The sequence below is a fragment of the Magnolia sinica genome, chromosome 15 (assembly GCF_029962835.1).
Source record: "Magnolia sinica isolate HGM2019 chromosome 15, MsV1, whole genome shotgun sequence".
In the NCBI taxonomy this organism is placed as follows: Eukaryota; Viridiplantae; Streptophyta; class Magnoliopsida; order Magnoliales; family Magnoliaceae; genus Magnolia; species Magnolia sinica.
The window spans coordinates 6,630,956-6,775,134 of NC_080587.1; the positions used below are offsets into that span (position 1 = coordinate 6,630,956).

A 144,179-nucleotide genomic window follows, 5' to 3' on the forward strand; every position below is an offset into this window, starting at 1 on the left:
AGCATATTGGATGGTGACCCAACACCCCAGCTAGTCGGTGTTGAGTGCTGTGGGGCCCACCTTGATATATGTGTTTCATATCGCCGTCCATCAGTTTTTTCAGCTCATTTTAAAGTATCATCCAGAATATGAAGTATATTGAAGCTCAAGACCACACTATAGAAAACAGTGGGGATAATAATATTCACCGGTGAAACCTTTTTAGGGCCACCTTAATATTTATTGGCCATACTACCTGTTGATACGGTTATATAGACCTGGATGAAGGAAAAATCAAATATGATCCAAAACTTTTGTGGACTCGGGACATTCAATCACCTCTGTTCCCTACGGTTTGGTAAGCTGGACTGCTTCGCTTTTAGGCTCATGCCAGAGTGGATGGAAAACCTGCCCTTGCTTCAACGTTTGGAGATTAGCTATTGTCATAAATTGGCATGTTTGCCATCCAGATTGCAACTTCTAATGAATATCGAACATCTAGAAATCCAAGGTTGTCCCCATTTAGAGAAGTAATGTAAGAAGGAGAAATTTGGGGATTCGCACAAGATAGCACACATCCCACATACCGAGATTGGATGGCCATTCCTGAGAGGAGGTGAAGGGCGTGGACGCCTCTCGGAGTTGAAGACAAGATGCATCAATACTCTCCTTCCTACCTCTTCCTCCCATTGTAAGTTCCAGTTCTCACCCAACTCTTTACCAAAAGTGAATGCTTCTTAGTTTTATAATTTGGGGATTTTTACCGCAAGGCTCCGTACTAACATGATTTTACCATACTCTGCCTTGGCTAACTTTTAAGTACTAGAAAGTGCTTTTTGGGGGCTACAATGGCCCAAATACTTCATCTCTCATTTAAACAAAAGAGTGGTGAAGTGAGGTATGAGTATGACATCATCCAGCCTGTCCAACAATTGCATCCCACCATGTTGACCTATTGCTGATCCAAACTATTCATTCTTCATGCAATTACGATCAAGCCATGGTGCAAAATCAGGAGATTTTAAGCGTCCGATTTAATAGCATGAAAATGGATGGTGGACAGTCAAGATTGACTGGAGAAACAAAATAGGTCCAATCATCTTCTTGAAACATCTAGTGGATGGATCTTACTTTTTATTTATTATGATCTTAAAGGAACACTTCAATTTGGTGATTCTAACCATGTGAATTATCGCTCGTAATAAACAATGGATGATTGTTAGCAAATCGGCTCCATCCAAAGTGTTAGGATCATCCGACCGGTGTGATCATTACACCATGGCTTGTTCCTAATTGTATAAATGAGTGAATGGTTCAGGAGGTGGCATCTATCCCAAAATGTTGTAACTTGCAAGGTCCTTGTTCTGGTGCTAAATGTGCATGTGGTGATCCAGTCTGTCCATCTAGTGGGCCGTCCCAATTGGCAAAAATGTAGGTAGGCATCTCATCACGAGATATTGGAAATTTCAAGAGCCAGCAGCTAGAGAAATTTCCTACTGCACGACCCATTTATGGCCCATTCCCAAAAATAAGCCCACATATTTTGAGCTCACAAGAATAAGCCCCAGCTGTACGGCCCCATTTCTCAGGTTAAAATTGTGCCTGCTTTTTCAGCTACTCCCTTTGGCTACGGATTATAACCGTCGCCATAACCGTAGTTATAACCGTAGCCATAACCCGCCTTTTGCAAGAGAGTGGACAGGGAGTTGGGGTTGACCGGGTTAGTGGGACAGCGAGTTGGGGTCGACCAGGTCCGAACTTTTTATTTATTTATTTATTTTTTACAATGAGAACTTTTTCTCTCTTACATTTTTCTCTAATACATATTTATATAAATATGTATATATAAGCATATAAAAAAAAAATTTCTCTTCTTTTATTCATTTCTTTCTTTATTCATTTAATAAACATATCTCTTAAACCAAAATGAGTTACTTGACGAACCATATAGGATTTTAGGGTAGGAGATGCTACTTTAGCTAACCAACCTACTTATTTTCCAAGATTTCATCAGGTCGATGGTTGAAAATCCATTTCATTCACTTCGCGATCAATTTCAATTAGTTCATTTCACGGTCAATTCCATGTATTTCACGGTACATTCCCTTCACTTTCACGGTCAATTCACTTCACTTCACGGTCAATTCCATGCATTTCACGATCAATTCGCTTCACTTCACGGCCAATTACATGCATTTCACGGTCAATTCGCTTCACTTCACGGTCAATTCCATGCATTTCACGATCAATTCGTTTCACTTCACGGTCAATTCCATGCATTTCACGGTCGATTTAATGCATTTCACGGTCAATTCCCTTCACTTCATGGTCAATTCCATGCATTTCACGATCAATTCCCTTTACTTCACGGTCAATTCAATGCATTTCACGGTCATTTCCATGCACTTCATGGTCAATTCCCTTCACTTCACGGAATTGACCGTGAAATGCATGGAAATGACCATGAAGTTAAGCGAATTGACCGTGAAATGCATGGAAATGACCGTGAAGTGAAGGGATTTGACTGTGAAGTGCATCGAAATGACCGTGAATCTAAGCAGAATCGCTAGAAATGACCGTGAAATATATGGAAATGACTGTGAAGTGAAGCGAAATGACCGTGAAATGCATGGAAATGGCCGTGAAGTGAAGGAAATTTACCATGAAGTACATGGAAATGACCGTGAATCTAAAAGGAATCGATGGAATTGACCATGAAATGCATGGATTTGACCGTGAAGTGCATTGAAATGACCATGAATCTAAACGGAATCATTGGAAATGACCGTGAAATGCATGGAAATGACCATAAAGTGACGCGAAATGACCATGAAATGCATGGAAATTGTTCACTCCCCAAGTATAGGGTTGTGATGTAGTAATAAACTCGGTGAGACCGAGGTCGAATTCCAAGGGACTGAAACCTGTACGTTATCTGAAACTAGGTAGAATTAGAAATAGCCTAAGATGGAATCGAAATCAAATATAAATTGATGAATAATGGTGAAATACTAATCTAAAACTTAAGGAATTGAGAGGAAGGAAACTAGGGATTCAGAGGATCCACTTGTAGAGATCAGGGAGATCTTATGCCTGCATCAAGAATCATGAAAATCAAACTGAACTTACTTGATTTAGTCTTCACGAGATGAAAGGTATATGAATCAAAATGGATTCCATCATCAAACCATGCCCAGGAGACAAAGCAAACAACAGAATTAAACTAATTACCAACCAATCAATACTGCATGAAAGTTAGGAAGGGTACCATCATCCAACCATGCCTAGGAGACGATAGTGAACAACAGGGCTTCCTGACGTCATAAACATCAAAAGGGAAAAAGAAATATTCAAAACCATTGCAGACCCATTGTAATTTCAGTCACAACAGACCATTAAAGACTAAAAAACATTCCTTTAATAATCAACTAAAATCAAATTCAGATCATGAATTTAAATTAAAAGCATGAAATAAAATCTCCCATCTCGCTACAGGCTTCACCTCTTAGCCCTAGCTAAGAGGTTTAGCCGACTATGATTAGGCTAATATCCTTAGGAGTCATAAGGAAAGAAAAAAATAACAGCAAAGAAAATAAGGGAAGAAAAAGAAAATAAGGAAAAGAATTCCCTTTCCTCTCCCTGTCTTCTCGTTCCAGCCGACCGAGTCTCCTCCTTTTCCAGCTTCTTCGGATGCCCCTCTCTCTCCATCTTCTTTTGCTTTTATAGACAGGGCCAACCTGCGTGTAACGGCGGTGGATAATACGCACAACAGCGTGCGTATCATGTTTGAGAACCACTTGTGAAGCGTTTCGCAAAAACGTCCACCATCTGGCTGCATGTCTAGGATCAAGACCTCCTGAGTTAGCATTCGGACGGTTCGAATCAGAAATTCGATCGTCATATGGGCCGTACAACACCCCATGACGTCCGAATGCACGTCTGTGCGTAATACATGCGTAAGGTCTTCTCTGCGTAACTGGTGGGGCCCAAATCCCCTGTCATTTGATGAATCCACGCCGTCCATAAGATTCGTGATAAAATTTTGGTAAGAGGGATGGATTTTTTTGTCTTTTAATCAGCCCACTTGATCAATTTCACGGCCGTTCAACCTGCGTTAGAATGGTTGGGATGCTCTTCTTACTATATTTTTGCGATTTCTTCATCTAGGCCATGATCATAGGACATTTGGGATTCCAATGGACGATCCGGATCGGACCGTCGAATCATGATGGTGGCCCACAAGAATCTGACGTGAGGCTCTGTTCGGGCGTCGCGGCAACAGGGAGCATTCCCTCTCTAGGAAGCACGTTCAAACTCGGTTTGACCGTGCTTATACTTCTAGTGTAATTCCTCTGCACATGGTAATGTGCATGTGCATCATGGGTGGGGCCAACAGAGCTATGATGAGATAAATCTGTTTCATCCATTTGTTTTACTGCCTCATTTAAGGCGTTGAGTCTGAAATTGAAGCGTATCCAGAGATCAGGTAAGGCCCACTTAAGGATTTAAGGGGCTGATCTGTCCGTTGAGACACTTTCACGAGGATCCGAGGGTTGAAATTTGACGTGTATGGTTCATTTATGGTCCTCAGGCCACATATGGAGTTTTAAACTGATCAGATGGTGGGAACCCTATGATCTTGCATTATGGACGTCTTTCCGGCCTGTTTAAAGTGAGTGGCTAGAATTTCTCTGATCTCCGGTATGTAAATCCTCTATCTTGGTCCCATGGAGTCCCGTCTCATGCCTTGATGATGCTTGAGTGTTAAGTTCATGCTTTTAATACTCTTTCTCCATTAAAGCTCCTTATTACATCATGCAACAAAAACACGATTAAATTATAATATTAGGCATTATCGTGTACGTAAAATCAAGTAGTAATCGGGGTCTGCTATGCAATATTCGACCCTCAACAGAAATGGCTGTGAAGTGAAGGGAATTGACCGTGAAGTGCATGGAAATGACCGTGAATCTAAACTGATTTGCTGGAATTGGCCGTGAAATGCATGGAAATGACCGTGAAGTGAAGCGAAATGACCGTGAAATGCATGGAAATGACCGTGAAGTGAACGGAATTGACCGTGAAGTGCATGGAAATGACCAAGAATCTAAATGGAATCGCTGAAATTGACTGTGAAATGCATAAAAATGACCGTGAAGTGAAGCGAATTGAATGCGTGGAAATGACCGTGAAGTGAAGGGAATTGACCGTGAAGTGGATGGAAATGACCATGAATCTAAACAGAATCGCCAGAATTGACTGTGAAATGCATCGAAATGACTGTGAAGTGAAGGGATTTGACCATGAAGTTCATCGAAATGACCGTGAATCTAAACGGAATTGCCGGAATTGACCGTGAAATGCATGGAAATGACCATGAAGTGAAGGAATTTGACCATAAAGTGCATCAAAATGACCGTGAATCTAAACGGAATCACTAGAATTGACCGTGAAATGCATGGAAATGACCGTGAAGTGCATGGAAATGACCGTGAATCTAAACGCAATCGCCGGAATTGATCATGAAATTCATGAATTCAAACGGAATCGCCGGAAATTTCGGCGATTCCGTTTAGATTCACAGTCATTTCCATGCACTTCACGATAAATTCCCTTCACTTCACGGTCATTTCCACGCATTTCACGGTCAATTTGCTTCACTTCACGGTCATTTCCATGCATTTCACAGTCATTTCCAGCGATTCCGTTTAGATTCACGGTCATTCGATGCACTTCACGGTCAAATCCCTTCACTTCACGCTCATTTCCACACATTTCACGTTCAATTCGCTTCACTTCACGGTCATTTTCATGCATTTCATGGTCAATTCCACCGATTCTTCCCTTCACTTCACGGTCATTTCGCTTCACTTAACGGTCATTTTCATGCATTTCATGGTCAATTCCGGCGATTCCGTTTAGATTCACGATCATTTCGATGCACTTCACGGTCAATTCCTGTAAGACCCGTGTCCTAATCCGTACCATTCCGTTGGCTTCTGCGGTTCTTCCGGTCAAATTCCGGCAACCTTCGCACCGTATTCGGTGTTTGCACACGATCCTAAGCCAGGTCTCGCGCACCGACGTCGGCTTGATCCGAAAGTTGTATCATAGTGATCGCGTCGTCGCCGCGGTTCCAACGCCATGACTTGCGCACCCAACCGATACCTAGGTAAGAAGATGCCGATCTGCGTTTATTCCGAGAAACACCGCGCGTTGCGGATTTCGAGGGAATCTCTACACAAATAGTCCCATCAATCAACCATAAATGCATCCCATACATCAAGTACTACACCCATTCCCTCTTTTTCCAAAAGTCTACTCTCTTTCCACCTCACCACTCCTCTTTTTCCCATTTTCAACATCAACCATTCCCCTTTTTCTCATTTTCAACCACAACCATCTCTCTTCTCCACCAATTTCAAACTAAACCATACCTCTCATCACTCCTTTCTTACAACCATCACTCCACCCATCCCTCCATCCATTATTTCTATCTCTCCCTCTCATTCTCTAGCAAATTTTCCGAATCCCATGAGAAATATCATCATCCAACACTCTCTCTCAACTTCAAGTGTGGCCCACCCTCTCATCTCCAATCTTAACCATTCATCTTTCATCAACCTCCGTTAAAAGTGAAGGTAAGGAGCTAAGGAGTCCAAGGGAGCAAGGAGAAGGAAGATAAGGTGGGTGATTTTCCATTATTTTAAATTTTAGGGCCCACTTGTTGGTAGGACCCATTTGGATGTATGTGATTTAATCAAGAGGGCCCATAGTGGCGGGGTTCCTCTACCTCACCGTGTATCTCTCTCTCTATCTCTCTCTTTCCTTCTTTGTAATGGTGTGGATCCCACCAATATGTGTTACATCTCCCCCGTCCATCTACATCAGACGGTGTGGCCCACTCTATTATAGGTGATGATCCGCACCATCCACTGTTTGGATGGGCCCAATACATCTTTATATATATATATATATATATATATATATATATATATATATATATATATATATATATATATATATATATATATATATATATATATATATATATATATAATATATGTATATAATATATAATATGATATGTATTTATATACATATATAATATAAGGTATATATTATATATATATATATATATATTTATTTATATTGGTGGGCCACATCCACGTAGGGCCCACCACAATGAAGTGATTGTGAAAATCGTCCAGCGCCCAGGGACGCTGGACGTTGGCAACGTAATGTGCTAACCGGCACTGCTTTAAAAAAAAAAAAAAGGGAGAGAGAAAGAAATGGTGGACCACTCATGCAGGCCCCACCTTGATGTATACATGTAATCTAAGCCGTCTATCCCGTTGCCCAGATTATTTTAACCGTTGAGCTAAAGTTTGGGACCCATCTGAAAAACAAGCGGGTCATGCCATAGGAAACAGCGATCCTACCTTCGATTTACTCTCTAATACTCCGGTATGTCTAAAACAGTCCAACATTGGACTCTATAGGTTTGTATCGAGCCATGGGGACCCATGACTGGGGTGGATCTTGCGGATGCGGGCCCCGTCTATGAAAAACGGTAGAAAAACCGTTTTTTTTTTAAAAAAAAAAAAAAAATCCAACAGCAGCAGCAACTGCTGCCACTGACGCTAGGCGCAGGCAGCGCCTGCGCTGGACGCTCCTGACGGGCGGACGAGGCAGGGCCTCACGGCCCAATTGCGGGCCCCACCTTGATGCATTTCGATGATCGACACCGTGCATTTGATGGGTCCCCACAAACCGTACGTCCAACTCAAAAATTAGCCTTATACGGAACTTAGGTAGGCCACACCATCTAAAATCATGTGAAGACATGTCTAAACATATAAAAACCCTTGGTGGGGCCTACTTGAGATCTGGATGCGGCTGAAACTTAGTCTGTACCCTCAGCCAAGTGGGGCACACATAATGGACGGGCTGGATCCATGGACCACATCACAGTGGGCCCTAGGTTGGGTGGCCTCATCAAATGACAAATAAACCTTACTGTGGGGCCTCGTCCAGAACGGGTGCAAAAAATATATATATATATATATAATAAATAAATAAATAAATAACATTACGGTGGGCCCCTCCACCTCGTGGCTGAACATTTCAGTGGGCCCTTGGCCCACACAACCCCCCCCCCCCCCCCCCTCCCCCCAATCAACAGGTTGTTTGGGAAATAAATATTTCAGTGGGCCCTATGCAGGCCCACGTGACCTTACGAATAGTTTGGATGTCAAATGACTAGTACAGTGGGCCCTATCCAGGCCCACGTGACCTTATGAATAGACTGGGTGATAAATAAATATTGTAGTGGGCCCTACCCGGGTCCACATGACCATATGAACAGTTGGTTGGAAAATAAACATTATTGTGGGCCCCGGTCTGAATGACCTTAACAATGGGTTGGATGGGAAATAAACATTATGGTAGGTCCCTCATGGGACCCACTGATGTATGTGTTGTAAACCATACCCTCCATTAGAATGGGCTCCATCATGATGCATGTGTTTCATCCAACTGTCCATCCATTTTGAAGATAATTTAAGGCCCATTTTATGAGGCCCATTGTGATGTATGCAGGGCCATGTGACTAGGACCATGTGGATGCATTTGTGGCCCGTCATTGAGGCCTACCTTGATATATGTATACGAGACCCATGCATGAGGCCCATTTGATGTATTAGAGGCCCAATGGGATGTACATGAGGCCCATTTCATGATTTATGTGTTGACCCTTATAGCGACAGTGCCTTGGGAGCAATGTTGGTTTGATGTCCACATTGAACGGATAATGTTGGTTAAATGTCCGCATTATAACTATCCCTAAGGCCCACTGATAGGCCCAAAATTATGGTAAGAAGGCCGCCTAGGGCCATCTCCATTATATCTAGAGCCCATCTCTTTATACATGTTTAGTATAGATCCATGATTCATGATCATTCGCACCATATGTATGCCTGATGTGAGGGTGACCGATCATAGCATATACCTTTGGATAGACTGTTTATGGGCTCCCTGATAGGCGGAGTTGCCTCATATAAGTGCATGGTATATACAGGACTGTTGCATGACTGGTAGTGTGACTCATGCACTTGCATTGTGTGATTGTAGTTACTGTATGCCCTAGCGACACCAGGGCCATAGCCTCCACAGACACATCGTGGGTGGCTGGATTGGATACCGGAAGTGTTTGGTTCTAGCATACGGGCGCCATAGATGTCCCTGGGTGAAAATCCCTAAACCCGATGGTACCAGAGGATGACTCCAACGTCGAGACCGAGTGGATATACGAGCGCATGAGGGCCGAATACCAGGAGGCCGCGTCTCCCACTGTGTCGTGGTCGGTTGGAAAGGAGTGTGGCCTTACTCGCCCGAGGGTAGGGGGCAATACTAGGCTGAGTTTGACCAGCTCGCGAATGGGTCCGCTATCGACGTGCCGGATAGGTATTGGCAGACTATTGATCAGGCGGATAGTGAGGTTTCTTACGCTCACTTGGACTGTGCGGCTAGGAGAGCAACAGTGCCATTTGGAGTGTATTGAACCCCGGTGATTATCCAGAATGAGAACTGTACTGATATATGATGAGGTTCGGCATACTTGAGTTGCATCTCGCATCGCATGGCCGTGTTATGGCCGATAGCATTCATATCTTGCACCTCATAGCCTTGGTACGGCTGATTGCATTCATGTGCTCATTACCATGATTCCGCATCACTCTGACCTTGCATTTTGAGCACGTTTATATTGTGCACACACTTACACCACCCTCTAAGCTTTCTATAAGCTTATGCACGATTGATGCGTGCAGGTGACGCCAGGACGCAGTCGCAGCCATAGTCTCGCCGTAGTTGGAGCGTGCAGTCGAGCTTCTGGAGTTTTGTTTCTTTTGTTACATTGTATTTCCCCCTTTCAGTCGCATTGTACTAAAAAGTTTTTGATCATAGTGGATTTTATAGCGGTGTTCTTGTGATTGTTGTTTGTGGGTTATGCTTTTGTTATGCTCGTTATGAATCAGATTGATGATTACAAATCCTCCTTTTAGTATCCCAGGATCGAAATCTGGTGAATGAGTGTCGGGATCCGAGAATGGGGTTCTACGGAGGCTGTCGGCGCCGGATTCGGCGATCGGGAATTTTGTGAGCCCGGTTTCCGAGTTCGGGGTGTGACAATTCCCTTCACTTCATAGTCATTTCCATGCATTTCACGGTCAATTCGCTTAACTTCACGGTCATTTCCATGCACTTCACGGTCATTTCCATGCATTTCGCGTTCAATTCACTTCACTTCACGGTCATTTTCATGCATTGCACGGTCAATTCCGGCGATTTTGTTTAAATTCACAATCATTTCGATGCACTTCACGGTCATTTCCATGCATTTCGCGTTCAATTCACTTCACTTCACGGTCATTTTCATGCATTGCACGGTCAATTCCGGCGATTTTGTTTAAATTCACGATCATTTCGATGCACTTCACGGTCAATTCCCTTCACTTCACGACCATTTCCATGTATTTCACGGTCATTTCGCTTCACTTTATGGACATTTCCATGTATTTCACGGTCATTTTCGGCAATTCCGTTTAGATTCACTATCATTTCAATGCACTTCACGGTCAATTCACTTCACTTCACGGTCATTTTCAAGCATTACATGGTCAATTCCGGCGATTCCATTTAGATTCACGTTCATTTCCATGCACTTTACGGTCAAATCCCTTCACTTCACGGTCATTTCCACGCATTTCACGTTCAATTCGCTTCACTTCACGGTCATTTTCATGCATTTCACGGTCAATTCCGGCAATTCTGTTTAGATTCACGATCATTTCCATGTACTTCACGGTCAATTCCCTTCACTTCACGATCATTTCGCTTCACTTAACGGTCATTTCCATGCATTTTACGGTCAATTCTGGCGATTCCGTTTAGATTCACGGTCATTTCGATGCACTTCACGGTCAATTCCCTTCACTTCACGGTCATTTCCATGCATTTCACGCTCAATTTGCTTAATGTCACGGTCATTTCCATGCATTTCATGGTCAATGCCGGCAATTCCGTTTAGATTCACGGTCATTTCCACGCATTTCGCGTTCAATTCGCTTCACTTCACGGTCATTTTCATGCATTTCACAGTCAATTTCAGCGATTCCGTTTAGATTCACGGTCATTTCGATGCACTTCACGGTCAATTCCCTTCATTTCACGACCATTTCCATGCATTTCACGGTCATTTCGCTTCACTTCATGGTCATTTCCTTGTATTTCACGGTCATTTCTCGCGATTCTGTTTAGATTCACTATCATTTCGATGCACTTCACGGTCAATTCGCTTCACTTCACGGTCATTTCCATGCATTTTACGGTCATTTCTGGCGATTCCGTTTTGATTCACGGTCATTTCGATGCACTTCACGGTCAATTCCCTTCACTTCAGGGTCATTTTCACACATTTCACTGTCAATTCGCTTCACTTCATGGTCATTTTCATGCATTTCACGGTCAATTCCCGCGATTTCGTTTAGATTCACTGTCATTTCCATGCACTTCATGGTCAATTCCCTTCACTTCACGGCCATTTCCATGCATTTCATGGTCAATTCGCTTCACTTCACATTCATTTCTATGCATTTCATGGTCATTTCCGGCGATTCCTTTTTGATTCACGGTCATTTCGATGCACTTCACGATCAATTCCCTTCACTTCATGGTCATTTCTATGCATTTCACAGTCAATTTGCTTCACTTCACGGTCATTTTCATGAATTTCCTGATCAATTCCAGCAATTCCGTTTAGATTCACTGGCATTTCCATGCTCTTCGCGATCAATTCCCTTCACTTCATGGTCATTTCCATGCATTTCACGGTCAATTCACTTCACTTAACGGTCATTTTCATGCATTTTACAGTCATTTTCAACAATTCCGTTTTGATTCACGGTCATTTCAATACACTTTACAGTCAATTCTCTTCACTTCATGGTCATTTCCATGCATTTCATGGTCAATTCACTTCACTTCACTTGCCATCTATTTGGCAACCAGATAGAATCTCGGAAAATAACTACCTTGGTTGGCTAAATTAGCTTCTCCTACCCAAAATCATATGTGGCACGTTAGGTAACTCATTTTAATTTAGGAGATATGCTTGTTAAATGGACAGGCAAAGAAATGAATTAAAAGATTGAAAAACATTTTTATATACTTATATATTCATATTTACATAATCATGTATTAGAGAAAAATGTGAGGAAAAAGTTCACCTTGTAAAAATAAAAATTAAATAATAATAATAATAATAAAATTCTGCCAGACTCGCACCGGCGGTAGTGCTGCGGCAGTCTTAGCTTCTTTTTTTTTTTTTTTTTTTCTATGGAATTTTTTGTTGCATTTATGGGTCCCATCATGAGGCCTGTGTTATATCCAAACTGTCCATCTATGTGGTGAGCTCATATTAAGGCTTGAGACGAAAAATAAGACAGATCTAACCATCAAGTTGACCACACTGTAAAAGGCAGTGGGGTATTGAACGTCTACCATTGAAACCCTTTTAGGGGTTACAGAAGTTTTGGATCATTATTTTTTTTAAAAATTCCTCTTCATCCAGGTCTCTGTGAACTTATGAATAGATTGGATGGAAAATAAATGTTATGGTGGCCCAATTTCCCGCTGCTCTTTATGGTGTGGTCCAGTTGATCTTTGGATATGATTTTTTCTTTTTGATAATGCTCTGAAATGATCTCAGAATATGGATGAACGTTATGGATATAATAAATACATTACTGTGGGGCCATGTAACTTTGATATCTTTTGAACCGTTCGAACAACTCGAGTTCGAGGAGCGTCAGCGCTCGTCTTCGAGCACCGGGCGAACTGCTTCCGGAAAGAAAGCAGGGGCATTTTCGACCTGAGAAATGGGGCCGTACAGCTGGGGCATATTCCAGGGAAGTAAAAAGCAAGTGGGCTTCAAAAGGTTGATGGCCATATATGGGTCGTACAGTTGGAAATTACTCCGGCAACTTGCAAGACATTATCATTTTCCAACTTCGGTGGGTCCTACTGCTCGGTGGCCATCTGTATCAATAATTTAAAATTATTGCAAGTGCACCATTGCTTATGTACCTCAACGTGAAGAGTGTTTTTCAATTTTTATTTTTTATTTTATTTTTAATAATTTATCCTTTCATGCAAAGGTGAGGAAGTCAAGAACTTGTCCTTTTACCCGGCCGTATTTCAAGAAAATGAGAAATCTACGACTGTGGACCCCACCTTTTATCCACTGGATATCCTTTAAACAATACAAACTTAACATACTCACTTAAACCTCCTCGTACGGACGACAAATTCCAGGACGAAAATACCCCTCCTTTTCACAAAAACGGATTGGCTACTCTGCCTGCCAACCGCCAATGGCAGATCGTCATGGTCTGTGGGCCCCACCATAATTTATGCTTTTCATCCATGCCGTCCATATATTTTTCCGGATCATTTTATGGTATGAGACAAAAAATGAGGTATATCCAAATCTTAAGTGTACCACATTACAGGAAACAGTGTTGAATGAGCGTCAACCATTAGAAATCCTCCCCCATCTAAGTTGGGGCCTACTGTGATGTTTGTGAGAAATCCTCCCCGTCTAAGTTCATTCATAGGGTCACAAAGACCTAGATGAAGATGAAAAACAAATTTCATAATGATCCAAAACTTGTGTAACCCCTAAAAGGGTTTCAATGGTAGACGTTCAATTCCCCACTGCCTTTTACAGTGTGGTCCACTTGATAGCTAGATCTGTCTTATTTTTTACCTCAAGCCTTAATTCGAATTCCCCAAATAGATGGACGGTTTGGATATAACACATACCTCATAATGGGACCCACAAAAATCGGTGGGGATTACAACAAGGAAAAAGAAGGGAAAAAAAAAGAAAAAGGAAGCCAGCGAGTTGGGGTCGACCGGGTTGGGACCAGTCGACCGGGTCAGATCTGGGTCTATCGCTACGGATTATAACTGTAGCCAAAACTGTAGTGCTATGCACTTTTTTATTTTTCTTTTTCTTTTTTATTTTTATTTTTTACATGGAGAACGTTTTCTCCCTTACATTTTTCTATAATACATAATTATGTAAATATGTATATATAAGTATATAAAAATATTTTTCTATCTTTTAATTCATTTCGTTGTCTATTTATTTAACAAGCATATCTCCTAAACTAGAATGATTTACTTAACTTACCACATATGATTTTGGGGTAGGAGAAGCTAATTTAGCCAATCAACCTAGTTATTTTCCAAGATTCCATCGGGTCATTGGTCGAAAATCCATTTCATTCAGTTCGTGGTCAATTTGAATCACTTCGTGGTCAAACTAGAAATTCAGCGGGGCAAACATGAAATTGAGCAAGGCAAACATGAAATTGAGCGGGAAAAACTAAAAAGAACTTCATTTTTTTATATTTCAAAATAGGACTTATTACATTAGTTTATTATATTTCAATCACGTGCTAATATTTTTGTTATTACATTAGTTTGTTATTTCAATTACGTGCCAATCCATTACGTGCTAATATTTTTGTTATTACATTAGTTTATTATATTTCAATATAGGACTTATTTTTGTTATCTATGATTTTATTAATTATATACGTGATTATTCATCATAAAGAATTTCATTTTTTTCTTTAAAAAACTAAGCTAAAATATAGGACTATTCCTTTAAAAAGTCATGTAGCATAGCACGCAGTCTATTTGGGAGAGAGACATCCGGCATATCTTGTTAGCTTGAGTCCTTGAAAATGACGTGGACAAATGAGACCCGACATTTGTCCCGGTATTTTTCTTAGTTGCCTCGCTCATATTTCAGTTTGTCTCGCTGTTTTTCTAGTTTACCCCACTGTTTTTCTAGTTTGCCCCGCTCATATTTCAATTTGCCCCACAGTTTTTCTTATTTGCCCCGCTCATGTTTCAGTTTGCCCCGCTGTTTTTCTAGTTTGCCCCGCTCATATTTCAGTTTGCCCCGCTGTTTTTCTAGTTTGCCCCGCTATTTTTCTAGTTTGTCCCGTTGTATTTCTAGTTTGCCCCCCTCATATTTCAGTTTGCCCCACTATTTTTCTAGTTTGCCCTGCTCATATTTCAATTTGCCCTACTGTTTTTCTAGTTTGCCCCACTTATATTTCAGTTTGTCCCACTGTTTTTCTAGTTTGCCCCGCTCATATTTCAATTTACCCCGCTGTTTTTCTAGTTTGCCCCGCTCATATTTAAGTTTGCCTTGCTGTTTTTCTAGTTTGCCCCGCTCATAATTCAGTTTGTCCCGCTCATATTTCAGTTTGCCCCGTTGTTTTTCTAGTTTACCCCGCTCATATTTCAATTTGCCCTGCTGTTTTTCTAGTTTGCCCCGTTATTTTTCTAGTTTGCCCCGCTCATATTTCAATTTGACTCGCTATTTTTCTAGTTTACCTTGCTCATATTTCAGTTTGTCCCGCTGTTTTTCTAGTTTGCCCCGCTCATAATTCAATTTGCCCGCTCATATTTCAGTTTGCCCCACTGTTTTTCTAGTTTGCCCTGCTCATATTTCAGTTTGCCCCGCTGTTTTCATAGTTGCCTAACTCATTTTCATGTTTGCCGCGCTGAATTTCTAGTTTGCCCTGCTCAATTTCCCGTGGTATGATCCACTTAATCTTTTGATATGCTTCAATTTGGGGGCTAAACCCCTTAAAATAAATGGAAAACGAATGGACGGCGTGGATATACTACATACATTCAATGTGGGCCCAACTGAGTTTACTTAGTACAATGGGAGCATACTGACTAACTTAGTACGCAATCCGATTGCGCTTGTTACGCCCCACAATAGTGTTTTATTTGTAATACATCATGTTCATCGGATTATGTAATACCCTTTCATTTTCATCGCAATATGTATACACCAAAACCTCATATGTGGAAGGGAACCTAGACATTGAGGGAGGGAACCTAGACATTCAGCGGGACAAACATGAAATTGAACGGGACAAATATGAAATTCAGCAAGGGAGACATTAAATTCAACAGGGAAAACATGAAATTCAGTGGGGAAAATATGAAATTGATCGGGGCAAACTTGATATTCAGCAGGGGAAATATGAGATTCAGCAAGGCAAATCAGTAAATTCAGTGGGGCAAACTGGAAAATCAGCGGGGGAAACTAGAAGATCACTGGGGCAAACTAGGAAATTAGCGGGGAGCGGGGGAAATTGGAAATCAGCGGGGGAAACTGGAAAATCAGGGGGGCAAACTAGAAAATCAGCAGGGCAAACTGGAAAATCAGCGGGGGAAACTAGAAAATTAGCGGGGGAAATTGAAAAATCAGCGGGGCAAACTGAAAAAATGAGTGGGGCAAACATGAAAATGAGCAGGGCAAACTTAACAAATAATTTCGTGGCTTGAGTCGAAAAATCTAAACATATCTAATGTTCAAATGGACCACACCACATGAAATTTTGAATTGAACTTCTAATGTTGATCATTTCTTAGGGGCCACAGAAGTTTTGGATCAAGCTTATAATTGTGTTTTCTATTAATCCATATCTGTATGATCTTATGAATTGGTTTGATAACAAACAAAATCACTGTTGGGCCAACTATGGTTTCGGTGGTAGAAATCATTATGCCCACTGTTTCTCGTGGTATGATCCACTTAGACCTCCTCGTACGGACGACAAATTTCAGGACGAAAATACCCCTCCTTTTCACAGAAACGGACTGGGTCGTCGGTGGTCTGTGGGCCTCACCATGATGTATGCTTTTCATCCATGCCGTCCATATATTTTTCTGGATCATTTTATGGTATGAGACAAAAAATGAGGTATATCCAAATCTTAAGTATACCACATTACAGGAAACCGTGTTGAATGAGCATCAACCATTAGAAATCCTCCCCCGTCTAAGTTGGAGCCCACTGTGATGTTTGTGAGAAATCTTCCCTGTATAAGTTCATTCATAGGGTCACAAAGACCTGGATGAAGCGGAAAAACAAATTTCATAATGATCCAAAACTTCTATAACCCCTAAAAGGGTTTCAATGGTAGACATTCAATTCCCCACTACCTTTTTATAATGTGGTCCATTTGATAGCTAGTTCTGTCTTATTTTTCACCTCAAGCCTTAATACAAGTTCGCCAAATAGATGGACGGTTTGGATATAACACATACCTCATAACGGGACCCACAAAAATCAATGGGGATTACAACAGAAAAAGAAAAAAAAAATGAAAATGAAGTTAGCAAGTTGGGGTCGACCTGGTTAGGACCCGGTCGACCGGGTCAGAGAAAAAAAAAAAAAAAAACTCAACCAGCGAGTTGGGGTCGACTTGGCCTATCGCTACGGATTATAACCGTAGCCATAACTATAGTGCTATGCACTTTTTTCTCTTTTTTATTTTTTTATTATTTTTTTATTTTTTACATGGAGAACATTTTCCCCCTTACATTTTTCTATAATACATAATTATGTAAATATGTATATATAAGTATATAAAAATATTTTTCTATTTTTTAATTCATTTCTTTGTCTATTTATTTAACAAGCATATCTCCTAAACTAGAGTGATTTACTTAACTTACTGCATATGATTTTGGGGTAGGAGAAGCTAATTTAGCCAACCAACCTAGTTATTTCCAAGATTCCATTGGGTCGATGGTCGAAAATCTATTTCATTCATTTCGTGGTCAATTTCAATCACTTCGCGGTCGGGTTGGATCGAGTTGAAAGTCGGGTGGGTTGGTTCGGGTTAGTGCTCAACCCTAACCCAACCCAACCCAATCTTGGGTTGGAAATTCTCAACCCAAGCCCAACCCAAGAGGGCTCGACAAGTTGATTGGGTTGGTCGGGTGTATACGTGCTAATATTTTTGTTATTACATTAGTTTATTATATTTCAATATAGGACTTATTTTTTGTATCTATGATTTTATTAATTATATACGTGATTATTCATCATAAAGAACTTCATTTTTTTCTTTTAAAAACCAAGCTAAAATATAGGACTACTCCTTTAAAAAGTCATGTAGCATAGCACGCAATCTATTTGGGAGAGAGAAATCCGGCATATATTGTTAGTGTAAGTCCTTGGAAATGACTTGGACAAATGAGACCCGACATCACTAGCGTACCTTCTACACAAACAATCCACACTCAATTATAATTTATAAGTAACTAATATATTGATCGGGTTTGGGTTGGGTCGGGCAACCTAAGACCTCAACCCAAGCCCAACGTAAGTTTTATCGGGTTGGTGTTTGTATAGCCCTTCACGTAGGTAGCCCTTCGCACATGTAGGTAGCCCTTCACGTGTCATTAAGGGCCCTTTTTACTATGTAGAGCATCCAAATTGCGGGGCAAACTAGAAAAACACTGGGGCAAACTGAAATATGAGCGGGGCAAACTAGAAAAATAGCGGGCAAACTTAAGTATGAGTAGGGCAAACTAGAAAAACAGCGGGGCAAACTTAAGTATGAGCGGAGCAAACTAGAAAAACAACGGGGCAAACTGAATTATGAGCGGGGCAAACTAGAAAAATAACGCGGCAAACTAGAGAAACAGCAGAGCAAACTGAATTATGAGTGGGGCAAACTAGAAAAACAGCGGGGTAAACTGCATTATGAGCAGGGCAAACTAGAAAAACAGTGGGGCAAACTGAATTATGAGCGGGGCAAACTGCATTATGAGCGCGACAAACTAGAAAAATAGCAGGGCAAACTAGAGAAACAGCGGGGCAAACTGAATTATAAGTGGGGCAAACTAGAAAAACAGCGGGGCAAACTGAAATATGAGTGGGGCAAACTAGAAAAACAGCGGGGCAAACTAGAGAAACAGCGGGGCAAACTGAATTATGAGCGGGGTAAACTATAAAAACAGCGGGGCAAACTACATTATGAGCGGGGCAAACTAGAAAAACAGCGGGGCAAACTAGAGAAACTGCGGGGCAAACTGAATTATGAGCGGGGCAAACTAGAAAAACAGCGGGGCAAACTGCATTTTGAGCGGGGCAAACTAGAAAAACAGCGGGGCAAACTAGAGAAATAGCGGGGTAAACTGAATTATGAGCGGTCGACCCCATCTGGCTGTAATGGCCATTGACCCGGTCGACCGGGTCTACCCGGTCGACCCCAACTCACTGTTGTGACCTAACCCGGTCGACCCCAACTCACTGTTGTGACCTGACCCGGTCGACCGGGCCCATCTGGCTGTAATGGCCGTTAGTAATGGGTAACCTGGTACCTATGGCTACGGATTCGCGGTACCTATGGCTACGGTTATAATCCGTAGCCATAGAGGCCACTAAATCCATAGCCATAGGCTGCCTTACTTAAAAACAAAACCAGCGAGTTGGGGTCGACAGGGTTGGGACCCGGTTGACTGGGTCAGAGCTTGGCCTATGGCTACGGATTATAACCGTAGCCATAACTGTAGTGCTATATACTTTTTTCTCTTTTTTATTTTTATTTATTTTTATTTTTATTTTTTACATGGAGAACATTTTCCCCCTTACATTTTTCTATAATACATAATTATATAAATATGTATATATAAGTATATAAAAATATTTTTCTATCTTTTAATTCATTTCTTTGTCTATTTATTTAACAAGCATATCTCCTAAATTAGAATGATTTACTAAACTTACCACATAAGATTTTAGGGGTAGGAGTAGCTAATTTAGCCAACTAACCTAGTTATTTTCCAAGATTCCATCGGGTCGATGGTCGAAAATCCATTTCATTTAGTTTGTGGTCAATTTCCCTTAGGCAATATTTGGCCCTAGTGATATGGCAACCCCCAAATATGGGTTGATTCGAATTGAATTTTGACGGCTCAATCAATGTCTCAAACAATCATTACAGAATGGGAGATTTAGTCACAAATAGCTTGGAAGCATGTATTGCAGCATTTAGGAAGCACCTCAGTGTCTCTATAATTGTGGTGGCAGAGGCCATGGGTCTTCTTATCTGTCAAAGACTGGTGATGAAATTGGAAATTCAGAACATTGAAATTGAAGAAGACTTCGGACCTTGTCAGGCTTTGTTTTGATGCAATCTCAAAAGGGGCTTTTGACGCCTAGCTGACGTTTTGAGCCAAACCTCTTCTCGTGATGTGCATTTGGATGCACTTTTGCAAACCCCATTTTATCCTGCTACTTGTCGAAATCGACGCCAAAAAAAGCCCACTTGCTAAAAACCCATTGGCTTGCTTTTGCGGAAAAACCTCTTTTGAAAGTTGCATCCAAACAGGCCTCAAGTTGAAACCTTCGTGGTTAAATACTCAGTTTTCATCACAGTGAATTCTCTATTCGTTGAGAATTTCCTGATTAAATCTTCAATGTTTTCCTTATCTAGATGGTCATGATTTTTTGCATTGTTGATTGATTCCAGATAGATTGAATGGTAGGGATATTCCAATTTTTGTCCTTTATGATGAGATCAGAAACAATCGTGGGATAACTTCTCAGTCTAATTGATAGATGAATATTTTCATCAATTTTTATTTGAACACGTATCTTGGTAATGCTCAATGTAGTTGCTTTATCAGTCTACATTACTCCATCAAGTTCCTTTCTGGTATTTAAAACCATTCTACCAGTTTAGCTCAACCCGAGACTCAATGAGGTGAGTCGACTCATATAGTATCTAGTGTTCTATCAAGTTTTTGAACACCAGTATGAAGACGAGCTGATATAGTTGCATGTTGTGGAAGTATTCTAAGATGCCGAATGTTTCAATATATGTCATGCAGGCTGCTAAGAGGCCAACACTGAAGTCATGGATTCAATCCCGTCTTCTTTTGAGAAGGAGAAAAACCAAATCAATGATTTTAATCGTAATGTTGGAGGGGAATTCATTTGATTCTAGATCAGGCTTGATTTTGTAGCTAGTAGTAGTTTGAAAGGAGAGCTTGTGCCCTTAACTTGTTCCTCTCTCTCTCTCATGGCCACAACTTCAATAGGAATTGGTTTCTATCCAATCTTCTTTCCATCCGCCTTCATCAGGGATGGGTGTGTGTTTGAGATCAGTGTTTTTCATCAGGTAAGCCCCACCATATATGTCTTATGACCCAAAAATCAAGCCAGTATGATCCTCATGTAGGCCAGACATCTACTCGAAATGGACGATCCAGTGGTTCAAATTTGACATATGTGTGGTCCACCTGAGGACTGGTCTAGGTTGATCATTGGGCCATGAGATATGCATTGGGGCTTGTCTGATTAATGACGGTCTGGATTTCTTGCACGTGTTCCCCATTGTCACATTGCATGTGCTGAGTCCCAAGAAAGTAGTAACTCCAACCCGATGGAATCTTGGAAAATAAATAGGTTGGTTGGCTCATTTGTTTTTTTATATTTCGACCATCGCCTCACTTGTTTTTTTAGATTTGTCTCATTTTTTGTCTTATATCATAATGAGAGTAGTCAATTCATTTTTTTAGATTTGTCTCATTTTTTATCTTATATCATAACGGGGCAAACATGAAAATCAGCGGGGCAAACCAGAAAATCAGCTGGGGAAACATGAAAATCAGCGGGGCAAACTAGAATATCAACGGGAGTTACTAGAAAATCAGCGGGACAAACTAGAATATCAGCGGGGGATACTAGAAAATCAGTGGGGCAAACTAGAAAATCAGCAGGGCAAGCATGAAAATCAGCGAGGCAAACTAGAAAATCAGCTGGGGAAACATGAAAATCAGTAGGGCAAACTAGAAAATCAGTGGGGGATTCTAGAAAATCGGCGGGGCAAACTAAAAAATCAGCGGGGGAAACTGAAAAATCAGCGGAGCAAACTAGAAAATCAGCGGGGCAAACTAGAATATCAGCGGGGGATACTAGAAAATCAGCGGGGCAAACTACAAAATTAGCGGGGGAAACTGGAAAATCATCGGGGCAAACTAGAAAATCAGCGGGGCAAACTAGAAAATCAGCAAAGCAAACAGTGATTTTGATGGGGACATGTAACTAGGTATGAATCATATATATCCAGAGAATGTCATTGAAAATTCTTAATATGTTATTTTCTTTCCAACTAAAGGGCCGCAATCATTAGCAGATGAGATGACGAACAGTGATTTTGATGGGGACATGTGCTGGGTGTCAAGAAATCGAGGGGTTCGTTTGTGAGATGGCTACCACTATACTTGGTTTGAATTGTAAAAGTATAAATATAAAACAGCGGGGCAAACTAGAAAATCAGTAGGCCAATCTCAAGTATTGAGTTCCATGTACATTGAATTTGATCGACGAGCATAGCGAGGCAAACGGAAAATATAGTGGGACAAAGCATAAAGTTCATTTCATCATCCACAAAAATTACAAAGTATGTTATACATCATAACTTACAATTCCGACGAATATGCAAACAATTTTCTAAGTATGCTATCCACCAAAATTACAAAGTATGCTATACATCAAACTAGAAAAACAGCGGGGCAAACTAGAGAAACAACGGGGCAAACTGAATTATGAGCAGGGCAAACTAGAAAAACGGTGGGACAAACTACAAAAACAGCGGGGCAAACTGAAATATGAGCGGGGTTTGTTGGGAATGCTGTTGTAACAGCTTATGCAAGTGCAAAGGTGGTGGATTTGAATAAGGAGTCTTTGGAATTTTGTGTTGAGAAGGTGAAAGAAGCAATAGAGATGGTGACAGATGAGTATGTGAAATCAGTAGTGGATTGGTTAGAGGTTTGTAGAGGGGTCCCTTCCATTTTAGATGAGAATTTTTATGTGTCAGCTTAGTGGAAGTTGCCCTTCCATGAGTTGGATTTTGGGTATGGGAGGCCCACCTATGGTGGCCCAGTTGTGAGTGGAATGGATGAGTTTATGCTGTTGCTCTCTGATGGTATTGGGGTGAGGAGAGGTGGAGGTGACAATGTATGGATGGCCTTAGAACAAGAGAAGATAGAGAAATTCATGATGCATGTGTTCGAGGTGTAATCCTTTCCTTATATATTAGATGTTGGTATACACGTGAAATAGGTAGTGTCCTTATCATGTGTATGAGTTGTATTGTAGTGAAAAGAGTACAAACTATAGTATTTGACTATCCACTTTGTTGGTGTCCTTGTACAATGATTTGATTACAGTGGTCCACATCTTTGTACAGAATGCATAGTTTTTAATTTTCACAAGTGGGAGACATTTTTGGGTGATGCATAACAATTCATTGGTCGGTTGACTTCCACTGAAGATGTATCAAGGCACAAAGCAACATATATTCACTATAAAAGAATAAAATTACAGGAGATAAATATTACCCGATTCGAACAAGTCTTGAATCACCTAAGCTATAAGCTTGAAACCCTACGAACGAATTAGAAAGCTCTTGATACCCCATATTCTTGATTACACCCATATATATATGCATGGCATCTAGGTGAATCACAATCGAAATAGGAAATAAATCCTGCACGATCGTTCGATGAAACATTCGATGACACTTCGATGGCATCGAACATCTTCGATGTTATCGAACTAACCAAAATGTTCTAGCGACTAAACATGTATTTTTCGGATTTTCTCGATGGGACTTTGATGTCATCGACGGTTCATCGATGGCATTGAACCTCTTTTAATAGCTTTGAGCAGGACACCAAAAGTGTCCAATAACAAATCGTAAATTTTTCATATTTTAGTCAGTATTGCACTAAAAAAGAAGAGAAAATGGGCTTTATTGTTACACACTGTCAGCATGGCGATTTATATGTAGGTGTAACAATTATATATGACACAGGAAAATAGCAAAATTGTGTTTGCAAAAATGACGATTCATATGCTTGACTCGCTCATTTTCATGCTTGACCCACTCATTTTCATGCTTGCCCTGCTAATTTTCATGCTTGCCCCGCTGATTTTCTAGTTTGCCCCGCTCATATTTCAGTTTGCCCCGCTCATTTTCATGCTTCCCCCGCTCATTTTCATGTTTCCCCCGCTGATTTTCTAGTTTCCACTGCTCATTTTCATGTTTCCCCCGCTCATTTTCTTGTTTTCCCCGCTCATTTTCATTTTTCCCCGCTAATTTTCTAGTTTGCCCCGCTCATATTTCAGTTTACCTCGCTGTTTTTCTAGTTTGCCCTACTCATATTTCAGTTTGCCCTGCTGTTTTTCTAGTTTGTCCCGCTCATACTTCAGTTTGCCCCACTATTTTTCTAGTTTGTCCCGCTGTTTTTCTAGTTTACCCCACTCATATTTCAGTTTGCCCCGCTCATTTTCATGTTTTCCCCGCTAATTTTCATGGGTGATTTCGTCATATATAAACCACATAGTTTCCTTGTTTGGATGAAACTTTTGTTTTGGAGTTTTTGGGGTCTGAATCTTTCTTTCTGCTCTCAATTGAAATAGGGTTTGAGAACACAAAAAATGACGCGTTCACAGCTTTTACTCGTAATCTTCATATAGTTAACTCTACTTGATAATCTCATAATCACTTTCATGACAAACTACATAAATAATTGTGTTCTTTAATTTTCTTCATTGCTTTCACATTTTTAATTAACCGTATGATTGTGAGTTCATAATGGTTTCCTACCTATTCAAATAAACATGAAAATTAAAGCCAACAGTAAAACTTGGAGAGGAATGATATGATCGTTGACAAGATAATATGAATAGTACTCTCGGATCTTGAGTTTATTCAACTGTGATGCATGGTTTGGTGATCCAGGCCAGTCGTCTAATGGGTCGCACCATGAACTAAATTTTTCCCAAAATTTTCCCTGTAAGTAAATCATTCTAGTTTAGGATTCTTACTCTTGCTCAGGTGGTAGACTCTTATGAGTTTCAACACCCGGTCAAGCATTCGAGTATCCATACGTGGTGAAATTCCACTAGTGTGAGTGCATGGGTAAAAAAAAAAAAAAAAAACATTCTAGTTTAGGAAATATGCTTGTTAAATAAATAGGCAAAGAAATGAATTAAAAGATAGAAAAATATTTTTATATACTTATATATACATACTTACATAATTATGTATTAGAGAAAAATGTTAGGGAGAAAAAGTTCTTCATGTAAAAAATTTTAAAAAAAATAAAAAAGAGAAAAAGGTGCATAGCATTACAGTTATGGCTACGGTTATAATCCGTAGCCATAGCCCAGCTCTGACCCGGTCGACCAGATCCCAACCCGGTCGACCCCATCTCACTGGTTCCTTTTGTCTTTTTTCTCTTTCTTCCCTGTTTTAATCCTCACCGATTTTTGTGGGTCCCATTATAAGGTATGTGTTATATCCAAACCGTCCATCTATTTGGAGAACTCATATTAATGCTTAAGATGAAAAATAAGACAAATCTAGCTATCAAGTGGACCATGCTGTAAATGGCAGTGGGTAATTGAACGTCTACCATTGAAACCCATTTAGGGGTTACAGAAGTTTGGGATCATTATGAAATTTGTTTTCCCTCTTCATCCATGTCTTTGTGACCCTATGAATGAACTTAGACGGGGAGGATTTCTCACAAACATCACAGTGGGCCCCTCCTGAGTTCCCATCGCCCAGACCGTCCGTCAGCGCTCGTCTCTGCACTCCAGCCAGAGGAAGGCAGGGGTATTTTCGTCCTCAAATTCGGTGGCCGTACGAGGAGGTCCAAGTGCGCATTCTAAGTTTGTATTGCTCTAATAAAACCGCTGGATAAAAGGTGGGGTCCACAGTCGTAAATTTCTCCAAGAAAATTCATCAGCTACTTCCTCGAAGAAAAAGATGCACTGACTTAGGTAGATTTCTGATTGTGGGGCCCACAATGCCCCGTGGTCAAGGATCCACCGGAGCCCTATTCATATAAAATGAGATTTTGTAAAAGTCATCAGGTCAAGTCAATACTTAGAGAAAATCACCAGCAACTTCCTTAAGTAAAAAAATTACACATATCAGGTAATTAGGGCATCTACATAGTGGCCCACCATATCAAAAATTCTAATCATTGTATATGTGTTATATTTAAGACAGTTAGCTGTTTACACTGAAGAGAGTCAGTATATGTGGCCCAACACCTGAGATGAACCATACATATCTATGGTGGTACCTCAAATTGTGTCCCTCACAAAACTCAGGGCAAGAAAGCCTAACCAGATGGACCCCATCAAGTAACCAATTGTGATCAAGATCACATACATGTCTATAGTGGGGATTGGATTGAACACAATTTGAGGGAGAGCTTCCTTGAAATGTAAACCATTAATGGGGTTGATGAAAGATTTACCACATGGTAGCCCACAAACAAACCTATATATGGTTCCGTCCCATTTACATTATTCCATGTGGTGTGGCCCATTTGATTTATGGATCTAGTTGATTTTTTTAACATCAAGCATAAAATTTGATTAGCATACTGAATTTTGTAATTAAAACGTGTGGGCCCCTATACTTGGACACTGGTGCCATTCATCTATCGGGGATGTTGGAACTTGCAAGGTCTTCATTCAACTACTTGACATGCATGCATTGATCCAGTCTGTCCATCAGGGGACCGCACTGATTGACAAGGAATGTGCAGCGGTCATTATGTGATGTCAGAAATTGTAAGAGGCAGAGGTGTGGTTCCATCCTGCTAAGAGATATTTGTGATTAAGGGGTTAAACACTATTTTCTTCGATGGAATCTGACATGAAGATAAGGTCCACTTGAATTGCCATCATGGCTTGATCCTAGTTATGCCACAGATGATCCAGTACTAAAACTGACCATTTGTTCCAATTATATACATGCCTTTAAAATCGTAGAATTTATCCCCACCCATCTAATCTGAAACGATGAACTTGGAATGTGCTTATTTTGGTGCTCAATATGCATGTAGTGATCCAGTCCATCCATCTGGTGGGCCATGCTGATTGACAAAAATATACATTAGCCATTACACGATGTTAGAAATTTCGAAATTTAATTAAGAGGTGTGGTGCCATCCGGCTAGCAGAAGCGTACACACCAGCCATATAGCTGGTGTGGGTACGTGTCGTGTGAAGCCGAGTGCTGACGCTCCTCGAGCTCCAAGTTGTATGAACGGATCAAAGGAGATCAAAGTTACATGGCCCCCAATGATGTATTTATTATATCCACACCATTCATCTATTTTTTGAAATCATTTTAGAGCATTAGACAAAAAAAGAATCATATCCAAAGCTCAAGTGCACCACACCACCAGTAGCAACAGGGATAGTGATTTTTGCCATTAAAAAATTCATAAGGTCCACCATTACGTTTATTTTCCATCCAATCTGTTCCTAAGGTCACAAAGACCTGGATGAAGAGAAAAAACAAATTTCATATTGATCCAAAACTTGTGACCCCAAAAGCGTTTCAACGGTAGATGTTCAATCCCCCACTGCTTTTTGCAGTATGGTCCACTTGATCTTTAGATCTGTTAATTCTTTTTTAGCTAAAGCCTTATGACAAGCTCGCCAAATGGATATACAGTTTGGATATAATACATACCTCATGATGGAACCTGCAGAATTTGCTGACATCCACACACCAACTTCTTTTTTTTTTTTTTAGTAAGCTTGTTAGTACACACCCATGTCAATGCACACAATCCATGTTACCCACCGACGCTAGGGATCGATACCAACGCCTCAAGTGTTGAAACGAGGTTTCTCCTCTCAGTCTGCCAGTGAAGCTATGGATATGGGTGTAACACATTAGCTATCTAGCTGATGTGTGGTACACTAGCCAATCCGCTTCCCCGGCTAGTAAGATATATATTCATTTCCCAATTTTGGTGGGCCCCACACGGTTAGTGGCTGTCTTTATCACTTTTTTAAATGGCTGTAAGTGGACCATTGTTAATTCATCGGGAAGGGAGTTTCTGATTTTATTTTTATTTTTATTTTTAATATTTTTTTATCATTCACCTTTCATGCAGAAAAGGTCCACAAGTTAATTTATGAATGTCCACTTTTGGGCCTGCGCGTGCTTAAAGAAAATCAATAACAAAAGGATGCACGTAAAATGGACACTCCTTTGGTCGATCCCTGACTGTGGGGCCACCCTGATGCATGTGCCTTATATTTATGCAGCAGGTGTCCCAAAAACAAACCTACGGTCAACATCCTATTCACATCATACAGACATGGATGAAGCGGATTTCATAGCAGTGCGGTGGCTACTGGACAGTGCTAAGAGTGGGCCCCACAAGTTATCAGTAATTATGCATTAGAATTTGGAGATCTTGTTCTCTTATACATCATTACTTCAGGAGTTGTGTGGTGCCATTCATCTAACAAGATGTTCTCATCTCCTAACTTTGGTGGGCTCCACAAGGTTGATGGCTGTCTGGATTACTTTTTAAATTATTGTGAGTTTCTTTGGACCGTTGTTTATGCATCAGGTAATCAGGCATTACTAACTATATGATAGATTGTCCATAGTTTTGCACCAGAAACAGGATCACAATTACCCACTTATATTGAATAGAGAGAGGCTACAGATGTAATTGTTAGGATTATTTGATCATTGAGGCTTTTTATCACCAAACACATGTCCAAAAAATCAAACAAGATGGCCCTATCAAGTGACCACTTGCAATCACGGTCACCATACATTGAGGGAGAGCTAGCTTCCTTTCCTATTGAAATATATACCTTTTGATACCATGCCTTGCAATGACCTGGAAAAACTGATGGATGGTGTGGATATACAGCACACATCAAGGTAGGCCCCACGGTCAGGGAAACACCCACTATGGCCTTATTAGATTGACCCATAGTCATTGACGCAGCCTATTTATGACTTCGGGTCAATGCTCGTCTGAAACTGAGGTAAGACGCGGGATGTTTATTGCGTGGGCCCCCAAAGAATGTGTGGTAACCTCAAAATCAAACAGGCTTACGTGGCAGGTGGGCCACACCTGTCATTGACGAATACCTTACAAAAGTCCGTTGAGTACCCTAGCAAGGGTATATTCCTATTCCTGCTGTGTGAGTGCCTTAAAACAAGGGAAAAACTTCAGTAGTCGGGCATATTGGATCATATGCAGGCACTTAGAGATTGCGCACTTGGAATACAAGGAATTCAAATTAAACCATTCAAATTATAGGATCTAGCTTAGATGTACCATGAAGGAAAAAAAATAACGATTACTTGGCAATCTGATGGTGAAAAATGAAAAATATCCGATGATCTTATTTCAACAAACAAGTGACCACCAATCAAAAGTTAGGATTGTTCATCCAATCAGATACCATAAAATGATATAGAAAAAATAGATGAATAGCATAGATGAAACAAATACATAATGGTGAGGACCACAGAGCACCGACTACTGGACATCGGACAGTGGCAGGGTCACTAGCCAATCCGCTCTCCATCTTTACAGCGCCGAAACTCCCAACCCCACATGGAGTGGATTAGGTGCAACCCTGTCAAAGAACAACAGGGTGCATCCCTTACTGTGGCGCTCAATTTGATGTATGTATTATATATCCATGCAATCCAACCATATTTTGAGCCGATTTTCAAACACTATTCAAAAAATGAAATGGATATAAATCTCAAGTGGACCACACCATAGGAAACAATAGTGATTAGCCATTAGAAACATTTTGTAAACCACAAAATTTTTGGATCAAGAAAATTTTATTTTTTTTATTTTTTCACTTTCCCATAATGTAGGTTTTCTTAACTTTATCAATATGTCAAGTGGAAAACAAACACTAAAGTGGGCCTTAGGAAGTTTTTAATGATAAATGTTCAATATTAAATATTTCTTATCGTGTGGTAGTCCTGAGAATTTTATCTCCTTACTTTTTGAAATCTTCCTGTAACATGACCTGAAGATATGGACCAATGGCATGGATATATAATACATATACTAAGGCGACCCCATGGCGAAGGATGCACCATATTGTTTTGGGACCATCCCATACCTATTTCGTCGTGTTTTTTTTTTTTTCTTTTCAGCAAATGCCCCTTTTCTCGGAATGATGAGCGCCCTTTTTTTGGAGCCAACCGCGGGAGAGGGAGGCTAGCATTGATTTTTTATAAGGCCCATTGCACTATGTATATATAAGATCCCTTCCCACCATCATATTTGTAATCTCATTCTAGTTAAAGATTCAAAATATCAAGCCGATAATTGATTCAACTAGGCCACACAAATCAAACAATTGATGCAAAGACGTCCACCCTTAATTTCTATAGGCCCACATTTATCGTTATTTGAAATCCACTCCAGCCGTTAGAGGCAACACCAAAAGCCATGTGTGGTACCAAAATATCATGCTTACACGTGATTCAAATAGGCCCCATCAAAGGAATCATTTTGAATGGTAAGAAATTTTTACATTATTTTCAATTATGTGGTCCACTTGAATAATGACTGGGGCTAATTTTGGACCCGGCGTATAACATGAGGTGACACACATGATGATCATAGAAAATTTCACGTTAACACTGTGGTAGGTCCCATGACTTTCGATCTTTTTTTAATAAGAGCCTATTAAAAGTCACGGTAAAGAACGGTCTCTTTTCTAAGCATTAATTAATAAACTAATTGGGCATTACTCTCTCTCTATACATAGAGAGAGAGAGATGCTCACACACAACTAGTTGGAAAATTCAAATTAGTTTAACTAGCCATCTATTAAATTAAAAACACACCTCCTTTTATTTACAGATAATGCCTCCGGTGAAAGGGTACATGACATGGAGTTTTATATAGGTATTATGGGAAGAGAAATGCTCACACACAACTAGTTGGACAGTGCATTTTGGTCCAACTAGTTGATTAATTCAAGGATTAATTAATGTTATTTCATAGCAAGACATGCCCACCTCTAGCTACTCCCCTTCCACAAGCCAATGGCTAATGGTCGGTACTCTGTGGGCCCCACCATGATGTATGTGTTTAATCCATGCCGTCCATCTATTTTACTACATCATTTTATACAATGATATTAAAAAATGAGATATATAACAATCTCCTATGCACCACATTACAAGAAACCGTGTTGAATGAATGTCGACCATTAAAAACTTTTTGGGGATCATATAAGTTTTGGATCAATCTGATCTTTATTTTTTCCTTTAATCTGGGTCTGTATGACCTAATCAACATATTGGATGTCAAATAAATAGTACATTGGGCCTTAGGAGGATTTTAATGGTGGATATTTAATCACTATTGTTTTCCTGTGGTGTGGTCCACCTGAGATTTATATCCCTATAATTTTGTAATCGATCCCTAAAATTATCTTTGAAAATGGATGAACAGAATAGATGAAACACTTACATCATGGTGGGGCCCACATAGCACCGACCATCAGCCACCGAGATGGTGGCAGGGGGAGTAGCCAATCGGTTCTCGCTCACTCTAGTCGCGTGGCAGAAGAAATTAGGTTGACATGGGAAAATTTTGTAGGCCCTAAGATGATGTATGTGTTATATTGACACCGTCCATCCATTTTTTCAAATAAATTTTTAGTATGAATTCAAAAATAAGGCACACCCAATGCTAAGTGGACCACACAATAGAAATTAGTGTGGATTGAGCATTTTGGGGTAGGACCCATTTATGTTGAATAGAGAGAGGCTACAGATGAAATTGTTAGGATTGTTTGATTATTGATGCCTTTGGGGTGGGACCCATCCCTGTCGGGCACATGAGATGAAGCATACATGTTTGTGTTTGTGGTGGTACCTCTAATTGTGTCCCATCACCAAACACATGACCAAAAAATCAAACAAGATGGCCCATCAAGTGACCAGTCGCAATCACTGTCTCCATGGATGTCTACGGTGGAGATTGAAGTGTACACAATTTGTAGCGTGTTTGAGGGGGAGTTTCCTTTCCTATTGAAATATATGTGGACTTGAATTGTTGTAGGGCCCACTGTGATGTATGTATCTTATCCACACCATCCATCCGTTTTACCAGATTGTTTTAGGGAAATAGCCCAAAACTGAAGCATATCCAAAGCATAAGTGGGCCACACCACTGGAAACAGTGGGGATAATGACACCCACTGTTGAAACCTTCCAAAGGCCCACAGTTATGTTTATCTATCATCCAACCTGTTCATAAGGTCACACAGATATGGATGAAGATAAATCAGAAATATTAGCTTGATCCAAAACTTCTGTGACCCTCAAAAAGTTTTCAACTGTAGGCATTGAATTCCCACTGTTTCCTGTGGTGTGGCCCACTTGAGCTTTGGATATACTTCAATTTCTAGCTAATATCCTAAAATGAACTGGTAAAGCAGATGTATAGCATGGAAAAGACATATACATCACATTGGGCCCCACAGAATAAACTCTGTGTGTTACAGCGACCATGAAATATCAGCGGTCGAAAGTATTCAGCATTGTCAAGGAAGGTGGCCCACCATGTTGACGTTACAAAGCAACAGCATTGGCAGCCTCTTGATGTTTTCCATGAGCTTTTTATTATCCTTCTTTGTTGACTCCTTTTTCTGCCATTTCTTTTTTTTTTTTTTTACGAAATTTCAATACCTTCTACTCCACATTATTACTATTTTCAGCTACAGCTACAGGGCTTTTCCAAAGACAAGCTTTTCTCCTTGCTTTTGTTAAAACAATTTTAGGGAAGTTGAATTCTCTACATCAGCAGAAATTTGAATCAGAATGTTAAAACAGTGTTACTTCTGAAAAATAACAGGTTTCAAGAATTTAGGGGGCCCCACAAAATTACTGCCTTAATCTCAATTTTGGTGGGCCACATGCCTTCTACATCAGGTTTGTACAAAGGGAGCTGCATTTTCCTGACTTGATCACAACCATGGATCCTTTGTTTTTGTTTTTCGAAACTTAGTGTAATTGTGATTAATGGGTTAAAACGCTGCTTTCTTGTGCAGAATCAGAGATGGAGATGTGGGGCCTGCCTGAATTGACATAAGGTCATGATCCTATTATTCCATTTATAAACATGTGTTTAAAACCTTAATATTTTTTACATGCATATATCTGAAATGTTGGTACTCCACATGCATGTGGTGATCCAATCTGTGCATCTTGTGGACCGCCCTGATCAGCAAAAACTGTGCAGCAGTTGAATGTATGAAATTCTCGGAATAAGAGGTGTGGTGTCATGGAGCTAGTAACATATTTTTTTCTCCCAATTGTGGTGGGTCCTACAGTGTTGATAGTTGTCTCTATTACTTTAAGGTAATTAAATAATAAAATACTGAGAAATTTCCGACTGTAGGACCCATTTATGGCCCATTTCCGAGATGAAGCCCACCTCATTTTACCTCCCAAGAATAAGCCCCAGCTGTACGGACACCTTCCCAAAGTTTGAAAATGCCCCTGCTTTTTCCTTCAAGCGGATCCGCCGGTGCTCGGAGACGAGCGCTGATGCTCCTCGAACTCCAAGTTGTACGAACGGTTCAAAAGAGATCAATATTACATGGGCTCCACAGTTATGTATTTATTATATCCACAACGTTCATCCATATTTCAAGATCATTTCGGATCATTATCCAAAAAAAAAATCATATCCAAAGATCAACCGGACCAGACCACAAAGAGCAGCAGAAAATTGATTTTCACCGTTAAAACTTTTGTAGGGCCCACCATAACATTTATTTTTCATCCAATCTATTCATAAGGTCACAACGACCTGGATGAAGAGGAAAAACAAATTTCGTAATGATCCAAAACTTCCGTGACCTCTAAAAGGGTTTTAACGGTAGACGTTCAAAGCATAATAGTAAAGTCATTTGCTATGGTCAGATCTACTGCTACGGATTATAACCGTAGTTATAAATACCCTAATCCGTAGCAATAGAAATCTATTCGGGGTGGGGTTGATAAACTATCGGCCCCCACGCCAGTTGTTGCCTGTCCGGCGGGGCTACGCCGATCTGGCGGCCCCTATGGCTACAGATTATAATTGTAGCCATAAACGGACTACCATCACAATAGCCAATGCATTTTATTATTATTATTATTTTTTTACATGGAGAACTTTATTCTACCTATAATTTTCTCCAACACATATTTATATAAATATGTATATATAAGCATGTAAAAAAAATTTCTCTCTTTTTTCATTTATTTCTTTATTCATTTAACAAGAATAGCTTCTAAACTAAAATTAGTTACTTGATGTACCCTATATGATTTTGGGGTAGGAGAAGCTACTTTAACCAACCAACCTGGTTATTTTCCAAGATTCCATCAGGTCGATGGTTGAAAATCCATTTCATTCACTTAGCGGTCAATTTCATTCATTTCATTTACTTCGTGATCAATTCCATGCATTTCACGGTCAATCCCGACGATTCCGTTTTGATTCACGGTCATTTCCATGCATTTCACGGTCAATTCCCTTCACTTCACGGTCATTTTTATGCATTTCACAGTCATTTCCCTACACTTCACGGTCATTTCCATGCATTTCACGGTCATTCCCGGCGATTCCGTTTTGATTCACGGTCATTTCCATGCATTTCACGGTCAATTCCCTTCACTTCACGGTCATTTCCACGCATTTCACGGTCAATTCCCTTCACTTCACGGTCATTTCCATGCATTTCACGGTCATTCCCGGCGATTCCGTGTTGATTCACGGTCATTTCCATGCATTTCGCGGTCAATTTGCTTCACTTCACGGGCATTTCCATGCATTTCACGGTCATTTTCGGTGATTCCGTGTTAATTCACGGTGATTTCCATGTATTTCATGGTCAATTCCCTTCACTTTACGGTCATTTCCATGCATTTCACGGTTAATTCACTTCACTTCACGGTCATTTCCATGCATTTCATGGTCATTTCCGGCGATTCTGTGTTAATTCATGGTCATTTCCATGCATTTCATGGTTAATTCCCTTCACTTCACGGTCATTTCCACGCATTTCATGGTCACTTCGCTTCACGGTCATTTCCATGCATTTCACGGTCATTCCTGGCGATTCCGTGTTGATTCATGGTCATTTTCATGCATTTCACAGTCAATTCTCTTCACTTCACGGTCATTTCCACGCATTTCATGGTCAATTCGCTTCACTTCACGGTCATTTCCATGCATTTTACGGTCATTTCCTGCGATTCCGTGTTAATTCATGGTGATTTCCATGCATTTCACGGTCAATTTCCTTCACTTCGCAGTCATTTCTACGCATTTCATGGTCAATTTACTTCACTTCATGGTCATTTCCATGCATTTCAAGGTCATTTCCGGTGATTCCGTGTTAATTCACGATGATTTCCACGCATTTCATGGTCAATTCCCTTCACTTCACGGTCATTTCCATGCATTTCACCGTCAATTCGCTTCACTTCATGGTCATTTCCATGCATTTCACGGTCATTCCTAGTGATTCCATGTTGATTCACGGTCAATTCCCTTCACTTCACGGTCATTTCCACGCATTTCATGGTCAGTGAAGCAAATTGACCGTGAAATGTGTGGAAATGACCGTGAATCAACACGGAATCGCCGAGAATGATGGTGAAATGCATGGAAATGACCGTGAAGTTCATGGGTCCCCCCGTCCATAGTGCTGGCTCTGATATCTTGAGGTGTTATAGACCGATCGTCTTGCCTCCCAGCATAGGACTCTCAAGCCTTACCCTACTAGCATTGGTCTGTTTTGAAATTTTGTCCCTATTTTGAGTTGTATGGCTTTTTGTTTAGATTTTGGTTTTGGGTTTTAGTTTTAACTTTGTTTGATTTCTTTTGCTTTGTTTTGTTCCTTCGTTTTTCTGTTTCTTTGTTGTTTATATATATATATATATATATATATATATATATATAGAGAGAGAGAGAGAGAGAGAGAGAGAGAGAGAGAGAGAGAGTGTGGGGGTGGAAAACTTACGTGGCACACAAAAAAATAATAATAATTGTCAAATCCACCGCTCCTTCTGTTATTATCCACCTTACATGCATTAAAATGATTTTTTCAAAACGAATGGATAAAAAACACGTACATGGCATCACAGTGGGCCCACCGTCAGGCATCCCAACGACAACGGTGGATCAGGCCATCCATAAAAGTCACGCCCGCCGCTCTCAATTAAAGTTTCATTTCTTCACAGCACTCATTGGTTATTGACCAATGGGTTTTCATTGACTGTAACTTTGAACTTGTACAATTCACGAAGAAAATACGGAAAAAGGCGTCTGCCCGCACCATACGCGACGTGGAAAAACTTGCAGGCATACTGCCAATATACGACACATGTACTCACTCTCATGTGAGAGCAGATTGCATGTGCCCGAGGCTGTGTGGGGCCCACAGAGATGTCCGTGGTAAATCCTCTCCGTCCATCTGTTTTTAAAGACTACAAAAGGAGTGGAACCTATAAATCAGGCATATCCAAAACTCATGTGGATCATTCGACATGAAACGGTGGGGATTGAACACCTGGGTGGTGACTGAAGTTTCATATCATGCCACGTCCAAATTTTCAAGAGTGAAGAGGTATGTTACCATCCATTTAGCAGGATATTTTCATCTCCCAACTGCGGTGGTCGCCGCATGGTTGGCTCACGTGGTTGATGGGGGACATGGCTTGGGTGGACCCTGGATCCATCGAAGTTGGTGGATCCGTGATTGTAGGGCCCATGATGTATGTGCCCTACATCCATGTCTACGGTGGAGATTGGAGTGAACACAACATCAGGTATCCTTGAAAGAGAACTCTCTTTGCTATTGATATATGGGCAGTTAAAAGTAACCTGCATTGTCAACGAAGGTGGCTCACTGCATTGATGTTTTCCGGAAAGCAATAGAATTGGCAGCCTTTTGAAGCTTCCATGTGCTCTCTTTCTTCTTTTCTCTTGAATCCTTTCAATTCCAGTGACATGTGAACCCAATTTCAATATTTTCGTTTCCACTCCATGGAAAAGCGGACGTGGATTGCGTCCTACCCCCACCCAGACTGTATCCGTCCGGGTAGGACTCTGTGGGGCCCAAAGTGATGTAAGTATTTTATCCATGCCATTCATAACTTTTCTTAAATCATTTTAATGTATAACACAAAAAATGAGGCAGTTCTGGCACTTAAGTGGGCCACAAAGTTGGGATTTAACTTCCACCATTAAAAACTTCTTGGGAGCTGGAGAAGTTTTGGATCAAGCTGATATTTGTGTTTTCACTTCATCCATGTCTGCATGACCTTATTAATAGGTTGGATGGAAAAAAAAAACATCATGGTGGCCTTTAGAAAGGTTTCAATGGTGAGAGTCATTATCAGTGTAGCTTCCTTTGATGTGGTCCACTAGAGCTGTAGAGCTGTGGATCTGCTTAATATTTTGTCTTATACCTTAAAATGATATGAGAAAAGCGATGAACGGCATCGATAAAACACTTACATCACTTTAGGCCCTACAGAGATGGAATCCGCGTGACTGCGTTCGAAAAAGCAACTTCATAAAAGCTAATCTAGGTAATAAGGTGCATCTTCATGCATCCACAAGTACCAAGTTTGCCATATGTCACAGTATCAATCTACAGCTGTTAGTACGCCGAATGTGTATAGGTATCGTACGTGCTTGTCTATCAATCTTTAATTAGTATTAGTTGTGGCAGAGTAGCCTATTTAATTAGAAAGGCCTTGGATGGATGGATACCTCCAAAATAGCCTATCCAAACAGAACTTTAATGGTTACCCAACTAACCCAAAGAGTGTGTGGTTACATCCAACAGATAACCACCTAGTAGAACTGAACCATTATATATACTACACCTAGTGGAAGGTTTTAGCCATTTGACATTCAGTACAAAATAAATAAATAAAATTAAAATCATGCACATGAACCACTGGGCTAGCTCGCTCATGAGCTGGTAATATGGAAACTCTAACATTCATATTGGGCATGAACCCATCATGAATAGCCAGAAAGCTCTATGATTTGAATTGGGTATGTAAACAAATATGGTGTTGTTTGGTAAATGACTAAAAATGAGTTTATCTCATTTTATTTAACAGTAATTATGTGTTAGGAATCTTCATCTCTAATAAATAATCATTAAAAGTGAATGTTTGTTTGAAGAAGAAGCAGAGGCTATATTTATTTCAGAACTCATATTAAACAGCTACCTAAGTTTATAACGGTATTAACTGTTATGGTTGTTACAAGTAATCAAATGGGTTGGTTTTATGTGCAATACTTAGATGTTTAAGGAATCCAACTGCCATTCTATTTACTATTTAGTTGGGTATCTCTCTGTTTACTCAAAATTTGCCAATGCCAAACAGTTGGGGGTAGGAATACCATGTTTGGCGGCGAATACCATGTTTGGCGGCTGTCGCCAAAATAACAGATTTCAAGAATTTAGGGGATCCCGCAAAATCAAAATTAAGGATTCAGCCTCAATCCCAATTTTGGCAGCCCAGGTGCCTTCCAGGTCAGATTTGTATATGTGGAGCAGCATTTTCCCGGTTTAATCACTACTATAGATCATTTTATTTTCCCTGAAACTTCGTATTGTTGTGATTAGGGGGCCTAAAACGACGCTTTCTTGTGTGGAATATTACAAGTAGATATGGAGCCCACTTGATTTGCCATTAGGGTATGATCTTGATTGTGCCCGGATGATCCCCTACGCAAACAGACCATTTGCTCCCTTTACACACTGTTTATAACATTATGATTTATGCTATACATCTATATGAAATTTTGTAATTTACTTGCAATGTCCCGGTTCTGGTACTCATCATGCATGTCGTGATCCGGTCCATCCATATTGTGGACCACATTGATCAGCAAAAAATGTGAAGCAATCGTCATGAGATGTCAGAAATGCCAAGAGTCAAGAGGTGTGGTGCCATCCAACTAAAATTATACTTTCATCTCCCAACTACAAGGACCCGACCGATTTGATGGCCGTCTGGATCAGTTAAAATTACTATACGGTAAAGAATATTTGATCTTACTTGTATGTTATCCTTCTCTTTCCTGGGAGCGGATTAGCTCTTTCTGGGGTAACAGCTTAGTGGGTGTGGTGTTACCCTTACTGTGTGGGGCCCACCTTGATGAATTTGTTTCATATCGGGTAGACCATACTATTGTACATATCTAATTTGTTGTGGGGTGTTAGCGTGGAGATCTAAAAGAATATGATGATTACCCATTTATTTTGAAGAGAAGCTGCAGAACCGATTGTTAGGATTATTTGATCAATGAGGCTTCTGATCTATGGCCCATCCCTAGCTGGGCCCATTCCTTTCCCTGTAGAAATACGAGGACATTGTGAACGAAGGTATCCCGCATTGTAAAGGTATTGGCGTGTGCTTTCCTTATGGTTTTTTTTTTTTCTTTCTTTATCCTTGTCAGTGATTCCATTTTCTCCCACTTAATGGAATTTTTACTGTTACTGTTTTAATTCTTTTTGTGGAGTGTTTCCTTAATTTTCCATTACACATTATTACATTTTCAGTTCTTGGGGATTTCCACCAGTGTCGAGAGAAAAGAGTGTGAGTGTTTGTCTGTGAGAGAGAGTTCCTTCTTCCTTTCATCTTCTTCTCCATCATCACAAGTGCGGTGTAGTCTACTTGTGTGGACGGCTTACGATCATCCTCTTTCCCTACCACTCTCTCAGCTCCCTCCACCTACAATAGATCAGGGAGGGAGACCTCTTGATTTAGAATATCGGTATCAAACTCTTCATCGTAGAAATCTATCCACGTTATCCTGATCACTTCAAGGTAATATCTTAACCATCCATGTTTAGTCTTTAGACCATTATTAGAAATCTGACTTTATTGCACATGAGGTGTTCAAGGGAATTGGATCCTTAAAAGTACCAGGTTCGTGTTTATACCTGAAAGATCCAAAACCACCTCACCCCACGAAGAAAATGAGATGCTCTAAAAATCATGCCAATCCAACCATCAACTAGGCCACCATGCAAATTTGGAAGCTTATGTTGTGGCCCACTTAATGATTAGATTAGCCTGATCTCTAAGGTGTCCATTATTTTTTTTATGGTGGACCATACTTGTGGATGGTTTAGATTACATGCACAGTGATGGTCCGACTCTTGTCTAGCGTCCTTGTACCTGATGGCTACATATTTCTCTAATCCCCTCCTTATTGAGCACCACAGATAGAAAAATGATTGTGATCATTCATTTTAATTGATATCACTCTTTGTTCAATCTTAGATTATTTCAATTGATATGATTTGTATGGGAAAATGATTGTGATCATTCATATATTCTTTGTTCAATCTTAAATTATTTCAATTTGTATGAATTATACGTCCAATATGCACTACAAGAAAACTGGCCTTTACCGGCGGTCAAAACCGCCGCTAAAGGCAACCACCGCCGGCAAACCCTTTACCCGCGGTCAGCTAACAGCCGGTAAAGCCTCAGTCGGTAAAGGCTTTACCGGCGGTCAGGACCTTTACTGACAATTGTGCTGGATGCCGCTAAATCGCCAGTTTTTTGCTACACTCCAGAAAATCTGTCAAAAGCTACGGATAAAATCCGTAGCTATAGATGATAGCCCACAATGCGACCGTAGTCATTGGTACCGACAATCTGTAGCAATAAAGAAAATCTTTCTTATCGAAAAGTTTTTAAAAAAATGATAATAATAATAATGAAAGATGTCAGATATGCATGCTCATGCTGCACACAAAAAAAAAAAAAAAAAAACTTGCACAACCTCGGCTGCTAAATTTTCTACCCAGGTGCCACTGTCACTTTGAATTGTGTTTTTGATTTGTGCTCCTGCTCCTGCCTCCTAGCTGTTCATACTTGCTAACATTTTGAAGAAATAATGTGGGGGTGGTAGTACAAAACCAAAACAAAATTCATACAACTATTGTTAAAACAATTCACCTTGTGTGATTGGATGATCCCATATATGCTGTCAGGTTCATTGATTTGTGTGACCACTGCAACTAGTAATTCAATATGGGGTGGTAGCTGGAAAAATTGAATGTAAGTTGGTGAGTCAGATCATGAACTTGAAAAAATCGATCAATACAATTTACCATTGTTAGTCATGAAAAATTTCCCCCGTACTTCAATCAGTCAAAAATTTGATCCCTATAATTTCCCTCACACATAAAGCATATAAAAGGTCAAGATCTGAAGTAACGTGGAAAAGGGGAAAAGCATAGTAGTTATTTCAATACTAACAGTTTCAATAGCAGTGAAAGGGATATGTTGGATTGCTTCCAAAAGCTAAAGCAGAACCAAACAGACCTGAATTACTCTGTTCAAGATAAATTTTGATATTGGAAATGGAAGAATCGCTATTGCAGTCCAATGCAATTGTGACAGATGTTCCTCTTGTAATCTTTTGCAGCCCACAAACTTCTTTGATCTCATGGTATAGACGGTCCTAGAACAACAATCGGAATTAGAAACATATAAAACTGAAAAGGTAAATATGAAGAGATGATTGAATCTACTGAGAGAGCTACCTGATTCTTGGGGTTAGGCTCTAGTTGACCCTAAAATAAGGTTTTAAATATTAGTAACAGGCTTCAATCACTGATATGATACAACCCCACATCTGCCTATATCACCCTCTAACTGCCCCTTCAAATGGTGATATACTTTGCCACCCATCTTCATGCAGGTCCATAGCTAAAATTTTTGCATATTAATATTTGTCATATTACCTCATATTAAGTCAGCCCCATGTCTGGCTAAAGATCCACAAGAGAGAGAAGAATAGTAGATTAGCTCAACCAATAGCTATTAAAAACACAAATGAATCTCTGAAAATATTAAGTCAGCCCCATGTCTGGCTAAAGATCCACATTTGTGTATTATTTTCAGATAGATATTCGCCTATCCATGGTTTTTTTTTTTTTTTTTTTTTTTGTCCTTTATAATTATTCAAGCCAGATAAGCTCTAGTTGATTATCTGGAGGTATTATGTGCTTTGATTGGTTAGAGAGGACTCTAATTCAAGATTTTGCCCTTAGCATACAGATGTATTCTTCACTTGTTAACTCATCTTCAATTGTTGTTGTTTGTTTGTTTGTTTGTTTGTTTGTTTGTTTTTTTTAATGCTTTTTTCTTAAGACTATCTTCAACTGGATATTCAAAAGATTATGGTAAACAGGAGAAACTTGGTTGAGTCAACTTTAGAAAATCACATGTGTTTTCTACTGAAATTGTACTTGGTTACAAATTTTCTATTCTTAACTTCTTAGAATTATATTTTCCAATTTCCACTTCACACTTTCTTTTGTCTAACCAATCCAATTTAGACATGTTTCATTGTAAAGAGTTTGGTGACTGGTCTTCTTTCTAAGACATTGCCCCTGAAAAAAAGGCATATGAATGCACCAATTGGGAGTTCCTGATTTACCTGTTTGGGAACAGAATTTGATTTCACTATACAAACAGTTGAATTTCTACAAAATGCATGGAATTTGATTTCACTATACAAACAGTTGAATTTCTACAAAATGCATGGAATTTGATTTCACTATACAAACAGTTGAATTTCTACAAAATGCATGGAGTCAAATGAATGATATAAATTAAAAGACTAAAGATCTCCTTTACCTTTTGATTACTATATTACAAAAATTAATAAGAAGGAAGAGAGGTAAAAGGCTAAAACCAAATATTCCTACATCAAAAGCAAACAAGAATGAAAAATGTTTACCTACTGGCCCAATCGAATTACATCACCAACATGCAACACAGTGTAAACCGTTTTCTTGACCTGTTCAATGAAAAAGATGTATCCATTGGAAAAACCACGACTTTATTATCAACAAAACTCATCAAAAACGAATCTCGCATTACTTTCTATATAAACACCCAAACCAATTGCCATAACCAGGTGCAATAGCAAATAAATCATCATAATCATCATCATTACAATGAAAATTTCCCATATTTTGCAGCGTTTTTCATATAGGAGCTAGTCAGTACCAGGACATCACATTTCTGGACATGAAGCCCTTTGAAAAGGTTTACACACAAACATTATCCAAAAGCAAAGAGCTAGAACATGGTAAGCTGTGCTCATTCAACATAACATGGTAAGCTGTCGATAGCATGATACTCAAGTGGAACCCACGACTGAAAAGCATTTCAAGCAACCAGTAAGAATCTATATTTTGTAAAGAGATGATAGTTAAAAGAAGAACAAAATTCAGTCACCAACATCTGCTACAAAGAAATCTGCCATGTAGAATGCCTTCACTCCTGAAAAGCGCATGAAATGCAAATGTAATCAAGACCCATCTCTCATTTTCTGCAGGTAAGAGATTCAAATGAAAAAAGACTGAATTGGAATGCTTTTGATGTTGAAATCTGTAGTGATAAACTGATAATTAAGAGGATGCAAGTTTAGTAGTTCATCAAACTACCCAAAGTTGTAGTCTCCCACTGTACATTGAGTACATGTTCATCCAGTGGGCTCATGTACTGCAGATGATCACAGATAATTTATTTGCTGAAGATTATTAGATAATGGGCCACACAACTGATAGAAATTAGTTTATGATTCAAAAGATAATAATTAAAGCCAGCCAACAAAAGTCAATTTCTTGTAGTGATGTGTATAACCCAATGGATGATAGATTGCAAAGGATTCATTGTTCTCTGATCAATGCTATCCAAATGAGATGCGACAGTTTCCTATAAGTGAAAAAGAAATTTATCAACTCAAAAAATAAAACAAACACACTCCACCTTGGAAAAGACAACCACCTGAAAAGGAAAGGTAACATGCACATGCCTCTTGTAGCAAGCCATTAGCAGCAATATTTTCTTTTTGTAGGATTATAATAGTGGGACCTAAAATAGTATTTGGCATGGCCCACTGACTTCACTGATGATCAGACGGATCAATTTCAAGTATCTTTAAATCATTCATTCCTTTGTATAACCATGACCCATTTGATGATTGAACCAGGCCTATGGGTCCTTGAGCCAAGTTTAGGAGCCCAAGCCCTGACCAATGTATTGCCATCCCTAGCTTATGTCACTAGCTATTATGCACTACCAAATAAATACATTTTACCTTCCCAAGTCTATAATCTTCAATTTCTTCAATATCATCATCAGGAAAGCATTAAGATCAGGTTGGGTCCATTAGGTACCTTTTGGACAAAATCCAAATCAAACAAGAGGTAAAGCAATCAAAAGCAGAACATCCATATTGGAGACTGGAATACCTGAAAATGAAGCATGAGCACCTAAAATTAAGCAAACAGATTTAAATGTTAAAGCCAAAAACACTAAGCTCTTTGCTAAATGACCAAAACCACTAAACTGCATGAAGATATTGCCAAATGCAAAGGCAGTCTGAATCCAAGACAAATGAGTACAGTAGCTTAGTAAAATAGCTAACATTAACAAAAGATATGTGATACGTTTACAGTGTAAGAATATGCTTTAGGATTGAAACATTCTTTCAAAACATTCTACTTTCTAATTTTTATAAAAGAACCAGATTTTTTTTTTGTAATGTTTAAAGCCATGAAAACCGTGGTATATTTTGATCATGGTCTGGTTAGATGGAATTTCAGTGATTCAAATCCGACATCGAGGCATTTAATGCATACACATGGATTATAGAAAATTCAATAAGCAGTACCAACTATATAGAATAGCATGTTACTGTTAGTGACATTTATGGGGTGGAATCCTGATTAGACCTGAAATTATTAGAAGAGTCATAAATCTTAACCTACTGGGAACCGTCATGCACCATAATGCCTTATGGCAGAGCAGGTATGCAATTGGAAACATGTTCGCCATAACTATTTGGGCTAAAAACATTCAAACAGGGGTGAGAATTCTGCTTTGAAGCCAATGATTACTTGGGCTAGGCCAGGGTTTTTATATTCTTAATGGCCTAAGAAGCTCACCGGTCATGACTTATTTAAACTCTCCAAGCCTCTAGTACTTGCTAGTTGACTGAGTCAGGTCAAGCTCCTTAACTAGATAGACTGAGGCTGCAACATAATAGATCAAATAAGTAAAACGCTAACAACAAGTACCATCAAGCATAAGCAAATAGGCAACAGAAATGAAACCAGAAATGCATTAAAGGCGCCACACAAAACTCCAAGACAATTTAGGTACAGCTACACTAGTCACAAAAATCTGAAAGCATACTGCTGTCAGAAAGTCCAGTTCCTGGAAGCAACAAGTAGACAATCAACAACTCCTTAAAACATAAAAAATAAAAAGAGAATTGCTTCCAAACAACAATTCAGAATAGGTTTTCTAATAGGAAAAAAAATGTATGCATATATGTGTTTTTTTATTTTTTATTTTGCATGCATGTGAATGGACCTTTATGTATACATGGATGAGTTCAAGGTGCATCCCATAGTGTGGGTAAACCGATGACAATGTGCATTTCATTCAAGGTGCATCCCATAGTGTCGTCACATAAATTCTTCATCAAGTAGAAATCAATTCGAATGAGCATAGCTGTTCTAAAACACAACCCCAAACCAACAGGTTCTGACCCATTTAATGGAGGGCAAACCATTAGCGCATGGCCCACCTGTAGTGGAGTGGGAAATAGCTATTGAACATTTAACTGGATCCTCATTCCCATCAGAAAACCTCTAGTGTAATTTCACATGATTCATGAGATTTTTGTAAGATTGCGCAGAGACTTGATTCTTTTTGGTCATTCAATTACCAATCCATCTTAAAATGTTATTTTTGAGAAAGGCCTCCATTTTCAAGCCACGAACTCATTTCCTTGGCACAATACAAGGCTCTAGGATAGGTATAGAGAAGGGCATCATTGCCAACTTACCATTCGGCATCCTCAATAGTCATATTATTTGGTTTTTCAATAATCATCAAACCAGTGACTACCACAAAACGAACAAATTTTTCTTCTTGTATTACTTGCTCTTGAAATCTTGACCTTTGTTGCAAGAGAAGTTGCCAGTTCCCTGCTTTTAAATGAACATGGTCCTAGAAGTTAAAACATTAAAACATAAGGAGAAGAAAACAAATTGCAATCCAATCAATCAAATTGCTCTGAGGAATTTCATCGAACACCCCATGTGCACACCCAATCACTTGGCCTACACAAACGGGGCTCATGAGATTATACAACAACATGCTCTGCAGCGGCCAGCTTTCTATCCTGGCATAGGAATCTGATTCCTGATCAGATCCATCAATTCCTTAAGGGAAAGGGAAAAAAAAAAATCAATTTCAAATACCTGTATATGCAACTGGAAACTATCTGACAATATACCTGGGAACAAACGCATGCTAAACCCAAAAAGGGTTTCAACAATGCAAATCCCAAAAATGGGATTCGACAATGCAAATCCCTAATCAGGTATTCTAAATTGCAGAAAGCAACAGCAAGAAGGGAAAAGGTTTACATCATACTTGAGAATCGAAGATTCACGAGCAGAGGAGGGCCGAACTGCAGCAGAGGAACGAGGAGAGAGAGAGAGAGAGAGAGATGACTAGGATTTTGAGAGGGAGAGGGAGAGTGAGACGGAGCGCGAGCGGAGAGGGAGAGGGAGATGGAGAGGCAGAGAGAGGGAGGTAGAGGGCGCGCGAGAGGGAGAGGGAGGAAGAGCGAGCGGAGAGGGAGAGCTTGAGGGACTTGAGAGCGAGAATCGGCACGTGGCTGGAGATGAAAAGGCGGAATTGAGAGTAGGGTTTTTTTCTTTTTTTCTTCTTATAGGACCCTTTACCCGCAGATGTTAAAACCGGCTGCCAGCAAACGGTAGCCCCATCAGTCAGCTAGGCTACACTTTCTTGTAGTGATGGCCTTATCTGATACTTATATAAGTATTGATCTTGATGAAAGAACACTAGGTCCTTACTCTTGCTCCCGTGGTAGACTCTCGGGGGTTTCAACACCGAGTCAAGGGTTTGAGTACCCATAGGTGGTGAAATTCCACTACGCGTGAGTGTGTGGGGGTGTGTGTGCATGCGGGTCTGCCAGAAAATCCTAATTATCTGATATTCTTTGTTGAATATAGACTTTAGGCCAATTTTTATTATTACAAATTTGTTTGAAAATTGTTAGTTGGATGGAGAGGATCGTCCGATGCCATATTTAGACAGTCACCCTAGGGCAACGGATCAGATGATGCACCCAGGAAACCACTTGGCCTGGTCAAACAATAGACACTCAAACATAAGGGCAAGCTCCAAACAGAAAATGGGCCAATAGGCTATACTATACTAAATTTTTTCAATTGGCAGATGCCTTTTGTGCTCCGGATTGAAAATCTTTTACTTTCAAACTATTTTCATAAAATGCCTACTACTTTCACTTTTAGTAAAGCAGCTGCCCCAAGTGAAAGCATTTCAATACCGCATGCTAGCCTTGCTAATCACACCATACCTGCCACCCCCAAACTAGGTGAGACTCCTGAGGCCCACCACGCTCCTTGTGAGAAATCCATATCATCCATTAGTTTCACCGTATCATTTTAGTGTGTGAGCCCAAAAATGAGGCAAATTCAAAACTCAAGTGATCCACATGGGCAGAAAACAATAGGAAGGAAAATGCCTACTGTTAAAACCTTCCTAAGGTCTATTGTGATGTTTATATGCCATCCAAACTGGTCATATGATCTTTTGCATTTCTATTTTTATTTTTATTTCTTATACACAGGCACCCTACACACACCACACCCACCCATGCATACATGGAATTTCACCACCTATGGGTATTGAACCCCAGACCTCGTGTTGAAACTCCTGCGAAACTAGGTGGATCAATAACATCATAGTAGCCCCAAATGTGGAAGCTGATTGTGTAGTGAGTCACTACGTTTAGCTAGCGTACTGAGTAAACTCTCTCTGTGGTCCACCATGATATATTATAAATTTTATCTGCTCTGCCCATCCATTTTCCCAGATAAATTTAGGGCTTGAGCCTAAAAATGAAGCATATACATTGGACTACACCACATGAGACAGTTGACTTGAACTTCTACCCTTAGAAAATTTCTTAGGGGCCACAGAAGTTTTAGAACAAGCTTATATATGTGTTTTCCATTCATCCATGTCTGGATGATCTTATGAACAGATTGGATGACAAATAAACATTACTGTAGGGCCTAGCATTGTTTCAACGGTGGAAATCATTATCCCCACTGTTTCGTGTGGTATGATCCACTTGATCTTTGTATATGCTTAAATTTTGGGCTCAATCCCTTCAATTAGATGGAAAAATGGATGGACGGTGTGGATAGACCACATACATTCAAGGTGGGCCCAACTGAGTTTACCTTATCTGCATCATTTTGGCCCCATCCCTTAAAACCGACAGTGGATTACCCAAATACATCATGGTGGGCCCCATGTATAATGGATGGGGTTCAATACACACTGTTTCCAGCCACGTGGCACACTTCAGATCTACCCCACTTTTTAGCCCACCCCCTAAAACGATCCGGTGGAAGGGGTGGAATTGGTAGAATTGTCAGAGATCTCACGGTTGACCTGAATGTTTAAGGGGTAGCCACTCAATTTCCACTACTTACATACATAAATGATAGCGCGCAAATTTCTACATATTACCCTTAAGGCCGATGTGAGGTAAGTATATTATCAACACAATTCAACTGTTTTGCCAATTCATTTTGGAGCATGAACCCAAAAATGAAGCTGATCCAAAGCTCAAGTGGACCACACCAATAGAAATAGTAGTGATAATGACACCCACTGTTGAAACCTACTTAGGCTCACCATGTTGTTTTTGAGAAATCCATCTCATCCATCTATTTCGCCGGCTCAGCTCATATTAGAGAGTGGACAAAAATAAGGCAAATCCAAAATTAAAGAAGGCATACAATACCTACCGTTGATACCTTCTTGAGTCCATTATTATATTTATAAGCCATCCAAACCTCTTGAACCGTGACGAGGGTAGGGCTCACCAAGGTGCAAATGGTAGGGAGGGAAATGCCTATAGGCTACAGCTGAAACCTTCTTGGGTCAATTATTATATTTATAGACCATCCAAACTGCTTCACCCATGATGCAGGCAGGGCTCACCATGATGCATGTTCAGAAATCCAAGTTGCCCGATCTGGTTTTTTTTTTTTTTTTTTTTTTTTATAATTTAAATACTGTTACTACGCCCAAAAAGTGAAGTTGATCCAAAGCTTAAGTGGGCTACATTAAAGGAAATATTCCAGATTGAATAACCACTGTGGAAATAATCTTTCCTGGGCTCATCATGCTATTTATGTGTATCCAAACGAGCCATAAAATCATTCTCACCCCCTAAAATCATATGGAGAAAGTGGACCAGGTGGATCTTCCAAAAAGATCACTGTGGGCCTTATGAGTACTTCAATCATAGGCATTTAAGTATTTGATTTGCCTCATAATTAGACATACACCCTAAAATGAGCCGACGAATATGGTGGGCCACGAATGTTTTAATATGGATTGGTGTTGTGTCAACAATGGGAGTTCAATACTATTGTTTCAAGTCGTGTGGTCCAATTCAGTATTGGATTTGTCTTTTATTTGTGCCCACCTCCTAAAATGATCTAACAAAAATAGTGAACAGGGTGGATTTCCGGAAAATATCATAATGGGCTACATGAGTTTTTGGATCACTTGAGTTTTGGACATTTCAACAGTGGGCGTTCAATCCCGCTGTTGCAAGTGACTTGTCCCACTTGAGTGTTGATCTACCTTATATTTGGGCTTGCCCGTTGAAATGATGTAACAAAATGGTGGGCGGGGTGGATTTTTCAAAAACATCCCAGCGGGCTAGCATTGTTTCAATAGTGGGAGTTTAATAGCATTTATTCAAGTCGTGCAGCCCACTTGAGTGTTGGATTTGTTTGGGTCCATCCCCTAAAATGAGCTGGCAAAAATGGTGGATAGGTTGGATTTGTCAGAAACATCACTGGGGGCTACAGATCTGCTGGGTCTTCCGAAAAGTATTTCTTTGAATCAAACAGGGATGTTGTTCATCGCTTGCAAGGTCATTAGCTGCTCAACCTAGATAGATTTTGAGATATGGGACCCACCTGAATTGATCCTGATTGTGCCAGATGATCCTCTGCCCAAACAGACCATTTGTTCCATTTATACACGTGTGTTTAAAAACTTAATGCAATGCATTCATCAGAAATGTTAAAATTCCTCTGTTCTCTTACTCGACATGCTTGCGGGCGATCCAGTCTGTCCATTCGGTGGACCGCACCTATAAGCCAAAAATGTGCAGTAGCAATCACAGTAATGTTAGAAATTCTAAGAGTTAGAGGTGTGGTGTGCCGTAGGGAAGGACATGCTCAGTAGCTTTCGTGGAAGGCTTAGCAACACTTGACCCTCCTAGCTAGGAAAGGAGTTATCATCGAAGCCTTTCCTTTATCCTTAAGTTGACCCCAGTCGGCAAATGGTGGCTCCTGCAGATGACTTGCTGTTCATGGCTAAGGGAGACTTCGTTGTTACATTTCCCATGGCCATGACGGTTGTCAACGAGATGCCTTTGTCCTTAATAATGACTGGCCGATTCCTGGGTTGTGACATCTGTAATGGAACGGTTGGTTGCTGATTTGTCATTTGGGAAGGTTGTTGCAAAGGATGCTGCACTGTTGCTTCTTGTTTTCCCCCCCGAACAATCGATTATTGCTATATTGGCTTGAATAATATTTGCATCAGTCATTTCAAAAAAGGGATCCCGATCAATCCCCATTGCCCTTATTGTGTAAAACTTAAGAAGGCTTTTTGTCAATGTTGTCCCATATGATGTTCCTGAAAACGGCACGATTCTTAGCAAAATGAGATTTAGTACCATGTCACTTGCAATACACATCCATTTTCAATTCCTCAGCTGACGGGACCTTTGGTAATCCGGGATTTTAATAAATTTGACTTCCAATTGGAGGTCAAAGATCTCTTCGACTCGGGGGCACCTTTTTAGGGGTTAAAACCGGTAGAGGCTTTAATCTCGGGCCATTACAAGGTCGGACCCTCGTAGGGGCATTTGCCAATTACCTCCGCCACAACCACTTCATAGTCAACTTCGTGGTCTTCGCATAGTTGTGTGGGGGTTATTTCCGCCATGTCTAGTTCATAATTCAGTTCGTGATAAAACATGCCACGTGATGGTGTTTCTCCCCTTAGAAAATCCACTAGTATCATGTGGTTCTAATTGAAAGCTCAAACAAGTCACCAAAATGTATGCCCTCAAACTTCTTGTGAAGTTCAAAGTTCATGTCTTTTAAGGTGAGTCTGGTGAACTCAACTTCGTGAAGGATCACTGAGTACTAATTTTTAGCACTTTTGAAACAACTGATGAATTGATTGTTGTATTTGATGTCTTAAACCTAATTAAATTCTGCACGGATTTTTTACACAACTGCGAAAGTGCGGGATTTGTTTCCGATTTCGTTTATGATTCTTTCCGATTTTATTTGGGATTCTTCCTAAAACTATATATGGGTGTAAATGGGATTAGGAGGTATTATTCTAAGGGATTCTAAGGCTTTCTAAAAGGGTTCTAAGGGTTCTTAAAAGGGTTTTAGGGTTTCTAAAGGGTGTAGCAAGGGTGAGATTCGAGGTTGTTCGAATCGGGTAAGTCCTCTCTCTTTGTAATTTCTATTTTCATATATAGTGAAGATTTGTCACTTTGTGTCATGGTTTTTTCCCGAAAGGGTTTTCCACGTTGAATCTGTGTTCTCTTGTATTTGCTTAGTGCTCTTGGATTGTTATCCTAGATCTAGATCTGTGTGATTCCGCAACACAAATCCCCAACATTGCTCGACCATTTTTACAGGCAACTGGCAAAGTTTTGACAAATGGCCATTAAAACCTCTGGGTTGATTCAGGGGAATTGCATATGAAACCTCTCCTCCATATCAAGCCAGGTTTGGATTGAATTGATCAGGAGGTTTATGTACCATGTAAAGGCTGCTCCCATCAAGGAATTCCCGAACAACCTCAATTTCAAGAAATCATAATGCAATACTTCACCACATTGCATGGTGAAGCAATCGATATGCTAAAACGTGGAAGTCTCACCCCTTTTGAAGAATAGGATATACTCAGGGAACCTGAATCCTATAGGTAACTCAAAGTATTAATATACCCAGTTAGGATAGGATTTCCTATACATTGGTCAGGCAATTCGCCAACCGTTTAGCTGGATGTTGTACTCCAGAATCCTATGTCATCGTCTTGGCCGAACAATTATTCCAGCAGCACAAGGTATGACCTTTGTATCACTTGATCAACGATTGAGGAGGTGGTGGGATCAGAGGTTGCTCCCGGGTATCTCAACCCTCTGGTAGCCTTATTAAATGGTTGGTGTGATATTCAGAGGTTACTTTCAGGTATATCAACCTTCTGGTAGCCTTGCTAAATGGTCAGTGTGATTAGAGGTTGCTCCCCTTGGTTCTTGGCCATCGGGTAGTAATTGTGCAGCATTGGCCAAGTGGCCAGCTTCTCCCCGAGATTATCGATGCATGCTTGGAGTTACCCCTTAGGTATACATAGATTTTAGGCAACGAATTTTGATTGGTTGTAAGGTCGGCCATTTTGGTCGTTTCTCCTCGCCACCGATGGTATAGGACGACCTTGGAGTTTGGTCTAGCTGACCCTTGTAGGGAGCTTGGTCGGTTGTTCTGCTTTCAAATCCAAAGGGAGATTGGGAGCAGGTTGAATATTCATGATGTCAAAAGCCACTCAAAGAAACTTTCGATTGCCCTTTTGAATGTCTCTACTTTTATCTAAATGCCCTCTGTGATCTACCTTATGTGTCCTTGCATCTGAAGGAAGCGCATAGCGACATCTCTGAAGACTAGTTGAGAAGAGAATCATGCATCCACGTTGATGGGTTTAATGCACAGTCCTTTGTCTTATGGCTGTTCTATAGTGTAAGGGATAGAACTATCCTTTTTCGATTTAGGAGGCATCTTGCTCTATTGAAGAATACTAAAGATAGTATACCATGTCCCATCAAGCATTTCAAAAAATATGTTTCTCATAATTCAATCAAATACGAGGCCACATATGTTAACAAAGGCCCATATTCGATTAAACGTGTGTAGTTAGGTTAGTGCAGGTATGCCGGAGTCATACTCGACTTGAGTTTGATTGAACACTAGTGACGCCAACGCTAGGACATACCAATTAAATTTCATGAATTCGTGGAATTAAGCACCTTCTCATCCACCAATTGCTATAGCAATCAAGCAATTTAAAAGGATAGGGGTTTATCCTTGTGAATGGATTCTTTTTGCCTTACATTAAGGACTTTTCTCTGAATGGTGATAGTAGGGTTTGTATTTTTTAATAGAACAATGATGGATAGAAAAGATTAAAACTAAAGGCTAACAATGTTGGTTTTATTAATGTATATTTCAAGCTTAGTACAATCAACAAATGAACAATAAAATCAGAGAAACAAAAGATAAATACCTGCGATCACCTGTGTGAATAAAAAATCGAGTTAAGTGGTCAATAGGATATAACTAATGGTTTAATCTTCCAAATAAGGAGTCGGTTAATTGGGAATCCAATGACTGGAGGTCGTGAATATTTATAACACTCCTAACTGTACTGTAGTGAAGCCACTATATAGTAACAATCTAAGCTAACTTAAACATTAGACGTTCTATAGCGTAGTTGGATCGAAGTGGAGGAATCTCAATTAAAATAAGTAACGTTGCTCTATGTATGAGAGAATATGTTTGGCATGGGGTCCTCAGTTCTTCATCATGTGCTCCTTATATAGCTCAGGAGGAAGCAAACCCTCACTGGATTTTCTTGTTGATCCAAGATCCTTGGTGATCATGATGCATAGTTGTTTCCTAATCATCCCAGACTTGCCAATGAGGTCTCCAGGGCTACAATACAAAATTGATTTTAGATCTCCTTGCTAGCATGACTATAGAGATCCGCAGACATTGTGGGATCAATCTCATTATGTCCGGATTCCTTACGGTGTCGTTGATTTCTTTGAAAAGAAACCATTTCTCGAACTTTCTTAATCGTCGCGAGAGCACCAATCGTCTCTAGGAGGATCTCTCATTTTTAGCAAGATTATGTAAGACAGCCTTGCCGAGCATATCCAATTTGCGATATTATCGCTATCTCGGGAGGTCTTTATAGACTTGTTGTGCACGCTGCTTCGATCACACATGTCACTTGTATAATGACTACATGTCATTTGTCACAGTGTTTTATCTACAAACCGGCATACAATTTTGTGTCATTCTAGTTTTGGCAGCTGATGTGCCACCGAAGGATATGGGGCAAAAGATATCTTGGTATGTGACTAGAATTTCGTCCATCATTTAATAGGAAGCGTTGACATATGGTGGCATCTTATTGGTATGTGTGGATAGAGCTGTACATGAATCGAGTTATCTCAATTAACTCGCTCAACTCAACTCAAAAAAGCTTGATTCGACTCAGTTTGAAGCTGAGTTCAAGCCGAGTCAAGCTGATTTTTTGAGCTTGAAATTTCGAGCTTACCCGAGCTCGACTAGACTCGAATCGAACTCAGATCGAGCTTGTTTGGTGACTTTGTTATTTTGATATTGATGCTGCTCAGCAAGTGTTTGATGACATGACTCAACAAAGTGTCGGCTTGTGGCAAGGAAGGTATGGATATGAAACAAATACCCTTGTATCTTGATTTATATGTTGCCTACTGAGTATTTGATGAAATACCTGTAAATCGATGTTGCTGCTTTACATTTCGTGAGAAGTTGAAGGTGCACTCCATGCGTTTAAGAAAATGCCGTAGAGGCTCGATCTTGGCTCAAACTCGGCTCGAACTGGCTCGAGCTGCTGACCGAACCAAGCCGAGCTGGCCAGTCAGGCTTGAGGACCGAGCAGAGCCGAGTTCGATCTAGGCTTAGCTAGTGGTCGTGTCAGGATGGTTGTAAACAAGTGGGCCCCACATTTAGATGACCCCATATTGATGTGGGCCCACCTAATGGATGGTCCACATCAATGGTTGGCCCATTATGATAAATAACCCACATCCAAAGTGAGTTGGCATGATAGACAACTCACTTCAAAGGTGGAACTTACATAATGGATGGTCCACATCAAAGGTGGGATCTACATGATGTGCAGTGGACATTCAAGCTAGCCCCACATGATGGACAAAGGTCAGCCCCTAATGATGAATGGCTAATATCCAAGGCGAGCCCTGCATGATTGGCAACCCACATTGAAGGTGGGGCCCACATGATAGATAATCTACATCAAAAGCGGGCTTCGCATGATGGCTAATTAATAATGGTGGGTCTCACATGATGGATGATCCACATCAAAGCTCCGCCCTAATAATGAGTGGCCCATATCCAAGGTAGACCCCGCATGATGGACAACCCACATCAGAGGTGGGGCTCACATGGTTGATGGTCCACATCAAAGGTGGGCTCCACATGATAGGCAGTGGATATTGAAGGTGGGCCCCACATGATGGATGACAAACATCAAAGGTGGGCCCTATAATGAACGGTGCACATTAAGGCCCATTTGGATACCACCAAATAAGCTACCTTTTCTACTTACAACAATAGATAAGTTCGTTTGGTTTGTGATCAATTATATGTAACATTTTTACTTAATGTTACTTAATCACTTTATCTTAGTAAGTAGAAACCAAGTTAAACTACTTGAGGATTAAGTAGCTTATCTTAAACGCCCTTAAAGGTCATCCCCTAATGATGAATGGGCCACATCAAAGGTGGGACCCACACAATGAACGATCTACGTCAAAAGTTGGCCCCACATGATGGATGGTGGACGTGAGGGAGACCAAATAGACTTGAGGGATAATTACTTATGATGTTCGAAGCCAAACATGATTTTCTAATTTTTGGCTGATAAGTATGCTGTTTACCAAGCGTACTTATCTACTGAATAGGTAGAAACTAAAATGAGTTACTTATCTAAAGTTACTTACCATCCAAATGCCCCCCTAGATATGCAACATTGTGGCATATATGGGTGCTTGGAGCTAAATCATAGCAATGATTAGTGCATGTGGGATACTTGAAGATGGATAATAAACATGCAGTAAATGTGGCATATGCAAGCATTGAAGCTGAAATACAGCACATGTGGCACATGTGAGGTGCTTGAGGTCGTATATGGTGGCACATGTAGCGCAAGACATGCATTCGCACATTTGACACATGTGGGCCCTTTGCGAACTTGTGCACATTGGCACATGCAGGATGCTTTCCACATGTGGGTTACAAGAAAAGATAGAATGGTAGAACATGTGGCGCAGTGGCAGGTGTGGGGCACAATGAAGATAGATGGTGCCACATTTGAGTTTAACTCCATTTTCCTTCCATAGTGGGAAAATGGCCTCCCTTCAAATGAGTGGATGTGTGAGAATGCATTAAAAATAGTTTTCAATAAAGATAGAAAATGACAAAAGATGTTTCACATAAATTATTTTTTAAAAAAAAAGACTTAACAAACAACTACAAGTTAGTTTCACAGGATTGTTTTCTTTCCTTTCATTAATCCAAACAAGCCCTTGTGATATTAGTAATAAAAAACGCACGTAGAACGAGATTTTGTCAAGGTCATCCTGTCAAATCAGTACTTGAGAAAATCACCAGCAGTTTCCATAAAAAATTGCATATACCGGGCAATTGGAACCATCTGCATAGTGGCCCACCAGACCAACAATCCTAATCAACAAACATGAGCCACACTTAAGCTGAAGACGGCCAATTATGTCAACTCACGTGTTGGGCTCTCATTGGCTTATTATATAGTGAAGAATCTAAGATAGATGGAATTTGAACAGGCAATAATAGAAGAGGATATGATAGATGGAACATATATAGGCAATGATAGAGGTGGATAATCTTGTATGTGATCTTGAGATCCTTCTCTTTCCCTTACTTTGAACATCTCTAATTTTTTTTCTTGTGATTTCCTGTTAGGAACAAGGAATGGCAGAAGCAGTTGTATCTGGCTTTCTTCAACTAGTTATTGAAAAACTAGCATTGCCAATTCTAGAAAAGTGTAAACTGTTCTGGGGTTTTCACAAGGAGATGGAAAATCTAAGAAGCAGGTTATCAACGATACAAGCAGTGCTTGAAGATGCGGAGCAGCAGCCAGTAAAGAGTAAGGCGTTACAGAATTGGCTGGGAAAGCTTAAAGATGTGGTTTATGATGCAGATGACATATTGGATGAGTTCACAATAATCGAAGCGGACGCAGAAGCAAAAGTGGAAGATAAACGCAGAAAATTGCAGATCGGCACCTTTTCAGCATCGAACCTGGTGTCCCGTTCAAATATGGCAGATAAGATAAAGGAGATAGGGCAGAGATTAGATAAGATTGCTGAAGAGAGGTCTCAATTCCATTTGATAGGGGGAGAACGGGTGTCAGATATTAAAGGCCGAGAACCAACTGATTCATTTGTAATCGAATCAGATGTTTATGGAAGGGAAGAAGATAAAAGAAGGGTAATGGAATTACTGATTAGCAACGATAACGGAGAGGATGTTACAGTCATCCCCATAGTCGGTATGGGGGGCCTTGGGAAGACCACACTCGCTCAGTTAGCTTGCAATGACGTGAGGGTAGCAACGCATTTTGTATTAAGCATGTGGGTTTGTGTGTCGGACGATTTCAGTCTGAGTAAGGTAACAAAAGATATCATAGAGTCAGCAACCCGTAGCAAATGTGATCTCCAAAGCATGGATCAGCTGCAGCATCGCCTAAGAGAATTGCTGAGGGAGAAGAAGTTTTTACTTGTGTTGGATGATGTCTGGGAAGAAAATCCTGTGAATTGGGATCGGTTGAAACAATTTCTCAGAGGAGGTGCAGCGGGTAGTAAAATCATAATAACTACCCGTAGTGAAAAAGTTGCTTTAATCATGGGCACTCTCCCCCCACAGCATTTGGCAAGATTATCAGATGATGATTGTTGGTCTCTGTTCAAGCAGCGGGCGTTTGGGCATGGAAGACAAGAACATCCAAACCTTATAATGCTCGGAAAGGAAATTGTGAAGAAGTGTGGGGGCGTCCCTTTGGCGGCGAAGGCGCTCGGAAGCTTGATGCACTCCAAAACAGAGGAAAGAGAGTGGTTGTTTGTTAAAGAAAGTGACATTTGGAATCTAGCCGAAGAAGATAATCACATTTTACCTGCTTTGAGGTTGAGTTATTATCATCTTCCACCACATTTGAAGCAATGCTTTGCATACTGCTCAATATTTCCAAAAGATTATCTAATCAAGAAGGAGAAGCTAATCCGACTATGGATGGCAGAAGGTTTTATTAAATCATCAGGCAGAAGTCAGCAAATAGAAGACGTCGGTGGAGAGTATTTCAATAATCTATTATGTCGGTCCTTCTTTCAAGATGTTCACAAAAATGAAGATGGGAATATCGTATGGTGCAAGATGCATGACCTCGTGCATGATCTTGCATGCTCTGTTGCTGGGAATGAATGCTCGATTGTGCAGGAAAAGAATGCGGTACTGAGTATCCCTAACAGATCTCGTCATTTGTCGTTGGATTGCGGGGGTAACACATGTGTCCGAACAGACCCAGAGCCCTCAAGGACAGCAAACCATTTGCGAACGCTGCTTGTGCTTGAAAGTGAGGATATCAGCATTCAGTATTTCAGCATTGCTCATAATGTTTTGGTACATTTTATGTTCTTACGTGTGCTAGATTTAAACAATTTGAATGTCACCGCGAGGTTGTTGGATTCAATCAGCAGGTTGAAGCACTTAAGATACCTCGAGTTGTCTATTACTGAAATACGAGCCCTTCCTAAATCCATTTGCAACCTTCACCATTTGCAAACCTTGCGACTCTGGAGTTGTTATGATCTTGTAGAGTTACCCAGGGACATGAGCAAAATGACTAGCCTAAGACATCTTGAAATTGAATACTGTCATCGATTGACCCATATGCCAGCTAATATGGGACAATTAAAGCTCCTTCAGACCTTGCCAATATTCATAGTTGGTAAGGATAGTGGATGTGGTATAAGAGAGCTGCAAGGTCTAAACCTTGGAGGAGAATTGACTATTCGAAACCTCGAGAATGTGATGTGTGCAACAGATGCCCAGGAAGCAAACTTGAAAGATAAGCCAAACCTTCATAAGTTACACTTTTCATGGGGTCCGGATATTAATCTTCAGTTGGAAGGAAATGTCGAGCAAACCCTTGAAGGTCTCCGACCACATCAAAATCTCAAAAGGTTGACTGTGAGAGAGTACATGGGTGTCAGATTTCCGCATTGGATGTGTTCTTCATCACTTCCAAATCTGATTGAAGTTTCAGTGATTAATTGCAGAAGATGCGAACAGCTCCCCCCGCTCGGCCACTTACCATTACTGAAGGTTCTTGTGATACAAGGAATGGATGCCGTGAAATCTATTGGCAACCATTTCTATGGCGGCAATGATGTCACAGAGGCATTCCCATCACTGGAAGAACTCGCCATCCAAGATATGCCTAATTTAGAGGAGTGGTCAGGATCCAATGGAAGAGTACTCCCCTGCCTAAACAAATTAACTGTCCGGGAATGTCCAAAGTTAACAACACTTCCATGCCTGCCATCTCTAAAAAAAAATTGGAATTGACGGATGGTAATGAGATGTTGTTAGGTACAGTGGCAAACCTTGCTGCTTTAGAGGATCTGTTTATTCGGGGCTGCAGTATGTTGGTATCTTTGCCAGAGGAGTTACAAAACCTCACCTCTCTCCGGAAGCTGTTAATTGCAGTGTGCAATGGTCTAACGTCCTTGAGACTACAAGGCTTGAGCTCTCTTCAATCTCTATCCATCCAGGGGTGTCAAAGCTTAACGAGTTTGATAGGGGGACTGCAACACCTCACTGCCTTACATTCCTTGAAAATTATTAATTGTCGGGAGCTGGAATATTTACCAGAGGGTATGCAACACCTTACTTCCCTTCGAAAACTCACCATACGGGGCTGTGAGAAGTTGACATGTTTGCCGGAAGGGCTACGACATGTCACAACACTGGAAGATCTAATGTGTGACTGTCCAAGTCTAACGGCTCTGCCGGAGTGGATAGGAAACCTGTCATCGCTTCGATCTTTGAAACTTTACAAATGTCCTCAATTGGAGTGTTTGCCAGAGGAGTTACAAAACCTCACCTCTCTCAAGAATCTAGATATTGATGAGTACAATGGTCTAACGTCCTTGAGACTACAAGGCTTGAGCTCTCTTCAACATCTATCCATCGAGAGCTGTCAAAGCTTAACGAGTTTGATAGGGGGACTGCAACACCTCACTGCTTTAGAATGGTTGAATATTATTGATTGTCCGGAGCTGGCATACTTACCAGAGGGTATGCAACACCTTACTTCCCTTCGAACACTCACCATACGGAGCTGTCAGAAGTTGACATGTTTACCAGAGGTTATGCAACACCTTACTTCCCTTCGACATCTCACCATATGGAGCTGTCAGAAGTTGACATGTTTGCCGGAAGGGCTACGACATGTCACAACACTGGAAGATCTATCAATCGGTGGAATGACTCCGCCGGAGTGGATAGGAAACCTGTCCTCGCTTCGACGTTTGGAGATTGAGGGTTGTGATAAATTGACATGTTTGCCATCAGGGTTGCAACTCCTAACAAACCTCCAACGCCTACAAATCTGGAAATGGCAAAGTCTAACAGCTCTGCCGGAGTGGATAGGAAACCTGTCATCGCTTCGATTTTTGGAAATTAACGAATGTCCTCAATTGGAGTGTTTGCCATCAGGGTTGCAACTCCTAACAAATCTCCAACGTCTAAGAATCCAAGGATGTCCCCAATTAGAGAAGCGATGCGAGAAGGAGAAAGGCGAGGATTGGCACTACATATCACGCATCCCACAAATTCGGATTGGCGAGGCTGCCCCATTTAGGATTGTAAGCACCACTTCTCACTCAAAACTTATCTTTGCTTTATTAGTTAGGGATTTTTACTGGAAAGCTCCTTACTAATAATATGATTGGGAATTTTATAAAATACTACAATATTAAGACTTTATTTACATCTCAGTACTTTTCTAAAATTATCTTCGCATTAAACTACCTCACTGATCAAGGTAATTGTCAAGGGGCACCTTATGTCGTGTTTTTCATTAAATGACAAAAATGCCCATCCTTAATGATTTATCTCAATTACTTAAATGTAAATACCATATTTATGAGGTGTTTATTGTTGAAAGTTGTTGGTAGCAAGGGGCTATTGGTCAGTGCTCTATGGATTTATTTCCCATATCATTTTATAGCATGATTCAAAAATTAAGTCACGTCCAAATCTCAGGTGGACCAAGGAAATAGTGGTCTTTAAGCACCCACAATTAAAAACTTCTTAAACACCTAGAAAGATTTGGATCAAGCTTATGTTTATTATTGGGAAATGCTTTTTAAGAGGAGAAATTACAATATTGCTCACCTTTGCTTTTTTTTACAACAAAGTGGAGAATCAAAAGTTGTGGGGTCCATGTGGTATGTGTCTCACATCCGACCCTCCAACATCTGCACACTAATATTATTATTATACTGAGTAAAAATATGAAAAATCCAACCATAAGGTGGGCTAATCCATAAATAAAAAATAATGTACAGCATTCAAAATTCTCAATTTAAGTGTAGCCCATCCGCTAATATGATTGACCTGATATTTTGGTCATGTTATCACCATGGTGTGGTGCATATGTTGGATGGTTTGGATGTTATAAATATACTACGTGGGCCTACAAGTATCGAGTTTCACTACTTACTAAAGAAAAAATGAGAGTATTTTTGTAATTTCATCCCTCAAAATGCATCACCTCATAATTTTAATTGTAGAGGCTTTATTTGGTAAAATATAGATTCCTCAAGAATTTTGCGGTAAAACTCCCAAAAAAATAGAGGTCACTTCAGTCATTTCAACTGACCAAAAGGCAATCTTACGTGCTTTCCTTTAGTCAAGACACTGTCTACTAAAAATGCTTAACTTACTCTCAGTAGATGTATTATCATTTTAATTAATTGTACTTCTTCAGGAGTGCGATGGAGCCACACATGGGCATCTAATACCAGAGACAATTCAGGAGCTCATGATAATCTAAGGCTAATGCTACCTTGAATGCTTGCATGGTTGAAGTTACACTGCAAATGATCAGTTCAAATCTAAGGTAATTAACTTTAAGATTATTAATTTTAAATATATGTTGGAGTGAAATTAAGTCACTAAGGCCTAGCTCTGATAGAAATAAAATTTTAAATGTGAAAAATCATGCTGTTTATAGTATTTTTGTTACATTATTTAATCTAACAATATTTTAGGCTTGTTTGAATTGATGGAGTCCAAAGAGTAGAATTGAAAGGAAAATTCCACATCTGAGGAAAATAATGGATGAGGAAATCCATGGAAAAGAATCGTAAAAAGGTTGTCTATGTTACTTTCCATGATTTTAATGGCCCGTTTGGATACCACCAAATAAGTTACTTTTTCTACTTACAACAGTAGTTAATTAACTTATTTCAGATAAGTTTCGTTTATAATTAGATAAGTAACTTTTTTTTATCTAAAATCACATCACTTAACTTTTTTACCTTTTCTACCTTTCATAGTTACTAAAGAGACACATCAGGAGAGATGAAAGAGAGGAGAAGATGATGAATATGTTGTTAACCAAACATGCTTATCTGCTTAATAAGTAGAAACTAAGATAAGCTACTTGATGCATAAGTAGCTTATCTTAAGTAACTTACGATCCGAACGCCCCCTAATGGAAATGTGGAATGATCACTGATCAAAAAGTGATATTTGCCTCTCAAAAAGTGTGGAAATGTGGATAATCAAAGTCTTTGGAAGAAAATGAAAACACTCTTTTCTAGGAAAACTGTAGAAAAGAAAATAGCTTCTCACATGTAACTTTATTGTCGCAACAGACAGAAAACATCACATTAGCAGAAAACTCTTTCTTTGCCACAGTTTTTTTTTGGATTCCACCAATCCAAACAGGCAGGCCAATCATCCTTTTATGGACATTGCAATGATCAGATTGTTGGAATGACAAGAATTACATGCTGAACAATCATACAATGAAGGATGTTATTATCAAATAATGCACTTACCATGATTGTACATACCCTATAATGAAGTAAATTCCATGGAACTATTTGTCCATTATGCAAATTCTGTCTTAGCATTGTCAACTACCTGAATTTTTTTGGTAGATGCATCATATGGTTCCTGGATTGCCTTTTGTGGTTAACTGATATGTTTGGCAAACAGATCATTTAAACACCATCATTTCATTGTGAAATGGGAATGGAACTCCTCCAAATGAATAAGGAGCCTAGCAGCAAACATGCCAATGTGGTGCACTTGTGTGAGCCTGAGCAAGAAAGCTGGTTGTTGAACCAAAAATCAGGCCAGTCTACTTATTAGGTAGGTGACACGCATATGTTGAATGTGAATCAATAGTTATTTTCTTTGCAAAGTTTCCAATTTTTTGTTACAAAAGTGGCGCAACTGGTGTGTGGATGACACTGAGTTTTGGAAGTTCATATCGCAATGGAACGTCATGTTTACATGATTTTAGGTTTGCTAACAGGGCTCTCTCCCCTTCTGATCCACCATGTGATGATTCAAATTGTTCATCCAGAAGTTCCAACTGAAGATGGTCCATACATGGAAAGTCTTCCTTATCTAAAAGCAACTTGAAACAATGGTCTATATGTTATGCGAACTTGAAGATGTGATATCAGTTAGATTTCTCTCATGGGGGCGGCCATATATTATGGGACCTTCTAGATGTATAGTTTGGATCAACATATCATGGGGTGAATGGGCAAGCCTTGATAGCAAATCTCATTTAGTGCTAAACTGTCACTGTATTAATAATCAAATTTTATACGCTTTTTTCTTTATATTTAACTTGATCTTTTTGCTGATGTGTTTCCTAGACATGTTTGAATGCTTGTTGCATTCTCTCTCTCTCTCTCTCTCTCTCTCTCTCTCTCTCTCTCTCTCTCTGTGTAACTTTGGTTTTGATCATCACATCCTATTGAGTAGTCCGGGGAAGATGATTGAGAATTGATCACCTACCAGCAATAACAGGACTAGTTCTTGTACTATAACATCTTTACCGCCAAAATGCCATTTGTGTAGGAAATTAGTACTATGAAAAACTATAGGCCTCCCTTCTCAAAAACCAGGCTGATCAGATCACTAGGTGTGCATTCCAATGTTGTGGCCCATCTGATGAGTGGACCAGCCTGATTTCTGTGCCAGGTAATCTTCATGGTGATGCCTACCATTTTCATAGTACTGGTGTCAATTATACACAGCTGGAATGTACCATGTCGACAAGATACAACACCATAAGTTGTGGTAACTTGCTTGTGGGTAATCAGTTCTCAGGATGATTTCTTAAATTGTTATATGATGGTTCCTTAATACTGACAGAATTTATTTATTTTGGTAACCCTGGACCTTTCAGGATTAAAGATATGTTTAAGGATGAAAGTGGTTATTGAAGGAGGGAATTCTTGGCTATTACAAATGATGTGGAGATTTTCTTGGCCTTTGGAAAGTGCATTCTTGCTTCGAAGCCGAGCTCTATTTTGAATGAGTTAAGGTTGTGATCTTGCTTCTTGGAAATTTAATGTGTATATTCCTGGTAGTTGGTTTAATTGTATTATTGACTCTCTTGCAAAGGGGTCCATAGATATCTTTTATTAGTGACTCTTATCCATTGCCTTGATTTATTTTGTTATCTTCTCTTTGTATTGGGGATTCCTATCCAATGTCTTGATGGATTTTGTTTCTTTCCTGCTTTTCTATTGTTTAATAGGATTTCATTGATATTTAAAAATTGAAATAGATAGACAAAAATGAATTTTTTTGATTCATTGGAATTTTTTTAAATGATTATTTTATTGGTTTTTGTGATTAAAAAAATTCTAGCATTGAATCATGTGATATATACATAACCATTTTCATGGCTTAAACTGAATGTTAAAAACTAAGTTTTAAATAATCAAAACACACCATAGCATTTAAAACAAGTAAATTATTGAATTGATTTTGCTATCATGAGGTTCAATAACCCGCTTGTGTTTATAACTGTGCTCGTGGACATGCCATTGCACTTGCAAATATGGCACGTGTACAAGATCAAGCTCTCCATGAGATGGCCCACATGTCTTAAATCATAGAATGTGGGCCATGGTATACAAAACAAGGGATGGAATGACAGATAGAGGTTTAAAATCATTTAGACCTACTTTGATGTTTTTGGTTTTTGTGATTGAAAAGAAGAAAAAAAAAACTATTATGTAGTGTTGAATCATGTTATATAGTTAGCCATTTTTCATGCCCTTAGCTAAACTGAGTGAAAGCCTGGATTTTTGGACCAAAGGGGAAGGGGAAGGAGAAGGAGCCCTAGACTTGCATGAGATAAAGGAGGATTTATTCAATCACATAGTTTGGGCTCCTAGAATATGGTGCCCTCGTGGCAATCTAATTGATTGTAAGCTCAGATCTCACATGAATTTTTCATATTGGAACATGCAATGGCATCGACACAAGCAGGGGTCTACATGCATGTGGAATAGCGAACCTCTATATACAATATATCCTGTTTTGTATTTTTGTGATGAAGGCAACATGCGTGTGGAACCCTATGGATCCACAAGAAAGCACACATGCTAACATGGCACATATGTAATATTCAAGCTTTCTAGGAAGTGGGGGATGCTATTTTATCTTCCGGCCAAATAATCAATCTGGTACACTCAGGTGGGCCACAATGTAAAAACAAACAAAGGACTAAAACATCCCGATGTATAGACTGGCATGGCTTTTGGGCTAGGGCTCCTACTTGGTGGGGATCACATGATGGGAGGCCTGGATGTCTAAAACATGCTCTGAATTTGCACACGTCTTTGCACGTAGATGTGCTTGGCTGTATGCGTGGGATTAACTAACCTCTCATCATAATTACCTACAATCAATATAAAGAAATGGAACTAAAATACACGTCTGCATTACCTGAGTTCTTATTTAGAGGTTTGCTAAGCTTGTGTGCCTGGGAGCCCAACTACATGTCATCTATTGTATTTATTTCAGTATACATATTAAGCATCTATTCAAGTCTGAGATATTAACTATTATGCTTGTTACAAAATGGGTTTTATGTGCTATACTTATGTTCAAGGAATTGATCTGCCATTGTATTTTACTGTTTGGTTGTGTATCGCTCCATTTACTTTCTTGTTCATGTTCGAAATTTTACAATGCCAAACAGCTGGGACAGGAATACCAAGTTTGATGGGCCATTGCCAAATAACAGGTTTCAAGAACTCAGGGGATTCCACAAAAGGGATTTTCATTTGGATGGCAAAATGGATGTCATGTTCAAAATATAGTTTAAAATCCCCAAAACTTGACTTGATGTTCAGTCTGTTCCAGTTGACTCGAAAACTCAACCCAACTTCACTCAATATCTAATAATTATAAAATAAAAATATATATATATTAAGATTGGTAGTAAATAATACTTATGTTTAATATGTAAATAATATGAAACAGATAATAATAATAATAAAGACCTAGACACTGAATATGATGCAGGTTAAGGGATCGCAAGTGGCTGATTCACACCAGCCTTTCCATATTCTTTTTAATAAACTCTTTAACAAGGCGAGTGACTCAGTTGGAGTCACCATGAGTCGCTTTGAATCAATCGAGTCAACGGTTGACTCAATGAGTCTCTTTGAGAGTCTGAGTTGGTACCAAGCCACTTCTGAAACTGAGTTCCTGTCAATTCAGTTCAATATCTTGCCAAGTCAGGGTGGCTCGGCTGAGTTTCGATTGAAGTTAGCAAGTTTTAGAACTATGCTTCAAAATATGGATGTTATTTGTGGAATGTGCTTGTTTTATGAGAAAAATGGTCATACCATAGTATGAGTGTAATGGTTCTCATGCATAACTCAAAAGTCCAAATTCTAATGAAAAGGTAAAGTTTGGTATTTGAGCCTTGATAAACATCAAAAACATGCATTGTTTTTTGTTGTTTGTTAACAAAGAGTTCATGCTTGGCTGACGTTTTTATCCGTTCTTCTCCACAACTTTTACATTTTTCAGCCATAGTGATGCATGTAATATGAATTATTATTTAAGATATCTATTTTAGTACTTTTGACTTTATAAGAGGGCTATTTTTTTAATCATTATCTTTATTTGGTTTTGATGGTTCATGTCTAATGAAGCACATCTAACATAAAAACATGATCTTATCCTTAGTCAAGCCCTCTGCCCCATGTGTCTAACTGCTTCACATCCCAACTAATATATTCTTATTTCTTTTGCAATATAGCTTGAATTTTGTAGAATAAAGAACCAAGCTATAAACCGTGCATGCAGCTTAAGGGAGGGGTAAGGAGGAGATGAACATGAGAGACCCCTGAACTAGTGTGGATCTACATGACAGTCCATACATGTGAATGTGCTGCATCACTCTTCCATCAAGCTTTCCTCTCCTCCCACTCATAACAATAAAGGCAACATGAACAATGTGAAAGCTTCTGTTTGCTCCCATAATTCCTTTTCCATTCTCAAGTAAGATAATTTCGTAGATATATCGGCACTATTTTGTTATATTTCTTTTGATGGAGCCATAAGTTTTCTCTAATGCCCTATTATTTCATTTGTTGTTTATGCAGTTAACGCTTGGCCAGTCATCATTTCCAAAATATCAAAAGTTGATGATACAAGGAATTCTAAGTGGAATTGCTCATGTGTGGCGGATGTAGGTTGTTCGCAGCACGCATGCCAACTTAGGATATGTGTCATAGACATGGGTAATTGGGCATTCATCTGGTAGGGAAAACTACCATCAACCCTAACACAAACATTAGGCTGGTTGACTCATCAGATGGGCCGTGCATGTACATTGAATATGGGCCATTCTTCATTTCTTCCAATGGTCCATTTTTCTCATACAAATGTGGGCCACCTATAGAGTAGACCAATATGATTTTTGGGCTTGAGCATTAGCATAATGTGCCTTTACCTATCATGCACTGCTCCTGTGTACCTCAAGCAGCGTTCATCTAATTGTATTTATTGTATGGGCTGTTTTTGAAAAATAATACAAATTAGTAAATGTTTGCTAGGTGTTTCTATATCGAGCTAGGCGAGCCTTAGATCAGAAAGCGATAAGGGAAACATGCGTGGAACTCAGCAGAGAACATTTACCTGTTAAACCAAAAACTAACAAGAAGTTGTTCACTCATTTGTTATATTTATGCCAAAAAAAAGAAGGAAAGGTTCGCCTGTTTTCAGTGCAAGAAGCACATTAGCTCCCTTGGTACTTTCAAAGTTCTCCTTGCCTTTTCTACAATACATTTAAACATTAGATTTTCATCTTACCTTTCACATTCCATCAAACTTTCATAGTTTTGCTTAATTCACATCTAAGACATCTATGACAGAAATCAGCATTCTTTTCTTGTATTTTTCTTTATTATGAGGATACTTAGTTTCCCAGAATGTGTTTCAGTTGGATTTGAGTGAGGGAGCAAATGAGGCATTGTCTACTACATTGCAGCTAATGATAAACAAAAACTATGCCATGATGTTGGTGAGCTATATCACGCATCCATCTCTCACTTCTCATATTAAAGGAACGGACTAAAGGAGGGAAGCGATGACTGATGATAGCAAGCATCCCCACGATGGAGAATGACCATAGAAAGATCTTTCCACATTGAGGAAAGATCTCTCGATTTGCATTAGGTAACCTTAACAATTACATTCTCTCTTCATCTTGTTCTCCTATTCCCATATTCCGTGCTTGGTTGTAATGGAGCATTAATGCCAGGAACTTTACTTCCCTTCTAATTGCATTTTTTAATAACATCTGTAAGTTCTCACATATGTATCTAATATTGAACTGACTTTCCAAGTTCTTTCAACTGTTCGTACATCGTCATGCAGGAAGTGGACACTTAGAATGCCTAAGATGAGAAGCAACAATAGCCGGTGAATGCCAACACTCAAAGAATCGAAGCATCTATGAACAAGTAAGAAATCTTTTTTTCTTCAAAAAAAGTTGAATCTAATTGAACTCAGTAAGATCGATGATCATTAATGCTTCTTATGTTTGTATAACAATGTTGCCCACATGCAATGTGAGCAGTAACCAAAATAAAATGCTTGTTATATATGTTCGACAGGCCTATTGGATATCCTTGGCGACCATCTATCTTATGGACATGTCTTTGTGGAGCTGTCTCACCTATGTCCTTTGGGAAGTTGAGTACATAGTCTATGATCTGTAAATACTTTCGGAGAGCTAACGTATCTATATCAAGTTGAAAGACAAACCAATGCTACAAACCTTACCACATAAGTGGCAATAAATGCGAGTGGCAAGCTGCTGCTAGTTCACAAGATTCTTCTGTCGGTTATAAATGGAGGGTTAGAGAGCACTGATTGTTTTTCAGGCACCTGACTTGTCAATGACATTGAATTTGTAATCTTTCTTTTCCATGGAGTTGATGTTTACGAATGTTAAATTAAGCCAAATGCAAATGTAGACCATGTGTAATTTGTACATGGATCAGATGATGTTTATCTTTCCATAAACTTCTTTTTTTTTCTTCCAAATCTATAAATATGGACATACCAATTTGACTAGGACGAAAGTAATAGTTAAATTTGTGAATGCGGCGCCATGGGAACTTGTACAAACAGCATAGCTGAACTATGGCACAATAATAACTTGGATTAAGTAGCTGAGATATGGCTCTGCAAGATGGTATGCTGATGGCGGTTAAGATAGGCTTGGTGGGTAATGTCTTAGTTTTATTCAAGCTTTAAGGTAAGTGTGGGTATGGGATGCCAGGAGGTGAAACTCATACCCACAGCAAACTGCATTGATGCAGTGACTGTCGTAGGTGAGGCTATTTCTTCAGTGCATCATCTTTCAAACCAGACCACACAGTGGGCAGTGGAGATATGAAACAGTGAGTAATGGAGATATGGGATTCACATCTCTCCTATTTGTGCAGAGGAAACAGTCCATTGCACAATACTTATAGTGTTATGTCTGCTAGAAGGCAGTCTTCTGGCAAGGCCTATATGGATTTCAGTTAGCAGATGTTTTCTACCATATCCAACGTATAACTACAGAGAAATGCTAAGGTGATTCATGTGCAGGCAGACTGGAAAGGTGGAGATTCAGGTCGCACATGTACAAGATCCAGGCTGTTCATTAGGTGGGGAATGCCATGAACACACCTTGTCCCAAAATTCTGGTTGGTCTGCATATCAGGTGAGACACACAAATGTTGAACATAGATCAACATGTATGGTTCCCCTAGTAAGTGGATTGTTTTGATTTTTGGGCCAGGGCATTTTCAAGGTGGCCCCCATCAGATCAATGGACATATCTTGCACCTTTGTACTGCCTTAGCATTTCTTGAAACTCTGCAGGCTTCAAAGGAAGGGGGAGAGATATTTACTCTAAGCATTGACGCTACTTCTCCCTTTGTGATGCATCCTGACCTGTCTGTATCATACATCTGATGGGAACATAAAATGCACACATGTTAATCTCACATTTTTATGTAGTATAGAAATTCAAGATATGACAAGATAATTTCATTTCACTTGATGAATACACAGTTCCTTGGAAGACATAGGCACGAGAAACAAATTGTGTATTAGGCCGTTTCAGAAAATGATCAAAATAGAGTTTATACGTAGCAAATGCAGCTGTTTGAAATTATTAAAAATGTTTTAAATTATGTTGATAAGCATTTTGAATTCTGATTTGAATAAGAGAAGCAACATATACAATATGTGATCGAAATAGTTGCCTTGTTCTCTTACCCATCAATGGTACGGGCAGTGGACCTCTCAATATTCTATGAGATTATCTAGAAGGCCCCATCATGGGATGTGCCATGGCCTAATATATCCCCTATCAGATGAAATCAGCCATCCAATAAAAATGTATAATTACAACCAACAGTCCGCAACATACAGAATAGTCAGGACATCCAATGGCGAAGATTTTTTGGGGTATATCCCATCCACCGTGGGCCCCACCAAAGTAAGTGAGCAAATTCTCAATCCAACATTATATATTTACTCATTTTGTCAAAAACAAAATAAAATACTGCTGGAGAGTATCTTGAGTAGTACTAATTAACTCAGGAATAGTTATACGATCCTTGATGGCTTGACCAATGGATATGGGAGTACACTCAGATCTAGTTTGTAAAAGTGGTGCGCATTGTTTAGTGATCCAAACCATTCGTTTATTGGGCCCCACCACAAAAGAATCTTCAAGATCTGTGTTTCCTCCTGTCTGTAGTTTACTGTAGTAAATTACCTGGAAGCAGAGCTGGAGAGCATCATCTCTATGTGAATTTCTGAGGTTAACTAAAATTAAACCAGTAAAACCAGTCCTGTCATGGTTGTTGTCGAATAGATCAAAGACGTGAGGAGCAAGGGGGAGAAGCGAGCTCATGTTCATTGCTTTTAGCACTTGTTCAAATTCGGAAAGAGTGGCATTGTCTCCATTTGCACAACTGCATCGAAGGCTTCTCATTTATTGATCATTCAAAAAATTAAATAGTAAAGCAAATTATTTTCAATTGTTGCGCTAGACTACAACATGGGTCAGTCAAACTTCACAAGATAAGGCCACTCATCCTCAATAGATTTGCACATAAGCACACGAGTCTAGACTCCAATTCGTGAATCTATTGTCCATTGACAATTGCCCGAAAATCACATCGTTTTCATCATGATAATTTTGCGATTTCGCCTATCAAATTTAGATTTCTATCTTTCAAAAAGAAGAAGATTGCTAACAGTTCTCTTTTTATCGGTCTACCAATTTGCGATTGGGATATGCTCATCCAGTGGGGCCCTTGATTTAGGGGAGTCGATATTGGAATGTTACTTGCAATTTGATTAATCTTGTTAGAGGTAGTATTTAGTTTATTTTGGTGCTCCCTTGGGACACCATATTTTTGTTGTTCAATTATTAATAAAAGAGGTTAGGGAGGTCATTCTGTCATTAACATTTCATTTTCCCAAAATCCCTCTCTCTACAAAAAATCTCAATTAGAGAAGGCTGCTGTTTGGATTGCTCAATTGAGCTGAATTACGGTAGTCATGTTCATATTAGCAATTCCAACTACTCCAAGTTGACCTTTAAAACACATGGAATTGCTGTTAGGATTTGGTCATCACTATGAAACACGAATTACAGTGTTCCCACTTCCCACACTGAGATTGGTCATCCCCTCTATACTTTGAATTCTTGCAAGTTCGTTCAACAGGGCATCTGAGCAGACCCTAAAACTAACTTTAAAACATTTACTAATGGAGGAGAGATTAGAGAAGAAACTCACATTCTCTTGAAATGTTTTCTCAGCTTCTCAAGCTCCTCATTAGTAAGATCATGGAACCCTAACAGAGTCCTCAACTTCTTCGTTCTCAAGAAAACTGTGCTACTCAACACGCTCGCTATTGCTGCATGATTAGATGCAATTGCTGAGGAGAGGTCTAAATTCCATTTGAAAGGGAGAGAACTGGTTTCGGATATTAAAGGCCGATAACCAACTGACCTGTTTGTAATTGAATCAGATGTTTATGGAAGGGAAGAAGATAAAAGAAGGGTAATGGAATTACTGATTAATGAGAATTACATAGAGGATGTTATGGTCATTCCTATTGTCGGTATGGGGGGCCTTGGAAAGACAACAGTTGCTCGGCTAGCATACAATGATGCGAGGGTGGAGAGACATTTTGATTTAAGAATGTGGGTTTGTGTGTCAGATGTTTCGATGTGCAGAGGCTAACAAAAGCAACAGCAAATGTGATCTCCTAGATGTGGATTTACTGCAGCGTCACCTCTGAGAAAAGCTGAGTGGGAAGAAGTTCTTACTTGTGTTGGACGATGTATGGGATGAAAATCCCGAGAAATGGTATCGGTTGAAACAATTTCTCAGAGGAGGTGCAAGGGGTAGTAAAATCATAGTAACTACCCGTATTGAAAAAGTTGCTTTAATCATGGGCACTCTCCCTCCACACCATTTGACAAAAGATTATCAAACAATGATTGTTGGTCTTTGTTCAAGCAACGGGTGTTTGGGCATGGAAGACAAGAACATCCAAACGTTATAATGCTTGGAAAGGAAATTGTGAAAAAGTGTGGAGGCGTCCCTTTGGTGGCGAAGGCGCTCGGAAACTTGATGCACTTCAAAACAAAGGAAAGAGAGTGGTTGTTTGTCAAAGAAAGTGACATTTGGAATCTACCTTAAGAAGATCAAGATTGAGGGTTGTGATAATTTGATGTGTTTGCCATCATAGTTGCAACTCCTAACAAACCTCCAATTTCTAAAAATCTGGTATTGGCAAAGTCTAAAGGCTCTGCCGGAGTGGATAGGAAACCTGTCATCACTTCGATTTTTCGAACTTTACTATTGTCATCAATTGGAGTGTTTGCCATCCAGGTTGCAACTCCTAACAAATCTCCAACGTGTAAGAATCATAAGTTGTCCCCAATTAGAGAAGCGATGCAAGAAAGAGAAAGGCGAGGATTGGCACTACATATCACACATCCCACATATCCGTATTCACGAATCCGACCCCATTTAGGATTGTAAGCACCACTTTTCACTTAAACTTATCTTTTAAATACTACATCATTAAGACTATTTACATCTTAGTACCTTTCTAAAATTATCTTCCTATTAAACTAAGACTCTATTTACATCTTAGTACCTTTCTAAAATTATCTTCCTATTAAACTAAGACTATTTACATCTTAGAGAAGCGATGCGAGAAGGAAAAAGGCGAGGATTGGCACTACATATCACACATCCCACATATCCGTATTCACGAATCCGACCCCATTTAGGATTGTAAGCACCACTTTTCACTTAAACTTATCTTTAAAATACTACATCATTAAGACTCTATTTACATCTTAGTACCTTTCTAAAATTATCTTCCTATTAAACTAAGACTCTATTTACATCTTAGTACCTTTCTAAAATTATCTTCCTATTAAACTACCTCACCAATCAAGGTATTTGTCAAAGGGGTACCTTATGTCATGTTTTTCATGAAATGATATAAATGCCCATCCTCAATGATATACCTCAATTACTTAAATGTAAATACCATATTTATGAGGTGTTTATTGTTGAAAGTTGTGGGTAACAAGGGGCTATTGATCAGTGCTCTGTTTTCAGTGCAAGAAGCACATTAGCTTCCTTGTTACTTTCTGGGTTCTCCTTGTCTTTTCTACAATGCGTTTAAACGTTAGATTTTCATCTTACCTTTCACATTCCCTCAAGCTGCCATAGTTTTGCTTAATTCACATCTAAGACATCTACGACAAAAATAAGCATTTTGTTCTTGTATTTTTGTTTATTATGAGGATACTTAGTTTCCCAGAATGTGTTTCAGTTGGATTTGAGTGACGAAGCAAATGAGGCATTGTCTACTACATTACATCCATCTATCACTTTTCATATTAACGGAATGGGCCAAAAGGAGGGAAGTGATGACTGACTGATGATAGCAAGCATCCCCACGATGGAGAATGACCATATAAAGATCTTTCCATATTTAGGAAAGCTCCCTCGACTTGCATTAGGTAACCTTAACAATTACATTCTCTCTTCATCTTGTTCTCCTATTCCCATATTCCGTGCTTGGTTGTAATGGAGCATTAATGACAGGAACTTTACTTCCCTTCAAATTGCATTTTTTAATAACATCTGTAAGTTCTCACATATGCATTTTTCACCGATGGATGCAGTAGAAGATGTTTACAAGACTCGTTTTTATAGTATAATAATTAATAACAGTGTATATTATATAATGTATAAGAATAAGGTTTGAAAACTCAGAATTCAGCTTAGAATTGGCAAAGGCTTGAATCCTAATTGAATTGAAACTCTACTTGGTTGCCTTTTTTAATTTCAAAGGCTTGTCATCTACTCTGGTTTTTGGGATTGCTGATTACTCAATTGAAATTTTCTTTTTTTTCTTTTTCCTAAAAAGAAAAATTAAATTACCTCCTCTAACTCAACCCAGGTCATGATCAAGTTAAATCGGTGAGTTTTTCAATGACTTTATCTAGTTTCGGCTGAGAAATTTATGAGAATGCCGATACTTAAACAGGAAATACACAAATGTTTGAACCAGCATTTGCTCATCCCAATCAACATTATATGAGGGCCACCTTTCGGTGATCATATTTGTTCTTATGTGGGGGCTCCATGGTGGGTCAGAGGCACTGCAAAAAATCATCCCCATTGGTTGATCTTAATATCTGTCTGGGCCCACAATACCAGCAGCTTATAATACCTAGAGATGGCCAACATGTATGATTGATGTCCTTTTAGATTTGAGCATAAGTAGCTAATGTAACATGAATGGACTAATGGTCATGCTATATACCTCATGTGCAGTGGTCTTCTGTGAGGATCGACGTTCAGAAGACTGGAAATCAACTGCTTCGCGGATGAAGAGATGGTCTTCCAAGTATGTTCATCAAAGCTGAAGTCACCCTGTGTGGAAACCATTTCCCATAAGAAACAGAAATGCGAGGAAGTATAGCAGCACTGAGTGTGAAATCATTTCACTCAACAAATCTTTTCTATGAATTCGCATCAAACAACATAGAAAAATGAAAGAAAGAAATGTTGAGATTGACATAAATGCATTTGGAGGGTAAATTTTGAAGTTTGGGATACACTGAAGGGAAGAAAGGATGAGCAGCTCTGATGTAGAACAGGTTGCAGATGACTTCATGAAGGGCCAGAATAGAAAGAAATCAAGCCGAAAAGCTCAATCTAGGGAGAAAATGGCCTGAACACGCACTATAGCGTCTGACAGTGATTACTTGGCGCCAGTTATCAGATTCAGGTATAATATGTCATTGGAAAGCTATCGACAAGCCAACAACATGGCAACTGACAATGTTGGTTGGCTCCAAGAGATTTCTTGAAAAAAAAAGGGCTGTTTTATGGATCAAAATTGTCTTTTTGTTCAAAACCTACTATTTTTAATGTCCTGTTTTTGCTATTTTTGGGGTTTTAAGAGCACGGTTGTGGTCCAAAGTCTTTGTTTTTGTCATCTAAGAAGATGTTGCCACGGCAAAGAAGTTTCTTTACTTTTTGGTAAAATGTCTATTGATGAAATATCTCACACACACACACACACACACACACACACACACACACACACACACACACACACACACACACACACAAAAAAAACAAAAAAACAAAAAAACAAAAACAAAATATGCACGCCGACGTGGCGATAACTGTAGATGTTTATCACCTTGTGTTTTTATTAGGATATCTATTCTTGGTTCCAAATTGACCTTATATGAGGTATTTATAATAGAACAACTTTCATATGTCATTATACATCTATACAGACATGTGGAAGTGGTGGGTTTTCCAGGACCTTGTTTCTACTTATTTCCTTGTCCGGAAAAAAAAAAAAACACTGCTGTCCATGTCCAAAATCGGTATATCTATGTCGACATTGCATTGTCGCAACATTGTTTTTTGGTTACATTGACTGCTCCTCTTTATATCCTGGATTGTTTAAATTGTGTAAGATTTGTTCTAATGGAATGCTTTACTCTTTTTACTCTTTTAGGCTTGTCTTCTTTTAGTGATTTGATTAGTCTTTAAAAGATATTCAGGGATTAAGTACCCGAGAAAGTGCAAAAAGGTGACATGTTTATCTTATTTGCAACAAGCAACATAATTGCTTATCATTTATTTGTCCAATGAAATGCATTCATGAATATTGAAATCTTTTCAGTTACTTGCAACAGGAATGACAGAATTCTGAAAATAAGATCAAGATTGTGCTTTGTTGACCATCAAGAGTATACCTGTGTTGGTGTGTTTTATATAGTCCTGTTGCTTCTTATATTTTCTTATGGCTCCTTGCCTAATGTTGTGGTTGTGTGGATCTCTTGACTGGCAATTCTGCAGAAATCATCAAGAAGGCAGGATCACAAGATTAATGTAAAATCTTTTCCTGACAAAAGGTAGAGTTATATTTAATCACTAACCCAAGAGGCACGCTACTTGCAGGCATGCATCTGCAGATACCCAATACAACTGTCTCACGGAAAGTCAAAACTTGAAACACATGTTGGTGATCCAAGCCCTTCTACACACCATCGTCATGATGAATGTGTCTTCACCTACTATCAGTTTTGTCCATTCATCAAATGAGCCACACTTCTATTATGAAAATGCATGCAGTTTTGTCCATTCATTAGGTGAGCCACTCTTCTATTGAGAAAATGGATGCAGTTTTGTCCATTCATTAGGTGAGCCACACTTCTATTGAGAAAATGGATGCAGTTTTGTCCATTCATTAGGTGAGCCACACTTCTATTGAGAAAATGGATGCTTAAAAGATCGATAAGATGATAACCAATGGTACATGAGTGGACCACTCATTGACCATGTTAGTGGACTGACCGAACTTTTACACTAGGACACTTTCACCAAGGGGTAGACCTGATGAATGGAATGGATCTCACACGCGTATGCCACACTGGCACACGTGAGAGCCCTTATATTTGTCCTCTGTAGAAGTGCATTCACAAGGACTAACTCCTTCAAATGTAAAATTTCTATCCACTTGGTAATATTTTCAATCCTATGTTTACTTTATTTATGTAATATCTACACAACAGCCAAAGAACTAGTGTATGTTCATAGGAATGTATATACCGATGTATTGTATACATAACCTTCTCTAGAAGCTCAGTTAACAGTTATAGCATTGTGGATTTGTGCAGGATTTGCAAAATTGGTTATAGCTTTTGCAAGAAATGCTCACTGATGAGAAGTATAGATTGAGGTGGAGCTTTGTCTATCGCTATGGTTTCTTGGACTTCAAAGTTGTTGCATTGTTTGTGTTTGTATTTCATGCATACAAGCAAACACTAGTAGCCTACATGTTTGTGTAAGCATGAAGTGTTATTTACCAACCATCCCTTATCGACTTGGCATGAGAACAGAATAATGGAACTTTACAGAGTATTACAATTTTATTTTTTATTTTTATTTATTTATTTTGGCAGCTGTTGAACCGTGCCAAGAAATGTCAATAATGCAGCCCAATTCAGAGTAATGGAAGAATCTCTGATGAAATCTCTTTATTCACATTGAGAACACTAGGTAATTGTACATTCTTCATTTTCAACATCTGTATGCTATAGCTCGCACTGGGACAAAGGCTAAAAAGATGATGATGATAATATATTTGTGAGCCTTTGCATCTCCTTGTATTAGATTCTCCATATTCAAAATGGAGAACAATCTATTTATACAAAGCTATGCATCATTCCTTCCCATCAAGGCTATAGGATCTATTGGTTTTTATTTTATGGTAACTCAAACAGTAATATTAATAGAAATAGTTCTGAAATGTTTAGCAACATCTACAGAGACATCACTGTTGGCAGGTATCCAATCATGGTGATATATGGGAGCTAGTGAAGATCTCAACTTTTCGATGGCTCAATGGTACATGCATGGTTTTCTAAATTTATATGAATAATGACTAATTCATACATGGTTTGGGGTAAAATATTTAATCCAAAGTTACTGTTGTGTTGCAGAGATGGCGCATACTTGAATTTCAGATACAGGTCGAATCTTGATCTCCAATCTTCCTATGGATGACCTGGCTACAATTTTTCACCTTCCAACAAATACCATTCTATGAACGGATTCGACCAAACTTCCATCCAATACAACAGCTTGGATTAGAGAAGCCAGACCTGGTACCTTTCATCCCTTCCATGTTCAAGTATTTGAGGGAAAGGGGGATGAAAGTCGAAGTAAAGGTTGTCTACTTTGCAATTGAGGCTTTGTGGTTTACTCCATTCATGGATGTGGCCCACTAGACTGCATGGACAAACAATCAAGACCACCATCCCTCTGCTCACCCCTACCATTGTGAGTGATTGTACAGAAGACAGAGAATCTGTGCTACCTGATTTCAGTTGCATAGTCAGATTATGAAGACCAGCATCTACACACACCTACTGTTTGTTGGTGATTGTACAAAAAACATGCAGATAGGAGAATCCTAGCTGCCCAATTTTCTCCGTTGAATGTGATATTTATACAGTTCGTACAAAAATGGCTGATTTTTGTCATCACCCATTTGCTTGAAGGCTCTTACTCAAACGGATAGGATTGTCCAATTGATGTGATATTTATAAAGTTGCCTGTTGCCACAGGGCTTATAAGATTGACATACCAGATGATCCACCCATGAGCCATGCAGGTCCAATCAAGCAGTAGACCCTCTGACATAAGGGCAGGCTCCAAATTGAAAATGAAGCAATAGGCCTCCCAAATTCTATGTCAAGGGTAGGCAATCTTGTGTTCAAAAGAGATTCTTTAGATCGAGCATGGATGTTCTTCATTGCTTGCAAGTTTATCAGCTGCTATGCTTCACGAGTAGCAATGATCACTTTACTAGCTGTTTGTATCTCTATCCTTGTGTTGAGTTTAGAAGGCTAAAGTATAAATGGATGTTTAAGTAGAGGAAGAAAGAGTGATAGTATTTATTTTGGAATGCATGTAAAACAGATTTGTAGTCTGACTGTTATGCTTGTTACTAGTAATCATATGAGTTTCATGTGCTATGTTTATGTTAAGTAATTGACTGGCCATTTTATTTACTTTTTGGTTGTGGATCTCTCTGTTTAACCTTTTTTGTGTTCCCAAGCCCTCCACATCAGACTTATACATGTCAAGCTGAAAAGGCATTGGTCATGGTCTTGGCCTCATTGGGTCGTGCCATCCCATAAAAGTGGGAGTCCCATATGGGTGCATGATCCTATCAGTCCCTCAGGTGGCTCCCATAGTGTAGATACCTTGTCGAATAATCATGCCTATTCACAAATTTGGCAGTCTGCCCATAGTTTACAAAACAAATGGATGGCTAAGACAATTGATTAAGTTTTCATGGCTGTCCATTTGTTTCTAACATTGAGTTTTCCTTAGCTGTCCATTTGTTTCTAACATTGAGGCGCACCTTTTGAGTGGGCAGGCCTAGCTTTTAGGCCAAGGCATCTACATGGCCAGACCCTCAAGATGGGGCAGATTGGATCTCACACTTGTCTCCAACACAGACAGGAACTCTCTCAGGCCAATTTTACCAAGCCAGTCACCCCAGGCTGCAGTTTTAGTGAGCCAAACTATCACATTCACTATCACATATGAGGCCTCAATGTTGAAATGCAATGTCTACCATTAAGGCACGAGCTCTAACTGTAGACACAGTTCTTAACAATGCATATAATGTGTGGAGATCTGAGCACCATTTCATGCATGTAAGAAGTTCAATTTGAATCAACAAAAAGATGAATGGATCATTTTTAAGAAATCAAACTTACTAAGCGTAACACGTTTTGCATGGAAGGCACAAATCATTCCGTCTTCGAACAAATGGACCAAATAATCTTCAGCTGCCTGCAGAAATATCACCTACTTAGATGAAGTAATGCACATATCTATGAAATGCCAAATTCAAGAACAAATCATGGCAAGAAGAGGACAAAATGATTTTAGGCCCCACAGAAAATGGAAATATCATCCCCTTGGATGCACAAGAGCACATATCTTATAAAGTTCAAATTTCAACTAGTGGCGGAGGAATTGTATGATCCTCAATGCAAGAATATGCATCGCATCCTCGAGTCTTCAGTTTGTATTAATGGAACCGCTGGTTCAGTCACTTCAATGGTCAGCCCATAATGATTTGATGACCACCATTTTGGATGAACCACACCCCAAAAATTCTTCCAAAGCAAAAGAGCTAAGCAACTCAAACCTTTGGCTGCCTTTTCAATGGGTTGTGGAACGTTGGCATCTAACTAGTTACAGTCATCAATACTGGGGTTGGGTCATCCGACGAAGAAGAATTTAGGGGCGTGGTCCATCCACTGTGGGGACTATCGGACCTACAGTCTGGATCAATGATGTAAACATAGAACACCTAAGGGATACCAAGCATATCATTGGACCATGTAATTCCTCATAGCAACAATGTATTGCTGAACGCAATCAATACAGTTGGGATGAATTTTGATTTCATAAACCAAAATTTTGGATTTAGTGAGAAGTATATGTTGTAAGTAGTTGAAAACATAGAGATCATTGAAGGCAAGGAATTGAGACAAACTTCTCTAGACAAAGGCGTATCAAGTTCTGCATTCCCCGCCATTTCAAAGATCTCAATCACTCAATACATTGTACATGTGACACACATAGGGGATCCAGGCAGTCTAAACCATTGGCACCATTGGAAGCAACATAGCCTAATAATCAATCACACTGATGATCTCAACCAATTGGAAGGGAATAAACACATTCAAAAGAGAGCAGTTTTGTGGCTTGCATCGAAGGAGAAGATTATAACAACTGATTAGTCAAGAGGGGGATTTCTTCGACAATTCATTGCAGATTCCAAGAATAATCATGGCTAGGCGTGTTTGACGTAGACATGTACCCAAACACATTCCACTCTTTTGCATAATCCAGAAATGGTTGTGCCATCTTGTGCGAAATGAGAGAGTTTCTATAATAAGGGAGTTTGTTCCAATAGTTCAGGAAATTTTGAAGGAGCTAAATGTAAGAGTCTCCGTTCCCATTAATGCTCCAACAAGGGAAGTTAAAGGGCTCTCCTTCATGACTGTTCTGAAGTATTATCAAGAAGTTGGCTAGTTGCAAACCAAATGTAGGCTAGCAAGATCTACTGTCACCCCAACAAGCCATTCAATTTGTTGAGAAACTCCCACGAGTAGTTTCAAATTAGGCTATGGCATCCAAGTACAGGAGTAACTCTTGAGCCAGCATCAATTTACGAAAGATATGGATAGAAGGTGATTCTCTCCTCACCATTCCTTGACTAGAGGAGTGTCCCCCTCCCTAGCATCTTAACCTTAAGGAAGCAGATTTCTTCTCACGAAGATAGACATTGGGTAGATTGCTCATATTCACCTTGAAGCGACTATCTTAGCATTTGTTTGGCACATTTGGGAGCTAGATACGACAATCTCATGTATTAGGATCATAGTTCTAAAGCTGTTGTGGCTTGACTAGCAACACAGTCAACTCAACTAGACGAGGTTTCATGACCATAAGCCTTACTCCATTGAAACCGTTGACTCAAAGTGACTCAAACCAAGTCACTTGGTTCAATGCAAATCTGGGTTAACCATTTTGTGGGGTTTTTTTCTTATAAAGATGTAAAAGATTGAACTCGGAATTGAATCTTCATGTTGACTCAACCCAAATAAACAGATTCGAGTCAAGTACTCTGTTATAGAAATTAAAACTATGATGGCAATCATATACCAAGCACTTGATGTGTGTGTGTTTGTGTTTCCCTTCCCTACTAAGGCTCCCCTTTTGTAGGTTTTCTTCTTTATATTTCTCACTTGTACATAAAAGAATAATAATGATATTGTAACTAATTGGTATCCTTATTGTGCAAATAGGAGATCTGATCTAGAAAGAGTATATAAACCTTTTCAATATAAATATATTTGTATCTCTTGTATTTCTTATCGTTGGTTTTGCTAACACAGTATTAGGGTGAGTTGAATCCTGTTTGACTTTGTTCATTTTGCTTGTTTATCTTATTATGGTTTCATCTGATGTTGAGGGTCAAATATTGCATATCAGACCCAGTTATTACATGGATTTACAAGCATGATACCGTTTAATAGCCTGATTTAATCGTGTTTGTGATGCAGAGTGTATTTACAAGCATGAACTGAAAAAGGGTACTTAAACCATGGATTTAACGCTCTGATGACACCCAAGGCAAGGGACGGACTCCAGGGGACCAAGATCGATGGAATTACACACCAGGGATCCGAGGAAATCAAGCCATCCACGTTAAAGAGGCCCAAAATTGGTGAAAAATGCAAGATCACATAGTTCCCGCCATCTGATTGGCTCAAAACTTTATACATGGCCTGAGGGCCATAAATTAACCGTACATATCAAATTTCAGCCCTCAGATCACTATGGAAGTGCCCCAACTGACAGATCAGCCCATAAACCATTGATTCTGAGCCCAGCTGATATCTGGAACTGTCTCAACTTTGGTCTCGGCGGTTTAAATAAGATGAGGAAACAAATGGATGGTTTGGATTTTGATAGACTATCACAATGGGCCCCGTATATACAGCGCGTGTACAATGAGGTTACACGTGCAGCTGCGCACCGTACCGTGTAAGGCGGGTCAGCAGCGCTGACCCGCATCTCCTTCCCAAATACGGCAGTAGCCGTTTCACGCGGCGAGACGGACGGACGGTGTCCGTTTTTGCGGACGCTAGTGGGCCCCACACATTGTCCCAGTAGGAAATCCAAACCGTCCATCGTGTAGAGGGCCTCGACTACTACAAAACCTTGCTGAGATTTTACACCCATGCATGCACATGTGCGCGATACAAAGGCCACAAACAGGCGGTCCTGCGACGTTCAAAACGATTTTTGGGGTGATTTCTTCTCTGGGCCGCGTCAATGGACGTTCAAAACCACCCATTCTTGACCGAAATTTCGTTCTGAATCCAATGGACGGGGTGGATTTTTCAGAAAATACCTCTGTGGGGCCCACCGATCATGTCCGTGAAATCGGACTTTCCAGGCAGTTATGGCCCACCATCTTTGATCATATGGTAGATCTGAACCGTCCATCGTGTAGGCCAGCCAAAACACTTCCAAGAGACGCTGATTTTACAGAAATAATGCAAGGAACGCGAGAGTTATGAAGCCCCGAACTTGGCTGCGAAAAGGCTTTCGCTGCGCGTGCGATAGCTTCCCAAATCCGATTTCCACCACTCCAAAAGCTATAAAAAGAGTTCCAAACGTGGAGAAGAGGTCATGCTTGAATAGGGGACGTCAGATAGAGAGAGAGAGAGGCAACAGGAGGGCTCGTTTTGGAAGGCTTCAACGTGGGATGTTCGACAGGGAGCTAGGAAAGTAATTTTTGTTTTTTTTTCTTTTTTCTATTCTTTTCTTTCTATTGTATTTGTTTTGGATCCAGCCCATTCATGTTGGGCTGAACCTCTTAGCTAGGGCTAAGAGGTGAAGCTTGCAGCGTGATGGGGGACCTTTTTGCTTGTGCCTTTTGTTTAGACTGAACTGATGTTGATTTTAGTTGATTATTAAAGGAATATTTTTCTTAGTCTTTAATGGTCTGTTGTGACTGAAATTACAATGGGTCTGCAATGGCTTTGAATATTTCTTTTCCCCTTTTAATGTTTATGACGTCAGGAAGCCCTGTTGTTCACCATCGTCTCATGGGCATGGTCGGATGGCGATACCCTTCCTAATCTTCATACATTATTGATTGGTTGGTAATTAGTTTAATCTTGTTGTTTGCTTTGTCTCCTGGGCATGGTTAGATGATGGAATCCATTCTAATTCATATACCTTTCATCTTGTGAAGACTAGATCAAGTAGGTTCAGTTTGATTTCCATGATTCTTGATGCAGGCAAAAGATCTCCCTAATCCCTACAAGTGGATCCTCTGAATCCCTAGTTTCTTTCCTTTAAATTCCTTAAAGTTTTAGATAATTATTCCACAATTATTCCTTAAACTCTATTTGGTTTAGAACACATCTTAGTCTAGTTCTAGTTTTACTTGGTTTCAGATAACGTCTAGGTATCAGTCCCTGTGGATTCGACCTCGGTCTTACCGAGTTTATTACTACATCACAACCCTATACTTGGGGAGTGAACATCTGACATATGCTTTGCGCATTACACTCTACTGGCTTTGACATCAAAAATTACAAATTAAATCTATTTTGGGATCAAATCCTTTCCCATCAGAAGACTACAATTGTGTTTATTTTGTATTTTCTTTACTTGCATTTAGTTTCTCAAACCCACCATCCACTGTTGATTTAACCTTGCTTTATTCACCGCTTACCAAGTTTTTGACATATGTCTATGTGAGAGTTGCACCTTGGAAAACCAAAGCGAATCTTATCCATTGATTACATATTGATGATTTTGACCGTAGATCATGATAATCATGGGTCCTCGATGGATAGATTGCAATGCAATAGTTAATGTGAAAGTGTCTTAAACATATGTGAACATAGGTTAATGGAGAAGGATTTCATTGGTTGTCCTTGGGAACTTGAGATTGGACACCATAATCACTGACCAAGGGAGAGTTGTGGGCCATGGATCTTGGTACTCTATTGTGCCAGGACCATCTAGCAAGTTGCTGGACAAACCTATGGTTATTAGCATTCTTATGTGGTCATCTTGTGCAAGGGGGCTGATGACAAGTCAAGAAAGTCTCCACCATCAAGCACAACGACATGTCGGTGTGTGCCTTGCCCAACCCCACGTAGGAGCGTGAGTGTGCCATGGGAGTAGGCTCCTGCTTTTGGACCTATTGGACACTTGAAATGGTGGATTGAGCTCAAGTCTCTAGACTAAGAGGCTTGTCATATGTGGGCTATGACTTAAGGATGTACCGGATCTGATTAATCCATAGACTTAAGGGCGCGTGAAGAGTTCAAGATCTTGATTATAGGTACTTTGGCTCACTTGACGAGGTCATGTGGCCAACAAAAGACGGTGTAGCTTGGCGCGTCCATAAATGTTCACTAAGGCACAACTAGTCCAACAAGGGATCCACTAATTTCCTAAGAAATTACTTATGTATTAGATCTTGGGGATCAAATGTTCATTAAGAGGTGTTCCATTGAGCTTGGCACTTGAAAGGTTTTAAAAGCTTTTACAAATGTTTTCAACCGTTAAGCTTTTGTTTTAATCGATAAAAAGGTTATTATTGCACCTAATGATGATTTGATGGTTTAGATATGGTGTTCCGCCACTTGATCTGCAAGAAGATTGGTCATGATAGTGAAGGGATTGAGTTATATATAGGTACATAAGATAAGGCAGGATTACATGATTTAAATGTAGTAGGGCATGTGGAAACTTGTGGATGGTAAAGTACCACAATTGGTGTCTCCCTAAACCCCTAACTCCTTATATATAGATCTCGTCCTAGAGGAAGAGGGGAAATGATAGAATCTCCCACATCGACCCTGGGCATTAATGAATACCATTTGCTTCCCACTTCCTTCACATCACGCATCATGTGTGGGGTCCACTTGAGTGAAGTGCCCTATGTGTCTCCCTTGGCCCTACTACAAGGGTTGACTTGTGGCTCCCATACTCTCCTTTGTCTAGGATAAATCTAAAATAGATCTCCTATGTTGGAGGATCAACACTGTCAAGTGATGGTTCGTCGATGACATCGATCAAGGTAATCCTAATCGTAGGATTTATGTTTTTCATTCCTAGAAACTTGAGAATATCTTAACAAGGATACATAGTGATGTAAAATCTAAAACAAGGTTTTTGAACATTGTCAAAGTCCACTTTGTTTTGCTAAACAACACTAACCACTCAACAACATAATGTATATTTTGATATTAGGATGTAGATTTTGGCTTCCTTGATGTGGTAGAGTACACAGTCATTGGTGTGGATACATTACAATGTATTTGACTGTGAGAGTACACATATTCAGTTATCCTATGGTGCACCATATCCTTCAAGGTAATGGTGCATCTTTTAAATTCAATTTACATTTATTTTAAGCTTATCTTTTATAACAAGTGGTCTATAAATAAGAGCTGGGGGGGGAGAGAGAGAGAGAGAGAGATGAAAAAAATATTTTCTTCCCCCTCTTTTCTTCATCTCCACATCTTCCACAATGTACTCTTGAATTTAACATGTTATCAGAATCATGATAGCTTTCTTATTTATAATCTCTCTTATTTTGTTCTTTTCTGCATTTTCCATTCTTACAATTTGTCATGAAGTTTTGAAGGGCTGTTACTAGCATATTTGTCAGGAAATAAAAAAGGCCTCATCATGTGCCGACAACTATCAAAAGTGTTGACTGATTGTCATCCAACCATCGGAAATTATGTCGGATCATCATACAGCCACCGTAGGCGTTGAAAAATCATAATGCAGCCACTAGGGATGCTATCAGGACATTCTATGGCCATAAAAAATGCTATCAAAACATTCTAAATCCCCCGGATGTGTGGTGGCATAATACAACAGCCACCTGAAGTGTGATAAGTTCCTTGCTAGCAACCAAAAATGCCTGTGACTCACATCAGCCAACATAAGTGCCTACAATTCAAATCCCATCCAACACAATCGTTAGAAGTACAATTAGCTTATTCCGCAGTCTCCGAAATCTGGCAAGCTTGACATGTAAGATATACATGCTCTATAGTGTTAGAGTACACTGTTTGTGATGTGCATGTATTACAGTATATTTTGGGTGTGAGAGTACACATTCAGTTGTCCTATGGTGCACCACATCCTTGGAGATAATGGTGTGTCTTGCCGATTTGATTTCCATTTATTTTAAACTTACCTTTTATAACAAGTGGTATATGAAACCAGTGTTGCTTTAGGAATGCTTATTCATTCACTACGTATTTGCCAAGGAGGTTTGGGGTCTTTTTCTCTAATTGTTCAGGTTACTATGGGTGTTCCCGAAGACGATAAAGGAATTTCCCATTGCTTGGCACAGCGGAAGGATAGAGAAAGAAGGGAAAAGGTTGTGGCGATTAAGTTTCTTAGCGAGTCTATGGGCTTAATGGGGGGAAAGAAACCATCGTTGCTTTAGGAACGAAATGAGTGGACCGGTGCCAGTGTTCAATAGGGCAATTCTTAATATGAAGGATTGGGTGGAAGCAAAGATTTTTCAATCTTCTCTCTTGTCCTTTGGGGGGCATTTCACTGGGTGTAGTTGTATTTTTGTATTTTTGTATATTTGCATGCTTTGGCTTCAGCCTTTTTATAATATATCATCATTGTTCAAAAAAGAAAAAGTGGTCTATGAATAAGGCTGGTAGAGGGAACGAATCTCCACATCTTCCAAAATGTATTCTCTTGAGTTGAACTAGTAAGATTTTGATTCCTATTTTCTTTTCTTTGTTTGTTAAGTCATTGTTATCTATTATGGGATGTGGTTCATGTATTTACTACACAATGATGCACTTGTTTCTACATATGTTATTCGTACCTCTCAACCATTTTCTTCAAGAGGATTTTGGATGTGAGTGACATTCTTATAACTCAATGGTTCTCTAGTTCTATTAAACCCTATTGTTTTGAATAAGGTTGGTTTAGTCTCACATAGAATAGTTGAGATTTAAAAAAGTGACCACCGATTGCTATCTATATAGTGGAGCTTAGATTGTCTAAGTTAATATTGAGTTGACAAGGATGCAACACCTTTTATGCCCAAGAGATCTTATCTAGTAGGAGTTCCCTAGCCTTTTATCATTTCTAAAATAGAGGAATGCTTCAGTTTTCTTAGAGCACTATAAGTTATAGTGCTCCTAATTGCATTTAGTTGCATTGGGGCTCATGGACTGTCATATCCATTGATCTAGCAACGAACATTCCTAGTCTACCATGCAAGAATCACACCAATCTAACAAATATTAACCACTCATTCAATGCTCTCTAATTTGGACAGTCAAGATCATTTACATATAAATAGGTCCAAGCAACAATTTGATCCATCTATTTGTTAGAGATCATGATGGATTGTTTATCATTCTAAAGAATCCTTTTGTTAGGCAACCATGGCCACCCCATCCATGTCCTAGAAAAAGGAAGGGCATGGAAAATAAGTCCAAATCAAGGATGGATTGGATCATCCAATCAATGCATTTTTTGAATGGTAGCTTGAGGAATATTTTCTGAACTTAATGCATAGTTCAGATCGATTGATTGAACTGTCTAACTAAACTCAGGCAACTGGGAGCACTATAAGTTATAGTGCTCGGAGAGCATTTCTCACATTAGAGTATTTAGCATCAAGTTTAGTTGGAACAAGGTATTCCATAATGGCCACAGTGGCCGTAATGGCGAATATGCGTAATAAAAAATTATTTAAAAAAAAAAAATTATTTTGGCCCCATAAGGGGCCATTGACCATTGTAGCCATTATAGGACCGTTACAGGTCATTACAAGACAATTCTGAGGTCAATTTTTCCATAACAGCCGTTACGACACCATAACGAGGGACGGTTACCACCATTATTGGGATACCTTGAGTTGGAAGCATAACTACTTAACTTGAAACCACAAAGAAACTCAGGACCGTAAGTTGAACAACAATCATTGAATAGCATTTCAACCAATGGAAAGGAAACATAGACTTCAAATAGTTTTTAGCTGTAAAAAACAACAATGACAGATTGGCCATCCATGCTCCTAACAATATTTTGTAGTTCCCATACCTCTTGGATTGTTACTAAAGCATCAGCCATCCAACGATTAACTCCCCTAGAATAGAAAGCAGTTAGCTCCCTTACCTAAAACCAAAAAAAAAAAAAAGGACCATGAGACTAATACATGTGCGAATATTAAGACTCTTCAATGTATGAAAATCCATATAAGATTCTTAAAAGCAACGATCACCCAGCAATAGAAAGGAAAATGCACGAAAGGAAAAGATCATTGAGAACATAACATATTCCTAAATTTCCCTGTATGTGTTTATAATATTACATTGCTGTTTAATCCCCACTGGATTCATAGAGAATAGCCGAAGACACTCGTTGATTTCAGGGGGCCTAAGTTGTATAAGCCAGCCATGTTGTAGCGGTTTGTGCACCTCAGAGCTCTAACCTTTTGTAGAGTTCTCAAGTTCTTTTAATATAAAATGTTCTTGTGCTTTGATATTTCTGACATGTAAAATGGTATCAAAGAAGTTTAATTGTGTTTCACTATGATTTTGTTTTGAGTTGGATTGAGGTTAACTAGATTAGTAACCAAACCTCGAGATAGAGAACAAAATCAAATCACAAGAGCACATCTATGAGCAAATGAGCAAGGGAGGCATCTTCATACCTAAAAATTGGATTAGGCGACTACAAAGATCTTGCAGATGAAACTTTCACCATTACATGGAATATACATGGTAGGAAAACCTTTCTAACAGAGCAAGCCTTGCCCAATTACAACCTCCCAAGTAGGAATCTATTAATCGATTGGTCCAATCAACCAAACCTATGACTTTCAAGTCACAACTTTTGAAGACTGTCATGGGACCTTTCAAAGAAATGTGGGTGTGAAAATCACCCTGTTTTCGAGCATTAAAAGAGCTTACAGCCCAAGAATCCCAAGCTCTATATTCACGTAGGAAGTTAAGGCCAAAGCATGCTCACCCAAACTAAAACATCAATAGTTCAAGCTAAGCATTGTAAAAGTCGAGTCCAAGTAGGATGCTATAGCTAAAATATCCAGACATACACGCCAAAAATAAAACAGCAATCATTCAAGCCAAGCATTGCAAGAGCCCATTTGGAACCTTGTATTGGTCAATACAAAACGGACCAATACATGCATTTTAAACTGGATTGGCGCAAAAAAAAAAAAAAGAAAAGAATAAAAAAAAAAAATGTTTGAACTGCAAGCATTGCCAATCCTGGATTGACCAATACAACTATCCAATGGGCACTAAATGTACTGAATGCTCAAACAGTCAAATCCATCAATCTGAGCTGCCCATTCAGTCCTAACAGTGTCATATGGCTGATCAAACAATCATAACCATACAATCCAAACAAAAGCAAAGGGTGAACAGACAGATACCCACACATCGAATGAAAGGAGCTGCGGGTATCAACAGCTCACAGGACTTCTGATACTTCCATATCTCCCGAAGAGCCACAGTCCCCGGCCTGAACCTGTGGGGCTTCAGCGGCTTCCTCCCTGATGAAAGCCCTGCTCTTCCAAAACCAGTCCACCGTCAAAACTCAACAAAGACAAATAAAAATAATTACTATTATTATTAAAAACACACACACCTGCCTGTGCATTTGCAGGTACCTCATCCCGCCCACTCGCTTGACTTTCCTGTTTTATTCTAATTCTTTTTTAGAAACTTCAAGAATAAAACAAATCCACAGGAGAAAAATAAAATAAAAAGAGGATCGGAAATGAAGTGAGAGAAGTACCGAGGCCGGTGTTGGGCGAGGCGATGACGCTGGATCTTCTTGAGATCCTGCAAGTTAGAAAAGGGGAAAGAAATGGAAATTTGATTTTCAAGGGTCTTGAGAGAGACCCAAATAGGGGGGGAAAAGGTACACCATCAGCAGGACCACCTGAAATGGTAGTCTATGGGAAGCGGTGCAGCAGACATTGTGGCCTACACCCTACATGATTGGAGCTGTTAATCGAGTGTCCTGAACCGTGGATGGCACCATGGATTATATGATTCGTCCGACCCTTACACCATATGCAAATGGACGGATGACGATGAAATGGCAGGAGATTCATCATCGATAAGCGAAAAGTCATCAACCCAACAGGGCGATTCTGGCATGGCGGACCATCCATGGTGGGGGCCTTAAAGACGAGTGATTCTGACCTACATGTATGGCGCAAGGCTTGGTGACTACATTTTAAAATGGTACCACGGGCTGCTGAAACGAGAGAGAGAGAGAGAGCTGACCTTGTTGAGTCGTTCGAGCTGGTGGACGCCTTCTGGTGGGAGTTGAGAACCGGCGGTTCGGTGGTGAGGGGCGACGGGAGAAATGCTTTCTCGTCGCCATGGGATTGTGGCCTGTGAGAGAGAGAGAGAGAGGGAGAGAGGGCTGAAGATTTCAAGATGTTCTTTTCCCGCTAGAATTTCAATACGTCCGTCATGTGGAGGGATGTACGGCTCGCACATGTGCTTCAGATGAGCTTGGGGTCCAACGGGAGAATGAACGGTCCGATGGGGCAATTGGATTGCCTGGGGGCGCAGATTGGATACTGACAAGGTCCGTAGCCAAATCGCTACTAAAGTGACGTCACCAAGCTCTGTGCACCCACCATGATGCATGTGTTGTATCCATACCGTCAACCATTTGTAGAGATCTTTTTATGGCATTACAAAGAGAATGAGATAGATCTAAAGTTCGTGGACCCACCATGATCTAAAGTCCAGTATCCAATCCGCGCCCTTGCCTGGGGTGCCAGGCAACACCGACCTCTGCGGTGTGTTGACATCACAAAGTTCTCTGGGCCCACTTTGATGTATGTTTTATATCGACACCGTCCATCCATTTGTCAATAGCATTTTAGGACATGAGTCCAAAAATGATGTCGATCCAAGGCTCAAGTGGACCACACCACAGAAAGCAGTGAGGACAATGACATCCACTGTTGAAACCTTACCAGGGCCACAATTGAGATGCGGTCTGGCTAGCGACGCTGCTGCTGCTATGTGAGCCCACCATGATGTATGTGTTTTATCCACCTGTACATCTATTTCCCATGGTCATCATAGGGCTTATAGTAACTCAATGTTCACAGTTAAAAACCTCTAAAGGTCTAATATAATGTTTATTTAACATCCAACCTAGTTTGAACGAAAGTTAAAAAACAAGAACGGTGGGAGTTCAATCAATACCATCTCTTGTGATGTTATTCCCTTTATATTTGAATCTACCTCTTTTTTTGTTCATACCTAATTATTTGAAGAAAATGGATGAATGGTGTTGATGCTAAAATTTGGATCACCCTCCACCAAGCTCTAAGTGATTGAAGCGAATCCTGGTCCTGCACAAATGGAAAACAAAGGATACCCTGGTTAGAACAGGGGACCCTCTGAGGCCAAAGTTAGGGTAAGAAACCGGGTCTAAGTAGTGTAGAGTAGGTTTAGAGTACAAGATACTACATACCTTTCTCAAATGGTTGGGTCCCCTATTTATACCTATTGATGGGAATAACCATGCCCATCATTCTCGGCATGATTTCAACCATTAAGCGGGATGAGCGCAGCCGGTAATGTAGTCAATTACCCTATGATCATGCGTCAGGCTTTACTCTTATCGTGCGTTATTGGGTTTGGTCCCTTCATGCTATTGCTGACCAAGCTCTCATCCGAGCCGAGCTCGTGGTTCAGATCTTACTTGGTGGCCCAAGCCCACAAATGATCTGATCCCTGATGCACTAGGTCAGGAGGATCGGGTCGGAGGTGATCTAGTCAGGCATGTAACGGCTTCTTCTGTGTTTCGAGTTGACATGAAAGCTATTGCAAAAGAACTTAGATGCGGCCGGTTCAGACGTACTGCTACCATTCCAAGGCCCTACTCGTCGGCTGTGTGATGGCTTCTTCCGAGTTTCAGGTCTGTGTCAAAGTTCTACAAGAGACCTCAGAACCGGGTCGGGTCAGACACTGTCAATCCGAGGGTATTCTCATTGGTGTCTCTAAGTTAACCAAGGTGCGGCTCGGTTCAGATTTACCCACAGCAAATGGCATGGATGAAACATATCACATGAATAAAACACATGACTACAAGCCACATGCTGGTCCAGACTCCCCGTCTCTGTCAATCCCCATCTATTTATTTGCCGTCCAACCTATTCATAACGTTAGGCAGACTTGGATGAAAGAAAACATAAATATCAAATCGATTCACAACTTATGAGCCCCTAAGAAGTTTTCAATGGTGGACATTCAATTTTCATTGCTTTTCTATGGTGTGGTCCACTTGAGCTTTGGATCTGCCTCGTATTGAGCTCATGCGTAATGTAATCTCGTAAAGTGAATAAATGGTGTAGATATAACACATACATCATGGTGGGCTCTACAGAATTTGATGATATCAACACACCACTAAGGTCGTTATTGTGTTGCCCACCACGCAATCCGCTTCCTCTGATGGGTAGCTGAGCTGGAGGCCTCGCATCTGGGCCTTCAGTGTAAATAGCGTTACAAATGCGCCCAGCTGCTGCAGCCCAAATGGGGGGTAGCAATTATCCAGGTATGGGCCAGGTAGGCTAGGTCACCCAGTATGCCCAACATAGCAGGTCCAAGCCCAGGCATGACCCAATCAAACCTGGCACAGGCCAAAAATTGATAAAATCCATATTTCCCTTTGGATTTTTCTAATCTATTCATTTATCACATATGTAAAGATAGATAACTGTCCGAGGACCAAATTGGCATATTTATAAGGTGAAGCACAAATGAGGTCATGTCAGTCGGGCTAAAATGACCTAGGGCTAAGCCCCAACCCAAAAATAGATCTGCCATGCATGCAAAGTCCAAGCTTGACCCATGGGCAAAACTAATAGGTCCATGCCCAGCCTAAAGCTGGGTCAGGCTCACCGGGTTGGGTGGGTTACATGGCCTTGTCCCACCCTTGTGCCGGGAACTCGCTCATCCTGTTCTGGGCCGGATTCATGGCCTGGACCTGGGTCTATTTTCAGGCCGAGTAAGCTTACCCCAAGAGGATAGCCTTGGCCCAGCTTTACTATGCTAAGACCAAAATCAAATTGAGCTGGGTGGGCCAAATGTTTGCTAGCTGGACCGGCCTAGACGGCCATACATGTTAACATCTAGGACCTCAGATGGAGCGGTGCGCGACTTGGCTGCGACCCGCCGGTGATGTGGGTTTGACCCTGACCATAGGGCCTACCTTGATGTGTGCATTGTACATCCACGCCGTCCATCAGTTTTTTCAACTTATTTTAGGGCATGGTTGCAAAACGATTCAGATACCAATTTTATATGGACCACACGACAGGAAACAGTGGTCATTAACCATTAAAAACTTTTTGTGGGCCACAAAAGTTTTGGATCAAGCTGATTTATTTTTTCTTTCATCTAGGTGAGTGTGACTTTATCAACAGTTAGATGGTCAATAAACATTGGGTGATCACAGGAAAGTTTTTAATGGTGGACTTTTAATGAACATTATTTCTTGTGGTGTGGCCTACATGAAATTTGTATCTGGTTACTTTTTGTGACCATGCTCTAAAATAAGCTGTCAAAACCATTGGACGGTGAATGCAGAAAGAGATGCTGTCCAATAAGAGAGCTATAACTTGTTTGGGAAATGTGGGTGTTCCCAATGCATTGATGATATGGGTCTATTTAGTTTTGATATTGAAACGATTTTTATTTGTTTTTCCTGTTAACTGAATGAAACTCATTCACTCAAAATATTAAAAACACACACACACACACACACACACACACACACATATATATATATATGGGAAATGTTTCTATGAGAGCTGTGTGGGCACCATCGTGATGTGTGTCGAAAATCTACCCCATCAGTCAGATGCACCATTCCATGGTGTACCTCAGGCTTAAAAGTCAAGTTAATTCATGACTTGTGTGCGCCACACCACATACAAAAGTTAAGAGGGGTAACCCTCCCCTTAAAACATTTATAATCATTTGTTGGGTCCATTGACATATGGTTCACAAATCCAGCCCGTCCATCATGTGTGTCCCACTTGGATGAAGGATCAGACCAAGTTTCATAGACACCCAAATTTCAGGTGGGCCCCACCAAGTGCTTTTATATGTTTTAGGCATGTCTTTACATGATTTTAGCTGGTATGGCCCACCTGAGTTCCTTATACGGGTGATTTTTGAGATATCTCATAATTTAAAGGAGGCCCATCAAATGCACGGTGTTGATGTTTGACACACATCACAGTAGGGTCCACACAGCTCAACATCATGGGAAGTCCCCATAAGGTCGAGGCATAGACATATATATATATATGGAAATGGTATTATGAAGTCGAAACCACGGAACTTCCCATGAGTCAAGCCGTGTGGGCCCTACCGTGATGTTTGTCGAACATCAACACAGTGCATTTGATGGGTTCCCTCCAATTTCTAGGATATCCCAAAAAACAGCTGTATACAAAACTTGGGTGAGCCATACCATGTGAAGACATGCCTAAAACACATAAAAACACTTGGTGGGGCCCATGTGAGTTTTGGATGTAGCTGAAACTTGGTCTCAACCCTCATCCAAGTGGGACACACACAATGGATGGGCTGGATTTATGAACCACATCTTCGTGCACCCAATAAATTATTATGAATGTTTTAATGGGAGGATAGCCCCTCTCAACTGTTGTATGTGGTGTGGCCCACCCAAGTCATGGATTGACTTGATTTTTATGCCCATAACCCAACATGGAATGGTGCATCTGGTTGATGGGGTAGATGTTTGACACACATCACCGTGGGCCCACACAGCTTGACCTCATGGGAAGTTCCCACGAGGTCAACCTCATAGTACCATTTCCTATATATATATATGGGAAAAGGTTCTATACACTCGACCTTACCGTGGCATTCCGTAAGGTCGAGCGTTGTCTTATTGCTGGCCGTCAGATGGAGGCAGTTTGCAAGTTTGCATCCAACGGCTATTGGTTTAATGCCTAATGAAAGAGAGAAACCGGTGATACCGGTTTCATTGTGGCCGAATATGTACACGATCATGTAATATAGGGCTTTTTTCCCTTCGAATCCCTAGCCGGACCACCATCTCTCTCTCTCTCCCTGGATTTGGTCTAGCGGCTACATCCCTGTGCAGCCGCCTCCACCTCTCTCTCTCTCTCTCTCTCTCTCTCTCTCTCTCTCTCATTCCCTACCACCATGCAGTGCAAACCTCAGATTAAGCGTTAAAGGCAAGATCTCGGCATGGATCAAGCTCTGTCTCTGGACCCGGATCCGAGTTTGGTTCAGGTTCTGGGTCTGGGCATGGATCCGGCTCTGGCTCTAGATCCAGGTTCTGGGTTTGGGCAGTGATTTGGGATGGATACTCACTAATACTCCAAATTCTAATGATAGACTTTCCTTATAATGTTGATGTTAATATGATAAAAATCGCACCAGTAGATACTAGAATCACTCTCCTAGGCTAAAGCCAATCAATATTCAAAATATTCACATCATCCATAGTATCATATGTATGGCCTGCAGCCCATATATAGGCTTCAATCCATAGTAACCAAAATAAGCTACTTGAGGCATAAGTAGCTTATGTAAATTAACATGCAATCCAAACACCCCCTTGTTGTCTATTTCCGATCTAACTTGCCAGATTAGAGTAGTCTGATTGGATTGAATAGCACAATTAATACAGATTTGCTGCTGGATTAGAGTCGTCTCATTGAATTGAGTAGCACAATTAGCACAGATCACAGACTAAGAACAATTCTCTTAGGGGTTTTTATTATAGGAAGGATACAAGCTTAGGATTTTCAATGAAAATGACATTAGGAGAACAGCATGAGGACGGAAGAATTGAGTGTCCCATCCTATCATGGATGAGACCTAACCACTGCAGCACAATTAATACAGAAGCACAATTAATACAAGCTTAGGATTGAATAGCACAATTAATACAGAAGCTGGATTCCATCACCTTTTCTAACCTGATATGGAAAGATATGACTGCCAAAAAAATCAAGGTACCAGTTAATCATTTGAAGCATAAAGAAAAACACAAAATAAATAAATAATAAAAATCCATTTTTATAGCAATAACTATTCTATTTCAATTAAAAACAAAACAATAACAATGATAGTAACAGAACATAACATCATACCAATAGGAATTACTAAGATGTTGTTGAAACTCTAGATTCCATCAAAATTTCCAATCTGACCATTAAGACACTAAACACAATTCAACTATTTGAGAACATAAATATCCATTTCCAAAAAAAAAAAAAATCATAAAAACCAACAAAAAAAATATGATTACGTTGCTCAAATGCTACTTACACAATGCTACCAATCTGACACTGAAAATAATAATCTTCACAAAAAAAAAAAAAACTCCGACTGCAGTTACATTTCTTTTAGGCAATCTTGAAAATAATGTAGTTGCCATCAGATCCTAAACCCTTACCATAGCTTGACCTATAATCGCTTCTTGATCTGGAACCATGTCCTAATCCCTAGCCAGAACCGTTGAATCCAGATCCAGATCTAGACCCATGCTATGGTTGCTTCGTTGAAGGAGGGATTGAAGAAGGGAGAGAGAGGGCTGCACAGCCAGGGTTGCATTGAGAGAGAGAGAGGCTGCACAGGGCGTCTGGTGGCAGGGATTGAGGGAGACGGCTGCTCATAGAAGGTTAGGGAGAGAAAGAGGGCTTGACGGCCAGGGAAAAACTCCCTTTTAAACGGCCGTGTACACGCTCGGTCACAATGAAACCGGTATCATCGGTTTCCCTCTTTCAAGTGACGTTAAAACATCAGCCATTGGATGCAACCGCCTCCATCCGACGGCCAGCAAGCTGATAGCGCTCGACCTTACGGAGTGCTATGGTAAGGGCGAGCGTATAGTACCTTTTCCACACACACACACACACACACACACACACACACACACACACACATATATATATATATATATATATATATATATATAATACTCATAAGCACACCTTCTTATGTTATCATACGTGCCTTTGCACATGTGCGCTAGGCATAAAATTTGAATGGTTAATGTGATATGACACCCCTTGAAACACTCTAGTGGAGCATAGTAGAGAGAGATGCAAATCAATGGAGGAGAATGTTTCCTTTTGCCATGGGCCGCCAGAGTTTTGTATCGGGCTAAAAGTTGGGTTTGTGAGCTTTTAAGGGTACCGCATCACATTAACTCTTCAAGTTTTATGTCTAACACATGTGTGCAAAAGTGCTCACGGGTGCTCACACAAGAAGGTGCAAGGGGAGTGTTACACTATATATAGAGAGAGAGAAAGGAATGTCACAAATAACTAGTTGGACAATGCATTTTTGTCTAACTAGCTAAGCATTTGATGAGAAAAAATTCCTCTCAAATGCTTTTATTTTTTTTCCAGCTCATTTTAGACCGGTAATTAAAAAAAAACGAAGCAATTATAAATTTCAAGTAGTCCACTGTACGAAATAGTGGATATTGAACTCTTACCATTAAAAATTTCCTAGGCCCACCGTAATTTTTAACATGCCACCCAACTTATTAATAAGGTCACAAAAACCTTCATGAAGGTAAATAAAAATAAAAACAAATTTCAGCGTGATCCAAAACTTTTGGCCCACAAAAAGGTTTTAACGGCCCATCACTACTATTTCTATGGTGTGGTCCACCTGAGATTTGTATCAACTTCATTTTTAGTATGGTGTGGTCCACCTGAGATTTGTATCAACTTCATTTTTAGAATCATAACCTGTCATGAGCTGAAAATATGGATGTAGGGCATAGATATAACATTTATCAAGGTAAGCCCCTGGGTCAAGGATGCACCGTACTGTGTGAGGACGGTCTACGACCTAATCCACTACCAGATACACGCCCCTTTTTTCTTGAAATCGGAAGAAGTTTAACAGTAGAGAAAAAGATGACCTTGATTTTTCTATATAACCCACTGTATTATACACGTAAGATCCACTCCGACCATTAGATGTGCAATGTCATTTCAGGTCTAAATCCAAAATACAAAGAAAACTTGTAATTCAAGTGAGCCACACCAATAGAACAGTTGAGGTAGAGACGTCCTCTTTTAATTTTTACATGACCCCAATCATAAGTATGTAAAATCCACTCCAGCCATTAGATGAGACATCAAAGTTTAGGCATGAAATCCAAAAATCATATCCACATGTGATTCAAGTGGGCCTCATCAAATGAACCATTTTGGAGGGTAATCTTTTTCAGCACACTCTTTCCAATTGTGTGGTCCATGTAAACCACCAATAGGATTGATTTTCAGTCCTTATGCCTAATATGGGGTGACACACTTGATGGTCGGGGTGGATTTTATATTAATACTATAATACAATCAACGCAAACCAATGATCATTTTGGAAGACCTCTTTAAAAGCTAATGTGAAACAAAGTCCTATCTCTCTCAACATTAATTATTAATTAGTATTAATTAATTTAAACTAATTGAACGGTCCAATTTGTGGTGTGTGAGACTCTTTTTCCAAATATATGGGATAAAGTTTCCATGCCCTTGGCATTGCTTTCATGAACTGGCACCTCTTTTTAAAAGTTGCATTTAAATTGCTAGCGTTATGAGGATTAATTACCTAAATATGTTACTTTCTGTCAGCATTATGACTATTAATTACCACTTCAAATTACACAAAATAGCAGTGTTTTGGGAACAGGTGACACACGTGACTCCCACCTATGTTTTACTGCTACTCTTACATATATGTAAGATCTGCCACTCTTACATGTATATAAGATCCACTCCGATCATTAGATGTGTAATCCGGTGATAGGCCTAGAGCCAAGAAATCAGGGTAAGTTTTGATTCAGATGGGCCACGCTAATGTGGACAATTAGGAAAGAGACATCAACCCTTGATTTATACAAGGCCCATTATGACAAAACTATAAAATCTATTCTAGCTATTAGATATCACACCAAAAGTAAGCTTGGGTTCTAAAAATCAGGTCTGTAGATAATTCATGTGAGCCACATCAAGGAAAATAGTTTAGAGGGTGAACCTTTCCATGTACACTACTTTCAATGGCGTGGTTCACTTAAATTGAGAATGGGAATGAAATTTGAGACCTTGATCTAATATGGGGTGACATACCTGATGGTAAGGATTGATTTTACAATGGGCCCACCCAAGTTGTCGCCCCTTTTCCATGCGAAAATGAAATTAGTCTGTACACTATCCCCGCAGTGATTTGGTGGTGTGTAGGAGTAGGATGGGAACGGATTGGCTACTCTCCTGCCATCAGCCTCGTGGCTGGTGATCGGCACTCTGTGGGCCCCACCATGACATATGTATTTTATCCATTCCGTTCATCCATTTTTATAGATCATTTTATGGCTTTATCCCAAAAACGAGGGGGATATAAATCTCATGTGGACCACACCACAGGAAAACAATAGTGATTAGATATCCACCATTTAAATGCTCCTAAGACCCACTGTACTGTTTATTTGAAATCCAATCTGTTGATTATGTCATACATACCCAGATGAAGGGACAAAATAAAGATCATCTTGATCCAAAACTTTTATGGCCCCCAAAAATCTTTTAATGGTCAGCGTTCATTCAACACTGTTTCCTGTAATTTGGTCCACTTGAGATTTCGATATACCTCGTTTTTGGTCTCATTCCATAAAATGATCTAGAAAAATAAATGGACAGAATGGATGAAAAACATACATCATGGTGGGGCCCACAGAGCACCAACATCATCCATTGACCGGTTGCAAGGGAGTAGCCAATCCGTTTCCGTGTAGGACGCCAGATCCAAGCTCAAGCGGACAAAGCCACAGAAACCGTGGGGCTAACGGCACCCACCGTTGAAACTTTGTCAGGATCCATCATAATAATTACCTGCCATTGCACCTGTTGGTAAGATCGGGTAGACCTAGCTGGAGGGAAAACACAAATATTCAGCCAGCCGGATCCAAAACTTTATTTATGTCCTAGTTTTTAAAAGTGGGCGTTCAACGTTGTTTCCTGTGGTGTGGTCCACTTAAGCTTCAAATCTGTTTCATTTTTATTTCATGCTTTAAAATGAGCTGACAAAACTAATGGACAGTGTGGATATAAAACACATTCATCATGGTGAGCCCCACAGAACCCAACACATCACCGTGCTGCAGCTGCAGCTGGGGGGCAACACCTAGGGCTGAAAGTCGGTTGGGCCGGGTTGGTGCTCAACCATAGCCCAACCCAAGGTTCTTGTACCTCAACCCTAATCCAACCCAACCTCAGGTTGGAAATTTTCAACCCAAGCAAGCTCGGTTGGGTTGACTGGGTTGATCGGGTAGATATATACTAATATTTTCATTATCACATTAGTCTATTATATTTTCAATACACATCTTATTTTTGTACCTATAATTTTATTAATTATATATGTAGTTATTTATGTAAAGAACATTTTTTCTAAACAAACAAGCTAAAATATAGGACAACTACTCATTTAAAAGTCCTATTGTGTATCAAGCAATCTATTTAGGAGAGAGAAATGTGTCATATCTTGTAAGCTTAAATCATCGAAGATGACATGGACCAATGAAACCCGTCAACATTGGAATTTCCCGTGAATTCAACACAGAGGATCATCACTCAATTATAATTAATTTATAAGAAACTTATATGTTGATTGGGTTTGGGTTGGTTCGGGCAACCCGAGCCCAACCCAAATTTCGTTGGGTTGGTGTTTGTATGGCCCAAGCCCGAGACCAAACTCGAAGCATCCTGCCCAAGCCCAACCCAATGTCGGGTTGGTCGGTTGAACCCACCCAACTTTCAGCCCAAGCAACACCACTTGATCCGCATCCCCAAGCTGCGGGTGGCACCAGACAGATGTAGGACTCACGTGATGTACGAAGTCCATCCAACCCATCCATCAGATTCATCACCTCATAGTATCTCCAAAGGCTGCAAATCAATCTGAGCCAACGCTCAAGTGAGCCACAGCACAGCAAGCAATGTGAGAAGGGATGCCCACCTTTTATTTACATGGGCCCACCTGAATTTTAAAGTAGCCTGATTTTAGACCTGACCCTTCATCCAAACCAGATGAAGGATCTGAATGGCCTGGATTTCACATACACAATGCGTTGGGCCCTCCAATCAAATCAAGGGTAGACATTCACTCACAAGTTGTCCCATGTGGTGTGGCCCACCTGATTCACAGTGCAGCCTAGGCCCATTAGGGTAGCATGAGAGACTCACGTGACCGACAGGTAGGATTCATGCGTCCATCACGTGGGCCGCACGTCTGCCCGAGCCATTTGTAATCGCAGGAGATGCACATGGGCTCATGCAAGCCTACGCCCGGCCCATTCACAGCCGTGATTTCCAAAGGTCTATTAAATGTCCGTAAATCTCATATTTGGACAACCAAATAATATTATTCTTTTTGGTTCACAGTATATCTAAGGTGGCTGCCCGTAAGCAGTTTCTGAGAAACTGCCCCAGCACATCGTCCATCACGCTCTACCAGAGTATCAAAACATCGTCCATCACGCTCTACCGTAGAAGTGTTGGGAGCTTGATAATCTTAAGATTACATTATGGGCCTGTTTGGTTTTCTAAAGTAATTCATAATTGCATTGTAAATAGATAATAATTACCGCATCGGGTTGGAGAATTGATTTAACTCTTACTTTTCTCAACGCTAAAATGGATGCTGCCAAATATTTGTGGGGTCCACCATGATGTATGTGGATTATCGACACCGTCCATCCGTTATGCCAACTGAATTTAGGGTATGAGCCAAAAAATGAGTCTGACTTAAAGTTCAAGTGGACCACACCACAGAAAAAAGGGAATCGAACACACATCGTTAAAAACTTCTTGAGGCCACTGTTTACTTTGGTGTGGGCCACTTCAATGTTGGATCTGCCCCATTTTTCGGCTCATGCCTCAAAATGTCATGGTAAAGCAGATGGACAACACGGATATGTCATATACATCATGGTGAGCCCTACAATTTTAAGTTATTTCTTTTGGACCGTTTTCTCGAGCAGAAGTATCAGCTAATTTCCAAACAGGATGAAATTGTAATAAGTAAGCATTTATAGGGCATTTACAATAAATTTGAAAAATCAAACAAGCCCTATTAGCAATTCAAGTGGCGTTGGGAGATGTGGAGGAAAGGCAAGTGGAATCTAAAGATTGGATTCTCAAGCTCAAAAACATTGCTTTTAATTCTAATGATGTATTGAACGAGTTTGTAATGGAAGCTCAACCATTGGAATTCAACCTGGAAAGAGAAGAAAGCAGGCGAGTGGAATCTAAATATTGGATTCTCAAGCTCAAAAACATTGCTTGTAATTCTAATGATGTATTGAACGAGTTTGTAATGGAAGCTCAACCATTGGAATTCAACCTGGAAAGAGAAGAAAGCTAATTACGGCTGTAATTAGCTTGTTTGGATTGTGAATTACGGCCATAATAAATTGTAGAAGTTTACAAATTACAATACTCATCTTCTGAAAGATAGATAATATGACCAACAATTTAATATTTGGATAAGTATAATAAAATTGCTTTGATGATACTTTTTTATTATTAGAATGTTAAATCAACATAAAAAAATAAATTGATACATATGCTTGGATCAGAGATTTTTACTGCAATACAATGTAGAATTGTAATGATTAAATTTTTTTTCTTTGTCTCTTTTTAACATTTGTATTTGATCATCGAATTATGTACTGACTTATATATTTAAACAAATATTGTAAAGTTGCAATGATAATGTATTAATGTTTTTATGTTACATTATGGCCGTATTTCACAATACAAATAAGCTACTTCGTTTTTCTTAGGCCACACATCATCTTTCATTAGTTTGAAATGAATACTTTCAAACAAGGGTAGAAAAAATGAGATGAGAGAGCAACGACTTGATGGGATTGTAGATGAACATAACAATCTCCATCCTAGTGCAAGAGATGATCACAAGAGGCAATTACTACTGCAGGCTAGCTCCATCATAGATGGGTTAGTAGTTTTGGGAGGGAAGAGTGAGGCATTGTTGTCACATGACTCCATGTGTCTGTTATTTCCATTGTCACATGAAGCGTGAAGCCTGCTATGCTTGTATATAATGACAAGCCAATGAATATTTATTTTGTGTTAAGAGCATGGGTTTGTGCATATGAAGATTTTGATATGAAAAGACTTAATAAAGAAGTTATGGAATCCCATGCAATGTGAAAGTGCTAGCAATTTTTCAGTCCCAGCTCCCATGCAGCATAGGCTTCAAGAGACACCGAGGAGGGAAAATAGATTTTTAATCTTGCTAGATGATGTGTGGCACAGCATTTCCAAGAATTAGGAGACATGGACTTTATCAGTTTTAAGATTGAGCTATCACCATTTGCCAACACATATGAAACAATACTTTACATTTTGTTCTAAGTATTTCCTTGGAATAGGCATATTGTCGTGTCACATAAATCCTTCTCTGGTATTTTATTTTGGTCTGTTTTTTTTTTTTTTTTTTAATTTTTTCATTTTCGTTTTACACACACACGCACACCTGCGAACCAGTTTGTATGTACTACATACAAACTTTTTTGAGAACCCATCATACGTGATGTGGATCCAAAATCTGAACCATTCATGTGAAGCAGAACCTCGTGAAACCCCCAGGACCAAGTTTTACTTTGATCTAAAACTTTGATGGGCCATAAAAAATGAAAACAGTTTCCTCCCTTGATTTGCATTTCTCTTTGCTATGGTCCACTAGAATTTTAGATTAGGGTGAAAATTTGCCACATGAGGTTTCATGGGATTCCGCATCACATGGACCGTTCAGATTAGACACCCATGACACGTGTGCAAAGGTGCACACGTGCGTAGGTGCGCAGGGGAGCATGACTCTATTTATAAATATATATAGGCATAGTCTACATTGATCATGCGATGGCATCTTTCCACAACATATATTGTGTAGATCTTCTAACCAAAAATCCAACTTAACTCAAGTGGACCACAATGTACATGCAAGAAAGTCCATTGAGCTGAGGATTGCTAACCCACATTGTTTAGAGTTGTGCGTGTCAAGATGCAAATGCATGCCAGCATGCCAACATGGAGCCATGTGAGAGGCCTGAGCTTCCATCAGGTGGGCTAGGCTATACTGTTTAGATCTTCTTGCCTAAAAATCTAACTTCACTCCTCAAGTGGGCCATAGTGTAAAAAAATGTATGGTGAGAAAAAAATTATTAGTTGTCCACTTGTTTTGCAAATTCTGCCACACCTGATAAGCTTGATTTTAGTTAGAACATTGAATTAGTGTGGCCCACCTCATGAAAAGCTCGAATCTCATTACTGGCAAAGCCTATGATGGACCGGGCTCTACATGCATTTGAATTTTAGCAAATCACCGTACAAGCTTTGTTGTTGATGTCTTAAATCTGTAATCAATAGAGTTTGTCAATGCCATCGAGCAAAAGTCGATGTCATCGGAAAAATCTGAAAAAATACATGTTGGTTGCTAGAATGTTTTGGTGTTAATACTTAATGTTATTGAAGGTGTTTGATGCTATCGATGGATCGTCGATACCATTGAAGTCCTGTCGAAGGTCTCATTGAGCATGTGCAGAATTACGTAAGTGTCAGATTTGTTTCATATTCTGATTATGATACTCTCTCTCTCTCTCTCTCTCTCTCTCTCTCTCTCTCTCTCTCTCTATATATATATATATATATATATATATATATATATATATATATATATATATATATATATATATATATATATATATAATTGGGTGTTATCGGGATTTGGGAGGGAATAGAAGACTTCTAAGGTTTTTTAATTCGTTACTATGGGTTTTAAGGGCATATTTTGGTCTTGTGAAATGAATTCGAGACTTGTTCGAATTGCTAACACTTTATCTCTTGTAATTTCTGTTTTCATAGTGTATTACTTATCGCTTTGTGTCGTGATTTTTTCCGAAAAGAGTTTTCCATGTAAAATTTAGATTGTTTGTATTTAGACTTAATTGTGTAATTAGAAGTACTTTGCTTGATTTATCTGTGTGCTTCCGTGGTTCTTCAACAGGCCTCTCCTCTTCTTTGACGAGGAACATCAGCACCACCAGTGGCTGGTTGACTGACATGTGATGTATTATAGTCTAGGAAAAAAATTGGACAACTGAATAATCTTGGCCCAGTTTTTTTGAGGCACCCATCTATCTAGAACATTGTGGTCCCCATTATGTGTGGAGTGGCCTAATACCACAATGCGGGCCATGGGACCCTTTAGGCTTAGATTTCTCACCCGTGTTCTAGGTGGGTACATGTGGTGGCATGTAGATGAATTACCATCATACAAATTGGATTAGCAAAACTCATTGCACAGAAAATCTTGGGTTTCAGTTTGAATAAGTGAGGCCTATGGTCGGCAATCTAGACCATTGACCAATATGGCTTCACAATGACGAAGCATGCCCAAAAAACCTCGTAGGTATGCCTATGCAGTTTTTTTTTTTTTTAAAGCCTTTGCAGAAGATCCTGGCAACCATTGTTGGGCTTTTTGCAGTTGGATGTGGGCTTATTATTATTATTTTCGGCCACCACCGCCTAGTATTGACAGGCCACAGATCGAAAGGTAAGGAGTTGATATTTTCCTATTGAGATTTTTTTCAAGTTGTTAACCATCCACAGAGGGACTCACAAACAAGTGGTCTGGATCACTGAGCCACACTGCTGCATGCCCTGAGAGCCCGAAGGTAACCAAAACATATTGGATGGTGACCCTACACCCCAGCTATTTGGTGTTGAGTGCTGTGGAGCCCACCTTGATATATGTGTTTCATATTCGCTGTCCATCAGTTTTTTCAGCTCATTTTAAAGTATCATCCAAAAAATGAAGTATATTGAAGCTCTAGACCGCACTAAAGCAGTGGGGATGATAACATTCACCATGGAAACCTTTTTAGGGCCACCTTAATATTTATTTGCCATACCGTGGCCTCGGGACGTTCACCTCTGTTTCCTATGGTTTGGTAAGCTGGACTGATTGGCGTTTAGGCTCATGCTTTAAAATGATCTGTAAAAAAAAGAAAAGATAGATGGATAAAACAGGTATATCACGGTGGCCCCAACAGCGCCCAACACCATGTATTTGGGTGTGTTTGGATCACCGCCCAATCTGCTTTTGAAAGTGGAAATTGAGTTCAGCACGGCGGGGAATAGGGCTCTCAATGAAGCGGGTCAGATCCTCACTATTACATGATTTAGATTGGATATGAATCTAGTAGTGAAATCCGATTAGATCCTCACTATTATATTCTTCAATCCGTCAACCATTTCGACTTCCTCAGTCTGACTTGTGTGTAGCTGTTTAATCGGATCCCCTATCCCAAACAGACCAGTTGGTCCATTCGCGTAGTGAACCAGTGTTTTAAAACTCTAGGGTTTATGCCATGCATCTATCCGAAATGTTGTAACCAGCTTAGGTCCCTGTTCTACTACTCGACATTCTCTCGATGCTATCAATTAGACGCTACCCAAAGCTTGAGTCTCTATCGGGGGAGCTTGGAAACCTTGCTGCTCTAGAGTCCCTGACAATTTCTTACTGCAGTGAGCTGCTATTATTGCCAATGGAATTGCAAAACCTCGACTCTCTCCGTTCTCTGTGGATTGAGGGGTGCAATGGTCTAACGTCCTTGAGACTACAAGGCTTGAGCTCTCTTCAACATCTTACCATTTTTGATTGTCGAAGCCTAACGGGCTTGATTGGAGGAAACCTGCCCTTGCTTCAACGTTTGGAGATTAGCTATTGTCATAAATTGGCATGTTTTCCATCCAGATTGCAACTTCTAACGAATCTCGAACATCTAGAAATCAAAGGTTGTCCCCATTTAGAGAAGTGATGCAAGAAGGAGAAATGTGGGGATTCTCACTTCTGAGAGGAGGTGAAGGGCGGGGACGTCTCTTGGAGTTGAAGACAAGATGCATCAATACTCTCCTTCCTACCTCTTCCTCCCATTGTAAGTTCCAGTTCTCACCCAACTCTCTACCAAAAGTCAATGCTTCTTTGTTTTATAATTTGGGGATTTTTACCGCAAGGCTCCTTCACTAACATGATTTTACCATATGCTGCCTTGGCTAACTTTAAGTACTAGAAAGTGCTTTTTGGGGGCTACAATGGCCCAAATACTTCATCTTTCATTTAAACAAAAGAGTGGTGAAGTGAGGTATGAGTATGACATCATCCAGCCCGTCCAACAATTGCATCCCACCATGTTGATTAGGCTGACAAAAAATCAGGACAATCTAACCATCCGGTGGGCCTGGCCCTAAATGTCACTTCAGAAGAAAATCATTTCTTTTCTTCAGTTATTTTTTGGATTCCACCAATCCAAACAGGCAGACAGATTGTCCTTTTATGGACACTTCCTTCTTCGGGTACTTGGATAGGCCAGATTTCATGCTCAGCGATCATACATTGAAGGATGCTATCATTCAATTATACACTTATCATGATTATACATACCCTAAAATGAAGTAACTTTGAAGGAACTATGGGTCCCACTTAAATATGCCAGAAAAATCTCTGTCTGAGCATTGTCAACTACTTCCATTTTTGGTAGATGCATTGTATCGTTCCTGGATTGCTTTCTATGGTTAACTGATGTGTTTGGCAAACAGAACATTTAAACGCCATCATTTCATCGAAGAATGGGAGTGCGACTTGTGCAAATGAGATGGAGAAGGGGCCTAGCAGCACACATGCCAACGTGCTACACTTGTGGAGGCTGAACAAGGCGGCTGGTCATTGAACTGAAAATCAGGCCACATGCCAACGTGCTACACTTGTGGAGGCTGAACAAGGCGGCTGGTCATTGAACTGAAAATCAGGCCACATGCCAACGTGCTACACTTGTGGAGGCTGAACAAGGCGGCTGGTCATTGAACTGAAAATCAGGCCAGTCTTCTTGCCAGTCTTCTTACCAGGTATGCCACAAGTGTAGTTGAATGTGAACCGATGGTTATTTTCTTTGCAAACTTTACAGCTTTTTTTTTTTTTTTTTTTCAATTCCAGTTCAGACGAATTGTTGAAAAGAATAGAACCTGTCTTACTTGTCCTCCCAAATTGTGAAATGGTCGTGTATTGTGACCTGATTCAGTTGAATTCATCGTCTTGTTTTTTTCATACTTCTTGTGTATTGTGAGCTTGTGACCTGATTCAATTGAATTCATGGTCTTGTTTTTTTCATTCGTTTAGGAAAGAATGATTGTTTAAAAGAACATTCATTTGGGAATATTTTTTTTTTAAACTTTTTTTTTATTTGTAGGCAGTTGGATTTTCATAATTTTAGAATTGTGATTTGTGATTTTTGTTTTTGCTTACCTAGTCTGGTAGAATTTATTGCCTTTGTTGTCGTTGTTTTTGTATTTCTGATAATGCCCATATCAAGCTTATTATGTTCTCGGTAAAGACAATTTATTCTTCATTTGGTATCCCTATCAATTGATGTTCGACATGTAATATCGAAAACAACAGAAACCATTCACAAATTCTCTTCTCAAATCTAGAATTGGATTTTATTTCTCGCAACCTGATTTTGTACAGAGCATTTCCTTTGTTCTCATTCTTTTACATTTTCAATAAACTAGAACCCTTAATTTAAAGAGCATCTCTTCAATTATCCTGCTTTAATCAAGTGGGAATCAGGTAATTTGTGCTCATTCGAAGCTGTCTGAGTAATAGAGAGTAATTCTATTACTAGAAAGTGTTGAGATGTGAAAGAACATGATTAAGATAGTGATGTTGGAGACTGCATGTGATAGGCAGAACACATTCTCTAAACGAGAAATGGAGTCTTGAACAATGTTAACTGTCGATTCTATGCGACATAGATATTGTTCTTCTCATGTTTACTCCTCGCGGAAAGCTGACCATCTTTTTTGCAGAACATTGGTAGTTTCTTCTTCTGAAATCTTTTTCCGAATGCTTAGAGTGGTAACTCTGATCTTGACTAGTTATAGGGAAACAAATTTCAGTGTTGTAGTTTTAGATTTTTGGTTTCTACTAATCATCTATCCAGACTTCACTAGTTTTCGAGGTTTCCTTTCATTTTGATTATTTTGATTTTTCACAACCTATATATTTGTATGTGTAATAAGCACTTATATTCTAGAAATTTGCAGTGTTCGACACCCATGTCAGTCACACGTCGACACTCCATTTTCTTCTTACATCTAGCAGTATTTATATGCTTTTCGTTTAGGTCATGGTTTAGCTATTAGAATACATCTTCTTGTTTCTTATGCATATGGTGTTTGGAATCAAGAGGGAATATATATTAATAAAAACATAATCTAATTGACACCCATTATTAACTACCATGGCAGAGAAGTTTCTTAACTTTTTTGTAAAAAGTGTAATGAGGAAATATCATGCTCTCCTCCACAAAAAAGACAATATACACATGTACATGGTGATAATGGTAGGTGTCTATGAGCTTGTGTTTTTATTAGAATATATGTTCTTGGTTCCAAACTGACCCTAAATGAAGTAATATCTAATAGAACAAGTTGCAATGTCATTATACGCCTGTACAGACATGTCGGCATGGTGGGTTTTCGAGGACCTTGTGTCCATTTTCTTGTTTCCTTGCCTGAGAAAACACTGCTGTACAGGTCTGAAACAGGTAGATGTATCTGTGCTCATGTTGCATTGTTGCAACATTCTTGTTTGGTTATCTTGTCTGCCCCTCTTTAAATCCTGGATTGTTGAAAATGTGTAAGATCTGTTCTAATGGAATGCTTTACTCTTTTAGGTTTGTCTTCTTTCGGTGATTTGAGTAATCCTTGAAAGATATTCGGGGATAAGTCCTTGAGAATGAAGAAAAAAGGTGATAGGTTTATCTGTTTTCAACAAGCAATGTGATTACTCCTTTGTTTTCCAATGAAATGCATTCATGAATACTGAAATCTTTTCAATTACTTGCAACAGGAATGACAGAATTCTGCAAGATCGAGATTGTGCTTTGTTAACTGTAAGGAGTAGACGTGTTTTTTTTTTTTTGTTTTTTTTTTTTTTTAGTCTGTTGCTTTTTATATTCTCTTATGATTCTTCACCTAATGCTATGGTTGTGTTTCTCTCGACTCAGAAATCATTCAGAAGGCAGGATCACAGGATTGATGTAAAATCTTTTTCTGATGAATGGAAAGGGTCTCATAAACAAGTGCCACACCAACACATGTGAGGGCCCTTCTATTTCTCCTCCACAAAAGTACATCTGTAAGAAGCACTTCTTAACCCCTTCAAATGTAAAATTTCTATGCACTGGCTAATATTTTCAATTCTGTTGCTACATTATTTATGTATTATCTCCACAGTAGCCAAATAACTGGGGTATGTTCACAGGAATGTGTCAACCTATGTAATGTTCTCTAGAAGCTCAATTAGCAGTTATAACACCATTGCCTTACACTCAGGAATTGTGAAATTGGTAATGGTTGTTGCAAGAAATGGCTCACTGATGTGAACTATAGATTGAGGCGCTTTTTTGTTTATAGCTGGAGTCTCTAGGAGTGAAAAGCTGTTTCACTCTTTATTTTTGTATTGCATGCATACACACAGACACATGTGTCCTAAATATTTGCGTGAGCCATAGTGTGCTATAACAGTTGTTACATAATGGTAATGGTGGCAACTGTTACACGTTATGGGGTTGTATTGGTCATAATGGCCGTTATGGAAAAATGACTCATAACATCCCCATAATGGTCTATTATGAGGACGATATAGGTTCTTTTTTCTATAACAAAAAAAGCTTGTAATGGACATTATGGCCTGTATCATAACAGTGATGGTGGTGGCCGTTATGGCCACTGATATCGTTATGATACACCATGGTGTGAACATGAATTGTTTCTTACTGACTATCTTTTCTTGACTTGCATTAGAATAGAATAATTGTAACACCTTGGCTCTTCAATACTCGGGTATCGTATGTTCTCAGGTGTTATCTGGCAAATCTTTTGATTTAGCATAGTGTCCGCACGTGCATGCGGACGCGCGAGTCCATGGAGTAGAGGAATTTGGCATAACTCTAAACCTAGGAGCTCGAACTTAAGCAAAGTTCATGCGTAGCTCGCCAATGGTATATGACTAGTCATGGGACCCGGATTCCCGGATCCCCAATCCATTAGACTCGGGTGACCAATTAGGAAGAGCCTACCAAAGGAGCACATCAAATTGAATATTTAAATCGGGGATTGATGAATGCGATAACTTCGATCGGTCCCCAACACTCGGACAATTGAGCCCTCCCCCAATCTCACCAAAGACTAGAATTCCCAAGCCCGGGCCGATTCAGGACAAACCGGATCCTGTCAGATCAACTAACTTGAGAAGCCCAAAAGCAGGACAGATTTGGTAGTAAATATGTAAAATACTGACATTTAGCATATTGAATATAATATAATATAGGAAAACAAACAAGTAGAACTGAATAGGATGTGGTTAAGGGAGGTCAAGTGGCCAGTCATTTGATTATTTTTTTTAAATGATCGTTTTTCAAGGCGAATGACTCAATTTGAGTCACCATGAGTCTCGTTGAGTCATTTGAGTCAGCAGATTGACTCAATGAGTCTCTCTGAGTTGGAACCAAGCCACATCTAGAACTGAGTTCCTGTCGACCCGTTCAATATCTTGCCAAGTCAAGTTGACTTGGCCAAGTTTCAATTGAAGTTTGTGAGTTTTAGAACTATGCTTCAAAATGTGGATGCTATTTGTCAATTAGGTTTGTTTTGTGAAAAAAAAAATGTTCATGCTATAGTACGAGTGTGATGGTTCTTATGCATGTATTACTCAAATCAAACTATCCAAATTGTAGGCCCCACTTTTGATGGGTGATAAACCAAAAACTATACATAACTGACCTCCTAATTGGCTGGTTGGTGGACATCTAATGCACAATTAAATTGAAAAAGTTCATCAATTTGGCATGTGGACCTTGATCAACATCAATTCAAATACATGCATGGTTTTTATTGTTTGCTAACAGAGTGTTCATGCTTGGCCGACATCATTATCCTTTCTTCTTCACAATTTGTTAAATTTTTCAGCCATAGTGATGCATGAAAGATGAATAATAATTTAAGATATCTATATAATACTTGACTTTATGAGAGGAGGGCTCTTTTTGAGCAATATCTGACTTTGGTTCTGATGGTACATGTCTACTGAAGGATATCCACCATGATACCATGATTTTATCCTTTGTCGAGCCCTCTGCGCCATGCACTGTCTTGCATCCCAACTGATTTAATGTTATTTATTTTGCAAGGTAGCTTGAATTTTGTTGAAGAAACTACCAAGCTATAAACTGGGCATGCAGCTTAGGGGAGGGGAAAGGAGGAGATGATCAGGAGGGACCCCTGAACTAGCGTGGATCGACAAGACAGTCCATGGATGTCAATGGGCTGCATCACTCTTCCATTGAGCTTTCCTCTCCTTCCATTCATTACAATAAAGGCAACATGAACAATGCGAAAGCTTCAGTTTGCTCCCAAAATTCCTTTTCCTTTCTCGAGTTAGATATTTTCATAGATATATCAACACTATTTTGTTATATTTCTTTCGATGGAGCCATAAATTTTCTCTAAAATAAGGTTAAATGTCTTATTATTTGATTTTTTTTCCTGTCTCTGCAGTTAACTCCTTGGCCAGTCATTATTTACAAAATATCAAAAGTTGATGGTACGAGGAATTCTAAGTGGACTTGCTCGTGTGTGGTAGATATGGGTTGTTTGTAGCACACATGCCAATTTAGGATGTGTTATAGACATGGGCATTCATCTGGTAAGGAACACTATCATCAAGCTAACAGAAACATTAGGCTGGTTGACTAAACAGATAGGCCGTGCATGACATGAACATTGAATATGGACCATTGGTCATTTTTTCCAACGGTCCATTTTTTCTCATACAAGTGTGGCCCATCTATTGAGTAGACCAATATGATTTTTGGGCTTGAGCGTTAGCATAGTGTGCCATTACCTGTCATGCTCTGCCTACTGTGTACCTCAAGCTAGGTTCATCTAATTGTATTTATTGTATGGGTTGTTTATGAATCACAATAAAAATACATGCTTGCTAGGGGTTTCTGTATCAAGCTGGGCTAGCCTTACATCGGAGAGCGAGAGGGGAAACATTCGTGGACCTTGGCAGAGAACATTTTCCTGTAAACTGAAAAATAGCAAGAAGTTTATCACTCCTTTGTTATATTTATGCCGGGAAAAAAAAAGGACGAGGTTCCCCTGTTTTCAGTGCAAGAAGCGCACTAGTTCCCCTGGTACTGTTGTGGTTCTCATCATCTTTTCTAAAATGCGTTTGAACATTAGATTTTAATCTTACCTTTTTTATTTCATTATTCTTTTCTTAAATCATATCTAAGACATCTATGACAAAAACTGGCATTTCTTTTCTTGTATTTTTGTTCTTTATGAGGATACTTAGTTTCCCAAAATGTGTTTCGGTTGGATTTGTGAGCCTTCGCATCTTTTAGATTCTTTCAATCCAAAATGAAGATCGATTTATGTATACAATGCTATGCATCATTCCTTCCCATCAAGGCTATAGGATCTAGTGGTTTTGATTTTATTAGTACCTCAAACAGTAATATTAGTAGAAATACTTTTGAAAATGTTCAACAATGTCTACTGGGATTCCCCATCTGCAGTTACTTAATCATGGAAATATAAGGGAGCTTAAGTGAATATCTCAACTTTCTGATGGCTGGTACATGCATTGTTTTCTTAATGCATATGGAAAATAACTACTCCATACATGGTTTTAGTGTAAAATTTTTAATCCAAAAGTTACTGTTATGTTGCAGATACAGGTCAAATATTGATCTCTAATCTACCTATTGATGACCTGGCTACAATTTTGCCCCTTACAACGAAGACCATTCTATGAATGGATTCGGCCAAACTTCCATTCAATACAACAGCTTGGATTAGAAAAGCCAGACCTGGTACCTCTCATCTTGAAGTATTTGAAGGAAAGTGGGATACAAGTCAAAGTAAAGGTTTTCTCCGCAATTGAGGGGTCTGCGGTCCATTCATGGATGGGGCTCACTTGACTGTATGGTCAAATGATCAAGATCACCACGGTGCTCGCCCCTACTGTTGTGGGTGATTGTACAGAAGATGGAGAATCTGAGCTACCTAATTTCTGCTGCATAGTCAGACTGTGAAGACCAGCATCTGTTTGTGGGTGATTGTACAAAAAAACATGCAGATAGGAGAATCCTAGCTTTACAATTTTCTTTGTTGAATGTGGACTATTGGCTGATTTTTGTCATCATTCGTTTGCTTGAAGGTTGTTACATGGACGGATAGGATTGTCTAATTGATGTGATATTTATACAGTTGCCTCTCACCATAGGGCTTACAAGATTGACATACCAGATGATCCACCCATGACCCATGCGGGCCCAGTCAAGCAATGGACCCTTAGGCATAAGGCCGCCTCCAAATTGAAAATGAATAAATGGGCCTCTCAAATTCTATGTCAAGGGTGGGCAATCTCGTCTTCAAAAGGGATTTTTCAGATCAAGCATGATGTTCCTTGCCACTTTCGAGTTCATCAGTTGCTAGGCTTCACAAATAGGTTTTCAGAAGCAAGGGTCACTTTACTAGCTGTTTGTAGCTCTATCGTTGTGTTGAGTTAGAAGGCCAACAATATAATGAATGTTTGAGTGTTGGAAGAAAGGTTGTTTTTATTTTAGAATGCATGTAAAATGGATCTGTAGCCTAACTGCTATGCTGTTTTTTACTGTGCTATATTGCAAGGAAGTGATCAGCCATTGTTTTTACTGTGCTATACTGCTATGTTGTTTTTTACTGTGCTATTTCCTTTGATCAGCCATTGTTTTTACTGTTTGGTTGTGAATCTCTCTATTTAAGCTTTCAAGAATTACAAGGCCAATGCTAGATTACAGGTTTCCAGAATTTAACGGATCACAGGTTAAGCCTTAATCCCAATCTTGGTGGGCCCCATGCTCTCGATGTCAGATTGTACATGCCAAGGAGCTTTTTCCTGGATTTATCACAACCATTGGTCATTTTAATTTTATATTTTTTCTAAGACTTCATACAAGTGTAATTAAGGTGGGAAAGTACAACTTTCTCATTAGTTATTAGTAATTATGTATTAGAGTTCTTGTTCATTTCACATGGATGGGGCCCGCTCACACAAACCCGCTCGAGCTCGGCGTGAAAATGCCGGAGTCTCGAATATGAGACCTCCTGCTCTTATACCACTTTAATGGAGGATAATTAACCAGTTACTCTAAAAGATCAAACTAATAGAGCATGGTGAATTAATCTCTTTATCTCATAGCCCAGGCTCCACATCTCATAGGTTAGTACCTCGGCTGAACTCCCCTCTAGGGCCAACTTCACATGGGTTCAACTTCACATGAGCCACCCACCTCACACGAATGGGGCCCGCCTCACGACGAGCCACTCGCCTCATATGGGCCGTCCACCTCGAGTGTGCCTTTGCATCCTACAGGAAACCCACTCAAGACCGGTGGAAGGCATGTGGCCTGTCTAACATGAAAAATATTTCTTTAAATACATTTTTATACTATTATTATATATTAAAGGTTTGCTAAGCCAACATGCATGAAGAGCCCATTTACACACTATATACGTGTAAAAGCAGCAGGAGTGTGCGATATGATCCATCCATCATGCATGCCTGACCATCTAAGTGCTCTTACCAACTTGAACACTATCTGATCCAGGTCTAGGCCCTCAAAAACAGACCCCCGTGGGCAGGTTGATGTAGTTTAATTGTAGTTTAGTTGGGTTAGATCCACTAGACCTGACTTGGACAACCAAACAAAGGTTTAAGTATGACTCTTGGGTATGTTGATGTTTTCATTATTCTCAACCTAGACTTAACCTGGCCCGTATATGCTCAACCCAAATGCAAATTAGGTTGGTATTTTCCAATCCTAACCCAAACAGAGGACCTTGATAACCTGATCCGAACTCAATTGTGGTCAGTTGGGTTTGGTTTGACCCGAACACAAGTTGCAAACCTAAGTTTAAGAATGGAACATGGGGCTATTGGGTCAGGCTGGATTGGTTTAACTAGCATAAACCATTTGTAATTTATATGGCTAGGTTGGGTCAGGTTGAATATGGTTCAACCCTACTCAAACTCATACCCATTTGGCTTAGTCCAACTTTCGTTAGGAGTAGCTCAGGTCCGTTGACCTACTAGTTGACCCAACACATTGTCACCTGTAGTTCAAAACTTGAGAACAGACTGATTGAGTCAGGGCCCTTGGACAGCCCTAATTGATGGCCGGTTATGCTTGAAGCCATCCACGTCCATTGCCATCCCTATTGGTGTCATGTTTTCGTTGGTTAGGTTGGGTGGGATGGAAATAATGAATTACTTTTAAATAGTAAATAATTTTCATGTGAAAATTATGATAATTTTGCATTAAAACATGAAAATAAAATCGACAATAATTCATTTTTCAGCCGGTTCGAGTTGATCAAACTCAACTTGATAGATAATAATTATAAATTAGGGTTTGCTAATATCTCCAGGTGTTGGCAATGTTGACCTATTGCTTATCCAAACTATTCATTCATTCGTACCATTACGAGCAAGCCATGGTGCAAAATCAGGAGATTCTAAGCATCCGATTAAAAGCATGAAAATGGACGGTCAAGATTGACTGGAGAAACAAAATAGGTCCAATCATCTTCTTGAAACATTTAGTGGATGGATCCCCACTTTTTATTTATTATGATCTTAAAGGAACATTTCGATTTGATGATTCTAGCCATGTGAATTATCTTTCGTAAACAATGGATGGTTGTTAGCAAACTGGCTCCATTCAAAGGGTTAGGATCATCCTACAGTGTGATTATTACACCATGGCTTGTTCCTAATTATATGAATGAGTGAATGGTTCAGGTGGCAGCACCTATCCCAAATGTTGCAACTTGCAAGGTCTTTGTTCCGGTGCTAAATGTGCAAGTGATGATATAGTCTGTCCATCTAATGGGCTATGCTGATTGGAAAAAAATGTACTGCAGTCATCACGAGATATTGAAAATTTCAAGAGCCAGCAACTAGTAAGATATTATCATTGTTGCAAGTGGACCATTGTTTATGTACCTAGATAGGGAGTTTTTCAATTTTTATTTTTTTATTTTATTTTTAATAGTTTGTCCTTTCATGCGAAGGTTCACAAGTCAAGTCAAGAATGCGTCCTTTCGGCCTGCCACTCTTCAAGAAAATCATCTGCAACTTCCTCAATGAAAAAAGATGCACAAAGAATGGACATGACTTAGGTGGATCCCTGACTGTGGGGCCCACCACGCCCCATAGTCAAGGATCCAGCAATGCCGCATCCACGTAGAATGAGATTTTGTAAAGGTTACCAGGTCAAGTCAGTACTTGAGAAAATCACCGGTAGCTTGCTTGAGTAAAAAATTACACATCAGGCAATTAGGGCATCTACATAGTGGCCCACTAGATCAAAAATTCTAATCATTGTATATGTGCTACATTAAAGACAATTAGCCGTCTAGTCCATGTTGAAGAGAGTTGGGCCATAGCCCAGCACCTGAGATGAACCATATATGTCTATGGTGATACCTCAAATTGTGTCCCTCACCAAACTCATGGCTAGAAAGCCTAACCAGATGGCCCCATCCACTAATCAGTTGCGATCAAGATCACACACATGTCTATGGTGGAGATTGGATTGAAAACAATTTGAGGAAGAGCTTCCTTGAAATGTAAACCTGATTATCGGAGTTGATGAAAGATATACCACATGGTGGCCCATGTACAAACAAACCTATATATAGTCGACATCCCATTTACATTATTTCATGTGGTGTGGCCCATTTGATTTGTGGATCTAGTTGATTTTCTAACCTCGAGTATAAAATTTGATTAGCATAGTAAATTTTGTAATTAAAACATGGTGAGCCTCCTGGACTTGTTCACTGGTGCCGTTCATCTATTAGAAATGTTGGAACTTGCAAGGTCCTTGTTCAACCACTCCACATGCATGCATTGAACCAATCCGACCATCTGGTGGACCGCACCAATTGGCAAAGAAATGTGTAGCAGACATTATGTGACGTCAGGAATTGCACAAGGGCAAAGGTGTGGTTCCATTCAGCCAGGAAGATACTTTCAGCTGAGTCGGGGGGCTGATGGCTGTCCGGCTTACTATTTAAATTGTTGCAAGTAGACCAGGGATCACAGAAAGGGTGATTTTCAGGGTATTTTGATCATTCATACTTTCAAGCAAAGGTCAGCAAGTCAAGTCTACAAACGGATGGACGGAGTGGATTTCTCACAGACATCACGGTTGGTCCACATAGCTTCCACGCAATCTGCTTCCGTGATCTTGGAGGTGGGCCATACCGCATTGATGGTACTGATGTCCTGCAGCGAGTGGCCTGTTGCCGTGAAAGACGGTATGGTACCAAAAGTTCTGATACCCCTGTCTGCAGGTGATCAGTTCTTCACTATTTATTGGGCATGGGTGACGTGTCCATGTCTTCATGTACGGTGATAGTTCAGCACCCGTTCAAGAATGATGGTGGTTTGTCCACCGAACAATGGGCACACGTGTCCGGTAATCTGGTCCGTTCAAATTGAATCCCGTTGTGGATGTAGCACAGATAAAATGTCCCCATTGGTTTGTAGTTCAAAACTTGAGAATAGACTGACCGAGTCAAGGCCCTTGGACAGCTAATTGATGGTTATGCTTGAAGCCATCCAGTTTCATTGCCAACCCTATTTGTATCATGTTTTCTTTGGTTAGGTTAGGTGGGATGGAAATAATGAATTAATTTTAAATAGTAAATAATTTTGATGTGAAAATTACGTTAATTTTGCATTAAAATATGAAAATAAAATCGACAAGAATTCATTTTTCAACCTAAAAGACTCAACTCAATACATAATAATTATAAATTAGGGTTTGCTAACATCTTCAGGTGTTAGCAATGTTGACATGTTGCTGATCCAAACTATTCATTCATTCATACAATTATGAGCAAGCCATGGTGCAAAATCAGGAGATTCTAAGTGTCCAATTAATAGCATGAAAATGGACAGTGGACAGTCCAGATTAACTGGAGAAACAAAATAGGTCCAATCATCTTCTTGAAACATTTAGTGGATGGATCCCCACTTTTTATTTATTATGATCTTAAAGGAACATTTCGATTTGATGATTCTAGCCATGTGAATTATCTTTCGTAAACAATGGATGGTTGTTAGCAAACTGGCTCCATTCAAAGGGTTAGGATCATCCTACAGTGTGATTATTACACCATGGCTTGTTCCTAATTATATGAATGAGTGAATGGTTCAGGTGGCAGCACCTATCCCAAATGTTGCAACTTGCAAGGTCTTTGTTCCGGTGCTAAATGTGCAAGTGATGATATAGTCTGTCCATCTAATGGGCTATGCTGATTGGAAAAAAATGTACTGCAGTCATCACGAGATATTGAAAATTTCAAGAGCCAGCAACTAGTAAGATATTATCATTGTTGCAAGTGGACCATTGTTTATGTACCTAGATAGGGAGTTTTTCAATTTTTATTTTTTTATTTTATTTTTAATAGTTTGTCCTTTCATGCGAAGGTTCACAAGTCAAGTCAAGAATGCGTCCTTTCGGCCTGCCACTCTTCAAGAAAATCATCTGCAACTTCCTCAATGAAAAAAGATGCACAAAGAATGGACATGACTTAGGTGGATCCCTGACTGTGGGGCCCACCACGCCCCATAGTCAAGGATCCAGCAATGCCGCATCCACGTAGAATGAGATTTTGTAAAGGTTACCAGGTCAAGTCAGTACTTGAGAAAATCACCGGTAGCTTGCTTGAGTAAAAAATTACACATCAGGCAATTAGGGCATCTACATAGTGGCCCACTAGATCAAAAATTCTAATCATTGTATATGTGCTACATTAAAGACAATTAGCCGTCTAGTCCATGTTGAAGAGAGTTGGGCCATAGCCCAGCACCTGAGATGAACCATATATGTCTATGGTGATACCTCAAATTGTGTCCCTCACCAAACTCATGGCTAGAAAGCCTAACCAGATGGCCCCATCCACTAATCAGTTGCGATCAAGATCACACACATGTCTATGGTGGAGATTGGATTGAAAACAATTTGAGGAAGAGCTTCCTTGAAATGTAAACCTGATTATCGGAGTTGATGAAAGATATACCACATGGTGGCCCATGTACAAACAAACCTATATATAGTCGACATCCCATTTACATTATTTCATGTGGTGTGGCCCATTTGATTTGTGGATCTAGTTGATTTTCTAACCTCGAGTATAAAATTTGATTAGCATAGTAAATTTTGTAATTAAAACATGGTGAGCCTCCTGGACTTGTTCACTGGTGCCGTTCATCTATTAGAAATGTTGGAACTTGCAAGGTCCTTGTTCAACCACTCCACATGCATGCATTGAACCAATCCGACCATCTAGTGGACCGCACCAATTGGCAAAGAAATGTGTAGCAGACATTATGTGACGTCAGGAATTGCACAAGGGCAAAGGTGTGGTTCCATTCAGCCAGGAAGATACTTTCAGCTGAGTCGGCCTGTCCGGCTTACTATTTAAATTGTTGCAAGTAGACCAGGGATCACAGAAAGGGTGATTTTCAGGGTATTTTGATCATTCATACTTTCAAGCAAAGGTCAGCAAGTCAAGTCTACAAACGGATGGACGGACACTACGTGAAAAATGGAAAAAAATGACGGATTTAGAGACGGTTCTGGACCGTCTCTAAAATTGCTTGGTTTAAAGACGCTTTAGAGACGGCCGTAAACCGTCTCTAAATTTTTAGACGGCCCTTGACCGTCCTTATTATTGTCTTAAAAATTTGAACGTTGACAAATCATTTAAGACGGTCAAAAACCGTCGTTAACTGCAGATAAAAGACGGCCATTGACCGTCGGGAATAAGAGACGGTCCCTGACCGTCTTATATGGGAGAATTAGAGACGGTCAACGACCATCCCTATTAGAGACAGTCATTGACCGTTTCTTACTGGTAATTTGAGACTGTCAAGGACCGTCTCAATTAGAGACAGTCGTTGGCTGTCTTTTCCTACAATTTGGGACAGTCAAAAATAGTTTATCTTAGGGACGGTTCTTAGCTGTCTCTGTTTGAGACTGTCAAGGACCGTCTCGTATTGGTAATCTGAGATTGTCATTGACTGTCTCAATTATAGACGGTCATCGGTCGTCTTTTACAAGCTTCGTTAGATAGTCAAAAATAGCTTGTATTAGGGACGGTCCTTAACAGTCTCTATTTGAGACTGTCAATGACCGTTTCTATTAGAGACGGTCCTTAGCCGTCTTATTGTGGTTATTTGAGACTGTCAAAGACCGTCTGCATTAGAGACGGTCCTAAACCGTCTCTAATGCTCAAGTTTAGAAATTATGAATTTCGAAAAAAAAAAGTTAAAAAACTTAGAAAAATAACTAATAATGTTTAAGAAACAAATTTAGATTTTGAAAAAAAAATGTAATTTTATAAAAATCTAGATTTTGAAATAAAAATTAAGAACTTTTAATAATGTTGATAATTTTGAAAAAAAAATCGATAAGAAAATGATATTTTGAAAAAGAAAATTTTAAAAATTAAACAAAATTGTAAAAAAATTGTCAAATTGTAAAAAAATATATATTTTAAAAAACAAAACTAGATTTTGTATTTTGAAAAGAAAATTTAAAAAGTTGTATAACAAAAGTGATATTTAAAAAATGATATTTTGAAAAAGAAAATTTTAAAAATTAAACAAATTTGTAAAAAATTTGTCAAATTTCAAAAAAATATATAATTTAAAAAGAAAACTAGATTTTGTATTTTGAAAATAAAAATTAAAAAGTTGTATCACAAAAGTGATATTTAAAAAATGATATTTTGAAAAAGAAAATTTTAAAAATTAAATAAAATTGTGAAAAAAATTGACAAATTGTAAAAAAATATATATTTTAAAAAAGAAAACTAGATTTTGTATTTTAAAAAGAAAAATTAAAAAGTTATATAACAAAAATGATACTTGAAAAATGATATTTTGAAAAAGAAAATTTAAAAAATTAAACAAAATTGTGAAAAAATTGACAAATTGTAAAAAAAAAATATATTTTTTAAAAAGAAAACTAGATTTTGTATTTTGACAAGAAAAATTAAAAAGTTATATAACAAAAGTGATATTTAAAAAATGATATTTTGAAAAATAAAATTTAAAAAATTAAACAAAATTGTGAAAAAATTGACAATTGTAAATTATATATATATATATATATATATATATATATATATATATATATATATATATATATATATATATATATATATATATATTAAAAAAGAAAACTAGATTTTGTATTTTGAAAAGAAAAATTAAAAAGTTATATAACAAGATTTTGATAAAAAAATATATTTTGAAAAAGAAAATTTAAAAAATTAAATGAAATTGTGAAAAAATTGACAAATTGTAAAAAAATATATATTTTAAAGAAGAAAATTAAATTTTGTAAAAAAAAAAATGTTAAATTTATTTATAATAAAAATGATATTTAGTTAAAAGATTTAAAAAAATATACATTTTGAAAAAAAAAATGTTAAATTTATTTGTGAAATATAAAATAACTAAATTATTAGGCACATCCACTAATTGAACCTTTAATCGTTATTGGACAATCTAATCAGTTCAAATTGAATAGTAAATAACTTCAGATGTTTAAATCAAATTTCAGTGAATTGCTGATCAATATTGTATGCCTAATATCTTTCTCATATGTAGACATGTAAAATGAGCCAAATATTCTGGTTAAAATTGAGGCGAGTAACTAGTCAAATTGAGAGTATTGATAGTAAAATAGGGTGAATGGACTAGACATGTAAAATGGGCCAAATATTCTGGTTAAAATTGTGACCCAACTTACTAACCTCGTGAGAACCTAAGAATTGATATTAGTAAATTTTGTGGGCCCCATCATGATGTTTGTCGAACATCAACACTGTGGATTTGATGTGTCCCCTTTATGTTATGAGATATCTAAAAAATCATCGGTAAACGAAACTCAAGTGGGCCATACCATTTAAAACTATGTGAAGACATCCTAAAAAATATAAAAACACTTGGTGGGGCCCACATGAGTTTTGGATGCGGTTGAAACTTAGTCTAACCCCTCATCCAAGTGGGATACACATAATGAGTGGGTTGGATATGTGAATCACATTTAGGCAGGCCTAATATATGATTATGAATGTTTTAGGAAAACCTTTCTCCATTACATTTAAGTGAGTTACTCGTTACCTTTACCAGAGTAAACTCTGTGGGGTTCACCGTTATTTATTTATTTTTTCCACTCCATTCATCTATGTTAGCAGATAATTTGAGGTCTAAGAAACAAAAAGGAAGCATATCCAAAGCTCAAGTGGACCACACCACAAGAAATAGTGTGATTGAAACTCTACCATTTAAAATTTCTTAGAGGCCATAGAAGTTTTGGATCAAGCTGATGTTTGTGTTTTCTATTAATTTATATATTTTTAATATTATGAACAACCTTTAATTGTTTTTAAACAATTTCATCAATCCGGACTTGAAGAGTAAATAACTTCAGATGTTTAAATCAAAATTCACTTAAATTGTTGATTAATCTTGTTTGCCCAATATCTTTCTCATATGTAGTATGATCGAGGCGAGTAACTAGTCAAATTGAGGGTAATGATCAGTAAAATAGAGTGAATGGACGGTGTCGATATACATAAAATATATCAAGGTGGGCCCTACACGGTTAGAGTAACACCCATGAAGGAGTTACTTAAATACTGAAATGGTACTATAAGGCACCTCATAGGAACTTCCCATGAGGTTAATCTACGTGCGCCCCACCATGATGCGTGTAGAACTTCAACACCATGCATTTAATGTGTCCCCTTTAAGTCCAAAAATCAGTCATATATGAAACTTAGGTGGGCCATAGCATCTAAAACTATGCGAAGACATCCCTAAAATATATATAAAAGCATTTGGTGGGGCCCACATGAGTTTTGGATGTGTATGAAACTTGGTCTAACTCCTCATCCAAGTGAGACACACATTATGAATGAGCTGGATCTATGAACCACATCTAGGTGGGCCCAATAAATGATTATGAATGTTTTAATGGGAGAGTAACCCTCTCAACTATAGTATGTGGTGTGGCCCACCCAAGTCATTGATTGACTTTATTTTTAAGCTCGTGGCCCACCATGGAATGGTGCATCTGACTGACGGGGCAGATCCAAAGTTCAAGTGGACCCACCATAGAAAAGAGTGGGATAGTGAATAAATGAATAAATCATGGTGGGCCCCACAGGATTTACTCAGTGCACTTAGGGTACCGAGTTACTCTATACGCAATCCGCTTCCATCCAGAAACATACGTGGTTTGGCTAGTTACATTGCCACTAGCCAGGTTGCTAGTAGTCGATGCAATGTGGACCCCACCACAATGTATGTGTTTTATTCACGCCGTCCATCCATTTTAAAAGATAATTTTATGACTTAATCCTGAAAATGAGATAGATATAAATCTCAGGTGGACCACACCATGGAATTTTTTTTTGATTGAATGTCCACTGTTAAAAACCTCTTAGGGCCCACTGTAATGGTTATTTGACATCTTACCTATTGATATATTAGGTGTAAAAAATTGGATGAAGTGAAAAAATATATATCAGCTTGATCCAAAACTTTTGTGAGCCCTACTATGATGTATATGTTTAATCCATGTCGTCTATCTATTTTTAAAGATCATCTTACGGTATGAAACCAAAAGTGAGATATATCCAAATCTTAAGTGGACCACATTCCAGGAAACAATGTTGAATGAGCGTCAACCATTAAAAAACATTTTGGGGCCATAAAAGTTTTGGATCAAACTGATTTTTGTTTTTCCCCTTCATCTGGCCTTGTATGACCTAATCAACATATTGGATGTCAAATAAACAGTATAGTGGGTCTTAGGAGGATTTTTATGTGGTTCACAAATCTAGCCCATCCATTATGTCCCCACTTGGATCAAATTGATTATTTCTATTTCATTTCAACATGCATTATTTGCATTTGATGTATTTTATTTATTGGATTGTTGAAATTTGTTGGGGTATTTTGTGAATCTGTTTAGATTATCTATATACATTAGCGTTTTTTTTGTGTATTTGTTGTTACATTTGGGCTTGCTTTGCATGTTATTGTTGCTGTTTACAATTACTGAGTGTTGGAGAATTTTCACTAAGTGAATGCTCACAGTGGTTTCTGGATGGTTAGAGAAAAGATGATGGATGTTTCATATTTAGCATGAATGTGTGGCCCACCTGATAAATGTATCAAATTGATTTTGGGGTATGATAGACATTATATGGTGATCTACATGAGTGGCCTAGAACTCACATGTGCCATCCTTGAATATTCTTATGTATGTGTTGAGTATAGACCATTGGGTCTCTTTTCTCCAAAATTATATGTTATAATGGATGGATAGAGTGGATAAAATGAATAAATCATGGTTGGTCCCACAGGATGTATAAAAATAGATGGGCTACATGAATAAATCATGGGAACGGATTGGCTACTACCCTTGACACCAGCCATTGGCTGGTGGTTGGTGCTCTGTGGGGCCCACCATGATGTATGTGTATCATCCATGCCCTTCATCTATTTTTATATACATTTTATTATATGACAAAAAAAATGATTATATCTCAATCTCAAGTGGACCACATTATAAGAAATAGTGTTGAATGAATTTTGACCATTAAAAACATTTTGGGGGCCATGAAAGTTTTAGATCAAGTTGATATTTATTTTTCCCTTCATCTGGGTCTTTGTGACTAAATCAATAGATTGGATGTCAAATAAACAGTACAGTGGGCCTTAGGAGGATTTTAATTGTGAATATCCATTCATTATTTTTGTCCTGTGGTGTGGCCCACCTAGGATTTATATCGCTATCAATTTTTGTTCAAGCACTAAAATGATCTTTAAAAATGTATGAACGGAATGGATGAAACATGTACATCATGGTGGGGCCCACAATGCACCCAATCTCTCTCCCCCAAAATTGGGCGCGCGCTCAAAAGAAGCCGCGCCCAATCTCCCCCTCAATTTGCCCTATACCTCTGCCCTCTCTCTATCTCTCCCTCTGCTCTCGCCGCCATCCCTCACCCTCTCTCTATCTCTCCCTCTGCCCTCGCCGCCATCCCTCTTTCCTCTCTCTCTCTCTCTCTCTCTCTTCTCTCTCTCTCTCTCTCTCTCTCTCTCTCTCTCTCTCTCCCGGACATTATGAATGAGGTGATGCCTCCGAGGTTCAGGATGCCTCCCGTCATTCAGTACTCAGGGTCCCAGACACCCGCCTGACTCTGAGCTTCTTCCTACCCCGACTCTCTCTCTCTCTCTCTCTCTCTCTCTTCCTGATTGGTGCGGCCAGCAGCCCTTGCCCTTCATCTGGTGCCTCTCTCTCTCTCTCTTCCTGACTGGTGTGGCTAGCAGCCCCTGCCCTTCATCTGGTGTGGCCAGCAACCCCTCCCTCTCTCTCAACCTCTCTGCCACTCTCCGGAGGATTTCTTCCCCAAATCTGACGACGCATCTTTCCGGCGAGCATAGTCTTTCCAGCAGCATCCCCTAAGTCAACCTCTCGACGTTGTTGGTATCTCTCTCTCAAACATTGAATGGTCAAGCCATAATATAAAGATTTTCATTTTTTTGTTATTTATTTATTTATTTATTTCCTCATCTGTAGATCTAGATATTATTATTTTTTCATATATTTTGGATTTTTATTTTTTTATCTGTTTGGGATTGGTTTATAGGTGGATGCCCTAAATCTCTTGGTGAATGGTATGATATGCCAAATCCATTTTTAATCCTTGGTTTTGTTGTTATATCTGTTTGAATTATTTTTGTTTGATTGGGAAAGCAATGGAAAATACATTGTGGACATGCACACCCCCTGTTTGATGGTTGGTGTATGAGAGAGAAATGTGGGGACCAAGAAGGAGAGAGGGAAATCACTCATCTAAGTGGGTCAATCTAAGCAGTCCATGTTGAAGCAACTGATTGTATCTTTGGTGAATGCACTGAACTCTAATCCAACCTCAATGATTGAAAAAAAGATTGTTGGATTGGTAAGCATTTTATAACCTGAGGGAATAGAGAATCCTGATGTCTATTTCTCTGAAAGGGCATTTTTCTCATCATTTATGCTTCTTTAGAATTGATTCTTAGTTACCATTGTATGTATTTCGTTTTTAATCGCACAGTCAATGTCCACCAATTCAATGGTCAGATAATCAAAATAATCCTCTTCTTCTTTTTTCTGGTTAATGATACATCTAGACTGGAATATATTATTTGGATAGTTTAATTTGAATTTCTTGTATGGCAGGTATTCAATTTTAACATAAACTAAATCCACTAAATTCTTGTGAGGTTCTTTCTCTTTTTTGGGTGTTGTTGGGTTATGTTAACGGGGTTGCTTTTGCTTTCGTTTGCAAGTTATAACCAACTTGCTGCTTATCATTTGATTCATTTCTGCCTTCAAATATCCTCCTTAATCCTGGCCCCTTGAACCTAGTAGCAGCCTTAGAGAAGAAGAAAAGGAACACATGAGTTTCTATGAACACCATGAATCTAATATCCAGAACTCCCAAGAAGCACCAGATGCCACCGTTTAATAAAAAGAGAAAGGAACTTCAATGTATGGTGGACTATACCATGAGAAACGTTGGATTTAATATTGCTCAAGTCATTAGGGTATAACCCATGTATGGAGGATTTCATGTTTCCATGGTTGGGCCACCAATCAAAAACAGAGTTCTCAACTTGTGGCTGGCCATGATGTGAGTTTTTGTGTTATTTGGATGGCAAAGAACCATCAATTGAACAAAACAATTGTTAACATATGTCTAGCAGCCCCTTAACATCTACAGTCCCCTTTTTCTGCAGGACAGGAAGCCAAAATAGGACAGGATTTTAAAGCTCAGGCTGAAATAGGTGAAATCAAGGACATTACTTAAATGCTACTGCAGGTACATGCGAAGAAATGATCCGAAGGGCCATATTTGCTAGGGAATTGGGAGTTCCAACATGGCAGGAATCTGAAATTTAAGGCTATATCTGTTTCCTTTTGTTTGCAGCTTGATTTTGAGTTTTATGATCGATTTTCATAAAATGTGTGTGAATTTCAACATTAAGTATTTGTTTTTGAAATCTTTAACTGCACGTAATCCTAAAATTTGAATGATCCAAATGACTTTTAAGATGGATTTCCATGAAAATATATATGAATCTCGATGAAATGTATGCTTATAAAACAATGTTGAAATCCTAGGCTTAGCTTGTTACTATATATGTGCAACCTAATGGTCTTTAATAGAAATGATGTCACCTAATTCAGATTCAGAGACCAGATCATTCTAGAAGCTGTGCACCCTATGGTAAAAATCAGAGTTCCTAGATAACTTTTCTGGTTAAAGACGTATATTGCTGATTGTAATAGGAGAAAAATTTACAAAGAAAATCACATGACTTGGGAGTTATTTTTTAGAGATGTTCTTTTCAAATAAAAACAAATTCAAAACCATTAGCATCGAACATTTAGGCATTTTTCGGAAACTGAGTTATTTATTTTCTTCTTTTTGCAAGTTACAGTCTTTGTCTAGCATCCTTTGTCTAGCATCAATGCAAATCAATAAAAAGGAAAGAAAGGGGAAAAATCAATATTCCAATTAATCACATGACTAATATTCTTTCCCATCCTAGGATACTTGATGTTTCTTTGAATAAGAATCAAGAGAAAGCTTCTAGACCAAACCCTTCTTTTGCTTATGCAAGCAGAGAAGCTAACAAGATTGCCAACACCCTAACTAAAGTTGTAACTTGTAAGATTCTCTTGGTGAAAGATTTTGACGGCTTTTGCATAAGAAAATATTAGCTTTCTGCATTTTAATCTAGTATTATGGGACAACATTTGATATATCGGCAGGCTCTTTCTTAACAAAACTGCCCCCATTAGTAATTTTTAAAATCTGCATGCAAACTGTGTTCCTTATGTTGGTCAGTGGCATTTTTGTTCCAGTAAATGCATGCCTAAACCTAAACCTAGAACCCAAATGTAAACCTAATCCCGAACCCGAACCCGATTTCCTAAACTTAAACTTTAACGTATTCTCAAATCCCTAAACCTAAACCTACACCTAATCCTAATCTCAACTCCATAACCTAAAACCTAAACTCAATTCCCTAAACCTTAACCTATAACCTAACCTAAACCTAAACCTATAACCTACACTTATAACTTAAACCTAAACATATAACTTAAACCTATAACTTGAACCTAAACATAAAACCTAAACCTATAACCTATAACCTACACCTATAATCTAAACCTAAACTTATAACTTAAACTTATAACCTTAACCTAAACATAAAACCTAAACCTAAACCTATTCTTATAACCTAAACCTATCCTTATAACCTAAACCTATTCTCAAATCCCAAAACTTATAACCTAAACCTTAACCCGAACCCGAACCCGATTTCCTAAACCTAAACCTACACCTATTTTCAATTCCCTAAACCTTAACCTATAACCTAACCTAAACCTAAACCTAAACCTATAACCTACACTTATAACCTAAACCTAAACATATAACTTTAACCTAAACATAAAACCTAAACCTATAACCTATAACCTACACCTATAATCTAAACCTAAACTTATAACTTAAACTTATAACCTTAACCTAAACATAAAACCTAAACCTAAACCTATTCTTATAACTTAAACCTATCCTTATAACCTAAACCTATTCTCAAATCCCAAAACCTATAACCTAAACCTTAACCCGAACCCGAACCCAATTTCCTAAACCTAAACCTACACCTATTTTCAATTCCCTAAACCTTAACCTATAACCTAACCTAAACCTAAATCTATAACCTACACTTATAACCTAAACTTATGATCTTAACCTAAACTTAAAACCTAACCTAAACCTTAACCTATAACCTATAATCTAAACCTAAACCTAAATCTTAACCTATAACCTAAACTTATAACCTTTACCTAAACTTGTAACCTTAACCTAAACTTATTCTCAAATCCCAACCAGAAACGATTTGAGACGACATTCAGTGATACTTTGCTAAATATGAAATTTATGACCTTTAGTAACTTGGTTAATTAAAAAGAACTACGTAGTGGCTTGATCCCAATTTGACTTTTTGGATACGTAGGCAGCCATTTGTAATGTACTAGAATATCGGTGCAGCTACAAATCTTTTCTCTTTTGAATTGTAATAGACTGTATCGGTTGCATTTTTCTCTGTCATACAGGTTGTGGCTATCAAAGATATAATATCACCTCCTTATAGGAAAACATTTAATGATGTGTATAGGTAAATTCATTTTTCTTATTCCTTATATTGTTTTCCAGTTCTATTTGTGTTGGTTTCAGAGTACAGGTAACAATAGAAAGTGTTGGTCGATTGTCGCTTATGGACAAAGGGATGAGTAACCAACAATACGAATATGAGAGGCCTTCCCCAGGTATCCAAATGCTTTTAGATATAATTATGTTGTTTTTAAATGTATTCGAGTGAAATTGATGGAGCAGACCCGGATGTGCGTCGGAGCTATGCGGATGTTGAGCGGGGGTCCCTGGAAGGTGGGAACCGCTGTTATGACCATGATGAAGCTGTCCATTTCCTATGGACAGCATTGGAGTGGCCTGACCATTTGGACAGGCCATGTTTATATATTAACTCGAAATTGATGGAGCAGACCCGGATGTGCGTCGGAGCTATCCGGATGTTGAGCGGTGGTCCCTGGAAGGTGGGAACCGCTGTTATGACCATGATGAAGCTGTCTATTTCCTGTGGACAGCATTGGAGGGGCCTGGCCATTTGGACATGCTGTGTTTATGTATTTGATCAAAAATAATGGAGCAGACCCGAATGTGCGTCGGAGCTATTCGGAAGAGCGGGGTTCTCTGGAAAGAGGGAACCGCTATTATGACCATGATGAAGCTGTCCATTTTTTATGGACAGCATTGGAAGGGCCCGACCTTAACCTAAAGCTAAACCTAAACCTACAACCTTAACCTAAACCAAAACCTATGACCTAAAACCTTAACCTATAACCTAAACCTCAACCTTAACCTAAACCTAAACCTAAAACCTAAATGTATTCTCAAATCCCTAAACCTAAACCTACACTTAATCCTAATCTTAATTCCCTAACCTAAACCTATACCTAAACTTGAAAACCCAAACATAATCCCAATCCCGAACCCGAACCTAAACCTTAACCTTAACCTATTCTCAATTCCCTAAACCTATATCTTATAACCTAAACCTAAACCTAAACCTAAACCTTAACCTATGCCTATAACCTTAACCTAAACCTAAACCTAAACCTTAACCTTAACCTAAAACGTAAACCTATAACCTAAACCTAAATCAAAACATATAACTAAAACCAAAACCTATATCCTAAACCCGAACGCATTCTCAAATCCTATAACCCATAATCTAAACCTAAACCTAAACCTAAACCTAAACCTATAACCTATAACCTAAACCAAAACTTATAACCTAAACCAAAGCCAAAACCTATAACTTAAACCGGAACCCAATCTCAAATCCAAAAACCTATAACCTAAACCGTTAACTTATAACCTAAATCAAAAGCTATAACCTAAACCAAACCAAACCTAAACCTAAACCTAAACCTAAACCTATAACCTAAACTCAAATCCCTAAACCTAAACCTATACCTAATCCTATAATCTAAACTCAAATCCCTAAACCTTAACTTATAACCTAACCTAAACCTATACTTATAATCTAAAACTATTCTCAAATCCCAAAACCTATAACCTAAACCTAACCTTTCCCTAAACCTATAACCTAAACTCAATTCCCTAAACCTAAACCTAGACCTAAACCTATACCTATAGCCTAAACTCATATCCCTAAACCTTAACCTATAACCTAACCTAAACCTATACTTATAACCTAAAACTATTCCCAAATCCCAACACCTATAACCTAAACCTAAGCTTTCCCTAAACCTATAAGCTAAACTCAATTCCCTAAAGCTAAACCTACACCTAATCCTAATCTTAACTCCCTAACCTAAACCTAAACATAAACTTGAAAACTCAAACTTAAACCCAATCCCGAACCTAAACCCGATTTCCTAAACCTAAACCATAACCCATTCTCAAATCCAAAAACCTATAACCTAAACCTAAACCAAAATCAAAACTTATAACCTAAACCCGAACCCATTCTCAAATCCCAAAACCTATAACCTAAACCTGATCCCGAACCCGAACTCGATTTCTTAAACCTAAACCTTAACCTATTCTCAATTCCCTAAACCTATAGCTTATAACCTAAACTTAAACCTAAACCTAAACCTTAACATAAACCTATAACCTATAGCATAAACCTAAACCTAAACCTAAACTTGTAACCTATAACCTAGACCTAAACCTAAAACCTAAATGTATTCTCAAATCCTTAAACTTAAATCTAAACCTAAACCTAAACCTCTAGCCTATAGCCTTAACTTAAACCTATAGCCTCTAACCTAAACATAAACTTAAAACCTAAATGTATTCTCAAATCCCTAAACCTAAACCTACACCTAATCCTAATCTCAACTCCCTAACTTAAACCTAAACCTAAACTTGAAAACTTAAACCTAAACCCGATCCCGAACCCGAACCCGATTTTCTAAACCTAAACCTTAACCTATTCTCAATTCCCTAAACCTATAGCTTATAACCTAAACTTAAACCTAAACCTATAGCCTATAGCATAAACCTAAACCTAAACCTAAACCTAAACCTAAACCTGTAACCTATAACCTAAACCTAAACCTAAAACCTAAATGTATTCTCAAATCCTTAAACCTAAACCTAAACCTAAACCTTAACCTAAACCTATAACCTATATCCTTAACCTAAACATGTAACCTATAACCTAAACCTAAGCCTAAAACCTAAATGTATTCTCAAATCCCTAAACCTAAACCTATACCTAATCCTAATATCAACGCCCTAACCTAAACCTAAACCTAAACTTGAAAATCCAAACCTAAACCCAATCCCGAACCCGAACCCGAACCCGATTTTCTAAACCTAAACCTTAACCTATTCTCAATTCCCTAAACCTATTGCTTATAACCTAAACCGAAACCTAAACCTATACCTAAACCTAAAACCTAAACATAAACCTAAAACCTAAATGTATTCTCAAATCCCTAAATCTAAACCTACACCTAATCCTAATCTAAACTTTCTAACCTAAACCTAAACCTAAACTTGATAACCCAAACCTAAACCTAAACTTGATAACCCAAACCTAAACCCGATCCCGAATCCGAACCCGATTTCCTAAACCTAAACCTTAACCTATTCTCAATTCCCCAAACCTATAGCTTATAGCCTAAACTTAAACCTAAACCTAAACCTAAACCTAAACCTTAACCTAAACCTATAGCCTATAGCATAAACCTAAACCTAAACTTAAACCTGTAACCTATAACCTAAACCTAAATGTAAACCTAAAACCTAAATGTATTCTCAAATCCTTAAACCTAAACCTTAACCTAAACCTTAACCTAAACCTATAACCTATAGCCTTAACCTAAACATGTAACCTATAACCTAAACCTAAGCCTAAAACCTAAATGTATTCTCAAATCCCTAAACCTAAACCTATACCTAATCCTAATATCAACTCTCTAACCTAAACCTAAACCTAAACTTGAAAATCCAAACCTAAACCCGATCCCAAACCCGAACTCAATTTCCTAAACCTAAACCTTAACCTATTCTCAATTCCCTAAACCTATTGCTTATAACCTAAACCGAAACCTAAACCTATACTTAAACCTAAACCTATAACCTAAACATAAACCTAAAACCTAAATGTATTCTCAAATCCCTAAACCTAAACCTACACCTAATCCTAATATAAACTTTCTAACCTAAACCTAAACCCGATCTCGAATCTGAACCCGATTTCCTAAACCTAAACCTTAACCTATTCTCAATTCCCTAAACCTATTGCTTATAACCTAAACCGAAACCTAAACTTATACCATAACCTAAACCTAAACCTATAACCTATAATATTAACCTAAACCTGAACCTAAAACCTAAATGTATTCTCAAATCCCTAAACCTAAACCTAAACCTACACCTAATCCTAATCTCAACTCCCTAACCTAAACTTGAAAACCAAAACCTAAACCCGAACCCGAACCCGATTTCCTAAACCTAAACCTTAACCTATGCTCAATTCCCTAAACCTATTGCTTTTAACCTAAACCTATACCTTAACCTAAACCTATAACCTATAACCTAAACATAAACCTAAAACCTAAATGTATTCTCAAATCCCTAAACCTAAACCTACACCTAATCCTAATCTAAACTTTCTAACCTAAACCTAAACTTGATAACCCAAACCTAAACCCGATCCCGAACCCGAACTCGATTTCCTAAACCTAAACCTTAACCTATTCTCAATTCCCTAAACCTATTGCTTAAAACCTAAACCGAAACCTATACCTATACCTATACCTAAACCTAAACCTATAACATATAACCTAAACATAAACCTAAAACCTAAATGTATTCTCAAATCCTTAAACCCAAACCTACACCTAATCCTAATCTCAACTCCCTAACCTAAACTTGAAAACTCAAACCTAAACCCGATCCCGAACCCAAACCCGATTTCCTAAACCTAAACATTAATATATTCTCAAATCCTTAAACCTAAACCTACACCTAATCCTAATCTCAACTCCCTAACCTAAACCTAAACCTGAACTTCAAAATTCAAACCTAAACCCGATCCCGAACCCGAACCCGATTTCTTAAACCTAAACCTTAACCCATTCTCAATTCCCTAAACTTATTGCTTATAACCTAAACCGAAACCTAAACCTATATCTTAACCTAAACCTAAACTTATAACCTATAACCTATAACCTTAACCTAAACCTAAAACCTAAATGGATTCTCAAATCCCTAAACCTAAACCTACACCTAATCCTAATCTCAACTCCCTAACCTAAACCTAAACCTAAACTTGAAAACTCAAACCTAAACCCGATCACGAACCCGAACCAGATTTCCTAAACCTAAACCTTAATCTATTCTCAATTCCCTAAACCTATAGCTTATAACCTAAACCGAAACCTAAACCTATACCTTAACCTAAACCTAAACCTATAACCTATAACCTATAACCTAAACATAAACCTAAAACCTAAATGTATTCTCAAATCCCTAAACCTAAACCTAAACCTACACCTAATCCTAATCTCAACTCGCTAACCTAAATCTAAACCTAAACTTGAAAACCAAAACCTAAACCCGATCCCGAACCCGAACCCGAACCCGATTTCCTAAACTTAAACCTTAACCTATTCTCAATTCCCTAAACCTATTGCTCATAACCTAAACCTATACCTTAACCTAAACCTATAACTTATAACCTAAACATAAACCTAAAACCTAAATGTATTTTCAAATCCCTAAACCTAAACCTACACCTAATCCTAATCTCAACTCCCTAACCTAAACCTAAACCTAAACTTGAAAACTCAAACCTAAACCCGATCCCGAACCCGAACCCGATTTCCTCAACCTAAACCTTAACCTCTTCTCAATTCCCTAAACTCATTGCTTATAACCTAAACCGAAACCTAAACCTATACATTAACCTAAACCTATAACCTATAACCTAAACATAAACCTATAACCTAAATGTATTCTCAAATCCCTAAACCTAAACATACATCTAATCCTAATCTCAACTCCCTAACCTAAACCTAAACCTAAACTTGAAAACTCAAACCTAAACTCGATCCCGAACCCGAACCCGATTTCCTAAACCTAAACCTTAATGTATTCTCAAATCCCTAAACCTAAGCCTACACCTAATCCTAATCTCAACTCCCTAACCTAAACCTAAACCTAAACTTGAAAACCAAAACCTAAACCCAATCCTGAACCCGAACCCGATTTCCTAAACCTAAACCTTAACCTATTCTCAATTTCCTAAACCTATAGCTTATAACCTAAACTTAAACCTAAACCTAAACCTTAACCTAAACCTAAAACTTAAATGTATTCTCGAATCCCTAAACCTAAACCTACACCTAATCCTAATCTCAACTCCCTAACCTAAACCTAAACCTAAACTTGAAAACCCAAACCTAAACCCGATCTTGAACCCGAACCCGATTTCCTAAACCTAAACCTTAACCTATTCTCAATTCCCTAAACCTTTATCTTGTAACCTAAACCTAAGCCTAAAGCTATACCTAAACCTGTAACCTATAACTTAAACCTAAACCTAAAACCTATTGCTTATAAACTAAACCTAAACCTAAACCTAAACCTAGACCTTAACCTAAACCTAAATGTATTCTCAAATCCCTAAACCTAAACCTACACCTAATCCTAATCTCAACTCCCTATTCCAAACCTATAACCAGATCCCGAACCCGAACTCGATTTTCTAAACCTAAACGTTAACCTATAACCTAACATAAACCTAAACCTATTACCTGCACTTATAACTTAAACCTATAACCTAAACATAAACCTAAAACCTAAACCTAAACCTAAAATCGAAATGCATTTTCAAATCCTTGAACCTAAACCTACACCTAATTCTAATCTCAACTCTCTAGCCTAAACTTGATAACCCAAACTTAAACCCGATCCCGAACTCGGACCCGATTTCCTAAACCTAAACCTTAACCTTAACCTATTCTCAATTCCCTAAAGCTATAACCTATATACTATAACCTATAACTAAAACCTAAACCTTAACCTAAACCTATAACCTAAGCCTAAACCTTAACCTAAACCTAAACCAAAACCAAAACCTATAACCTAAACCTTAACCTATAACCTATACCTATAACCTAAACTTATAACCTAAAACCTAAAACCTAATCCTAAACCTAAACTTAAAACCTAACACCTAAAACCTAAAACCTAAACCTAAACGTATTTTAATGATCGGTTTTATTTTTAAAAAGTGTTCACTTTTTTGGAAGAAGTTTATGCAATTCTTCATAATTTTGAATTATAATGTTTTGTTGGTTTAATATTTTTTTTTTCAGGTGAAAGACACAAAAAGAAAATTGTTGCTGATTTTTTTTTTTTTTTTTTTTTATGATGTTAAACTTGTATGTATTTATGTGTGGATGAATGTAATGTGGATAAGATTGCTTGTGTTTGGATGGATGCAGTTTATGTTTGGATAAATGTAGTTTATGTTGGATTTACGTAGTTTGGGTTTAGATGGATGTAGTTTATGTTTGGATGAATGTTGTTTATGTTGGATTTACGTAGTTTAGGTTTAGATGGATGTGAATGTGAATATGATGAAATATATTATATAACAGGTGTATATCAGGAAGAATATGATGATATAGCAGGTGTATAATGACCCTTTTATAAGGGACGGTTTATGACAGTCCTCTTTAAGGACGGTTCATGACCGTCCTTTTAAAGGACGGTCTGTGGCCGTCCTTTGAAGGCCCATAGGAGACGGACTATGACAGTCCCTTTTAAGGACGGTCATGGACTGTCCTTAAAAAGGACAGTCTATGGCCGTCCTTTAAAGGCTCATCAGAGACGGTCTACGACAGTCTTTTTTAAGGACGGTCCACGACCGTCTTTTTAAAGGATGGTTGATGGCCGTCCTTTAAACGCTCATAAGAGACTGTCCGAGACCGTCCTTTTTTAAGACCGTTCATGACCGTCTTTTTTTTGTTAATAAAAATGACGGTTTTCGACCGTCCTTTAAGTTATACGACACGTCAAAATTTGACGGCCCTTGCGACGGTCCATGACCGTCCTTTTTGGCCGTTTGAGACGGTTTTGGACCGTCCTTTTTTCGCAGTTTTGGCGTAGTGGGAGTGGATTTCTCACAGACATCACGGTTGGTCCACATAGCTTCCACGCAATCTGCTTCCGTGATCTTGGAGGTGGGCCATACCGCATTGATGGTACTGATGTCCTGCAGCGAGTGGCCTGTTGCCGTGAAAGACGGTATGGTACCAAAAGTTCTGATACCCCTGTCTGCAGGTGATCAGTTCTTCACTATTTATTGGGCATGGGTGACGTGTCCATGTCTTCATGTACGGTGATAGTTCAGCACCCGTTCAAGAATGATGGTGGTTTGTCCACCGAACAATGGGCACACGTGTCCGGTAATCTGGTCCGTTCAAATTGAATCCCGTTGTGGATGTAGCATAGATAAAATGTCCCCATTAGTTTGTAGTTCAAAACTTGAGAATAGACTGACCGAGTCAAGGCCCTTGGACAGCTAATTGATGGTTATGCTTGAAGCCATCCAGTTTCATTGCCAACCCTATTTGTATCATGTTTTCTTTGGTTAGGTTAGGTGGGATGGAAATAATGAATTAATTTTAAATAGTAAATAATTTTGATGTGAAAATTATGTTAATTTTGCATTAAAATATGAAAATAAAATCGACAAGAATTCATTTTTCAACCCGATCGAGTCTAAAAGACTCAACTCAATACATAATAATTATAAATTAGGGTTTGCTAACATCTTCAGGTGTTAGCAATGTTGACATGTTGCTGATCCAAACTATTCATTCATTCATACAATTATGAGCAAGCCATGGTGCAAAATCAGGAGATTCTAAGTGTCCAATTAATAGCATGAAAATGGACAGTGGACAGTCCAGATTAACTGGAGAAACAAAATAGGTCCAATCATCTTCTTGAAACATTTAGTGGATGGATCCCCACTTTTTATTTATTATAATCTTAAAGGAACACTTCAATTTGATGATTCTAACAATGTGAATTATCGCTAGTAAACAATGGATGGTTGTTAGCAAATTGGCTCCATTCAAAGGGTTAGGATCATCCGACTGGTGTGATTATTACACCATGGCTTGTTCCTAAATGTATGAGTGAATGGTTCAGGTGGTGGCATCTATCCCAAATGTTGTAACTTACAAAGTCCTTGTTCCGGTGCTAAATGTGCATGGGGTGATCCAATCTGTCCATCTGGTGGGCCATGCTGATGGACAAAAATGTATAGTAGTCATCACAAGTATGAGATATTTCAGGAGCCAGCAGCTAGCAAGATATTTTCATTTCCCAACTTCGGTGGGCCCTACAGGTTGGTGGCTGCTTGTACCACTACTTGAATTGTTGCAATTAGACCATTATTTATGTACCTAGATGGGAAGGTAGTTTTTTTTTTATTCATTTATTTTAAAATTTAATTTTCTAAGTTCTTTAAAAAAAAAAAAAAAAAGTTTGTCCTTTCATGCAAAGGTCCCCAAGTCAAGTCAAGAACGCGTCCTTTTAGGCCAGCCAAACTTCAAGAAAATCGTCAGCAACTTCCTAAAAGATAAAAAGGCACAATGGACATGGCTTAGGTGGATTCTTGACTGTGGGGCCCACCGTGCCGGTAGTCAAGGGACGCGGATTTCCTACGAAAGCCGTTGTCGGAAGTTCCTAGGCTGAAAACTGGGTGGGGCCCACCGTGGTTTTCGTGAGAAATCCACCTTGTCCATCCATTTTGTGAGCTAATTTTAGGACTTTAAAGCCAACGGTTAGTAGGATCCAAGACTCAAGTGGGCCACACTAAGGGAAAAGGTGGGTAGGGAAATTTCTACCTTTGAAACCTCCTCGGAGTCGATAGTGATGTTTAAATGCCATCCATACTGTTCATAACGCCATTCCTACTGGGATGAGCTGAAAACGTGAGTATTAGCTTGATTCAAAGCTTCTATGGCCCCACAAATATTTCAACCGTGGATGTTCAATCCTCATGTTTTCAGCACACTTGAGTATTGGATCCGACTCATTTTTGTCCTTGTAACCTAATATGATCTCAAAAAATGTATGGACGGAGTAGATTTCTCACAAACAAAACAGTGGGCCCCACCTAGATTTATGTGCCACATTTAAGACAATTAGCTGTTTATGCTGAAGAGAGTTGGGCCATGGCCCAATCCTTGGGATAGAACCTGAGTTGAACCATACATATCTATGGTGGTACCTTAAATTGTGTCCCAAACTCATGGCAAGAAAACCTAACCAGATTGCCCCTCATCAAGTAACCCGTTGCGATCAAGATGACATGCATATCTATGGTGGAGATTGGATTGAACACAATTTGAGAGAGAGATTCCTTGAAATGTGAACCTGATTAACGGGGTTGATGAAAGATATACCACATGGTGGCCCACAAACAAACCTATATATGGTTTACATCCCATTTACATTATTCCATGTGGTGTGGCCCATCTGGTTTGTGGATCTAGTTGATTTATTTATTTATTTATTTTAACCTCAAGACTTAACATCAAGCATAAAATTTAATTAGCAGAGTGAATTTTGTAATTAAAACATGATGGGCCCCTGGACTTAGGCACTGGTGCCATTCATCTATTGGAAATGTTGGAACTTGCAATGTCTTTGTTCAATTACTTGACATGCATGCATTGATCTAGTCTGTCCATTTGGTGGAATGCACCGATCGGCAAGAAATGTGTAAAAGTTATTATGTGATGTTAGAAACAGCAGGAGACAAAGGTGTGGTTTCATCAGCTAGAAAGATATTTTCATCTCCCAACTGCGGTGGGCTAGGCCCCGCGGGGTTAATGGCTATCTAGCTCACTATTTAAATTATTGCAAGTGGACTAGGAATCACGGAGGGGAGATTTTTGAGGCATTTTGATCGTTCATACTTTCAAGTAAAGGACAGCAAGTCAAGTCAACGTGCCCTTTTGAGCATACTTTAAAGAAATCACCAGCAACTTCCTTTAAGAAAAAAATGCAAATAGAATGAGATTTTGTCAAGATCATCAATTCACCACTTGAGAAAATCACCAGCAACTTCCTTAAGTGAAAAATTACACGTATCACCCAATTAGGACCTCTACATAGTGGCCCACCAAACCAACAATCCTAATCACCACAGATGTGCCACAAGCAAGACAATTACCCATTTATGTTAAGGAGAGGCTGCATAATGGATGATTTGATCATTGAAGCTTTTGGGTCATGGCCCATTCCCTGATGGCGCACATGAGATGAAGCATGCGTGTCTATGGTGGTACCTCTAACTGTGTTCCATCACCAAATCCATGGCACAAAAACCAAACCAGATGGGCCCATTTAGTGACAGTTACGATCACGATCACCTTACATGTCTATGGTGGAGATTGTAGTGAACACAATTTGAGCCGTCCATGAGGGAGAGATTCCTTTCCCACTTAAATATGCGCATTTAAAAGTATCCCACATTGTCAACGAAGGTGGCCTACCACATTAATGTTCTGAAAATAACAGCATTGGCAGCTTCTCGATGCTTTCCATGTTCTTTCTTTATCCTTCCCTGGTAACTCCTCCCACTTCATAGAAAATAATACATAGTTCACAGTTTCATTATCTTCCATTCCACATGATCACCATTTTGAGTTCTTCAGCATCTCTGCAACACCAAGAAAAGATGGCAGCAGAAGCAATTCTCTCTGCTTTTGTTAAAACATTGTTGGGGAACTTGAATTCTCTACTTCTGCAAGAGTTTGGATCAGTGTGGGGTGTCAAGAAAGAGTTGGGGAAGCTCGAGAGCACGTTGTCGACGATCCATGCGGTGCTTCAAGATGCAGAGGAGCAGCAAGTGAAGAACGAGGCAGTGAAGAATTGGCTAAAGAAGCTTAAGGACGCGACCTATGTTGCAGATGACTTGATAGATGAGTTTGCAATAGAAGCTTTTCGGCGGAAAGTGAGGACTCAGTCTGCTACGGTGAATCGGGTACGCAACTTCTTTTCTTTTCCAAACTCACTTGTATTTTTCCTGAGGATGGGGAGTAGGATAAAGGAAATTGGGGAGAGATTAGATGGGATTGCAGCGGAGAGGTTGAAGTTCCATTTGAGAGAGGGAGTTGTAGATCTGCCAGGCAATACTGAAGAGAGACTACAAACCGCCTCTTTTGTGATCGAGTCAGAAGTTTGTGGTAGAGAGAAAGATAAGGAGAAAATCGTACAGTTGTTGATTCATGTCAGTACTCAAGAAGATGTCTCGATCATCCCCGTAGTCGGTATGGGGGGCCTTGGAAAGACCACACTTGCTCAATTCGCTTACAATGACGAGAGGGTAGCGAAGCATTTCGAGCTGAGAACGTGGGTTTGTGTGTCGGATGACTTTGATGTGAGGAGGCTAACAAAAACAATTTTAGAGTCTGCTACCGATGGGAAACATGATCTCCTAGAATTGGATTTACTGCAGCGTCGCCTCCAAGAACAGCTACACGGGAAGAAGTTTTTACTTGTGTTGGATGACGTGTGGGATGAAAATCCTGAGAACTGGGATCAGTTGAAACAATTTCTCAGAGGAGGTGCGAGGGGTAGTAAAATCATAGTAACTACCCGTAGTGAAAAAGTTGCTTCGATCATGGGCACTCTCCCTCCACACCATTTGCCAAGACTATCAGAGGATGATTGTTTGTCTCTGTTCATGCAGCGAGCGTTTGGGCATGGAAGACAAAAACCTCCAAACCTTGTAATGCATGCAAAGGAAATCGTAAAGAAGTGTGGGGGCGTCCCTTTGGCAGCGAAGGCATTGGGTGGCTTGATGCGCTTTAAAACAGATGAAAGAGAGTGGCTGTTTGTAAAAGAAAGTGAAATTTGGAATTTACCTGAAGAAGAGAATGACACTTTACCTGCTCTGAAGTTA

General features: G+C 39.1%; 5 protein-coding genes and 5 long non-coding RNA genes across 13 annotated transcripts in view; 7 read left to right on the forward strand and 3 right to left on the reverse strand.

The window, feature by feature from the left end:
- Positions 1–42,897: 42,897 nt before the first annotated feature.
- Positions 42,898–44,146, reverse strand: LOC131227653 (uncharacterized). The gene is made up of 3 exons (XR_009162411.1): positions 43,936–44,146; positions 43,280–43,550; positions 42,898–43,164 (listed from the first exon to the last, which is right to left on the reverse strand). It is a non-coding gene; the product is annotated as an uncharacterized LOC131227653 (long non-coding RNA).
- An 11,793-nt stretch (positions 44,147–55,939) lies between these two features.
- Positions 55,940–59,473, forward strand: LOC131228121 (putative disease resistance protein RGA3). Its single transcript, XM_058223953.1, has one exon. It carries the CDS (start codon positions 56,822–56,824, stop codon positions 59,471–59,473), a length of 2,652 nt encoding a protein of 883 aa, XP_058079936.1. The 5' UTR covers positions 55,940–56,821.
- A 14-nt stretch (positions 59,474–59,487) lies between these two features.
- LOC131228122 (disease resistance protein TAO1-like) lies at positions 59,488–60,849 on the forward strand. The gene has a single exon (XM_058223954.1). The coding sequence runs from the start codon at positions 59,488–59,490 to the stop codon at positions 60,847–60,849; it is 1,362 nt and encodes a 453-aa protein (XP_058079937.1).
- Positions 60,850–61,801: 952 nt separating this feature from the next.
- On the forward strand, positions 61,802–69,757 carry LOC131227015 (uncharacterized). 2 transcript variants are annotated; one of them, XR_009162029.1, is made up of 7 exons: positions 61,802–62,033; positions 63,140–63,295; positions 64,350–64,487; positions 67,230–67,471; positions 68,463–68,650; positions 68,852–68,937; positions 69,091–69,757. It is a non-coding gene; the product is annotated as an uncharacterized LOC131227015 (long non-coding RNA). The 2 variants fall into 2 exon arrangements; XR_009162028.1 differs by lacking the exon at positions 63,140–63,295 and having other exon boundaries at positions 61,809–62,033; positions 69,091–69,730.
- A 533-nt stretch (positions 69,758–70,290) lies between these two features.
- On the reverse strand, positions 70,291–75,474 carry LOC131228123 (calcium and calcium/calmodulin-dependent serine/threonine-protein kinase-like). Its single transcript, XM_058223955.1, has 4 exons — positions 75,350–75,474; positions 72,286–72,501; positions 71,256–71,454; positions 70,291–70,440 (listed from the first exon to the last, which is right to left on the reverse strand). Exons 1-4 carry the CDS (start codon positions 75,472–75,474, stop codon positions 70,291–70,293), a joined length of 690 nt encoding a protein of 229 aa, XP_058079938.1.
- Positions 75,475–76,201: 727 nt separating this feature from the next.
- On the forward strand, positions 76,202–79,154 carry LOC131227016 (uncharacterized). The gene is made up of 6 exons (XR_009162030.1): positions 76,202–76,813; positions 77,025–77,552; positions 77,730–77,791; positions 78,015–78,111; positions 78,381–78,459; positions 78,555–79,154. It is a non-coding gene; the product is annotated as an uncharacterized LOC131227016 (long non-coding RNA).
- A 595-nt stretch (positions 79,155–79,749) lies between these two features.
- On the reverse strand, positions 79,750–91,698 carry LOC131227014 (uncharacterized). 3 transcript variants are annotated; one of them, XM_058222707.1, is made up of 6 exons: positions 91,494–91,698; positions 90,997–91,043; positions 90,847–90,895; positions 90,636–90,763; positions 89,275–89,349; positions 79,750–80,421 (listed from the first exon to the last, which is right to left on the reverse strand). In XM_058222707.1, exons 1-6 carry the CDS (start codon positions 91,591–91,593, stop codon positions 80,302–80,304), a joined length of 519 nt encoding a protein of 172 aa, XP_058078690.1. In that variant the 5' UTR covers positions 91,594–91,698; the 3' UTR covers positions 79,750–80,301. The 3 variants fall into 3 exon arrangements, with proteins under 3 accessions (XP_058078690.1, XP_058078691.1, XP_058078692.1); XM_058222708.1 differs by having other exon boundaries at positions 80,367–80,421; positions 90,632–90,763; positions 91,494–91,696; XM_058222709.1 differs by lacking the exon at positions 79,750–80,421 and having other exon boundaries at positions 89,142–89,349; positions 90,632–90,763; positions 91,494–91,697.
- Positions 91,699–111,082: 19,384 nt separating this feature from the next.
- Positions 111,083–111,322, forward strand: LOC131227024 (uncharacterized). Its single transcript, XR_009162038.1, has 2 exons — positions 111,083–111,153; positions 111,255–111,322. It is a non-coding gene; the product is annotated as an uncharacterized LOC131227024 (long non-coding RNA).
- Positions 111,323–111,939: 617 nt separating this feature from the next.
- Positions 111,940–114,593, forward strand: LOC131227020 (uncharacterized). The gene is made up of 3 exons (XR_009162035.1): positions 111,940–113,809; positions 113,963–114,110; positions 114,409–114,593. It is a non-coding gene; the product is annotated as an uncharacterized LOC131227020 (long non-coding RNA).
- A 28,321-nt stretch (positions 114,594–142,914) lies between these two features.
- The window catches only part of LOC131228124 (putative disease resistance protein RGA3), a 1,340-nt gene continuing 75 nt past the window's right edge, over positions 142,915–144,179 (forward strand). Inside the window, exon 1 of the mRNA XM_058223956.1 lies at positions 142,915–144,179. This exon is cut by the window's right edge and continues 75 nt beyond it. Within this exon, the coding sequence (XP_058079939.1) occupies positions 142,953–144,179 (1,227 nt within the window). The 5' untranslated portion in view covers positions 142,915–142,952.

Excerpts from the sequence above, each read along its gene's own strand:
- LOC131228121 (XM_058223953.1), top strand. The coding sequence starts at position 56,822 with ATGGCAGAAGCAGTTGTATCTGGCTTTCTTCAACTAGTTATTGAAAAA.
- LOC131228122 (XM_058223954.1), top strand. The coding sequence starts at position 59,488 with ATGTTGTTAGGTACAGTGGCAAACCTTGCTGCTTTAGAGGATCTGTTT.
- LOC131228123 (XM_058223955.1), bottom strand. The coding sequence starts at position 75,474 with ATGGTTTCCACACAGGGTGACTTCAGCTTTGATGAACATACTTGGAAG. Across the intron at positions 71,455-72,285 it reads AGAAAACATTTCAAGAGAAT|TTGTGCAAATGGAGACAATG; the intron begins GTGAGTTTCTTC and ends CCTTCGATGCAG. Across the intron at positions 70,441-71,255 it reads CTCTCCAGCTCTGCTTCCAG|ATGTATGATACAGACAGGTC; the intron begins GTAATTTACTAC and ends TGTTCCCATCAG.
- LOC131227014 (XM_058222707.1), bottom strand. The coding sequence starts at position 91,593 with ATGGCGACGAGAAAGCATTTCTCCCGTCGCCCCTCACCACCGAACCGC. Across the intron at positions 91,044-91,493 it reads AGCTCGAACGACTCAACAAG|GATCTCAAGAAGATCCAGCG; the intron begins GTCAGCTCTCTC and ends TCTAACTTGCAG. Across the intron at positions 80,422-89,274 it reads CTTTAGTAACAATCCAAGAG|GCAGCTGAAGATTATTTGGT; the intron begins GTATGGGAACTA and ends ATATTTCTGCAG.